The sequence below is a fragment of the Scyliorhinus torazame genome, chromosome 8, assembly GCF_047496885.1.
Source record: "Scyliorhinus torazame isolate Kashiwa2021f chromosome 8, sScyTor2.1, whole genome shotgun sequence".
Taxonomy (NCBI): domain Eukaryota; kingdom Metazoa; phylum Chordata; class Chondrichthyes; order Carcharhiniformes; family Scyliorhinidae; genus Scyliorhinus; species Scyliorhinus torazame.
The window spans coordinates 262,945,043-263,088,844 of NC_092714.1; the positions used below are offsets into that span (position 1 = coordinate 262,945,043).

The 143,802-nt window shown below is 50.8% G+C and overlaps 2 protein-coding genes across 3 annotated transcripts; both read right to left on the minus strand.

Moving 5' to 3' along the window:
- Positions 1-228: 228 nt before the first annotated feature.
- Positions 229-60,373, minus strand: rbck1 (RanBP-type and C3HC4-type zinc finger containing 1). Of its 2 annotated transcripts, none has more exons than XM_072515237.1 (13): positions 60,242-60,373; positions 50,164-50,251; positions 45,507-45,651; positions 43,174-43,267; positions 28,184-28,400; positions 24,851-24,960; positions 18,666-18,839; positions 17,069-17,229; positions 14,039-14,150; positions 10,108-10,287; positions 7,790-7,888; positions 4,339-4,482; positions 229-2,254 (listed from the first exon to the last, which is right to left on the minus strand). In XM_072515237.1, the coding sequence occupies exons 2-13, from the start codon at positions 50,213-50,215 to the stop codon at positions 2,174-2,176; spliced, it is 1,569 nt and encodes a 522-aa protein (XP_072371338.1). In that variant the 5' UTR covers positions 50,216-50,251; positions 60,242-60,373; the 3' UTR covers positions 229-2,173. The 2 variants fall into 2 exon arrangements, with proteins under 2 accessions (XP_072371338.1, XP_072371339.1); XM_072515238.1 differs by having other exon boundaries at positions 60,246-60,359.
- Positions 60,374-106,500: 46,127 nt separating this feature from the next.
- Positions 106,501-119,637, minus strand: trib3 (tribbles pseudokinase 3). Its single transcript, XM_072515239.1, has 4 exons — positions 119,437-119,637; positions 114,612-114,908; positions 113,080-113,372; positions 106,501-108,842 (listed from the first exon to the last, which is right to left on the minus strand). The coding sequence occupies exons 2-4, from the start codon at positions 114,900-114,902 to the stop codon at positions 108,383-108,385; spliced, it is 1,044 nt and encodes a 347-aa protein (XP_072371340.1). The 5' UTR covers positions 114,903-114,908; positions 119,437-119,637; the 3' UTR covers positions 106,501-108,382.
- Between the last annotated feature and the right edge of the window lie 24,165 nt (positions 119,638-143,802).

Here is a 143,802-nt window from a genome sequence, read left to right on the forward strand (position 1 = left end):
CCAATCAGTGTTCCTGTTTTACCTTCTTTGTTTCCCAGTGTTTTGCTAAATAGTGCAGGCTGAACAGGGGCCGCACAGAAGTTTCTTTTTATTTTAGCTGCATTAGGGGTCTTACACCAGCGCTTGTACCAAGAGATATGCAAATTGACCCAGACACTTCCATATATATCACACTGTAACCCAGTGATGAACTAAAGGTACAAACATTTCAAGAAAACTTTGGTCCTTTATTTCAAATTATTTATTTATATTATATATACACATCATCCATTCTTCATATCTATCTTAGATCTAGGATTTTCATCTGAAGGTCACATTACAGTATAGAATATTCAAAACAAGGCCCTTCCCAGAAAGTAATCCGTTATAAATGTAAAATTCCTTAACAATGTTCCACTTGCTTCGTAGTGACAATCTTGGGAACAAAAGTGCTTCGAGTAGCAGGACCCGTCTAAGTTTTACAGGGTGAAATCTCACCGGGACTCACCCATTTGACTTAGCCAGAGGAGTCGCGGATACCGATGAGAAACGGCAATTGTACGATTTTTGTGGTTTCCCTGCTTCTTCTCTTGGCCTTGCAGTGCCCAGAGCGGAGTTCCACTGCTACAAAGATCAGGATTGTATATAACCAGAATGTACTTTTAAAATTAAAGTGTTGTGTTCAGGTATCAGCATCAAGTCCTCCCTCCCTTGTGGGGGATTGTATGTCTTATTGTAGGGAAAACTGGCGGATCCTAAAGCATACCTGAACTCTGTTCATGGAAGATTTTGCTTATTTTCTCATTTTGGGTGAGTTAAAACACTGGTCTTTTCTCACTGTTTTTTTTATCATGCCCTGCACAAGTGTCTAACTTTCATTATTAACCCGTCCTTGTGATCGAAGTGAGAGTAAAAGTTACAAACACGTGTTGTAAACTCAGACGTGATGAAGAATACCTCCCAATCATTCCACTTGAAACATTTGAGGGCGGCATGGTGGCACAGTGGTTAGCACTGCTGCCTCACAGTGCCAGGGACCCGGGTTCAATTCCGACCTCGGGTGACTATCTGTGGAGTTTGCATGTTCTCCCCATGTCTGCGTGGGTTTCCTCCCACAATCCTAAAATGAGCACGTTAGGTGGATTGGCCACGCTCAATTTCCCATAAGTGTCCAAAGGTTGGATGGGGTTACAGGTGCCGCTGTCAATTGGGTGTTCTGTTGCTGGTGTTTGCATCCTCCGCAACCGAGGGCCCATTGCCTGGGGGGGGGGGGGAGCGGAAAGATCCTGCCCACGCAGTACAAAAGCAAGGAAATGAAGATGAACCTTTGTAAATGCAAGTTCAGCCACAACAGGAATACTTTGTCCGTTTCTGGGCACCATACGTCTGGATGGATGTGAAGGCCTTGGAGAGGGCGCTGACAAGATTTACAAGAATGGTTGCAGGGATGAGGGACTTTGGTGACATGGAGAGATTGGAGTAGCTGGGGCCATTCTCCTTGGAGGAGGTTGAGAGAAGATTTGGTGATCTGGACAGGCAGGGATGAACCATTCCTATTGCCAGAAGGCTGACAAACCAGAGGACACCGACTTGGGGTGATTGGTAAACAAAAAAGGACGGTGGGATGAGGAAAACCTTTAAGCAGCGAGTGGTGACCGATATGGAGTGCACAGCCTTAGATTGTGGTGGAGGTAGGTTCAGTCATGTCTTTCAGCTAATTATCTGAAATGAAAAATCTTTGCAGGGCTGTGGGGCCAAGGACAAAGGGGTGGGTCCAGCTGAGCTGTCCTCGCAGCGGTCTAGCATGTCACAATGGGTCGAATGGCCTCTTATGCTGTAACCATGATTCAAACTCTGCTCCCAGAGGGCACAGTCTGACTCTCCCTCCACAGAACCAGCAATTCCCTCTGGGCTTTTTTTGCTGGAATTGTGGCGGGAATCCCATTTACAGGTATAAAGAAGGCAGGACCAGATCGGAGCACCCACCCCACCTTGGGGCAAGAGAAAGTGGTTTTTCCCACAGCATTGGAATTCAATCCTTTTGAACCAGTCACACATTTTCTTGAGTCCCAACTTTGAGAGAGGACATCATTTAGTTTGCCAGGCAGTGGAGATGTACACATCAGAAAGTGTCCCAATTACATCGCTGTGGTCTTCAATGGTCATGTCCAATTCTAATTGGATGCGAGTATCCTCAGTGACAATTCTGACATTTGGGGTGGCATGGTCTACCATTAACACGGCAGCGACATCCTCCACTTGTGTCACCTGCACCCTGAAAAGGTAAATTGGAAAGTCAGAGACACAGATAAAACAAATAACCACGCTTACGGGGTAGGGGTGTAGTGCCAATGTAATCCAGAGGCCCAGGCTAATGCTCTGGGGACACATGTTCAATTCCCATCACGACAGCTGGGGGGGGGAATTTAAATTAAATTTATAAATCTGGAAATAAAGCGAGTCTCAGTAGCGGTAAACATGAAAACCATCATCGGATGTTGTAAAAAGTCACCTGGTTCACCGTTGCACCAGTAACTGATGCCCTCAAAGGAAGGGAAATCTTCCTTCCTGACCTGGTCTGGCCTACATTTGACTCCAGACCCACAGCAATTCTTAATGGCCCTCTGAATCGGCCCTAGCAAGCCATTCAGTTCAAGGGCTGCAAATGCTGGCCTTGTCCCACATCTCATGGAAGAATAAATAAATATTTTGGTTCCATTATTTTACCTGCAGTAAAATGTACATTACTGAGCAGGATTGGATAATGTACAGTGGGAGGAGGCTTCTAGACAGTGGGAGATCTCAACTTATTTGCTTCAAAGGCCGCATCCTCCAGCCTATCTGGTGAAATATCTGGGAAATCCGCTAACGCAATGAATATTTTTTTTTTGTGTAAAATTTAGTTGCACATTTAAAGATATATGTTTATTATTTTTTACAAAAGCAAAATACTGCAGTTTCTGGGATTTGGAAATAAAAGCAGAGAGTGCGTGAAATATGTACGGTCTGGTGGCATCTGAGAGAGAGAAAGGGGAGTTAATATTCCAGGGGCGGGATTCTCCACTCCCGCGCCGAAATGCCCACGCCGTCGTGAACGCCGTCGAGGTTCACGACGGCGCGAAACGGCCCCGATCCCGAACGATTCAGGCCCTGACAATGGGCTAGGATCAGGGCCGCGGCATCTACACGCGCCAGGCCTTGTCGCCGCGTAAAGGCGGCGCCGCATAGATGACGCGGCCGGCGCCGCATAACTGACGTCACCCGCGCATGCGTGGTTGCCGTCCTCTCTAAGTCCGCCCCGCAAGAAGGTGGCAGACGGATCTTGCGTGGCCGCGGAAGGAAGGAGGTCCTCCTTCAGAGAGGACGGCCCGATGATCGGTGGGCACCGATCGCGGGCCACCCCACATTTGAGGTACCCCCCGGTGCAGGATTCCCCCCTCGCCCCCCCCCCCCCCCCCCAGTGTTCCCGCGCTGTTCCCGACGGCAGCGACCAGGTGTGGACGGCGCCGGGGGGAACCCGCCGTTTTGGCCTGGCCGCTCGGCCCATCCGGGCCTGAGAATAGCGGGGGTGCCGGTGAATTGCCATTTTGGGTGTCTCCGGCGATTCTCCGGCCCGGGGAACTCGACCGGGCCGTTCACGCCGCTTGGGAGAATCGCGGGAGGGCGTCGGACCGGCGTCCCGGGAAATTTTGGTGGCCCAGGCGATTCTCCCAACCGGCGCGGGAGTGGAGAATCTCGCCCCCTGTCTTTGACTTTTCATGAGGGAAGTCTGATGAAAGGTCATACACGTGAAGTGTTGATAACACTGTCAGCTGTTTTATTAACTCAGGCTGAATGAAACCTTTGCAGGAGACAATCAAACTGGATCCTAATTGTCAGCCATTCCCAACCCACCTCCCCTCCCAGACCATGTGGTCCATGCACCCTCTCTGTCTTCTCTCTTGATAAGTGTGTGATTATTTGTGAATCCTCCGTGATTCTGAAACATACAAAGCAGAAGAGTGACTCGGGTTTGAATCCTGGCCGAGACTAAACTACCCGCTCTGAGATCGGGTGGCAGTAGCAATGTGAATGTTGCTGCAAAAAGAAACATGCAGCTGAAGCTTTTATTCCTGTACTCATCAGGACAAACACAAGAATACTGAATTTCAAACAATCACAACAATTTACACTACAGGAAATGAGGGTGCTGATTGGTTGGCAAGTTGATTCTTATCAAGGGATTGCCATGGAGCGAGCAGGATGGAACTATAAGCTCCCCAAGCTCCTAGTGCACAGAATGATCATTGGCATAGTACAGTTATGTTGAATGTTTCTGAGCTGTGATTTCGATGCAATTCTCAGTAAAAACATCATTACCAGAGGTCCCCAGCGAGCCCCCTTTGTCACCCAGCAAATCTCAGTTTTACACATCGTGCAACGGAGCCAATCGCAGCCACTCTTTTTCTGCACCACAATCTTGCATTGAGGGCACTTCATGGCCTCCCCGCTGTGCAGCAGTGCCTGTAAGGATAGGAATCACATAATGAGGGTCGAATCATAAAAGCACAAATGTCATGTGTACCATATACCATGGGATTTTGATAAGAAGGTTCTTTTTTCATTGGGTGCTAACTGAATCGTGCCGAGCTAAAAAGAATCATAGATCAGAATCTTGGAGTGAGATGGAGGCCATTCGGCCTGCCACATCCGTGCCAGTTCCCTGCAAGAGCAACTCGCGTAGTCCCAGTCCCCACCTTTTACCCATTCATGTTTGGTCCCAGTTGGAACAAGGTTACTTTAAGAGTCTGATCACATGACATATTGATGACACCATCGTCCGCTTGCGTGGGCAAACGGGCAGTCTATCCAAACAGCCTGTAGAGTAAATACATTACCTTTTTAAAAAAAAAATTTAAGTGCCCAATTCTTTTTTTTCCCCAATTAAAGGGCAATTTAGCGTGGCCAATTCACCTACCCTCCACATCCTTTTGGGTTGTGGGGGTGACACCCACGCCCACACGGGGAGAATGTGCAAACTCCACACGGACAGTGACCCAGGGCCGGGATCAAAGCCAGGTCCTCGACGCTGTGAGGCAGCAGCACTAACCTCTACGCCACCGTGCCAGCCCCGAGTAAACACCTGTCCAAGAAAGCTCTTGTTGTTTGTACCCTTGTGGTCTCCAAGCCTATCCTTTAAAAAATACCACCCCACCCTGCAAATTCTTTTCTCTTCAGATCATAATCATTCTCTTCTGAAGGCCTCACCTGAATTTTCCTCTAAAGCATATAGCCAGTGGAGCCTAACTACTTTCCTCATATCACCATTGCTTCCATGCCAATTATTTTGAACCTGTGTCCTCTCGTTCTCGATCCTTTCGCCAATGGGAACGGTTTCCCCCGACAGGCTCTGTCCAGACCCCTCGTGATATGACCACCTCTATCCAATCTGCTCTCAAACTTCGCTTCTTCTCTCTGTGGAGAACAACTCCAACTCTTTTCTTAAATAAATTTAGAGTACCCAATTATTTTTTTCCAATTAAGGGGCAATTTAGCGTGTTCAATCCACCTAGCCTGCACATCTTTGGGTTGTGGGGGCGAAACCCACGCAAACACGGGGAGAATGTGCAAACTCCACACAGACAGTGACCCAGGGCCGGGATGGAACCCGGGACCTCGGCGCCGTGAGGCAGCAATACTAACCACTGCGCCACCGTGCTGCCTAACAACTCCAACTCTGATCTCCAGCTCCAATCTATCCAATTCACCCATCCCTGGAATCGTTCTCGTGAATCTTTGCCCACTCCAATGCCTCCACCCCCTTGCTAAAGTGCAGCACCCGGACCTGGAAACGATACTCACAGTTGCAATTGGACCAATCTTACATGAACGTTTACCATAATTTCTTGCTGTTGTTCTCTGTGGGCGGGATTCTCCAGCCTCATCCGAGGCGGGACCCTTTGTGAGCGAGATTGGAAAATCTGGCATTCCAGCCAAAACACCATTCACTCTCAACGGCACCAGAAAATCCCAGGCGGGAACAGATCGGAGGATTTTGCCCTATTTCTTTATTTATAAATGTCAGGATCCCGCATGCCTTATTAACTACTTTCTCAACCCACCCTGCCACCTTCAACAGGTCTGTTTGTGCACCCCCATTTTAGAATTTGAAAGGATGATACATACTAATTCAGGAAAGTAGTTGAATCATAACGTCTACGTAAACAGGAGTGTTTATTTTTGGAAAGGTTTTAATGCCGGCTCTGGGAAATGGAACCCATCCCTATTTTGGTCATCAAGTATTCCTGGCACAACTATAACACTTTCTATTCATATGGAGCCTGTTTAGCTCAGTGGGCTGGTTCGTGATGCAGAACAAGGCCAGCAGCGAGGGTTCAATTCCCGTACCAGCTGAGAATTCTGAATTCTCCCTCTGTGTACCCGAACAGATGCCAGAATGTGGCGACTAGGGGCTTTTGACAGTGACTTCATTGCAGTGTTAATGTAAGCCTACTTGTGACAATAAAGCTTATTTATTTACATTGTATAATCTCACATCAAAGCAAATGTGACAGCAAGTTGCACAAGGGGAATGTTGGGGCAGGTAACCCAGAGATTGGTCAAAGAGGGAAGTTTAAGTAGCATCTTAAATGGGGAGACAGAGGTCAAGGGAGGGAATGCCAGAGTCTAAAATTCAGACAGCCAGCGGCGGTGGTACAATTAAAGTCAAGGATATGAAAGAAGCCAGAATCGGACGTGCACGGATATCTAGGATGGTTTACTTGGATCCTGAAGAGCATCTTTCATAAGACCAGTGTGACATTTCAGGTTCCTTTACTACCTATTTTGTGATCAAGATTGCCACGGGGTGGGCAGATCTCATTCTGCAGGCCCAGGTGAATAGATCAGAGGAGAGGCGTAAATCCCAGGGGATAGGCCAGATTCAAATCCAGACACCAAAGTTTGTCACTGGAATTTTCGGTAAATCCGTTGGTATTTTTCAGTGACATTCAGAGGTGAAAGCCTCTCTGTAAACGTTGGTTACTTGCCAGAAATTGGCAACAAGTAAACGGAGAAGGGGCTGGATTCTCCGGTCCCCCAGCCGCATGTTTCTCGGTAGCACGCCATTCGCTAGCGGCAGGATTCTCCCGGCTGGTCAATGGGATTTCCCAGTGACCCCACCCCACGCCGCTGGGAAACCCACGGTCGAGGGTGCGCTTCCGGCAGGGAGAGACAATCCCACCAGCCGGAGAATTCCGGCCAAGGTCCGATCTGTCAAACAATATGGTCCTCGGCCATTAGAGACTGAACATTTTAATGTTTAACATCAGTTAAATGTAATGGTCGTGTGAAGCGGCAAGCCCGCACAGTGGTTAGCACCGTTGCTTCACAGCGGCAGGTTCCCAGGTTTGATTCCCGGCTTGGGTCACCGTCTGTGCTGGGTCCGCACATTCTCTCGTGTCTGTGTGGATTTCCTCCGGGGGCTCCGGTTTCCTCCCACAAGTCTCGAAAAACGTGCTGTTAGGTAATTTGGACATTCTGAATTCTCCCTCAGTGTACCCAAACAGGCACCGGAGTGTGCGAACCAGGGGATTTTCACAGTAACTTCATTGCAGTGTTAATGTAAGCCTCCTTGAGTCAATAAAGATTATTATTATTATAAAGCACATCTGACTATGTGAAAGGTTCACGTACATGTTTTTTACCTCTTGAGCGAGCTGATAATTTTTCACTTCTTGTCCATCTCTTCCCCCATCCCAGCCATGAGCCCCCCCCAAAAAAGCTAATTTAAGATAACTTTTCATCATAAATAAATACAGAAGTGCTTCACCGTGAGCATGTCAGCAGTCTGTTTTGCAGATTTGTTATTTTCAGCTTGAATTTTCAGGTCGTCCTGGTACTGCTTGCAGTCCATTCCTTCGTGTATAGCCTGTGTTGAGGAGCAGAAAGATTATTTCCTTTTTCAGTGAGTCAGCCATGACTCCCACCTCGGAGTCACTCAGGCTCTGGATTCACGTCCCATTCCAGGGCTTGAGCACAAAAATAAACAGGTCGCAAATGTCAGTGCAGTACTGAGGGAGTGCTGCACTGTTAGGGGTACCATTTTTCAGATAAAACGATAAACCGAGGCCCAATCTGCCTGTTTAGGTGAATGTTAAAGATCCCATGGCATAATTTTGAAGGTTAAGGTTATTAGCCCTCGTGTTCTGATCAGAGTTCCACATTCAACATCACCAAAGTAGATGATCTGATTATTATTACATTGCTGTGTGGGAGAGCTTGCTGTGAGCAAATTGGCTGCTGGGTTCCCTCCTTTACAACACGAATGCACGATGGCGCCAGGATTTTGTTCCTTTTAAGTGCCGGACAGTACGGTGAGAAAAGTTGGAGGTGCGGCCGGCAAGCTGCACACTGCTTTCCTCGCCCGGTCCAAGTCTTAGAAGATAAAATAGACAATTCTGCACATGGTGTTCAGAACAGCGCAGAGGGCAGCATTCACTTTCTGCTGAGTCAGAACGATGCATGTTCAATCCCACTCCAGATGTTTAAGCACAAGATTTAATGCCACAGGGATCTGTGCAGGGGCCACAATTATTTAGAATACAAATTAATGTCTCGGACGAGGGAAGTGAATGCACTATTGCCAAGTTTGCGGATGACACAAAAATAGGTGGGAAGGCAAGTGGTGAGGATGACACAAAGAGTCTACAGAGGGATATAGACCAGTTAAGTGAGTGGGCGAAACTTGGCAGATGGAATATAATGTAGGAAGATGTGAAGTTATGAACTTTGGTAGGAAGAATAAAGGAGCTGAATATTATTTAAATGGAGAAAGACTGCAGAAAGCTGCAGCGCAGAGGGGTTTGGTGTCCTCGTGCATAAATCACAAAAAAGCTCACATGCAAGTTCAGCAGGTAATTGGGAAAGCAAGCGGGATGTTGGCCTTTATTTCAAAGGGAATGGAATATAAATATAAGGAAGTATTGCTAAAACTATACAAAGCACTAGTTAGACCACACCTGGAATACTGTGAACAGTTTTGGTCCCCTTATCAAAGGAAAGGTTCATGGCATTGGATACAGTGCAGAGAAGGTTCACTAGGTTGATCCCGGATCTGGAGTGATTTTCCATTGAGGAGAAGTTGAGTAGATTGTGTCTGCACTCATTGGAGTTTAGAAGAATGAGAGGTGACCTTATTGAGACAGATGTTCTCAGGAGTTTTGATAGGGTGGATGCTGAGAGGTTGTTTCCTCTTTTGTTTAAATGTATTTTATTACAAATCTGTATCAAAGCAGGTTACAGCAAATAAATACCCCGGGAAACATACTTCCCAACAATGAATGAGCTGTCTTATTAGTTCCATTCTCCTGGTCGTTCCCTACCACCATCCAAACATTGCCTCTTGAAAGCTATTAATGAATCTGTTTCTGCCAGTGTAAAGGCACATTGAGGCAGCACAGCGGCACGATGGTTAGCACTGCTGCCTCACAGCGCCAGAGACCCGGGTTCAATTACGGTCTTGAGTGACTGTGTGGAGTTTGCACTTTCCTCCGGGTGCTCCGGTTTCCTCCCACAGTCCAAAGGTGTGCAGGTTAGGTGAGGTTACGGGTTACAGGGATAGGGTGGGTGAGTGGGCATGGGTGGGGTGCTCTTTCGGAAGGTCGGTGGGCAGAATGGCCTCCTTCTGCACTGTAAGGATTCTATGGATTCCAGATCATCATAACTTGGTGAAGTAAAAAGAAAATCTCATCACGCCTCTGTTTTAAGAATCCTGTATATGTTCCCTAAATTACTTTAGATGAACTAACTCAGGCAGATTAAGGACTTTCCTAGTTCATATGCTCAGCTAGCCACCTTCTGTCTTTCCACAGTAGCAGAGTATCCATTTATTGATCTCTTCAGGAATGTTCCATTAGATTGTGGTTAATCTCCATTTACCTGCCTTTGCACCAAGTCTCCTTGATATCCTTCGCTGAATAAAGATTTCAATCTTGTAAATTTCTATTGCTCCACCTTCCACTGGCTCCACTGGAGAGAGACTCCCAGATTTCCGTTGCCCCCTGTGCCAACCTACAACCTGTTACCACCCAGATATATGCCCAGCTCTTTTTTTTTTTTTGAAGGTCCATCAGCCCAAGTCCGACTTACCTTGCACACCAGACAGTTGTCCTTGTTACAGATGGGACAGTGAAACTCATTGACGTCATCCTCATAGATGCACCAGCCCTTGCAGTCGGCGGTCTGACAGTGATAGCTGTTCGCACTGCGATTCTCAGCAATCGCTAAACTTCTGTCCAAGTACAAACGATATTCTTCCTCTGTCAGGAGCTGTGAGGTAAAACAGAATAATAATTGTGTGGCCGATGATGTTGAAATCAATGGAAAAACTGAAAGATTAAAAAAAATAATTCCATAGTATTTACTCCACACCAACAGTTTTTATTCCCCCACACGACTCTCCTCCCTCCCATCTTTATCTCACCCTATCAGCACATCCTTAAATTCATTACTTATCTAACTTCCCTTAAAGGCATCCATTCTAAACGCCTGTGGTAGTGAGTTCCATACTCCCACCACTCTCGGAGTAAAAAGGTTTCTCTTAAATATCCCATTGGATTTATTAGAATCCATAGAATCCCGACAGTGCAGAAGGCCATTCAGCCCATCATGTCTGCACTGACCCTCTGAAACAGCACCAAACCGAGGCCCACTGTTGCTCTCTTTGGTGTTGCCTCTTAATTTGGCTCTGTTTAATTACGTTTGCTCAAGAGTCGCCAGGTATCGTTCGACACCGCCACAAGGTTCAGGACCGAATACTGATCAATGACTCGATACACCAGTTAGTAAGTTCAAAAGCAATGCTCATTTATTTACACAGTCAAATCTACTCATGCATAAAGCTCTACAACCTAAACGATCACTATTACTAAAGCCTATACTTAGCTTCGGGTGCCCACTCAGTCAGAGGAACAATGGCCATTGCTCGGTTCTGAGGCTGATGGGTTGAGCTGTTTACAGGATAGCAACTAGGAGCGTCTATCTCGTAGCGTGCGTTGACTTGGAACTTACTTGGTCTGGCGTAGCTGCTAGGCTGGTCTCTCTTCGCTGAGAGCCAAGGCCAAAGAAGAAAGATTCTCTCTTGGGGAATACTTTTTATACCCGAAAGGGCTTTGTGCGCTTTTGGGCGGGCCTTGAACTTGGCCTCAATTAATTGGGCATTTCCCAATCATTCTTATCGATCTTCCTCCAATAGAGGGGTGGGTTCCCTGGTTGCTGGGCGTGTCCTAGGTGGACGTTGGTTTGCTTTGTTTGAGTCTCCTCTGGCGCCGGGGTGTCTGCCTTAACATTGTTTATCTAAATGTTTCCCTTTTGTCCCCGGAGATGGCTCATTAGTATGTAGATGGCGTACCAATTTCTGTCCTGTCTGAGAGCCAAGGCTCTAATCAACAGACAGAGCTTGCACCTGCTTGTTTCTTAGTATTGTCCAATTTTCCCTGCATTCTTTGCAAGTGTCCATTTTGTAATCGGGACGTGGCCATCCCAGATGGCTACACCACTCCCCCGTAACCCCACCTAACCTGCACACCTTTGGACACTAAGGGTCAAATTTAGCGTGGCCAATCCACTTAACCTGCACATCTTTGGACTGTGGAGGGAAACCCATGCAGGCAGGGGGAGAACGTGCAAACTCCAGACAGACAATCACCCAAGGCCGGAATCGAACACGAGTTCCTGGCGCTGTGAGTCAGCAGTGCCAGCCTGCACCGTCCTTAACTGACTTAGATTTATAACCCTTAATTTTGGAAACAACTTGTACACAACAGCGTATAAAATAAAGGTGGAAATTTTTATTATTAATTCCGGATTGATAAACTGACTGAACAAAATAAATTATCGAACAAACCCCCTTGGTTGGCACTGTTGCTTCACCCGGGTTCGATTCCCGGCTTGGGTCACTATCTGTGCGGAGTCTGCATATTCTCCCCATGTCTGCGTGGGTTTCCTCCGGGTGCTCCGGTTTCCTCCCACAAGTCCGCAAAGACATGCTTGTTAGGTGAGTTGGACATTCTGAATTCTAGGGGACTAGGGGATTTTCACAGTAACTTCATTGCAGTGTTAATGTAAGCCTACCTGTGACACGAATAAAGATTATTATTATTGATCTTGAACTGCAGGGTTTAAGAATGCTTCAAGCAACTTGGGCAATTGTTCTGCACTGAAGACGCTATATGAATGCAAGTCGTTGTTGAATAGAGGGGGAATAAAAAGAGAAAGAAAGTCATGTAAGATGAGAAAACCTTGACTCAGCTTGGAATACCGCAATGCTAACCTATTGTCAGTGGAGGAATGGGAAAATAAATGAATGTATGAACAAATTAGGGTGACCATTTTAAAATGTCCCACTGTAAAGGATTACACAGCAGGGTTGGCAGAAGCCTAGATGCAGGTTCTTCACCTGCCAATCTTGATATAGAAGGAAATAATGAGGCTGATCTGATGGTATCACATCTCACCTCTGGAGTACTCGGCATTTTCTAGAAATGTAACTATTCTTAGAATCTGAACCTTTGTGAAAGGTGCTCAACTTGTATCATGTCTGGGCCCAGGAACATAGCAACAGCAAAAGGCAGTTAGCCCCCTGAACCTGCTCAGCTGTTTAATGCGACCATGGCTGGTCAGCAACCTCGCACCATATATCCGCCTCTGTTCCTGTAATCGCCTCGTATCTATGGTTAACCACAATCTATCAATCCAAATTTTAAAATTACGATTGATCTCGCATCAATTGCCGTTTGTGGAAGCGAGCTCTAAACTTCTATCGCTCTTGTGTGAAAAAGGTTTTCCTATCTCACTCCGGAAAGCTCCGGCTCTGATATTTTCCCCTCTTTTGACCAGCCGCCACTCCTCTTAAGGCTGGATTGTCATTGAGTCAGGACAACCTCCGGAGACCTTTAAAAATGACAGGTGTGATCTGGATGTGGAAGCCATATATCACATCCCATTTTTGCCAGCAGGGCCTGGATAGGGCCTGATCTCAGCAAGGCCATTTGAAATTAATGCTGAGTTCAAACATTCCCCGTTTTCACAGTTACAAGGACCTTAAATGCTTGTGAAAAGATCTGTTTAAATGTCATGATCTGAGGACTTATAAATCCCCGGCCCTTTAAACATGAAAAAAATATTGAAACTTTCAGAGATAAAGAAAATAAAACATCCTTTGATTGACAGGCCATCTGGTGTGCGATAAAAACAAAATATTTTTATTTGTTGTTAAATGGTTCTTAAACCAGAGGGTGAAGTGTGAAACCAGCTGAAACATGAGGCGTCAAATTCAGGAAATGAAAGAGAACTGGCAGCAAAGAATGAAAGTTTGAAGAAGTGAAGACTGAAATTGGATTTTAATTCTAAAGATGAATGAACGGAAAGACCCTAATTTTGGCTACATTTGGGGTGGGTGAGGAGAGAATGAACACCCTTTCCCCCACAAATACTCCCAGCCTGAGGCTGTGGCCATTTTTGTTCCTGGCAGAACTGGTGGGCGGGACTGGGAAAATGGGCGGAAAACTGATAACGCCAAAGGGCGCAAAGGGAATTTTAGCGGGTGAGTGGAGGGGGTCCGGGATAATCACAGCCAGAGAAGAGGGAGGGTAGGCCTGGGGTGGCGGAGGGGGGGGGGGGGTAGGAGGCCCAGGTTTCCTTGCTGCTACAGAAAAAGCTTTCCAGGACCACGAGGAACCTTAAAGAAATTTTAAACATACTCTTCTGGCTCGATGCTAATAGTCGTCACAGGTGCTTTTTGATGGCAGAAGTTGAAACGATGTGCGTGTCCCTCAGAGCTCATGGAGATGTTCCTTCAGCATCTAAATGCAACCACCCGGCTCCCTTGAACGACACGGCCTTCCTGTGGCTGATCTCTGATATTTGAGGATGGTTGGTGGCAGGGCCCTGCCCACTACCTTAATCACACCCCCAGCCCGCGACACCATTCGCATTTCCCCCTTAGTAAACTTGCAATGCATTAGATTTTTCCCAGTTCTGAAGCAAAGCGTGCCGAGTTTGGGTGATGAAGAAAACTCACGTATTTTGTCTCACGTTCAAGAATTTTGCTTTGGCACGAATAGTTTTCATCCATGAATGGACAGGTCACATCAGCTTCAGTGCTGCTGAGGATTGTGCGCTTCAGGCAGTCTCTGTGAACATTAATATTTATTTAAACATTTGGAAAGTTGAGCCCCTCAATTTCCCATTCACTCCATTTGAAGCCTCATTCCCTCCCTTCCTCCATATTATTAACCCTGGCTTCTGGATCACTAGTCCAGACTAGTCCAGTAACATAACCATTACGTGAACGACCCAATCCTTAACAGGACAAATTGACAAGGTGGTTAAAAAAAGCATATGTATTACTCGGAATGGAATAGAAAAGTAAGGAGCTACGTTGGTGTAGTGCTAATGACACCAGACTAATTAGTCATAGGCACCTGCCAAACACGGCTTCAAAACTCACCATAGCACTCTATTAATAAATCTGGAATTATAATTAAGCTAGTCCATGGTGACCAAGACAACTATCATTGATTGTCGCAAGAAACCTAGCTGGTTCACTAATGTCCTTTAGGGAAGGAAATCTGCCATCTTTACCCGGTCTGGCCTACCTGTGACTCCAGACTCACAGCAATGTGGTTGACTCATACTTGTCCTGTGGAATGGCCACACAGTTCAAGTGTAATTAGAATTAGGCAAAGAATGGCCAAAGCTCATGAAGAAATAAAAAGATCATGCTAGCAATCACAAGTTAAGCCTCAGCTGGATGTATGGTGGACAATTCTGGGCATCACACGTCAGGAAAGATGTGGGAAAGGGTACAGAAGAGTTTTATCAGAATGTGACCAGAGGCGAGGTAGTGAGAGGTAGTGCATTCTGGGAGGGCAAAGAAAGCAAGGAAATCCACAATAAACAGGAGGATATTGAGAAAGGTAGAGGCAGTGTGAGTGCATGTCCACAGGTCCTTGAAGGTGGCAGTACAGGTGGATAGAAGGATAAGAAAGCATATGAAATACTTTCCTTTATTGGACGGGGTATTGAATAAAAAAGCAGAGATGTAATGATGGAGCCGTCTAAAACACTGGTTAGATCACAGCTGGTGTTGTGTGTACAGTTCTGGTCACCACATTATGGGAAAGACATAATTGCTCTGGAGAGCGTGCAGAGGAGATTTACAAGAATGTTGCCAAGGCTTGAAAATTGCAGCTATGAGGAGAGATTGGATGGGCTAGGGTTGTTTTCTTCCGTGCAGAGGGGGATGAGGGGTGACCTAGTTGAGGTGTACAAAATTACGAGGTGCCTAAATAGAGTGGACAGGAAAGACCTGGGGTGGGATTCTCCGACCCCCTGCTGGGTCGGAAATTCACTGGGGGGCGGCGTGTATCCCGCCCCCGCCGGCTGCCAAATTCTCCGGCGCCGGGGATTTGGCAGGGGCGGGAATCGCTCCGCGCCGGTCGGCGGCCGCTGGCAACGGCCGCCCCCCCCCCGGCGATTCTCCGGCCAGCAATGGGCCGAGTGGCCGCCCACTTTCGGCCGCTCCCGCCGGCGTAAAATAGACCTGGTATTTACTGGCGGGACCTGGCTGCGTGAGCGGCCTCCGGGGTCCTCGGGGGGACGCGGGGGGATCTGGCCCCGGGATTCCGCACCTTCGGGGTGGCCCGACGCCGGAGTGGTTCACGCCACTCCTCGGCGCCGGGTAGGGGAGAATCCCGCCATGTTTTCCCCTCGCTAAGGGGTCAATTACCAGGGGGCATAGATTTAAGGTGATTGGTAGAAGGGTTAGAGGGGAAATTAGGAAAAATGTTTCTTCCAGAGGGTGGTGGATACCTGGATTGGTGATTGAATTGGGATTAGAATGGGCGGCTAATATTCTCAGCCAGTGCAGGTACGATGGGCTGAATGGCCTCTTTCTGTGCTGATACAGTTCCATGAAGGACTTCAGTTGTGAGCAGGTATCAAAAAAGTTGTGGTTGTTCTTCTTGGAATAAAGAAGGTTAAGAAGTGATCTAACAGGGGTTTTCAAGATGGCGAGAGGTGTTGGTTAGAGTGGATAAAGAAAAACCTTTCCCTCTGGAAAGTGAGTCAATAACTAGAAGTCCCAAAATCCATAATCATCAAGAAGGCAGAGAAGGAGAAATGTTTTCATTCAGTGCGCTGCCAACATCTGGAATAACCCACCTGAAAAGGTGAAGGAAACTGATTCCATAAAGAATTTGAAAAGGAGTTGGATTAGTATTTGAAGGAAAATACACAGGGTTATGGACACAAAATGGGCACAAGAGACAGGACTGCTCTTCTAAAGAACCAGCAGAGTCCTGTTGGACCAAATGGCCTCCATCTGGAGATAAATTTCTCTGATTCTCTGACATGACTGCTTCCTAGTTTAGGAGCAAGTGTAATTGAATGAATGAAATGAAAGGGCAGCACGGTAGCATTGTGGACAGCACAATTGCTTCACAGCTCCAGGGTCCCAGGTTCGATTCCGGCTTGGGTCACTGTCTGTGCGGAGTCTGCACGTTCTCCCCGTGTGTGCGTGGGTTTCCTCCGGGTGCTCCGGTTTCCTCCCACAGTCCAAAGATGTGCAGGTTAGGTGGATTGGCCATGATAAATTGCCCTTCGTGTCCAAAATTGCCCTTAGTGTTGGGTGGGGTTACTGGGTTATGGGGATAGGGTGGAGGTGTTGACCTTGGGTAGGGTGCTCTTTCCAAGAGCCGGTGCAGACTCGATGGGCCGAATGGCCTCCTTCTGCACTGTAAATTCTATGAAAAAATGAATGAAATGAAAAATGAAAATCGCTTATTGTCACAAGTAGGCTTCAAATGAAGTTACTGTGAAAAGCCCCTAGTCGCCACATTCCAGGCCTGCTCGGGGAGGCTGGAACAGGAACTGAACCCGCACTGCTGGCCTGCCTTGGTCTGCTTTAAAATCCAGCTCTTTAGCCCTGTGCTAAACCAGCCCCAGATAATTGAGGAAGTTTCCCATCATTCCATATTAAAGCACTGATCAATTGCAGCGAGCTCCAGGATTTCCCTCTCCTACGAATGCACAAGAACATTTCTCTTACTTGCAAAAGGGGTGTAGGCACTCTCGAAGAGTCACGCCTTCACCAGTGTCGAAGGTGTTTAAGCAGATTGGACATTCAAAGTCCTGCCCGGTCGATATCAGGTTTTGTTCATCCGTTTCCAACAGAAGTTTGTAGTTCTGTTGCCGTTTCAGTACCTTGGACTGTTTGTAAAACAAAGATAATCATGTTACCTTCCATCCACAGCACAGAAACAGGCCATTCGTCCCAACCAATTCTATCCTGATGCTTATGTTCTGCCCGAGCCCCCTCCCATCTTTCCTCATCCAAGTCTATCATCGTTATCCTCTCTTCCCTCCTCCCTCATGTGCTTGTCTATCCCCTTAGATGCATCTGTAGGATTCACTTCAGCCACTCCCTGTGGTAGTGAGCTCCACATTCTCACCACTCTCTGGCTGAAGAGGTTTCTTCTGAATTCCCTATTGGACGTCTTGGTGACTATCTTATATCGATGGTCTCTAGTTATGTTCTTCCCCACATCTGAAAACGTTCCCTTTCTGTCCTCTCGATCAAATCCTTTCACAATTTGAAAGACCTCTATTAGGCTTACCGGGTAGCTACCTCTCTAGCCACCGAACCAACTGTACAGGTGCCACCAGCAGGCGGTTTCTTACTAGCACTGTGAAAGAAACACCGAGTTAAGGTTAAAGGGCAGCATGGTGGCACAGTGGTTAGCACTGCTGCCTCACAGCACCAGGGACCTGGGTTCAATTGAAGATCAATCCCCAGACACTGCTGTGTGCGACCTGGAATAAAATTGTCCGGGACATTGAAAACATATCACTTTTTAAATCATTTTCTTTGAACATTTCTCTTTAGCAAACAAACACTGTGAAAATGGGTTTAAAAAAAGGTTGTTTGGCTGACATTATTCAATATGGCAGCTTGACTGGAGGTTTCCAGTAGTCAACAAAGATGTTTAGTGGTGTTGGGGGGGGGGGGGGGGGGGTGGGGGGGGTGGGGGGGGGGGGGGGGCAGTACGTCACAAGGATCAATGCGTTGGCTGGTGAATGGCTGGAGTGCGGGGGACAAATCATGATGAAACCTCCAGGAATACATTTAATCACGGTTGGCAACTCTACTTGGACCTCCCGCTATGACACTACCTGACACAGCAGGGTGGTGGTTGGGGTGGGGGAGTGGGGGTTTACAGGCAGTGCGGTGCCAGAAAAACTGCCGCCCTCTCTGAAAATCGACAGCAATTGTGGCTTTAACTCCCTCAATTGTTTCTATGCTTCCTGTGGGTGGGCAGCCGATTGCGCCTCGGGGCCCACCACTGGGTGTTCACCTGGAGCGGGAACGTGTCACAGCGAACCTGCTGCTTTCTAAATTTCCTGCCCCCCCCTCTTTCACCCCCTGCAGCACGGGGTTGGGAAAGCTCCTTGTGTGTAAGTAGAGAGGTACACACAGGCCTATAGGAATTTTATGAGAGGCTATCGTTATCCATGATAATGATAACGGATCATCATTAAATGGGGGAATAGTAAAAGCTCACCGTGGACTGCGAGAACAAGACACCCAGAAATCAGACAGCAACGTGAAATGCCAAATAGGTACTGAAAAATGGCGAAAGGGTCACCTGTTCGTATTGCTGATAATTTTCTTCTTCATTCTTCATCCTCTGCAGTTCCTCTTCATCGGGCTGATACAGGTCCGGTATCTGGTAGTTGTCTGGTCTAGCTGTGCTGCACATCTCACATCCTGGACGAGTTGGCTTATTAATGTAGGTGCAACCCAAACACTCCCAGCCAATCTAATAGGGAGAAAAAGAGGAAGCTATTTGTTTCTCCTGGGCAGCACAGTGGTTAGCATTGCTGCCTCACGGCGCTGAGGTCCCAGGTTCGATCCCGGCTCTGGGTCACTGTCCGTGTGGAGTTTGTACATTCGCCCCGTGTTTGTGTGGGTTTCGCCCCCACAACCCAAAGATGTGCAGGCTAGGTGGATTGGCCACACTAAATTGCCCCTTAATTGGAAAAAATGAATTGGGCACTCTAAATTAATTTAAAAAAAGAAAGGATTTTAGGAACATAGTGAGGTTGTGTATAGCATTTTGGAAAGGGAGGCAGTAACTCACCTCCTGACTCGCCAAAGCATATCCACCAACCACAAGGCACAAAGCAAGTCAGGAGTGTGATGAAGTTGCCTGTGGATGAGTGCAGCTCCAACAACACTCAAGAAGCTCAACACCGACTTCCGGTTGCCCCAAAGGAGTGGAGGGGGCTGATGCCGGGGTGTATGTGAGCACGATGCTCCATTCACTGATGGGTGCGGAGGCCTCTCCGAGCCCCCTGGAGCTAGAAGGGGCTCACCGGGTCCTGGCGAGGAGACCCAAGGCTGGCGAGCCGCCAAGGGCGATAGTGGCGAGGTTCCATCGTTACGCGGACAGAGAGAGTGTCCTGAGATGGGCCAAGAAGGAGCGGAGCAGTAGATGGGAGAATGCGGTGATCCGAGTCCACCAGGACTGGAGCGCGGAGGTGGCAAAGAGGAGAGCTGGCTTCAACCGGGCCAAGGCGGTGCTGCATAAAAAAAGGTGAGATTCGGAATGCTGCAGCCAGCGCGACTGTGGGTCACTTATCAGGACCGACACCACTATTTCGAAACGCCAGAAGAGGCTTGGACCTTTATCCAAACGGAAAAATTGGACTCAAACTGAGGGACTGTGGTTGTGGGGGAGATGTTGACTGTATACAGGGTTGTAAATATGGGTAAAGAATGTTTCACGGGTGGGACGATGGATGGGGATGGGGGAAGAGTTTTTGATGGGGGGACAGTGAGGAATGTGGGCGTCGGTGCTGGAGGGAGGTGAGACTCGGAGATGGGGGAATTGGGATAAGGCCACAACAGGAGCTGCGCCACAGGGGGCGGGGCTGGCTCAGGAAAGCGCGGGCTTTTTCCCGCGTTAGGGAGGGGGGGGGATGGAGGAGCGCAAGGTGGAGGAGGGATTTCCACACGGTGGGGAGTCAACGGGAAGGCGGGAGACGCCGGGGTCAGCAGGAGTCAGCTGACTTACGGAAGTATTATGGGGGGAGCAAAATAGCTAGATTTGGATCTAGCCGGGGGGGGGGGGGGTGGGGGGGACAATATGGTTGCTGCTGCATTGGCCGAGGGGGAACTGAAAGTGGAAGAGGTGGTCGGGGCGGGGGTTCCCCGTCTGGGGGACTGGAGGGTGCGGGAGACGCGGGCACGGGACTGGCCTAAAATAGGAGATGGCTGGTCGGTGGGGGGGGGGGGGGGGGGGGGGGGGGTAGCCCCCCAATCCGGCTGATCACGTGGAATGTGAGAGGCCTAAATGGGCCGGTTAAGAGGGCTCGAGTGTTCGCGCACTTAAAGGGACTGAAGGCAGACGTGGTCATGCTTCAGGAGACACATCTGAAGGTGGCAGATCAGGTCAGGTTAAGGAAGGGATGGGGAGGACAGGTGTTCCATTCGGGGCTGGATGCGAAGAATCGAGGGGTGGCAATACTGGTGGGGAAGCGGATGTCGTTTGAGGCCAAGAACATGGTAGCGGACAATGGAGGCCGATATGTGATGGTGAGTGCTAGGTAGCAGGGGATGGGGGTGGTATTGGTAAATGTATACGCCCCGAATTGGGACGATGCTGGATTCATGAAACGTATGTTGGGGCGTATTCCGGACTTGGAGGTAGGAAGTTTGATAATGGGTGGGGATTTCAACACGGTGTTGGACCCCGCACTGGATCGCTCCAGATCCAGGGCCGAAAAGAGGCCGGCTGCGGCCAAGGTGCTCAGGGGGTTTATGGACCAGATGGGGGGAGTAGATCCATGGAGATTTGCCAGGCCTTTGGCCAGAGAATTTTCTTTTTTCTCCCATGTACACAAGGCCTACTCCCGGATAGATTTTTTTGTTCTGGGCAGGGCATTGATCCCGAAAGTGGAGGGAACGGAGTATTCGGCCATAGCCATTTCAGACCACGCCCCGCACTGGGTGGAACTAAAGCTGGGGGAGGTGAGGGACCAACGCCCGCTGTGGCGGTTGGATGTGGGACTGTTGGCAGATGAGGAAGTGTGCGGGGGTGTATCGAAAGGTATCTGGAGGCCAACGACAACGGGGAGGTGCAGGTGGGAGTATGGGAGGCGCTGAAGGCGGTGGTCAGGGGAGAGTTAATCTCCATCAGGGCTCATAGGGAGAAGAGAGAGGGCAGAGAAAAGGAGAGGTTAGTGGGGGAGATTTTAAGAGTGGACAGGAGATATGCAGAGGCCCCTGATGAGGGACTACTCAGGGAGAGACAAAGTCTCCAGACGGAGTTCGACCTGTTGACCACAGGGAAGGCAGAGGCACAGTGGAGGAAGGCACAGGGGGCGATGTATGAGTCTGGGGAGAAGGCGAGTCGGATGCTGGCACATCGGCTCCGTAAGAGGATGGCAGCGAGGGAAATAGGTGGAGTCAAGGATGGAAGGGGAACTACGGTGCGGAGTGCGGTGAAAGTGAATGAGGCATTCAAGGCCTTCTACGAGGAACTGTATAGGTCCCAGCCCCCAGGGGGAAAAGAGGGGATGCGACGATTCTTGGACCAACTGAGGTTCCCGAGGGTGGAGGAGCAGGAGGTGGCTGGTTTGGGGGCGCCAATTGGGGTGAAGGAGATGGTTAAAGGACTGGGGAGCATGCAGGCAGGGAAGGCCCCGGGACCGGATGGATTCCCGGTGGAGTTCTATAGGAAGTATGTAGACCTGTTAGACCCGTTGCTGGTAAGGACTTTCAATGAGGCAAGGGAGGGGGGGACCCTGCCCCCGACAATGTCGGAGGCGATAATCTCTTTGATGCTGAAGCGGGATAAGGACCCACTGCAATGCGGGTCATATAGGCCAATCTCGCTCCTCAACGTAGATGCTAAGTTGCTGGCAAAAGTGTTGGCTACGAGGATTGAGGACTGTGTCCCGGGGGTGATTCACGAGGACCAGACGGGATTTGTAAAGGGCAGGCAGCTAAATACCAATGTGCGGAGGCTCCTGAATGTGATTATGATGCCATCGGTGGAGCGAGAGGCGGAGATAGTGGCAGCTATGGACGCGGAGAAGGCCTTTGACCGAGTAGAGTGGGAGTATCTCTGGGAAGTGTTGCGGAGGTTTGGGTTCGGGGGAGGGTTTATTAGCTGGGTTAAGCCCCTATATAGAGCCCCGGTGGCGAATGTGCTTACGAATCGGCGGAGGTCGGAGTACGTCCGGCTGTATCAAGGGACGAGGCAGGGGTGCCCCCTGTCCCCCCTGTTGTTTGCATTGGCAATTGAACCCTTGGCCATGGCGTTAAGGGAGTGCAGGAAATGGAGGGGGGTGTTTCGAGGGGGAGAGGAGCATTGAGTGTCACTATATGCAGACCACCTGTTGCTGTATGTGGCAGATCCAGTGGAGGGGATGGTGGAGGTCATGCAGATCCTAAGGGAGTTTGGGGACTTCTCGGGCTACAAGCTTAATGTAGGGAAGAGTGAGTTCTTTGTGGTGCATCCGGGGGATCAGGGAAGAGGGATAGACGACCTACCGTTGAGGAGGGCGGAATGGAGCTTTCGATACTTGGTGATCCAGGTAGCTAGGAGCTGGGGGGGCACTGCACAAACTTAATTTGACGCGGCTGGTGGAGCAAATGGAGGAGGACTTTAAACGGTGGGACATGTTGCCACTCTTGCTAGCGCGCAGGGTACAGTCGATCAAAATGGTGGTCCTCCCGAGGTTTCTTTTTGTATTCCAATGCCTTCCAATTGTGATCACCAAGGCCTTTTTTAAGAGGGTAAGCAGGAGCATTATGGGTTTTGTGTGGGCGAGTAAAACCCCGAGGGTAAGGAGGGGGTTCCTGGAGCGTAGTAGAGATAGAGGAGGGCTGGTGTTGCCGAATTTGGGTGGCTACTACTGGGCAGCCAACGTGGCGATGATCCGTAAGTGGGTGATGGAGGGAGAGGGGGCGGCATGGAAGAGGATGGAGATGGCGTCCTGCAAAGGAACGAGCCTGGGGGCGCTGGTGACGGCACCGCTGGCGCTCTCGCCGACAAGGTACACCACGAGACTGGTCGTGGCGGCAACGCTAAAGATCTGGGGGCAGTGGAGACGACATAGGGGTGCGATGGGAGCCTCGATGTGGTCCCCGATTAGAGACAACCATCGGTTTGTCCCAGGAAGGATGGACGGGGTGTTTCAGAGCTGGCATCGGGCAGGGATTAGAAGAATGGGGGACCTGTTCATCGATGGGACGTTTGCGAGCTTCTCGGAGGAGGAGGAGGAGAAGTTTGGACTACCCCCGGGAAACGCTTTCAGGTACATGCAAATGAGGGCGTTTGTGAGGCGGCAGGTGAGGGAATTCCTGCTGCTCCCGGCACAGGGGATTCAAGATAGGGTGATTTCGGGCGTATGGGTCGGAGAGGGGAAGGTGTCGGCGATATACCAGGCGATGAAAGAAGAGGGGGGGGCTTTGGTAGAGGAGCTGAAGTGTAAATGGGAAGAGGAGCTGGGGGAGGAGTTTGAGGAGGGTTTGTGGGCTGATGCCCTAAGTAGGGTTAATTCCTCTTCCTCGTGTGCCAGGCTTAGCCTGATACAATTTAAGGTTGTTCACAGAGCGCATATGACGGGGGCGAGGCTGAGTAGGTTCTTTGAGGTGGAGGACAGATGCGGGAGGTGCTCAGGAAGCCCGGCGAACCATGCCCATATGTTTTGGTCGTGCCCGGCACTGGAGGGGTTCTGGAGGGGAGTGGCGGGAGCAATATCTCAGGTGGTGAAAGTCCAGGTCAAGCCAAGTTGGGGGCCAGCATTATTTGGAGTAGCGGACGAGCCGGGAGTGCAGGAGGCGAAAGAGGCCGGTATCCTGGCCTTTGCGTCCCTGGTAGCCCGGCGAAGAATCTTGTTAGTGTGGAAAGATGCGAAGCCCCCCAGCGTGGAGGGCTGGATAAATGACATGGCAGGGTTTATCAAGTTGGAGAGGATAAAGTTTGCCCTGAGAGGGTCTGTGCAGGGGTTCTCCAGGCGGTGGCAACCGTTCCTCGACTATCTCGCGGAGCGTTAGATGAAGTTCGGTCGACAGCAGCAACCCGGGGGGGGGGGGGGGGGGGGGGTGTTTGTATGGTTGAAATTTTTGTTTAAAAATTCTTAATAAACTTATTTTTTTTAAAAAGAAGCTCAACACCATCCTGGACAAAGCAGCCTGGCTCGATTGGCACCCCAATCCCACCTTAAACATTCACTCCCTCCACCATTGGCGCACAGTGGCAGCCGTGTGCACCATCTACATGATGCACTGCAGCAACTCACCAAGGCTCCTTCGACAGCACCTTCCACACCTGCAACCTCTGCCACCCAGAAGGACGGGGGTAACAGATCCCTGAAAACACCATCGCCCCCAACTTCCCCCCCCGCAAGCCACTCTCCATCCTGACTTGGAAATATATCGGTCGTTTCTTCACCATCGCTGGGGCAAAATCCTAGAACTCCTTCCTAACAGCACAGTGGGTGTACCTACACGGTTCAAGGAGGAGGCTCACACGACCTTTTAAAGGGCAATTAGCGATTTTCAATAAAAGTGCTGGCCTGGCAAGCGATGCACATACCTCTTGAAAGAATAACTAAAAAGGTTTAAGATCAATTGTGAGAAGATTGGTTCTCGATTGACTGACTGAAATAAGAGATTCAATAACCGTCAAGAATGAAGCTGACATGGTGTAAGGTGGTCCTTTGATGCAAAGGTAAGTTTACTAACCTGTAGACCACGACTTGCACTCCTTTTTTAAACAGTCCACACCCTGAAGTTGGTGATGAGAACTGGACCTACCTTTGGTGGTGCTTCTGGTAAAGCGGCTGCTTTGGGCATTTGGACCTGGGTTCCACGAGGTTCCAGTTTAAGAAGGACATCTACATTATTCGGTTTTGGAGTGAGCGTTGCTGGAAGAAAGGGATGAATTTAATTTTGAGAAATCATCCTTCTAATCAGCAGAAAATGAAATCCCGTGCCTAACATATCTTGAAATCTCTCCTTTTAAAAAACTATTGAGACTCTTCTGATAAATATAATCAGCTGTGTGAGAATTGTGTAAGCCACACAGCCCCATAATTACTGAAGATTGACGCACTCTCTCTCTCTGGAATATTTATCTGTTTTCAGAATCATTGGCTCAAATCTTGCTGGAACAATAATGGCGACTTTGCGATATGTGCCGTCATTAACCTGTGAACTGGCCAGCAGACCTATTACTCAAAGATCCATTGAGTAAAGTTATTTCTCCTCATCTCAGTCCTAACGGAAGGACCCTTTATCCTGAGACTGGGCCCCACTCCCAGCGTGTTTTAAATTCTCCGACCAGCGGAAACAATCTCGCAGCATCCACCCTCTCAAGTGCTGTTACAGCGAGATCACCTCTCCTCCTTGTGAACTCCAGGAAACTTACTCAGCCTCTGATCATGGGGCAACCCCCCTCACCTCTGGGACCAATCAGGGGACCTTCGCTGTGTCACCTCCAACGCAAGGACATCCTTCCTAAAATATGGAGACCAAAATTGCACAACATGATCCGGGTCAATGTGATGGACTCAGAATGCAAAGTCGGGGGGGGGCAGGGTCGCACAATGGGCCACAAATCCATAATGGTCGCTGGGTCATCGAGGGGTCATTCCTCCAAGCTGTGCCTTTTTAAGAACTAATATAAATTTCCCCTTGCTTGTCTCACCCTCACAAAACAAACAATGTGCAGGGTAGGCAGATTGGCCACGCTAAATTGCTGCTAAATTGCCGCTTAATTGAAAAAAAAGAATTGGGGACTCTAAGTTTTTTTTAAAAGATGAAGGTGGGGGCTAGTACAGAGTTTATATATCAGCATGGACTTGTTGGGCTGAGTGACTAGTTCCTGTGCTGTAGATACTCTTTAATTTAAGGGAATTTGCAAATAAGCCTTTAAGAATGATCCAAGTCTATAGACATGTCGGTACTGACCAGCTATTACCCAGTGAGGCCTGTCGAAGGAGGCGGAGATTGACTCTAAGGGAAAGCAAGCATAACTGCTTCTTTACACTCTGCAAGATCCAATAAACGACTATGAGACACGCTGTAATTTATTTGTGATGTAGGCGAAGGGATTAAATTTGCTCAGAATACCACCACTATTTTTGTGGTTTTCTTTGAATAGTGCCAAAGGTGTTTAGGCGTCCATGGCTGAAATTTTGTTTCTATTCTTCCGCGGGATATGGCCGGCACTTTTACTGCCCAACCCTAATTGTCCTTGTGGATGTGGTGGACAGAACTTCTGTTTAATGTCTCATGTGCAAATCGGGACATTATCTTGAATCAGAAATTCATGGTTGAGTTAATAGAAATTTGGTTCCAATAATGCCGTCGATATGTATGCTTGGGTTTAGTTTATGATGCAAATGCATGTATGTATTTGTCTGTAAAGAAATAAATAATCCTCCTTTGCCCGCCAGTGTCCTTTGAACAGAGCACGACTTGGTGTATTCTGTTAAACCGAATCATGCAATAATTTTGATGAGTCGAGCACCTAATCCATCCTTCACAAGTCCCTGCACATGCACAAATGCACAGATTCAGTTTGCCAGCTGCTGATGTTAGTAGGTTTTGTGTGGCAATTCTTCATCTGCTATTTTTAAAATGTGCCGGGGTTGCACCTTTCGCCCTCGTCCCCCAATCTCAAGTTTCGAATGACTTCCACTGGATTCGCGGTGACGGGATCTTCTCTGGCCAGTTTCTCCAGCTCTTTTAAAAAAACAAATGTATGTGGGTTGTCAAAACCGGGTGCTCCGGTTTCCTCCCACGGTCCAAAGATGTGCAGGTTAGGTGGATTGGCCATGATGAATTGCCCCTTGGTGACCAGGGATGTGCAGGTTAGGTTGGGTTACAGGGATAGGGCATGTGAATGGGCCTAGGTGGGGGAGCTCTTTCAGAGGACCGGTGCAGACTCGATGGGCTGAATGGCCTCCTTCTGCACTGTAGGAATTCTATGATCTTATTTGAAGTAAGTGGAATGTCAGACAAATAAGTCAAGCCTTTGTCTTTCACTTTGGCCACAGTCATGTTTGGGCCTATGATTTGTGAAACGGTATAAATATCTGCTCGAACACTTCCGGGAGTGCAAGGGTGGGACAACATTTACCTGATTTTATATTAGAAATCTATCTTTATTTATTTGAGGGGAGAAATTTGATCTGTTGAGATGCCCGCAGAAAAATACTTTACACTGTACACGTGACAATAAACAAAAATCCAAATCCAAATTTGTTTGTGGCGCTTAGAGGTATCCATTCACCAAGGGGGGAGAGGTAGTGCGCTGAGCCCACAAACCTCCCCATCCTGGGGAATCAGGGTAGGACTGGGTAGCGCCCGCTTTCGTGGTTATTAGCGCTATGCCACTGTCTTCCCACTGAGTTTGGGATCTTTCGTAGCCTCCTCCTCCCTCTCTGAGCCCATCGCATCGGCCTGCATGCAGACCTGCCAGCATTGTGGAGTGGAAGTCCCAGTCGATATGGGAATGAGGCCTTAATAGACCCCTTCATTAACACTAATTAGCCCCAACATGCCAATTCTATCACTTAAAATGATTTGGGGTCAGGATCGGGCTGGGGAACTGGCCTCGAGGCTAGTGGCACCAAATTAGGCTGGTTTAGCACAGGACTAAATCGCTGGCTTTGAAAGCAGACCAAGACAGGCCAGCAGCACGGTTCAATTCCCGTACCAGCCTCCCCGAACAGGCGCCGGAATGTGGCGACTAGGGGCATTTCACAGTAACTTCATTTGAAGCCGACTTGTGACAATAAGTGATTTTCATTTCACACCCCGACTCTGATTCAGACTCTGCGTTGTTTTAAAAATACAGCGCATTAATTAACGACTGTTTCAGGAATCACGCTTCACAGCTCCAACTATTTGGCCCATAAAAACTGCTGACGTAGACAGCCCCTCAAAACTGCTCCCCCATTATGATCGACCATATCTTAACTCTATTTGCTCGCCTTTGTCCAGTAGCCCTTAATGACCCTGACCTAACAGAAGTTTAGCAATCTCGGTTTTTTTATTTTCAATTGGTTCCCAGCCTCAGCAGCTTGTTATGGGGAGAGAGTTCCAGATTTCCCAGGAGCATCTCCTGAAGCCAGTGCTCACCGCTGGCTATCTCTGCCGCTTGCTGCGGAAGCGACAACCAATCCTGTTCCTGTTGTTTCTGTGTGATGTTGGCCTGCTTGGCTGACAGGAGATACATAAAAGCTGTGTCCCCATCCTTCCTGATGCCATGGAAATGGAGAGTTTCGTTGTCCTTTGCCAGCCGATGAGCAATGATCCACTGTTGCAGTTTTGGGTGAAATCTGTAATCGTTGTGCACCTTTATGGATGTCAGAAAGAGGAAACAACGTTCAACTTAATTTTCCAATTTGGCCCACAAGAAATAACTTATCTTGATCTTAACACATTTCACTAACAAAGGGAGGCGCCCCAAAGAGCTTTCAGCCAAGGAAGCACTTTCAAAATGCAATTTGATACAATGTAGGAAATGAAGTACCTAATTTATGCACAGCGAGGTCCCACAAACAATGAGGTAATGCCCAGAAATTGCTTTATTGAGGTGATGTTGATAAATATTGACAATGGGATCGAGAACTCAACCGACTCTTCTTCAAACAGTGACATGTGGATCGTTTACGCCCACCAAGGTGGACGGGGCCTTGCTATTGTGTCTCATTTGGAAGGTGGCACCTTTGGCAGTGCAGCACTTCCCAACAGGACTGGACTGTCAGTTTAGACTGCAAGCTCAAAGCTCTGGAGTGGGACTTGAACCCACAACCCTCTGACTTAAAGGTAAGAGTGCTACCGCTGACTAAGGCTAACATCTTATTGGCAAGACGTGGCTTGGGGTTCCCATGGGTGGTGGGTAGGGAGGGGGGAGTGATAGGAGCAGTCTTGGATGTAAAATTAGCTGGCCCACAGGGGAAATGGTACTAACGATTACGGATTGTTGAGAGAACACTGGGGTATTAGATTGCACATCACCAACTGTGCATGAGTAACTTACTTCCTGACTCCCCTAAAGCCTGTCCACCATCTGCAAGGCACAAGTCAGGAGTGTGATGGAATACTGTCCACTTGCCTGGATGAGTGCAGCTCCAACAACTCTCAAGAGGCTCGACACCATCCAGGACATAACAGGCCATTTGAGCGGCAGCCCATTCACCACCTGAATTGGTTCCCTCCACCACTGGTGTACGGTGACAGCAGTGTGTACCACATACAAGACGCACTGCAGTTACTCACCAAACCTCGTTCAACAGCACCCTCTCAAGGGCAATTATGGACGGGTAACAAATGCTGGCCTTGCCAGCGACATTCATATTCCATGAAAGAATAAGAAAACAAAACTCAGTAAACTTAAGCTTTAAAATAAATAATATTCACGGCATTGTCGGATGCCGTTATCTCGGTCAAAATCTAAAAGACATTCAGTAATCCGAAAGGTTAACCTGCTCTGTGTCATTTCAGTGATGTGGGCCAGTGGCAAGACACTTGTTTTGGCTGTTTCTTATTGCAGTCAGTCACCCAGTATTTAAACAGAAACTTGGCTTGAAGTCATCAGCCCACAGCGATACGGAGGTTATAACCAAGAACAGACTGGAATGCAATGAATCCCATACTCATTCATTGTTTTTCTCGGCTACTCCCAGAGGTTTCACTGAGTCGCCGGAGCTGGTGGGGGGGGGGCCTCCACTAATTTCCGACCTTCACAGGATGATTCGTTGGAATTGTCCTCAAAGCACTCGCTAAAATCAGGGAGAACCCACGTGGATTAAAAAGGGGAACAGTCGCCAATCAAGTCCTGGTTTCTGCTTTTCATTTCTGAAGAGCAGAAAGAGTCATAGAATCTACAGTGCAGAAGGAGGCCATTCGGCCCATCGAGTCTGCACCGGCCCTTAGAAAGGGCACCCTACCTAAGCCCACTCCTCCACCCTATCCCCGTAACCCAGTAATTCTACCCTTTTTGGACACTAAGGGCAATTTAGCATGGCCAATCCACCTAACCTGCATATCTTTGGACTGTGGGAGGAAACCGGAGCACCCGGAGGAAACCCACGCACACACGGGGAGGATGTGCAGACTCCGCACAGACAGTGACCCAAGCTGGGAATTGAACCTGGGACCCTGGAGCTGTGAAGCAATTGTGCTAACCACTATGCTACCGTGCCGCCCATGAGTAATCTGCATTAAAAAAATAATTGCATGGACATAGCACCTTTTGCCATCATCTGGCGTTTCAAAGTCCTTTCCAGTCAATGAAATATTTTTGAAGTGTAATCATTGTTGTTATGTAACAAACACGGCAACTCATTTGCATGGGAAGGTGCCCACAACAGCAATGTAATAATCACCAGAAACCCTTTTCTTGTGATATCAATAAAATGATAAATATTGGCCAGGCCACCAAACAGGGTATCCTTTACATTCCTCTGCATAAGAGCATAAGGAATAGGAATGGGTGAAGCCATTCGGCCCCTCAAGCCTGCTCCGCCATTCAATAAGATCTGATCTGATCTGGCCTTAACCCCACTTTCTGGCTGCCCCCCATAACCCTTAATTATAAATCAAACCCTTAATTATAAATCAAAAATCTGCCTTGATTATTTTCAATGACCCAGCCACTGGGGGAGGGAATTCCAAACCCCGAACAATCTTCTGAGAGAAGACATTCCTCCACACCTCCGTCTTAAATTGAAGACTCCTTACTTTGAAATTTTGTCTCTTGGTTCTAGATTCCTCCAACAATGGAAACATTCCCCCAGCATCTAACCTGCCGAGCTGGCTCAGAATCCTACATGTTGTAGTAAGGGCCCTTCCTAATGATTTCCTAACTTCCTATTTTTCAGTGCCCATCTTTTCGGGGCGAACGGGTTGTCTTCTGAGGAAGGGTTGAGGAGGCTGGGCCTCTACCCATTGGAGTTTAGAGTCACAGAGTCATAGAATCGGACAGCATAGAAAAGACCCTGCAGCCCATTGCATCTGTGACGATCAAAAACAACCACCTAACCATTCTAATTTTTTTCCAATTAAGGGGCAATTTAGCGTGGCCAATTCACCTACTCTGCACATTCCTTTGGGTTGTGGGCATGAGACCCACGCAGATGTGGGGAGAATGTGCGAACTCCACATGGACAGTGACCCGGGGCCGGGATCGAACCCGGGTCCTCGGCGCTGTTAGACAGCAGTGCTAACCACTGCGCCACCGTGCTGCCCCCACCACCTGACCATTCGAATCCCATTTTCCAGCACTTGGCCCATAGCCGTGTCTGCCCTGGGATCGCGAGTGCACACCTAAATATTTCGGAAATGTTATGAGGGTCTCTGGCTCCACCACCCTTTCAGACAGCAAGTTCCACATTCCCACCACCCTCTGGGTAAAAATGTTTTCCCTCACATCCTCTCTAAACCTCCTGCCCCGTACCTTAAATCTCTGCCCCCTGGTCATTGATCCCTCCACCAAGGGGAAAAATTTCTTCCTGTCTACTCCATCTATGCCCCTCATTATTTTATACATCTCAATCATGTCCCCCCCCCTCAGTCTCGTGTGCTCCAAGAAAAACAACCCCAGTCTATCCAATCTCTCTTCATAATTAAAACTCTCCAGCCAGGCAACACGCTGGTAAATCTCTTCTGCACCCTTTCCAGTGCTATCACATCCCATATGTGGAATCCAGAATTGCACACAATGCTCTAGCTGTGGCCTAACCAATGTTTTATACAGTTCCAGCATAACCTCACTGCTCTAAAGCTCTATGCCTCAGACAATAAAGGCAAGTATACCATGTGCCTTCTTAACCACTGTATCCACCTGCTGTGCTACCTTCAGGCAGTGTTCTTCAAAGTCGGGTGTCGGGAGGGTCGCGGAGCCGTTGTCCGCGGCGCTCCCGATCGCGCAAATCCCCGCGCAGCAGCCGGCTTTTCATAATGCCGGCTGCAAGCGGCCACGAACATGTTAAAAAACAAATTCAGCCGCATTACGCATGCGCACACAATGATCGGCGCACAACGCGCCGATAATCGGGCGCGCATGCGCAGTGCAGCCGCTATTTTTTTTTAAACGGTTGCAGCTTTTTGTTTTACAAGTTCTGAAGTGGTTTGTATTCATTTATTCATTTATTTTATACATTTAATTTTTATTTTTTTCATTTATTTTATTCATTTTTTTTTTACAATTTCATTTTTTTAAAAAATTCATTTATTTTCTTCTTTTTTTTACAAGTTCGGGGGGGTTTATTCATTTTTTTCATTTATTTTACTCATTTTATTTTAATTATTTTTTTACAAATTCGGGGGGGATTTTATTTGATAACATTTTACAGGAAAACAATTCAGAACTTTGGACAGATGGAGACTCCATACTTTCCGACACCGGAAGGATTCACCTTCATCCAACAGGTTCCATTGGAGGAGCGTGTACAAGGGCTCAAAACCATTTCCTCCATTTTTGTCAGCAGGAAACAAGGTAAGAGAAAATGGTGGGTCGCGCAGGTCGGCCGGTGTGGGTCGCGAAGGTCGGCCGGGTTGGGTCCCGAAGGGTGGCCGGTTGGTAAAAATGGGTCCCCGGAAAAAAAGTTTGAAGAACACTGCCTTAAGGGACCGGTGTACATGCACACCAAGATCTCTCTGATCCTCGGTGCTTCCCAGGGTCCTGCCGTTTATCATAGAATCCCTACAGTGCAGAAGGAGGCCATTCAACCTATCAAGTCTGCACCGGCTCTTGGAAAGAGCATCCTACTTAAGCCCATGCCTCCACCCTATCCCCGTAACCTCACCTAACCCTTTGGACACTGAGGGGCAATTTAGCATGGCCAATCCACCTAACCTGCACTTCTTTGGATTGTGTGAGGAAACCGGAACACCCGGAGGAAACCCATGTAGACACGTGCAAACTCCACACAGATAGTGACCCGAGGCTGGAATCAAACTCAGGTCCCTAACCACTGTGCCACCGTGCCGCCCCATGTATTCATGTATTCCCCTTGCCTCTTTGCCCAAGTGCATCATCTCACACTTATCCAGATTGAATTCCATTTGCCACTGATCAGCCCATCTGACCAGCCCGTCTATATCTTCCTGTAATCGAAGGCTATCCTCCTCACTATTTACCACCCCACCAATTCCCATATCATCCGCAAACTTACTGATCAACCCTCCTACATTCATATCTAAATCATTGAGAAGAAAGAGAGGTGGTCTTATTGAAACTTTTCTGACACCCTGGGCCAGTGCCTGGTCAATTCCAACCGTACTTGACCCAGAAGCTCTACACGGTTGAAATTAACTTTTTGGCTCATGGATTATTAGGACTGAGTTTAGGAGGAACTTCTTCACCCAAACGGTTGTGAACCTATGGAATTCCTTGCCCAGTGAAGCAGTTGAGGCTCCTTCATTAAATGTTTTTAAGATAAAGATAGTTTTTTGAAGAATAGAGGGATCAATGGTTATGGTGTTCGGGCCGGAAAGTGGAGCTGAGTCCACAAAAGATCAGCCATGATCTCATTGAATGGCGGAGCAGGCTCGAGGGGCCAGATGGCCTACTCCTGCTCCTAGTTCTTATGTTCTTATTATTAATGGAGATATACCTTTAAATCGAGCAGAGGAAGTAAGGAACTCAAAGTGTCAAAATAGTACACTGTGTTATAAAGTTTTGTATTTTGGACAAAATAACCCAGACTTTATGCACCAAGAGATTGGAGGGGATCGTTTTAATTAGTTGGCTGGTGGCCAATGGATTGCCCAGGGACAGTATTCTGCCCGGCAACCAACAGCGATTGGTTCCTGTCAGGTGGGTTTTTCAGAGAGAACCCGGGAGAAACCATGGGATCCTCAAGGCGGAAGCAGCTCTCCCTCTCTCTGCTCTGCTGCCTACTGTCTGAAGGCAGAAGCTTCTAGACATTGAAAGAAGAAGCTGCCTCTCTGCCTCTCTCTCTAAAGTGCTGCCTGCCTGATATTTCTGTGCGTGTACAGTGAAAACCGTTAGAAGCTGAAAGAAAATACAAAATCCACCTGAAAGTCTAGACTGAAGAAACAACTAACTGGAAAACATCCATGTGAAGCAAAAACTCATTCTTTTACTTTTGTCATTATTTTACACCCCTCTTTTCCCTCTGTGTTTGTTTGTCTGTGTGTAAAGAGGGTTTGGCAAGTTAAAAGGTTAGAGATTAGATAGTAGTTAACCAGTTATATTTGTTGCCTATTTAATTGTAGTTAATAATAAAAAGTTAATCTTGTTTTAATTTGTAAACCAGGTGATTATAGCTACTGGGCTGCCGAAGGCCAATGGTATTTTAAAATAATAATAATCTTTATTAGTATCATAAGTAGGCTTACATTAACACTGCCATGAAGTTACTGTGAAAAGCCCCTAGTCACCACATTCCGACGCCTGTTCGGGTACACAGAGGGAAAATTCAGAATGTCCACTTCACCTAACAAGCACGTCTTACAGGACCTGTGGGAGGAAACCGGAGCACCCGGAGGAAACCCACGCAGACACGGGGAGAACGTGCAAACTCCGCACAGTGACCCAAGCAGGGAATCGAACCCGGGACCCCTGACGCTGTGAAGCAACAGTGCAACACACTGCGTACCGTTAATTTCAACCGTGTTTTGACTCGGGGTCAAGTGCGGTTAGAATTGATCGCACACAGGTCCAGGGTATCTTAACAATTTCAATAAGGTCTCCTCGCATTCTTCTAAACTCCAATGGGTATAGCTTGCAGCCTGCTCAACCTATCTTCAGAAGACAACCCCTTCGCCCCAAGAATCAGCCCAGTGAACCTACTCTGATCTGCTTCCAATGTGAGTCTGTAAGGAGTAACGGAAGGTGACCAAGGCCCGAAATAGCTGGAACAAAGCATCCCTACATTTATAGTCCATCCCCCTCACAAGAAAGGCAACACTCTGCTTGCCATCTCAATTACTTGCAGTAATTACATGGTAACGTTTTGCGATTCGTACACAAGGATATCCAGATCTCCAGAACGAAAAACAAACATTGCATTACTGTGTGTTATTTTGTCTTACACCCATTTGTTTAGCTGGTCTTTCCAGAACAGAGGATTTTCTCAACAACAACTTGCAGTAATGTACAGGAAGGGTTGCCAAACCAGCTGGACTTTGATCTCGACATACCATCGACTATAATTCATGAGTTGGTGCGGGGCCAAACATCTCAGTCGGTGACGTTTCTACAATTCTCTCTCCGGTCTAAATCTGTCACAGACATGTTTCGGACACCGGTTCATGTTCCATTATGCTGCAGTAAAACTAGATTGATGCGAAACACTGAACCACGCAGCGCCCTTTTCAAAAATGAATTGGGTAATCCTCTAATACGGAACCTGCAACCAGTTCCGCTAACAACTGGAAACGTTTTCTCCAAGAATTAGACAAGCTAGAATTGTAGGAAGAAAGACACTGGGCGAACTTGTCCCAATATATGTTTGGCCGTGATCCAGATTGCAATTCACCCACAGTTACTCATTTTTTTGGAGCTTGGGGAGATTCTAACTGAAGTATCCCACACTTAGGGTGCGATTCTCCCAAAACAATTCTCAGTTATGGGCGGGATTCTCCCATCAGGCGGCAGAGTGTCAACGCCGGCGTAAAAACGGGAGTGTTTTACCCCGGCGTCGGCGCCCGTTCTGGGACCACATTCTCCGGCCCACAGGGGGCTAGCACAGCGCGGGATCGGCCCACGCCGCTCCAGCTGCCGATCCCGGCGTGAACCTGGCACCACGGGGTCTGCGCATGCGCAGTTGGGCCGGCGCCAACTAACGCATGAGCAGTGGCCTTCTTCCCCACGCCGGCCCTGACGCCAAATGGCGCAGGGCTACAGGGGCCGGGGCGGAGGAAAGGAGGCCCCCAGCCAGAGAGGCCGGCCCGCCGATCGGTGGGCCCCGATCGCGGGCCAGGCCAGAACGGAGGCCCCCACCGGGGTCGGACTCCCCTGCCCCACCCCAGGCCACCCCCAGACCCTTCAATGCCGAGGTCCCGCCGGCTCAGAGAACGTTAAAACCGCGCCAGCGGGACTCGGATTTTTTTGTGACGGCCGCTCGTCCCGTTTGGGCCGGAGAAACGGCGCGCCAGCCCATGCTGGCCCGGGTCAGAGAGTCGGCGGGTGCCCCGAACGGCACCGTGCCGACCATGCCGACGCCGATGGCGCCGATTCTCCACCCTGTGGAGATGAGGCCCACAATGAAAAATGGGTTTTGAAGAGATTGTCCTGCGCTTGGGAGCAATCAATTGCAGGCAAAACCGCATTTATAACACCTGATGAAGAGCAGGCAGAAATTAACCCAGTTAAAGCACACCAGAACCCCGCATGGGTAAATGAGGGCAGGAACAGCCAACCCCAAGAATGTTATAATTGTGGACAGCTAGGACACTTTGCATGAGAGTGCAACGCGCCCCAGAAGCAACAGGAAGAAACAGAGCAAGGCCTGTTTCGATAAAACAGTACATGCCACTGAGTTTACAGTAGGGCAACAAGTTATCCTTTCCCTTTACGACCCCACTTCATTCCTTTCCCCAAAATTTTCCGGACTGTACTCCATTTCGGACAAAGTCAGCCCCTCAGTATACCAAATAACCTATCCAAATGGTAAGTCTGCGTGGTTTCATATAAACCAGCTCAAGGCTTACGGCTCGCAGAATAACCACACACACCACATCCTGCTCGCAGCAGCAGATGGTCACGCCCCGCCCACAGATGACGTATTCCTACCCTCCCCCAACCACTCCAGCCCGTCCTCAGACACGACTTCAACTCCGCCCCCAGAGGCACGGCTCCGCCTCTCCCTTCCCTCAACCAGCAGCGACAGCGACAGTGATAGCGATCACAATGACAGCCACAGCACACCACATTACGACTATACCCCTGCACCAGGCCCCACACCCAGTGAATCTGAGCATGATTCTACCGACCCATTTGAGATCACTTATATCATAGCCCCTGACCCAGACCCACCGCCCGACGATTACGGATTGAAGCACAATAGCTCCAACCTTGACACACGATTCTGGCACCGAGACAATTTGTTCAGGCTCATCCGGAATGATGAGATGGACCCCAATTCGCCCCAAGCAGCTTTAGCACGGTTACTACAGACAAGACTTTGGCAGCCGGGAGAAGATGATGACTTAGAGTCTGACTCCCACCAAACCAATCCCTTTGCGACCCTGTTCGCTATTGAACAGTGAGGTGTCCAGATGATGGAGAAAAAAGGAACTGATGGAGAGATATGGTGTCCTTTCTGATGGAACCTGCACCATGTTTGTTGAATGTTTGTTCGTTAGTGTTAACGTTAAGTGTTGTTTGTAAACTCGAAAGTTTTCACAGCCCCACGTCACCACTCCTATGACTCGTAGTGTCATTTGGCTCCGCCCATTTTGGGCGGAGTTCTGACTCTGACGTCTCGCTGGACTTGGGTGAATCCCCCGAGGCGCGGAGGCTGTTGGGGGGTCTGCTGGAGGTTTCTCCTGCGATTCTCCGGACACCTTGTGCTCTCGCTTGAACGCAACGTGCCAAGAGAATCACGCCCGTAGAATGTTTTGTGGAGAGGGGAACTAATGGCGCCGGCAAGACCTGCTCCTCAGTGATCGGGGCGCCATTTTTAAAGGGTTCCCGTATCTCAAAGTGAAGTTGAAGGTCCCCCACATTCCCCCATCCATGGACATCGCAACCCCCCACGTACATGGGGCAACACCCCCAGCCTCGCCCCCCGGAGGGGCAATCTCCCTCCATCACTAAATGTCCACGTCAACCCCAAACCACCCAGGCATTAGGGTGACCTGGCTCCAACCCCATCCATCCTCATCGGCATCGGGGCATCACCCCCCACAATTGAGCATATCCCGCATTGGGTCACTGAGGACGCCTCACTTTTAAGACCCGCCTTTCAGAACCACCCTTTCAGGCCTCCCCTTCACCCCCATCCTACCCACCCTTCATACACCCTTTACACACCCCTCCAGGCTACTCCCTTCAGGCTATCCTCTTCATGCACCCCCCTGATGCTCCCCTTCACCCTGCCTCTGTTGAGAAATGCCCCCTTATGCCCCATCCCTTGGCAGAGCCTATTGGCACCCTGGCACCCAATGCCTGGTTGGCACTGCCACTGTCCCCAACCATCCAGGGCTGCAATGGCCTCCAGATGCCCCCCCCCAGAGTGGCCATCACGTCTGGTTTCTGTGTTTGGAAACCGGTACTGATTGCCGCCGGCCTGATGCTGCACCGTATGGGGCTGGTGAATCCCCGGGAGCCGGGAGACTCCGGCCTCAGATGGTCTGCCCATATTTAAACGAGTTTTAAGACTAATTTAAATATGCTGATCTGGATCACGCCCAGATTGCGTCGGGCGCCGTGGGTCGGAGGTTTCACGGTCAGTTGGCGCCCGGCGCGAAACCTGTTTTCGGGCTCTCCCACTATTCACCGGGAATAGCAGGATCGGTGCCGGGCGCAACGCAGCCGGAAAACCACGCCCGTTTTCTCTTGAAATGATTTTGAACTATGTCATGGGAATGTCACTTTAAGAGATGTTTGTCTTCTCAAGTGGCTGCAGTGATGTCATTGTGTGGGTGGAGCTGGGCTCTGGCTCTGCTTTTTACTTTGGCTTTGAGCTGGAAACTGTTTTTGGCTCTGAGTTTTAGTTTGGTTTTCAGTTGGAGAGCTGCATTCAAACCAAGGAGGTGTATTTTGGTCTCTCTCTTTCTGCATGCTAAAGAATGTCTCCAGATCACTTGATAATTTCAAAGTAATACCTCTTTCTGTAAGGAATGCAAACCTACTGTCTTTGTTTGAAAGGTTTTTTGACTTATGGATATTGTTAGGAAAGTTACTAAGGGTTACCTATAGAGTACTGTATCTTGGGGGGGGGGGGTATCAGTGTTGGTAGTTGATAAGATGTTTATTGTGTGTTTATAAAATGTTAACTGGATTCATAGAATAAACATTGTTTTGTTTAAATATACTTTAGATCTCTGTTGCATCACACCTGTAAAGTGGGCCCTTGTGCTCCCCATAACCAAAATCTATTAAAAATTGTGGGTCAGGTGAACTCCTTGATATACTTTGGTGTTCTCTAAACCCTGGCCCATAATAACTATTAGGTCACAGGCTACAGCTAAAAAATAATGTTGGTTTCTTGAAGGAAGGGGGAGTTTGTTCCGTGATTGGCAAAGCAGAGCTCCTGAAGGGCGATCCTCCTTTCTCCCTGCCCATTAAACATTTACGTTAAAAACTGGACTTCCTGCTCCCGCCTGGCTGCTGATGCCAATCTTCATGGATTGGGCAGCATTTGTGAAACCTAATTGCCCTTTAATTATTCATTTAAATATGGCAGCTGGACTTTCAATTTCGGTACCTGCCCACCCCCTGTATAATGGGGAGTACTCAGGGTGGGTGGGAAGATGGTAGAAAGATGGGACCCCAAATCCATTTGATGGGGTTATAAATAACAGGAACAACTGAACAGAATGTAGAGAGAAGGCCAATCAGGTGGCCTGTGGCAGAGCTCATTACAATTTTGGATGGGTCTGGTCCCACTTAGAGGAATGTCCCAAACTTGGGGCCATAAATATCAGATGGTCACAAACAAATTCAATAAAGAATTCAGGAGAAACCTCTTTATTCACCGAGCAGAAACTGGCAGCCAAGTTCCGAGTGTATGAGGACGGCCTTAACCTGGACCTTGGGTTCATGTCACATTACATGTAACCCCCACCATACTGCCCTGGCTTGAGACAATTCAACCTCGATCACCTGTGATTATCACGCACTCCACTCACAATGTTTGTTCCTGTAAAGACTCACATTCCAACCTTTCTTCACATTCCAATCTGTAATTATCTTAATAATAATATCACTTATTGTCACAAGTAGGCGTCAATGAAGTTACTGTGAAAAGCCCCTATCTTGCAATTGTCTCTCTGCCTATATATGCTGTGATTGTGAACCTGCCTCCATTCACCTGATGAAGGAGCAGCGCTCCGAAAGCTTGTGATTACAAATAAACCTGTTGGATTTAACCTGGTGTTGATGGAATTCTTACAGAGAATGGTCAGAGAATGGAACTTATTTTTATATTCGTTCATGGGAAGTGGACATTAATGGCTCAGTCACTCGCTATCACAGGGAACAGCTGAAATAAATAGCATAGATGCATTTAAGGGGAAACTCAACAAGTACACGAGGGATAAAGGGATAGAATCTAGCTGATAGGATTGGATGAAGTACAATGAGAGGAGAGTTATGTGGAGGAGAGCAGCTGAAATAACAACTCAAACCAGTTGGACCAAATGATCAGTTCCTATGGTGTAAAACTGTGCCTCTCCTCCTTTAAGATACACCGTAGAATTTGCCAGAATACATTGCACAGAAACAGACCGTACTAATATGTGCTGGTGTTTGTACTCCACATGTCACCTCCCATTCTATTTACTTCCTTCCTTTTATCTCATGTCCTCTTGTACTTTATTTATAAATGTAAAGCATGGGCCCATATTTTAGATATGCAGTCACTTTTGTTCTCAAAGCCACATGTCCTAAAGTAGCTTATAAAGTACTTTCCAACTCCCGTCTTTGATCAAGTATTTGATCTTCTGTCCTAATATCTCCTAATCTGTTTGGTGTCAAATTCTGAACACTTTGGGGTATTTTACATTAAAGATGTTAAATAAGGATAAGTGGAAGCAGGTTGTGATAATTCCATCGACGTAGTCCACCCGTTGAGCCATCGTAGATCTCTCATTAGGGAGCTGAACTATTTCTTTAGACCAATTATTATTTCTTTTGTGTATTACTGAAAAATGTTGTTGAAGCTTTTTGTCTGGCACTCATCAGCACAATTTGCAATAACACCAAATGTAAAGGGAACAACAATTTTTACTTCATGGGAAGGGAGTGTTGATTTGTTGGGAAGTGAACTCTGATTGGTAGAGGTGTTGTCATGGCAAATGCACCAGTTCACTGATGTTTGACACTTAACTGCCAAGCTTTGCTTAAATACAAGCCAGACAGGTTGTCTCTGATTGATCCTAGGGAATGAACTAGGTAATGGTTGTTGCCTATTTTCTTTACTTATACTCACTGGAGTTCAAAAGGAGGAGAGGGAATCTGATCAAGGTATATATAATACTAAAGGGATTGATAAAGTAAATGTAGACCAAATGTTCCCCTTTGTGGGGAAATCTAGAACAAGGGGCGTCATTCTCCGACCCCCCGCCGGGTCGGAGAATGGCCGTTGGCCGCCGTGAATCCCGCCCCCGCCCCCGCCGGAGTCTCCGGTACCGGAGATTGGGCGGGGGCGGGAATCGGGCCGCGCCGGTTGGCGGGACCCCCCCGCTCAATTCTCCGGCCCGGTTGGGCCGAAGTCCCGCCCAGAAATTGCCTGTCCCGCCGGCGTAAATCAAAGCTGGTATTTATGCCGGCGTGGGCGGGCTCCGGGGTCCTGGGGGGGGGGGCGCGGGGCGATCTGACCCCGGGGGGTGCCCCCACGGTGGCCTGGCCCGCGATCGGGGCCCACCGATCCGCGGGCGGGCCTGTGCCGTGGGGGCACTCTTTCCCTTCCGCCTCCGCCACGGCCTCCACCATGGCGGAGGCGGAAGAGACTCTCCCCACTGCGCATGCACGGGAAACTGTCGGCCGCCGCTGATGCTCCCGCGCATGCGCCGCATTTCCGCGCCAGCTGGCGGGGCACCAAACGCCATTTCCGCCAGCTGGCGGGGCAACAAACGCCATTTCCGCCAGCTGGCGGGGCGGAAATCCCTCTGGCGCCGGCCTAGCCCCTCAATGTTGGGGCTCGGCCCCCAAAGATGCGGAGCATTCCGCACCTTTGGGCCGGCGCGATACCCGTCTGATTGGCGCCGTTTCTGGCGCCAGTCGGCGGACATCGAGCCGTTGGGGGAGAATTTCGCCCCTGATGTAGATTTAAAACTGAGATGAGGAGGAACCACTTCAGGCAGAGGGTGGTGAATTTGTGGAACTCGCTGCCCTATATTGCGATGGAGTCCGAATCATTAAATGGTTTCAAGAGGGAGATAGATATATTTCTGATTTTAAAATCGGGTTAAAGGGATATGGGGAACAGGTAGGGAGATGGATTTGAGACCAGGAAGAGATCAGCTATGATCTGATTGAATGGCGGAGCAGGCTCGAAGGGTTGAATTGCCTACTTCTGCTCCTAGTTCCTATGTTTAGTTGAAACAGGTGCAATGTGTGTACATGTTCTTTCTGTCTATTCTGTGTATTAGTATATGTAGCTTCTGGCACACATAAGTGCATTACACTGTGAGCCCAGCTGATAATCTTAAATTGGGTTCTCAGCGTAATTATTAGCACTTCAAGGCTGCTTCATATCAAATAGCATGTCCCTTCAGTTGTTTGTAACAGACAAGGTGCCGACCACACCCAACCAGCCTGTGTTTGCAATACTCAGAATAGGTGACAGCCATTCTCTGGTTCCTTGCCAGGGCAATGCCTTGACCAGTCAGAGTCAAACTGCCAGGTTCGAATTTTAACAAATGCCGACCTTGCCAGTGACACCCACGCCCAATGAATGAATAAAGAAAGGTTGCAAGCTCCCAAGAACGACAATGTGATCATGACAAGGTATAAGCGGCTTTTGATGATGTTGTATGAGGGATAATTGTTGATCAGGACACTGGGGGGAACTCCCCTCGCGCTTCTTCAAAGTAGTGCTGTGGGGGTCCTTAACGTTCATTTGAGGGAACAGGATGGGGTTTTGGTTCAAAGTCTATCCCATAGTGCCTCACATTCCTGGAGTGTGACTTCAACCCACAATCTTCTGACTCAGAGGGAAAGGTGTCATCCACTGAGGCACAGCTGGCACCAAAGTATCTTTTCAAAGTCTAAACAAAAGATCCTTAACCATTACTGACCAAGTCAGAAAAGCATAATCTAGCTTGTGATATTACTCACAATGTGGGGGGGCTTGTAGATTATGCTTTCCTCGCACTTGTCATCATGATGTCCACCTCCCCATAATTCACCACATATTATTGGCTATTCTGGGTGTATTCTTCCCGATTGTGCATCAGATTACATTGTAACTAGCCTCTCATTTTACCTTTGACTTCAGCGTTGCAATGGTCATGTACGGAAAGACATCCATTGTGATGGATGTTCCGTGCGACTGTGAATCTTCAACCCCAACTCTTAATCTGAAAGTAAGCAGTGGGATATGGTTACCTCAGAAAAAATAAGCTGCTCGTTCTAAATCACACTTGTGCTTTGTTTGTAAACCAGCAGCGAAGGTGAAGGGGGGCATTGTAAAGCTAAGCAATATACAAACACATGTTGTCAGTCAGTGTGAGTTGCCAACAGGAATTTGAGAGGGCTACAGTGGTTCAGTTCCACCTTTCTTTCTTTCATCCTTAGGGGCTGTTATATGTTTGAAGACCATTACACAGCTAACTATGAGAGCACAAATAGAAGGAACACCAGTTTTCGCTCCATGAGGCCCAGGATTGGTGGGAGCTGAGGTAAGATTAAAAAAGATGCCGACTCACTCACAGTCCCACATACCCTAGTATCTAAACTCAAAATAAACTGGCACAGGCCTGAACAGGGTCACCAACAACCCAGCAACAGGGCACAACACTTCTCTACTCACCATTCCGTTCACCAGAGATTTGATAAAGGAGATCAAAATGTGAAGAGGAAAATACTTATAAAATATTTCTGTGGTATTCTTGTGAAGCAGGATGGTGGGGGCTGTGTGTGCTTAATTTAATTAAACTGAAGGTAATTGGGCTGCATCAAAGGAGCCAGGTGTAATGACAGGTATTTGAAGCAGAGATCACCAAGTAAAGGCAACTGGCTGGATTCTCCGTCGGCGGGATCCTCTGCCCGCGGATTTCCCGGTGGTGTGGGGGGTGCCCACAGTGAGAAACCCCATCGGCCAGCTGCCGGCGGGGGGGGGCGTGCCGCACCTGAAAATGGGTACGGCGGGACGGGTATCCTGCTCAACGTGTATGGAAATTTGTTTCAAGGGATAAGGAGGTTTATTCGTGTTTAATTGGTAAAGGGCAAAGAGCCAGGGGCTGGTTTAGCTCACTGGGCTAAATCGCTGGCTTTTAAAGCAGACCAAGGCAGGCCAGCAGCACGGTTCAATTCCCGTACCAGCCTCCCCGAACAGGCGCCTGAATGTGGCGACTAGGGGCTTTTCACAGTAACTTTATTGAAGCCTACTTGTGACAATAAGCGATTTTCATTTCATTTCAGTAAAAAGGAATTTTATGTGTAAAAGGTCACAATTGAATGAATAAAGCAAATTTATTAAATGTTGTTTGACCCAAGAGTGGGGGCAACAGAGCACATGAAAGATCTTTATATTTTGAACACAGTTAAGTTCAGAGAGATCTTGAAAACAATAGTTTTAAAGATAAAAGAGGATACACATACCTAAGGAAAGGGTGGTAGCTGTGTTGAGGGGAGCCGCCATATTAAGCCATGTTAAGTGTGTTCTTTGGAGAGAGCTGGAAATAGAAGCAAAATGAGCAGTCTCCAGAAACCTAGAGAAGTGTCTGCTGTTTTGAAAAGTAGGGTTTTGTTATAAAGCTCTTGGCATCCTCCACAGGGAAGTGAGTGAGAGAGAGAGAGAGAGAGAGAGCGCTAAGCACTGTGACATTCCTTCCTGATAGCAACAGTGGGTACCCTGTGGTCAATTTACTGGATTCTTTATACATTATCCATAGGGTCTGTTGCCTAAAAGGGGTGTTTGTGACTCGAATCACTTAAAAATCTCTGGGAAACATTCGTAAGACTAGTGTAATCTTATGTGTTTAAGTTTTCTTTTCTTTTGTTAATAAATGTTTTAATTTACTATTTAAAAGATCTAAAAGTATTAGAAATTGTGACACCTGACTTCAGCACACGTAAGCACAAATTAAAAATTGCTGTGATAGCTTGTTTAGTTTCCCTTTGGGACTCGGTCAGCAAGGTGATGACCACCTGCCTGATCATAACAAAAGTTACGAAAGCTTTTCCTTCTTTACTCTCTCAGAACCAGAGGACTGTGTGACCAAAGGACCCAGATTTAAGGTGATTTGGCAAAAGAACCCATAGGCGACATGCGGACACATTGTTTTTACATGATGCACTATGATGTGATGGAAAACACTGACTGAAAGGACAGTGGAAGCATATTCAATAGTAACTTGAGGAGAGAATTGGATAAATACTGGAAGATAAAGTAACTTACAGGGCCATAGGGAAAGAGCAGAGGAGTCACATTCATTGAATAACCCTACCAAGGAGCCACCACAGCCATGATGGGCTGATTGGCCACTTTCTGTGCTACATTATTTGATGATTCTATCCCATCTTCAGTTTATTTGGGAAATAGAATGGTCATTGCCAGCACCATCTTCCCAGAGAATCCTGGTTAATCTCACTTACTTGATTTCATGTTGAGGAAAGGCAGTCTCCTTGATTTGGACGATGACAGGTGCATGTTTCTCAGCCAGGTTCCTGGCGCACTCGATTGCCGTTTCCTTGTCTCCCAGCTCAATCGCTCTGCTCATTTCCTGAGCGACAGCTTCCACTGTAGGAATAAGAGATGAGCCAGGTCGCCAGATTGTTCAGACACAGGAGGAAAGGGGGAGAAAGGCAGCTGGTAACTGTGTTGTCCCATCATGTTTTACCCATCACCAACCCCCCCTCCCGCCTTACCCCATCATCATTAGGGCAGCACGGTAGCACAAGTGGATAGCACTGCGACTTCACAGCGCCAGGGTCCCAGGTTCGATTCCCTGCTGGGTCACTGTCTGTGCGGAGGCTGCACGTTCTCCCCGTGTCTGCGTGGGTTTCCTCCCACAGTCCAAAGACGTGCAGGTTAGGTGGATTGGCCACACTAAATTGCCCTTAGTGTCCAAAAAGGTTAGAAGGAGTTATTGGGTTACGGGGATAGGGTGGAAGTGAGGGCTTAAATGGGTCAATGCAGACTCGATGGGCCGAATGGCCTCCTTTTGCACTGTATGCTATATTCTATGTTCTATCCCTTTCGTCATTTGATCATTCCACTCCTTCACGCTATCACAGGCCTTTTCTGGTGTTCTTTCTGGCACCCCACCCCCACCTTAGTTTCCTGCCTCTGTACTCGCTTAAAATCTGTGAAGTATTGAACACCTTCCAGGGCTATCGGGCGGCCATCAATCTGAAACGTTAACACTGTTCCTCTCTCTGCGGATGCTACCTAACTTGCTGAGGAATCCTTCCAGCATTTTCTGGTTATTTTCAGCTTCATGCTCCTGTGAAGCACCTTGGGCTGTTTTATTATGTCGAAGGTGCTATATAAATAAAGGTTGTTGTTGTATCTCAGATTTCCAGCGTTCGCAGTGTCTTGCTTTGGCCGTCGTGGAGGCTTTCATCAATGATCCTAAGCAGATGTCGTTATTCTGTAGTAAACAGAATTCCGTTCACAGAGAGGAATATTCTGGTGCCCAAAAGACATTGAAGAAAACCCCTGCCTTCACCACCTGAGCAATACCTGGTCAGAATGGATGCCCTGTCCATTATATGATTTTCATCCCATTGGTTTCAATGGAGTCTATGTCCAGTGGGTTCTCTAATGGGCTGATCTGCTTTGCCAGATTACTGCCCAGACAAAGATGGAAATTTACTCCATTGGTTAGCAGTACAGACTTGACTATTGCTGAAAAGAGAGACGTATTCTCAAAGTTTTCCAACTTGCACCCAGCAGAAGAAACAAGAATGCCAAATTTCAAACAACCACAATTTATACTATAGGAGAAAAGGGCGCAGATTGGCTGACAAGTTGACTCTGATTGGCCGAGGCATGGCCATTGAGAATGTTTAACCAGGGTTAAAACTCCACACAATGTGGCTAAACTAACAGACAGTGACCCAGGGCTGGGATCGAACCTGGGTCCTCAGCGCCATGAGGCAGCAGTGCTAACCACTGCACCACCGCCCTTAAGCTACAAAAGTAGGAAGGAGAGGATATAATTGAAAATGGCCGACGAGTAAACTAACATAATGTCATGTGAGTGTTCCTTTAATAAAGGTTTGTCTTATCGCATGACTTGCAGCACGGCTTCAGTGATGTCATTTGTGGGTGGAGCTGGGCTGTGGCTCTCAGGTGAGAGGGGGGTCCAGTGTTCTGGTTTCAGTTTTGGTTTGTTGCTTTGGACTGCAGAAGAAAGAAGCAGTGTTTCCCTGGTTTCATTTTGAAGCTGTTCCAGGGAACTGAAGGCACATTAGGTGTGGCAAACCTACCTTGGTAACTTTAAAGATAGAGTTGCTTTCCGGAAGGAGTTTTGAATCTACTGTTTGGAGGCTGGATCAGGGAAAGGACCAGTCCCATTCAAGTGAGATTACAGTGTGCTGGGCCATGTCCTTAAAAAGGGGTTTTGGTTAATTGGATTTTGTATTGAATTGGAACAGCTAAGGGAGATTCATTAAGAGTTATATACATAGTTTACTGTAGTTGTGTGTTTTTTCATGTTTGTAATTGAGAACAAATTCTTGATAACTGTTTCATATATGTTAACTACATTCTTATAATAAACTTTGTTTTGATAAAAGCACCGAGGAAGTCTGTTGAATCACACCTGAAGTGAAGACTCTTGTGCTCATCCTAGCCAAATTCAACATAAAAGTTATAGGTCAGGCGAGCTTGAAGATACACTTCAGAGTTTCTAAGCCCTGGCCCATAACAATAGCGAAAAGTATGTTCTATGTTCTAAAAAAAAAGGGGAGCACGGTAGCACAAGTGGATAGCACTGTGGCTTCACAGCACCAGGGCCCCAGGGTTCGATTCCCCGCTGGGTCACTGGCTGTGCAGAGTCTGCACGTTCTCCCCGTGTGTACGTGGGTTTCCTCCGGGTGCTCCGGTTTCCTCCCACAGTCCAAAGACGTGCAGGTTAGGTGGATTGGCCATGCTAAATTGCCCTTAGTGTCCAAAAAAGATTAGGAGGGGTTATTGGGTTATGGGGATAGGGTGGAAGTGAGGGCTTAAGTGGGTCGATGCAGACTCAAGGGGCCGAATGGCCTCCTTCTGCACTGTATGTTCTATGCTCGATGTTCTATGTCGTGAACAGTCTTTCAAGAGGAATGGCATCAATTGCAATTAACAGGAATATCATCCAGTGAATGCGGTATATGACTTTGAGAAAGCTAGCCTCCGTCAGCCATGGCTCAGTTGGCAGCACTTGGTCACCTCTGGGTTAGAAGGTTGAGGGGTTCAAATCCTGCTCCAGTGACGAGAGTAAAATCTAGATCGGACACTGTTGGAGGTGTCATCTTTTGGATGGGACGTTAAAGCAACTCTCCCAGTTGACAACCATGGCAACAAGCACTTAGGGTCTGGAATGCACTGCCTGAGATCGTGCGGGAGGTGGGTTCAGTTCAAGAGGGAATTTGTTGATTATCTGAAGAGGTGACAATGTGCAGACTTATGGGGAAAATGACAGTAGAACGGAACTAGTTAAGATGCTCATTTGCAGAGCCAGTGCAGACACGATGGTTCGAGTGGGCGCCTTCTGCAGTAGAACAATTCTGTGATGATTTCGAGGGCCAATATATATCCTGTTCATGTCACCTTGCTGTAAACTGGCTGCTCTGCAGATGGAACAATGTAATGGTGATTGGCACAGCCTTGGGAGTAATGGGGTGGATTGTCCCGGAACCCCCCGCAGTGATATTATGCTGGGAACAGCCTTAATTGACTCAGACTGGGACTTCAACCCCCACCCCCAAGGGAGAGACGTTCCACCGGAGACAGCTGACAGCCAATCTGACAGCAGGCAGTCCCCAATGATGAAGACGTAATGGATCCTGGACTTCAGGTAAATCGGGGATTTGGGTCGAGCATACCTGGCAGACCCCAGTGACAGCGAGGGGAAGAGGGGGTTGGGGAGGTAGGGCTTTAGACATCTGGGTGGGGAATAAAACCGGGGAGGGGGGGGGGGGGGGGGGGTTACCACCTTGGGGATGGGGCGCCTCGGTGGGCATAGGGGATCCCCAAAGGAGACCTCCCCCACCCACCCCTTCTTGCCGGTAAGCAGCTCCAGCAGTGAAAGCTGCCAGGCTGCCTGCCTTTCTTCCGCCTTCCCCTGCCATACAAGTCATGGCTGCAGAGGTGGAATCATGTCTTAAAGTGCCTCCCAAGGATGAGCAGGCAACCTGATGTCTTACCTGCCCATGGTAACATGGTGGGCAGGCCTGGAGTGAGTGAGACAACAGTGGCAGGCGCCCTGATTTATTTTGAGCTCCCCAACCTTCGAATACACTGCGAGTGGGGCTGTGAAATTCCGCCCTCGGTGAGACCCTTTTGATTGCCACAGAAATTCGATGGGTCGCAAGTGTTATTTCTTGACAGACGTTATTCAATACGAAATTCAGGAGAAAGGTCCTCACAGCGAGGGGTGAGAAGGTGGAACTCACAGTCACATGGAGTAGTTGATAGTGTCGATGCTAGGTAGACACACGAGGGAGGGAGGCAGAGCAGGGTATGATGAAGAGGGGGCGGTAGGGAGCTTGTGTGGTGCTTAAATGATGCCAGTTGGGCCTGTTTCTCTGCTGTAAATGATTTTTTATCATTGGTTCTTGGGATGTGGCGTCGCTGGGCTGGGCCAGCATTTTCTGCCCATCCCTAATTGCCCCCGAACTGAGTGGCTTGCTCGGCCATTTCAGAGGGGGGCAATTAAGAGTCAACCATATCTCTGTGTGGTTCTGGAGTCTGGAGACACATGTAGGCCAGACCGGAAGGAAGATTCCCTTCTCTGATGGGCATTAGTGAGCAAGCTGGGTTTTTACGACGATCGACAATGGTTTCATGGCCGACATTAGACTTTTAATTCCAGATATTTATTGGATTCAATTTCCTCCATCTGCCGTGGTGGGATTTGAACCCAGGACCCCAGAGCGTTACTCTGGGTGTCTGAATTACTAGTCCAGTGACAATACAACTGCGCCACCATCTCCCCCTTCAAACTCAATGTCGTTCGAGGTCAGTGGCCATTGATGCAGCCATTTCTCTGGTGTGAAAATGCACAGCCATGTCAATAGGAGATGTCAATTTTGGGAAACTGACCTGTTTCTATCTGGTCCATGCTTGGATGTTTTGTTGTTATCCTGTTAGACATTGATATCTTTCCACCTCAGCACCAGAGTAGACAGATCTGTAGGGATAAATGGGAAGAAGATGCATCACAATTAATTGAACTAGAAATATTGGGGCCTGTATCGATATGTGTATTTAAAAAAAATCTTCAGTAACAGGCTCATATTGGGTATAAAACGAGGCAGACATTAACATATATCCCTCAACCATCAACACCAACAATGTAACAGTTTATTCAGCTCATTTGTATTTGTGGGATCATCAGATGAGTGACTCCCCTTGGCATCAAGGCAACAGTTGACAGAGTGCGGCATCAAAGAGCCCCACAGGAATTGAAGTCAATAGCAATCAGAAACTGTTGGTTGGAGTCATACCTGGTCATTCGAGGTCAATCACCTCCAGAACATCGCTGTAGGAGCTCCTCAGGGCAGCGTCCGAGGCCCAATCATCTTCAGCGGCTTCATCAATGACCTTCCTTCCGACATAAGGTCAGAAGTGGGGATATTCCCTGATGACTGCACCATGTTCAGCACCATTCGCGACTCCTCAGATACTGAACCAGTCCATGTCCAAATGTAGCAAGACCCGGATAACATTCGGGATTGGGCTGACACGTGGCAAGTAGCACACACAGGTGCCAGGAATCTCCAAGAGAGAATCTAACCATCTCCCTTGACATTCAATGGCATTGCCATCACTGAATCCACCACTATCAACATCCTGGTGGTTACCGTTGACCAGAAACTGAACTGGGCCAGTCACATAAATACTGTGGCTACAAGGCCAGGTCAGAGGCTGAGAATTCTGTGGCGAGTAACTTACCTCCTGACTCTCCAAAGCCTGATGTTACAATGTGCATGGAGACCAACAAAACAAAACAACAATATTTGCCAACCGCCCCAGCAAAAGCCAATGCGGAAGGTTTCACTTTTTTGTAACTTTTATTTTAACAATCAAACTAAAATCAAGATAAATTGAATGCAAATTAACAGGCAATTCACAGTTCATATAACTTATAAATTACACATTGAGCAGCAAATACAACAACAATTGTTCACTCAGATTTATCGAGCAGTCTATTCTATAGAGCAGAGATTTCAACCACAAAGTCATTGAAAGATCAGATCGTTCTCGAGTAGAATTCCAACTCCTGTTCTTCAAAGATGTAGCCACTAGTTATTATCAGCCCCAGGTGGGGTTCCTCAAAAGTTGTTGATCCGAGTGAGACCCCTCGATTGGTCACCGTCTGGCTGGGAATCCCCCCCCCCCCCCCCCTCCCCCACCCCACCCCCCAAAATCGTTACAAACCGGGGTGAGGGGTGATGATTGGCTCCGTCTCTTTATTCAATCCACCCTCTGCTGGTAGCAACAAAGGTTTAACAGGGTTCTAGGTGGCACGATGGCGCAGAGGTTAGCACTGCTGCCTCACAGCGCGAAACGTCCCGGGTTCGATCCCGGCCCTGGGTCACAGTCTGTGTGGAGTTTGCACATTCTTCCCGTGTTTGCGTGGGTTTCACCCCCACAACCCAAAGGCGGAGGTGGAAGGGAAAGAGTGCCCCCACGGCTCAGGCCTGCCCGCGGATCGGTGGGCCCCGATCGCGGGCCAGGCCACCGTGGGGGCACCTCCAGGGTCCAGATCCCCCCGCGCCCTCCCCGAGAACCCCGGAGGCCGCCCGCAGAGCCAGGTCCTGCCGGTAAGTACCTACTCTAATTTACGCCGGCGGGACTGGCCTAAAACGAGCGGCCGCTCGGCCCATCGCAGGCCGGAGAATCGCTGGGGGGGGGGGGGGAGGCCACTGCCAACGGCCCCCGACCGGCACGGTGCGATTCCCGCCCCCGCCAAAACCCCGGCGCCGGAGAATTCGGTGCCGGATTCACGCCGCCCCCCCCCCCCGGCGATTCTCCGACCAGGCAGAGGGTCGGAGAATCCCGCCCCCAGTGTTTAAAAAGGAGCCAACTTAACCAGGCTTTATTGAGTTAAGATAGAGTAAGTGTATTAACTACTAAAAGAGTAAGGAGAAATGGCAGAACACATGCATCTACATTCATAAAAAGTTATACGGAAGTCCTCGAGTTGTGAGGAATAGATGGTAATGAGATACGTCTCTTTTCAGTAATATTGGCTCCTGCTGATGAATATGGTTCAGGTGTCGTGTATTCCAATTGAGAGATTTCAGTTCCCTTTTCCAGTCACTATATTTATTTCCTTCAGTGTGCGTAGTAACCTCTAGCTGCTGTTCCTCAGCGCTCGCACACACACAAACACACACCCACACAGACCAACTAGCATGCAGTCGAGGGAGGGAGTTCCAGAGGAATTTCAGAAGAATCCCAGGAGGATCTCTTTGGCCGGGGACGGCAGCCTCACGTTTTATGCCCCAGATGCGGATTCCACCTGATATGCACTCTTTTGTCGAGGCCATTATAGCCAGGGACCTTGAGAGGAGATCACTATTGTGTCCCTTTGTCTTCCAGAGATGGTAATCAGTCTCAGAATGTGTTTGATAAGTACCCTGAATTGTCTGGAAGCACAGATAGGTGACCCCATTGCTCCGCAGAGATCCTCTGCAGTCATCCCTGTCAATGGTGAATGGGGCATTCGTTAGTCATCATTGGTGTCTCATGTCCATTTTAAAATTAAACAAAATGGCTCCTTTTTATAAGTCCAGTATTTCCATATAGGACTCCGTGTTTTTGTCTACAAACCCAACAGAAGCTCACAATCAACCCGAGTTCCACAGATACGAGCTTCAACACAAAGGTGTAGAATCATAGGATCCCTACAGTGCAGAAGGAGGCCATTCGGCCCATCGAGCCTGCACCATCCCGCTCCCTCATATTCCCTTAACCCCACCTAACAATTGGACACTAAGGGGCAATTCATCATGGCCCAATTCATCTCGGTGTCCATGTACATAGATCCCTGAAAGTTGCCACCCAGGTTGAGAGGGTTGTTAAGAAGGCGTATGGTGTGTTAGCTTTTATTGGTAGAAGGATTGAGTTTCGGAGCCATGAGGTCATGTTGCAGCTGTACAAAATTCTGGTGCGGCCGCATTTCGAGTATTGCGTGCAGTTCTGGTCGCCGCATTATAGGAAGGATGTGGAAGCATTGGAAAGGGTGCAGAGGAGATTTACCAGGATGTTGCCTGGTATGGAGGGAAGATCTTATGAGGAAAGGCTGAGGGACTTGAGGCTGCTTTTGTTAGAGAGAAGAAGGTTAAGAGGTGACTTAATAGAGGCATACAAGATGATCAGAGGATTAGATAGGGTGGACAGTGAGAGCCTTTTTCCTTGGTTGGTGATGGCTAGCACGATGGGACATAGCTTTAAATTGAGGGGAGATAGATATAAGACTGATGTCAGAGGTAGGTTCTTTACTCAGAGAGTAGTAAGGGTGTGGAATGCCCTGCCTGCAACAGTAGTGGACTCGCCAACACTAAGGGCATTCAAATGGTCATTGGATAGACATATGGACAATAAGGGAATGGTGTAAATGGGCTTTAGAATGGTTTCAAAGGTCGGCGCAACATCGAGGGCCGAAGGGCCTGAACTGTGCTGTAATGTTCTATGTTCTATAGCCAATCCATCTAACATGCACATCTTTGGACTGTGGGAGGAAACCGGAGCACCCGGAGGAAACCCACGCAGACACGGGGAGTAAGTGCAAACTCCACGCAGACAGTCACCCAAAGTCAAGATTGTACCTGGGTCCATAGTACTGTGAGGCAACAGTGCTAACCACTGTTCCACCATGCCGCCCTTCTCCAGAACACCTCAGCTCTGCTTACAATGGTGTTGATAGCATGGCTCCACCAACATTACCTTTATCTGAACCCTCAGTGACAAGCCGAGGCACTGAATGGCCAAGTGTGGTTAGTCAATTACTTCAAGTAATGAAACAGCTGTAGCAACCCTCCATTTGCCTCTTGCTAGTTCTTGGATCCAGCCATCATTTTCTTCGATATGGAGATGCCGGCGTTGAGCTGGGTGGGCACAGTAAGAAGTCTTACAACACCAGGTTAAAGTCCAACAGGTTTGTTTGGAATCACTAGCTTTCGGAGGGTAGCTCCTTCATCAGGTGAGTGAAGAGGTAGGTTCCACAAACACATATATATCGACAAAGCCAATGATGCAAGATGATACTTTGAATGCGAGTCTTTGCAGGTAATTAAGTCTTTACAGGTCCAGACAGTGTGACTGGAGAGAGGGATAATCGCAGGTTAAAGAGGTGTGAATTGCCCCAAGCCAGGACAGTTGGTAGGATTTCACAAGCCCAGGCCAGATGGTGGGGGGTGAATGTAATGCGACATGAATCCAAGGTCCCGGTTGAGGCCGCACTCATGCATGTGGAACTTGGCTATCAGGTTCTGCTCGGCGATTCATTTGCCTCAGCCTGCCTGTACGGCACTCCCATTTGTCATGAACTTGGATAGCACTGCATTCAAGTTTCGGTTCCCTTCCAATTAGCGTCTGACTCATAGATTATCATAGAATTTACAGTGCAGAAGGAGGCCATTCGGCCCATCGAGTCTGCACCGGCTCTTGGAAAGAGCACCCTACCCAAGGTCAACACCTCCATCCTATCCCCATAACCCAGTAACCCCACCCAACACTAAGGGCAATTTTGGACACTAAGGGCAATTTATCATGGCCAATCCACCTAACCTGCACATCTTTGGACTGTGGGAGGAAACCGGAGCACCCGGAGGAAACCCACGCACACACGGGGAGGATGTGCAGACTCCGCACAGACAGTGACCCAAGCCGGAATCGAACCTGGGACCCTGGAGCTGTGAAGCAATTGTGCTATCCACAATGCTAACGTGCTGCCCTCTAATAATACAATACAATACTCTAATAATACACGGACTCAGATAATACAAGCTTTAAAACCAATGTCAGTCCACTTAACAGAATATTCGACAAGTCATTTGTTCAGACGATGCTCACGTATCCTGCCCCATAGGTTCCGCACACCAATGATTCCATCACACTGTCCACCGTCTGCAAGGCACAAGTCAGGAGTGTAACGGGATACTCTCCACTTGCCGAATGAATGTGGCTCCAATACTCAGCAAGAAGCTTGACATTGTCCAGGCCAAAACGTCCGCTTGATCTGTATCATTATTGGAAAGCCATTTCCAAATATACTAATAATGGTCATAAAATATCATAAACAGAACGAGACTATGGCGGAATTTTGAGTCATTGTGAGCGATCAGTGAGCGCAGCGACATGGATGGAAAATACGGCAAGCAGCGGGATTCTTGCTGGTAGAAATTGGGCTTCCGATCTTCCAGGTTCCTCACCAGTGGCGGAATGAGAATACTGCTATGGAACGCCTTGAACCTAATTTAAATACGTTATAATACCATAAATGAGCCCTCCCACCGGGACTTTACTGGTCACACTGGCAGCTGTATGAAAACAAAAACCTGGCGCCCGCACTTCAGAAGGGGTTATCGGAAGTGCGTGCTCAGGTCGCCATTATCCTCCAGGGTGCCCGTCGCAGAGGGGACAGCGGAGTGGATGCAGGGAACCCAGACAACTTTAGCTCAGGGGGCGGGGGTGGGGGCTTCAGTATCAGCATCTCGGAGGAGGAGGGCGGTTCACTCTCAGGCCTTAGTGGCCCTTCATGGCTGGAAGCCTCTAGGTTTAAAGGGTCTGGCGACTTGTTTTCAGGCAACGCCTCCTTGCTGGGCAGATATCACCTGTTGTACTTTAACCTGGTGTTGTAAGACTTCTTGCTGTGTCCAAATTTGAAGATGACACCAAGTTGGATGGGAGGGTGTGCTGTGAGCAGGATGCAGAGATCCTTTAATGTTATTGGAACATCGTGTGTAGCTTTGGTCTCCTTATCTGAGGAAGGATGTTAGATTTTCTTGTCCTAGAGGGAGTGCAGCGAAGGTTTACCAGACTGTTTCCTGCGATGGCGGGACTGATTTATGAGGAGAGATTGAATCAGTTAGAATTGTATTTGCTGGAGTTCAGAGGAATGAGTAGGGATCTCATAGAAACCTATAAAATTCTAACAGCACAGGACAGGGGAGATGCAGGAAGGATGTTCCCGATGGTGGGTGTGTCCAGAACCAGGGGACACAGTCTGAGAATACGGAGTAGACCATTTAGGACAGAGATTGGGAGAAATGTCTTCACCCCGGGAGTGGTCGGCTTGTGGAATATGTTAGCACAGGAGGTAGTTGAGGCCAAAACATTGTATGTTTTCAAGACGCGGTTACATATAGTATTCAGGGAGAACGGGATCAAAGGATATTTGGGGAAAGCGGGATTAGGCTGTTGAGTTGGATGATCAGCCATGATCATAATGCATAGCAGAGCAGGCTCGAGGGGCCGAATGGCCTCCTCCTGCTCCTATTTTCAATGTTTCTATGAATTCCCACAATCAACACCCTGGGGGTTACCATTGATCAGAAACTGAACTGGACTAGCCATATTAATACTGTGGCTACCAGGGCAGGTCAAAGGCGAGGGATCCTACAGTGAGTAACTCACCTCCTGACTCCCCAAAGCCTGTCCACCATCCACAAGGCACAAGTCAGGAGTGCAATGGAATCCTCTCCACTTGCCTGGATGAGTGCAGCTCCAACAATATTCAAGAATCTCAACACCATCCAGGACAAGGAAGCCCACTTGATTGCTCCCCCTTCCACAAACATTTACTCACTCCACCACTGACGAACAGTGGCAGCCGTGTGTACCATCTACAAGATGCACTGCAGGAACTCACCAAGGTTCCTTAGGCACCTTCCAAATCTATGACTACTACCACTTAAAGGTTCTCTCACCTCAAGATGGGGAATTGTGGGGGGGGGGTGGATTGCTGGGTGACCTCCATGGATGGGGTGCTGGGGGACAGCTGGGGGCCTGTGCCAGGGGCGACACAGCTTTACTGTGTCGTCAGCATGGGAAGTGGGAGGGACATTTGCTGCCATTCTCACACTGCACAGAGAGGAAGTGCCGAGTTTCCACGAGGGGTTTGCGGAACATGGTGCCAGGACATGACAGAGTACTGACTCTTTATGGGTGATCAACATGATTTTTAATGTTAGCTAGTTATTACAATGGTGACTTATCTCTAATAGTGCCTAGGTTCACCCTAGCTCACTAGGGGCCTAATGTTTCTTAGTCATCCTCACCCTCCCACTTTGTCTAGGTGTATCCCCAGAATCCACAGCTGAGGTTGAGGTGGCCTGCTGACTTCCACGTCCATTGCCTGTAGATGGTCTTGACAGGTGGCCTCTGAGGGGTCGTGTCCTTGAGGGTCCCAGCCTGCTTCTGTGCAGCACGGGTGGTGAAGTGCTGCTCTCCTCGGTGTGCAGAGCTGGACATGTTTCACTCACAGGGTGACTGTCAGATGGGCCGGAGACCCACAGGTTCCCCTGGGTGGGAGGCCCCAGCTGCGCTCCTGCTGATCCGTGGGCTCCTCCATGGGATAGAGGGGATAGTGAGATCCAGAACCTCCTCTGTCCTCTGTCACAGACCCTCGTGGATTCCCGCCAAGTGCCTGCACCAGCCAGCTGAAACCCTACATCGTGGAGTTCATGCCCTCACCCATGAAGGTCATGAGCTGAACTATGGAGCGGGCATTCCCCCCCACCATGGAGTGCAGGTGCTGCACCAAGGATACCACTGAGGTCCCCACTCTCGCAGTATTGACCTTGTTGGAGTGACAGCACCATCTCCTTGGACAGCAGGCGATTGGAATCCTCCAGTGAGCCTTGCAGTTTGAGGAGGAACGCTGTCAGCCCTTTTCCTGACCCTCGCAGTTCTGCCTTTGTAGCTCCTGCAGCTCTGGGTCGACCAAACCCCAGGGTCACATCATCGACCAGGGCCTCATGACTGTCCTGGTCTCCGGCATCCCTCCAAGTGCCAGATCCCTGGGACATCCCTGCCTTCACCTGCTGGGAATCATCAGGCGTGAGGTGCTCACCAGTGAGTGAGCCAGAAACCTGCCGACTGGTAGATCCCACCGAGGTGTGTGTCTACGCTGATGGAGGGTGCGGGAGACAGTGTGACGCCTCTTCAATGCTGCTCTCCGAGGTGTCTCCCTCCACCCAAGCTGCTCGGCACCGCGGTGTCCAGGGTCTGTGAGGATGGCCCCGGCCAGTCTGCTGAGTGACCTGCAATGGAAGGAGATGGCATTCGTGCGGGTCAGGGGGTCACTGATTGGAGAAAGGTCACTCAGGCGAGGCTTGCTCCATGGCTGAATGTGTTGAGGGTTCTCATTTGTGTCTTTGACCCTGACCTCACCCTCTGCATGGGTGTGGTCCCGCTCCTCGCCGACAAGCTCAAGGGCTCGTTCCTCGACTAGGGTTAGGGTCTTTAGCTCTGGCATCAGTCTGGCCAGCTGTGGCCGCTCACGCCTGCTGTGCCCGGGTTTGTCCTGCAAGGAGGCAGATGGGAAGAGCGTGGGTGGGAGTCGTGTCAGGTCAGATGGGGTCGAAGTGCATGGGAGGTGAGTAGGAGCGGGGAATTGAGGGGCGCCAGAGCTACTGGGGGGATTGTGTGTGTGTGTGTGTGGGGGGGGGGGGACAATGCATGTGATCCCACAAGGTGGGTGGGAGTGAGATCACCGTGGAGATGGTGAGGGCTGTGTTAAAAAGGTGCTGAGGGAGATACGAGGAGGCCAACTTACCCGGGCCACACAAAGCAGGTTATTCACCTTCTTCCTGCACTGCAGACCCCGCCCACTTATGGAGTGAGCCGGCGCTCCCAATCCCGGCCACCCCCTCCCAGGCGGGGTTGGTCACTTTGCTGGGTAGACGTCTGCCCAATCGAGGACAGAGTGTTTGCCGCCTCTGCTCGACCCTATTGAGAAGCTTGCGGAGGTCTCCCTCTGTAAAACGTGTTGTAGTCTTCCTCCTCTTCCCCGACTGGACTTGGAGCAAGTGCTGGGGAGACGTTTAAAAGGAGCACCCCCCTGATCACAGAGTTTTCACGGCGATTGCGAATCAGAAGCTGCCATGAGAGCGATGTGATTCAGTGGAGAAAATTCTTTTTGTTAAACTTGCTGAATGTATAACTGAATACTGCGGGAGGAAACCGGAGCACCCGGAGGAAACCCACGCAGACACGGGGAGAACGTGCAGACTCCGCACAGTCACCCAAGGTCGGAATTGAACCCGGGTCCCTGGCGCTGTGAGGCAGCAGTGCTAACCACTGCTGAATTTTTTAAAAGAGGTTTGGAGAAACTGTTGCTTCTTCTGGGAGAATCAAGAGGAAGGAGACGTAATCTTAAAGCCAGAGTCAGGGGGGGGGGGGGGTGGAAATCAAGAAGCACTTTCAAAAAGGGTGGCAAAAATCCCTTCTCCAATAGGCTACGGATCCCGGAGGAAATCAGTCCTTTCAGTACTGAGATCATAGATTTTTGTTGGGTCGGACTGAGAAGAGATACGGGGCATGGGTGGCTAACTGAAGTCGAGGTGCAGATCATTCATGATCTAACTGAACTTTGGAGCAAATCCTTGGCCTATTCCTGTCCCTTGGTTCCTGGTATTTGTCTCGTTCTTTCCTAAGCCATTAACGTTTCATCGGTTAAATATGTTCCTGAGAGTTCACGCCAAGATCGAAAGTTAACCTTTTGCCAATAGGGATGACTGTAAAAGCTCTATAAACAGATCCTGGACATAAACTGCAGATCCGTAAACAATGAAGGCACTTGAACAGGTAAATAACAGTTGCGAGAGCCAGTGCCTGGAGAATTCACATCATTCGCTTCCGAGATGTGAGCAAGGTAGATTGTAAACTGACTTGAGTTTCTACTAAATAAGCCACACGCATAACAGCATTACCACTATCAAATTAAACAGCACAAATTATTCACTTATCAAGGAGATAAAATTAAATTCCACTTTGTCAACACGTATTCAGGTTACCCTTTAAAAACATTCAAAACAGCAGCAGCCGGAAACCAATTTTTTTCTCTCCCCCCCCACCCCCCTCCCGCCCCTCTCCAGCCACAAAATAAAACAGGTCTCAGACACAGAAAATGAATCCTAAACAAATTGCAGAAGACTTGAACACGTACCTACCTCATCTGCTCACTTCATGGGCACACCGAGGGATTATTAATAAGCTTATCCTAGGAATTAGGGAGTGATGTATTGTCAAAAGAGACAGGGATAATCATTCACAGAAAGAAAAAGTGAAACAACTTATGGTTCCAGGAAATGGGAGTTTATTTTTTTCAAAACGTTGAGGCTTAGTAGGCCACAGAATTGCCTGATTAAAATAAAGGGTCTGGAATTATCAGAAGTGGTTCGTCGGGTTACAGCAAACGCGACATCTCCTCACCTAGATTTGCCTCAACTTCGAAACACGTTTATGCGCATTATTTTTTTATTGCCAAATTTTCTTAACTTGGACCCATGAGGTGTGCTTGAACAGTAAATGCTCCTAAAGTTCAGATCACAAAGGAGCAACACTGTTGTTGCAGCCTGATTGATTTTACCGTTCATTGAAAGCAATGGAGTGTAATATTGGGATGTGTAAAATGGCCCTTCTGTCCAACCCCATGGGATTCACGTCTGCAACGAGTTAGGTTAAAATCACCCCGAGTGTTTTCACATCAGGAAGCATTCAGTTGGTTCAAAATATGCGAAAAGGGCCCGTTGCCATGGTAACAAGATAGCTTGGTTGACTAAATTACAGATTGACGAAATATATGACTGTCACCCACAGGGACAAGAGTTTGAGGGATTTAAGTTGAGTTATTAAAGTCAACGAACACGGCTAAAGGCAGGTGTTCAGTATTATTTGAGACTTTAGTAAGTGTAAACAAGGAGAAATTATTTCCATTCATGGGTTGAACAAACTTTCCCAGCTCAACATGACAGGGCAGGGTTTTCCATTTTGGATAGGGATCCTGACATCGGCTGGCCCCAACATCACAGATGTGTCAGCCGTGTCGCCGGACATCGGCGTTGCCTGGATTTGCCATTTAGGAGCCAGAGGGCATCACGGTGTGTGATGAATGTATAGTACTAGTAACTCACCAGTGTATTCATTTGAAGCCTACTTGTGACAATAAGCGATTTTCATTTCATTTCATTTCAACGGTTACTGCCTTATCATCATGTAAGGTGATGTCCCCTTTAAGACCGGGCTTAGAGCCTTGGGGACTCCGCCTCTGGCTCCGCCCATCTGTGAGCCATATATAAAGGGCTGCCTTGTGGGCTGTGCAGCAGTTAGCACATGTCTCAGCTCTAGCATAGTTCTTAGTCTAATAAAGCCTTCTTTACCGTTTACACTCTAAGCGTCGTTATTGAGGGTACCTCAATTTATTAGACTAAACTAGATTCAGGATGGACGCAGGCCTAAAACCGGAGAAGCTCAACCTGGAAGCACGGACTCTGGAGGCGAAGGAAATTTTAAAATACTGGCTGCGGTCCTTCGAGGCCCACCTGGACTCCGCAGAGACTCCCATCCTGGGGCCACGCAAGCTGCGCCTACTCCATGCCCGGGTGAGTCACAGAATCTCCGCCACGCTCGAAAAGGCGACGACTTATGAAGAGGCGGTCGGGTTACTCCTCTTTGTCAAGCCCATCAACGAGGTACACGGCAGGCATCTGCTTTCTACTTGCCGGCAGCGCTCGGGGCAATCGCTAGACGAATTCGTCGAGAAATTCACCGTGCTTGCCAGGGACTGTGACCATCAGGATGTGACAGGGGAAGTCCATATGAACCTGCACATGTGTCCGGCATCCGCTCGACCTACATCCGGCAGCGGCTGCTCGAAAACGGGGCAAAAGACCTCCAGGACACGCTAACGCTCACATCCTCGCTGGAGGTGGCCCGACATAACTTGGGTACGTACCCCGCGAACTCTGTGAGCCCCACCCGGACTTCCTCAGACTCAGCCGTATTACAGGCCTGCGCCACGCGGCCACCCGCTCACCATGGGGGCACACCGTGCTGCTTCTGCGGGCAGGGCCAGCATCCACGCCCACGCTGCCCAGCCCGCTCTGCGATCTGCAGCGACTGCTGGAAGAAAGGGCATTTTGCGAGGGTCTGCTTGGCCAGACCCAGGGGCCAGAAAAACAAAGAACAGCCGGCCCGAAAATCAGGCTCTCAGGCCCGCAGGCCTCGCAATGCGGTTGCGCACCGACCCGACACGCCCCCTTCTGATGCCATTTTCTCGACCTGACATGTGCGACCGACGGTGGTGGCTATTTTACGAGTCCGACTCGGCTGAGGACTCCGACTACCCGCGAGTGGGAGCGATCACCCTTGACCAAACTCGGCCAAAACACCTGCAGAACTCCATGATGCAGGTCCAGGTCAACGGGCGCGACACTGCTTGCCTCTTCGACTCCGGGAGCGCGGAGAGCTTTATCCACTCTGAAACGGTAAGGTGCTGCTCCCTACGCACCCATCCCGCATCCAAAACCATAGCCCTCGCATCCGGGTCCCACTCGGTACAAATCAAGGGGTACTGTATTGCGGATCTCTCGATCCAGGGTGCCAAACACACCTGTTTCAAATTTTATATCTTCCCTCACCTCTGTGCCCCCCTGCTGCTCGGACTGGATTTCCAGTGCAGCCACCGAAGCCTGACACTGAAATTCGGCGGACCCTTGCCCCCCCCTCACGGTATGCTGCCTTGCGACGCTGAAAGTCGCACCCCCCTCGCTATTCGCGAACCTCACTCCCGACTGTAAGCCAGTCGCCACCAGGAGCCGGCGCTACAGTGCCCAAGATATGGCTTTTATCAAGTCAGAGGTCCAGCGTTTACTGGGAGAGGGGGTCATCGAGGCTAGCAACAGCCCTTGGAGAGCGCAAGTGGTGGTCGTCCGGTCCGGGGAGAAGAAACAGATGGTCGTGGATTATAGCCAGACCAGAAACCAATTCACGCAGCTTGATGCGTACCCCCCTTCCTCGCATCGCGGAAATGGTAAATCGGATCGCCCAATACTGAGTCTTTTCCACGGTCGACCTCAAATCTGCCTACCACCAGCGCCCCATCCGACCAAAAGACCGCCCCTATAGTGCCAGCGAAGCAGCCGGCCGGCTCTTCCACTTCCTCAGTGTTATAACCTGCCTACTTACCATTGGCTGGGGACTAATGACTATCCCACAATCCTGTGGGAGTATGAGCTTCCCCAATGAGGGGGGCGGAGAAACCACTAGTAAACTCCCAGTATAAATAAGCTGGCCAGTTCAGGAACCAGCAGGAAGGAATATGTAGCAAGGGAAGTTACTGCTACTGTTATATATATATGTTATAGTAAATAAATGTTATTACTTTGTATCCTTAAAACTCGTGCTGGATTCTTCGTGGCCCTTACAAAACTGGCGACGAGGATGGGATGTTATAACCTGCCTACTTACCATTGGCTGGGGACTAATGACTATCCCACAATCCTGTGGGAGTATGAGCTTTCCCAATGAGGGGGGGCGGAGAAACCACTAGTAAACTCCCAGTATAAATAAGCTGGCCAGTTCAGGAACCAGCAGGAAGGAGTATGTAGCAAGGGAAGTTACTGCTACTGTTATGTATATATGTTATAATAAATAAATGTTATTACTTTGTATCCTTAAAACTCGTGCTGGATTCTTCGTGGCCCTTACAAAACTCAGGGTCCCCTTCGGTGTCACAAATGGGGTCTCCGTCTTTCAAAGGGCGATGGACCAAATGGTGGACCAGTACGGCCTGCGGGCTACATACCCGTACTTGGACAGTGTCACCATCTGCGGCCATGACCAGCAGGACCATGACGCTAACCTCGAAAGGTTCCTCCAGACCGCCCGAGCCCTTAACCTGACCTATAACGAGGACAAATGCGTTTTCCACACCACCCAGCTAGCCATCCTCGTCTATGTCGTGGAAGACGGGGTCCTATGTCCCGACCCCGACCGCATGCGCCCCCTTAAGGAACTCCCTCTCCCCCGCAGCCTCAAAGCCCTCAAACGGTGCTTGGGGCTTTTCTCTTATTACGCCCAGTAGGTCCCCAAGTATGCGGACAAAGCCCGTCCACTCAAAAAGACCACCTTTTTTCCCCTCTCGGCTGAGGCTCAATTGGCCTTCAACCGCATCAAGGCCGACATCATCAAGGCCGCTATGCACGCGGTGGACGAAACCATCCCTTTCCAGGTAGAGAGCGATGCATCAGACATCGCCCTGGCTGCTACCCTCAATCAGGCAGGCAGACCAGTAGCGATCTTCTCTTGAACTCTCACCGCCTCCGAGGTTCGACACTCTGCAGTTGAAAAGGAGGCACAAGCCATTGTGGAGGCTGTGCGGCGCTGGAGACACTACCTCGCCGGTAGGAGATTTACCCTCGTCACCGACCAACGGTCAGTCGCCTATATGTTCGATAACACGCAATGGGGCAAAATAAAAAACGATAACATTTTGAGGTGGAGGATCGAACTCTCCACCTACACGTACGATATCAAGTATCGTCCAGGGGAGCTCAACGAGCCCCCAGGTGCCCTGTCCCACGGCACATGCGCCAACGTGTAGGACGACCGCCTGCAAGCCATCCACAATGACCTCTGCCACCTGGGGGTTACCCGGCTCGTCCATTATATCAAGTCCCGCAACCTACCTTACTCAACCAAGGGGGTCAAGGACATGGTCAGGGCCTGCCAGATCTGTGCGGAGTGCAAACCACACTTCTACCGGCCAGACAATGTTCGGCTCGTGAAGGCCTCGGGTCCCTTTGAGCGACTGAGCGTGGACTTCAAGGGGCCCCTCCCGTCCACCAATCGTTATGCCTATTTCCTCACCGTGATCGATGAGTTCTCCCGTTTCCCATTCGCCATTCCCTGCCCCGACATGACCTCAGCCACTGTGATTAAGGCACTGCACAGCTCCTTCACCCTGTTTGGTTTCCCCGCTTATATCCACAGCGACCGGGGTACATCGTTCATGAACGATGAACTGCGTCAGTATCTGCTCAGCAAAGGCATTGCCTCGAGCAGAACGACCAGTTATAACCCGCGGGGAAACGGGCAGGTGGAGAGGGAGAACGCGACAGTGTGGAAGGCTGTCCTACTGGCCCTGCGGTCGAGACGTCTCCCAACCACCCGCTGGCAGGAGGTCCTATCCGATGCCCTACACTCCATTAGGTCACTCCTCTGCACGGCCACAAATGAGACCCCTCACAATCGATTGTTTGTCTTCCCCAGGAAGTCTACCTACGGGGTCTCGCTTCCACCTTGGCTGATGGCTCCGGGACCTGTTCTTCTCCAGAGGCACACGAGGAGCCATAAAACGGACCCCCTGGTCGGAAATGTCCGACTGCTCCACGCCAACCCCAGTTACGCAGGCAAGATACGGTTTCCCTCCAGGATCTGGCACCTGCTGGATCCCCCACCACAGACGCCCCTTCCCGCACCGCTCCCCTGCAGGACCCGGCGCCCCCTACAACACACCCCCTTCCGGCCCCCCTTTACACACCCGGCCGGCGCCGGCTCCGCTACCCTCTGCCCTGCCTAGTTCCCCTGCCCCGACCCGGACCGAAGCTCCGACCGCTGTGCTCCCGGATGTGCCCTCAACCGGGACATCCGTGCCCGTCGCACCACCGCCCGAACTGAGGAGGTCGATGAGGACAATCCGGCCACCGAGACGGATGGACCTATGATGGCACTTCACCCCCGCCGGACTCTTTTTAAACAGGGGGTGAATGTGATGAACGGTTACTGCCTTATCATCATGTAAGGTGATGTCCCCTTTAAGACCTGGCTTAGAACCCTGAGGACTCCGCCTCTGGCTCCGCCCATCTGTGAGCCATATATAAAGGGCTGCCTTGTGGGCGGTGCAGCAGTTAGCACATGTCTCAGCTCTAGCACAGTTCTTAGTCTAATAAAGCCTTCTTTACCGTTTACACTCTAAGCGTCGTTATTGAGGGTACCTCATCCTCGTGTCTTTGAGTGAATTGATGGTCGCATCAATTTAATCAGCTTAAACACAACTATGGAATCAGCCCTCAAACCTGATCGACTGGAACTCGATCCGCAGGCTGCGGGGGCGAAATATATTTTTTCGCACTGGCTTCGATGCTTCAAGGCCTATCTCGCTGCCTTTTCCACGCCTTCCGTCACCGATGAACAGAAGCTGAGCCTCCTCCATGCACGGGTGAGTGCTCTGTTCAGCTCGACGAGGCATCCTCCTATGCAGATGCCCTCGCGATGCTCGAACGCCTCTACGTACGGCCCGTGAACGAGGTCTACGCGCAACATATCTTCACCACTAGCCGCCAGCGCCCCGGGGAGTCGCTAGATGACTACCTACGCGACCTCAAAGCCCTCGCGCGCAACTGTAATTACCAGGCCGTTACAGCCACTCAGCACATGGAACTCGCCGTCCGAGACGTTTACGTGGCGGGAGTCCGGTTGAATTATGTGAGACAGCGCCTGCTCGAAAAGGGGGCCCAGGATCTGGACGACACGGTAAAGTTAGCCATCTTTCTCAAGGTTGCGTTTCAGAGCTGACCACGCGACACCCTCGTGGGCCCCCGACCAAAGACTACCCCAGGCCTGTGCTGCGCGGCCGCCCGCCCATCATGGGGGGGCTACCCTGCTATCACAGTGGCACAGTGGTTAGCACTGCTGCCTCACGCCGCCACGGTCCCAGGTTCGATCCCGGCTCTGGGTCACTGTCCGTGTGGAGTTTGCACATTCTCCACCGTGTCTGCGTGGGTTTCGCCCCCACAACCCAAAAATGTGCAGGGTAGGTGGATTGGCCACTCTAAATTGCCCCTTAATTGGAAAAAATGAATTGGGTACTCTAAATTTTAAAAACAAATTTAGGAGCCAGGGATGAATTAAGGATGCCAAGCGGGTTCTCGAAGCTGGAGGACCAATAGGGGACTCCCCCCCCCCCCCCCCCTCGTACAGAAGGATCTGTAACCTGCCGCACGTGAGGGTGAAAGAGGTGGTCTCCACCGGGAGGGGCCCTCTCAGCATTTTGAAAAACGTTTTGAAATATAAAATGGCCACAGCTACTTAACCACCATTGTGGAGGGAAAGCCATTGCCTGGGGTGACCTCCAGCCGCAGCGATGGCTAGGTATGTCTCGGGGGAGGTTGCAAAGTCTGCCTGGAGCACTGGCCTTCCTCCAACAAGACAAAAGCATCTGCTCCGTGCTTCTCTTGCAGGAGCTCGCTGTGTGAGCAAACACATGCCCTATCAGTCCTTTGATTTACTGTTTTAGGCTTGTAGCCTCTAATTGGACTCTCTTCAGATTGCAGTCCAATATTTGACTTTTAATAAAGACCAACTTCACAATCTTTGCTTTGGGGAATTTATAGTAAAGTTGATAAGGAACGGCTAACGCATTCAGTCCTCCGAATTATCTTTCAGGCTGAGTCGGAGTCAGAGTGGCAATGAGAGTGAGGGCTTGTCGTGTGACAACTCCAGTTGCAAAACCTTGTTTTACCGGATGGCCGCGTGCAATGCGACCTGCTGCCCAGACTATGACTTCAGCCAGGATCCCAGATCGACTGGGTAGCAGAAACACCGCTTTAATTTTAGTTGCTTCAATGAAGATTTATATCACGTACTTGAATTCTGGTGTTTTTATTACACCAGGAATGTGCTGGGCATCTGTCCAATTTAATAAAGCGAGGCTAAATAGCAATCTAAAAACCTGGTTATGCTATAAACAAACTTGTGCTGTAAAAAGAACCCATATATAGTTTTCTTGTCGCACGGTTTTTTGAATGTATTTTTAGTAGTGTTGCTGGAAACCTGGAAAGGTTTACCACTGAGAATGTGGCCATTCAGCCCATTTATAACCAGGTCAGCCAAAGAAAGAGCAACACAGTCCAATCCCACCTTCTTGTTTTTGGTCCATAACCCTGTGTTACGGAATTTCAAATGCACAGTCAAGCCTTTGTTAAATGCGGTGAGGGTTTCCGCTTTCAGGTAGTGAGTTCCAGACTCCCCCGCTTCCCCAACTCTCCTAGTGAGAGAATTATCCTCAACTCCTCTCCAATCCCCACACCAATTACTTTATATCTAAGCCCTTTGGTTATTACCCTCCTTCGCTAATGGAAGTAACTCCTTCCTATCCACTCCATTCCTGAGGCAATCGAAACCGAGCTGGGCTGATCATTGGGTGTTCTGGATCACATACAGGTCACCAACACTTGAAGTAGTGCAACACTATTTTATTAAATGGTTAACTATTTAAACATACTTGAACTGTGGGTAAATATGATACCAGCTTTAACTAAAGACCTTTGCCTTGTCCTAACCAGTCGATGCACTCAGCACACGGTGAATGTCTGTATTGCAGGCTGTGAGCTCTGTCCTCCTAGCTAGCTGCGACTCGAATCAGTGGGAACTCTGATGTCCCCTGTCTTTATAGTGCGTGTGCTCTCACTGGTGATTGGCTGCGGTGTTGTGTATGTTGATTGGTCCCACTGTGTGTCCATCAGTGTGGAGATCTGCACCATGATATACTGGTGTATATTATGACATCCCCCCTTTTATATAAAAAAATGCGCCTGCGTGACAATAAATAGTGTGTGGTGAATGTTCCTGACTACGTGTGTGCGAAATATTTACAGGACTATGTACATAAAACTAAGCTATTTACATGTGAAGGTGCCTGGTGCAGAAAAAAAAACAGTGTGTCACACAAATAACGAGATGAATATTGAAATGAAAATGAAAATGAAATGAAAAATGAAAATGAAATAAATGAAATGAAATGAAAATGAACTTCCCTAGGAAGTTGACCATGCCCGGAAAACGCAGGATCGCCTTCTTGTCCTCTGGCTTTTTTGTGGCTGTGATGGCAGCCACCTTGTCCGCATCCGGCCGCACACCCAACTGGGAGATGTGGTCCCCTAGGAACTTGAGTTCCGTCTGGCCGAAGGAGCATTTGGCTCTGTTGAGGCGTAGATCCTGCTCCCGTATGCATTTGAACATGCGCTGGAGGTGACTGATGTGCTCCTGAGGGGTGGTGGACCAAATGATTATGTCGTCAACATAGACGCGAACACCTTCAATGCCTTCCATCGTTTGTTCCATGATCCTGTGGAATACTTCTGATACCGATATGATCCCAAACGGCATCCTGTTGTAACAATATCTGCCAAAAGGGGTGTTAAAGGTACACAGTTTCCTGCTGGATCTGTCTACTTGAATTTGCCAGACTCCTTTCGAGGTGTCAAGTTTGGTGAAGAGCTTGGCCCGAGCCATCTCGCATGTGATCTCTTCGCACTTCAGGATTGGGTAATGCTCCCTCATTATGTTGCGATTCAGATCCTTTGGATCAATGCAGATTCTGAGCTTGCCGGAAGGCTTCTTTACGCACACCAAGGAACTGACCCAGTCGGTTGGTTCCGTAACTCTGGAGATCACTCCTTGGTCTTGGAGGTCCTGCAGCTGCTGCTTGAGGCGGTCCTTGAGGGGTGCTGGGACTCTGCGAGATGCATGCACCACAGGCGTGGCGTTCTGTTTGAGTAGGATCTTGTACGTATGTGGGAGCGTGCCCATGCCTTCGAAGACGTCGTGGTGCTGGTCGATGATGGCGTTGAGTTGCGCCCTGAAGTCAGCATCCTGGAAGGCAGACGTGTCACCAGGAGAGAGAGAGTGAACTCTTGGAACAAGGTTTAGCAGCTTGCATGCCTGTGCGCCAAGCAGAGAGTCCTTCGAGGAGCCCATGATCTCGAAAGGAAGGATGGCTTTTCGTGGCTTGTGCGTCACTTTGAGTTGGCATGAGCCGGTAGCAGAAATGATGTTGCCATTGTAGTCCAATAGCTGGCAGGCCGATGGGAGAATGGTTGGTTTGACACAAAGGCTTTGGAAGGCAGAACACGCCATTAGATTGGCGGAGGCACCAGTGTCCAGGCAGAATCGTATTTGGGACCGGTTGACCGTCAGGGTGGCACACCACTCATCGTCTGTATACGATGCTGTATACCGACAGCGGCTGGTGTCTTTGCTTCGGGGACAGCCTGTTTTTCGTTATGACACCGACTCGAAAAGACGCCTTCGGGTCCTCTGTGTCACTGCTGTGTGGGAGGTCCGCATCGGACTCGGTGACCGTGGGTTGAATTGCCCGAACATTCTTGCGAGGCTGGCTGAAGCGATATGAATTGGCAGACTGAGCTGCTCGACAGCAGGCAGCATAGTGGCCAAGTCTTCCACATCGTAGGCATTGTCGAGATTTTGCGGGGCATTGCCGCTTTAAATGGGCGTAGCCACAGTTGCCGCACGTTGGTGATGTCAGCATGTTCGCTGCGCCACCGCGCATGCGCGGTGCAGTCCTGCATGGTGCGCGCCTGCGCATTACATTCCTCCATGTCGCCGTCCCCTCGTTTGGTGCGTACAAGTGCGGGAGTCCGCGAAAAGCATGCGAAATGGCCGCCCTCATTCAGGCTGAGGCCCTGAAGGTGTTCAATCACTTGGACCCGTTCCGCCTCATGGGGACCTTGCCGCGCCGTTTCAGCCGCTTGTATATGGGAGTACCGACTGGTGACATTTTCATGTAGGACACAGGTCTCGATGGCGGTCGCTAGGGTGAGTTGCTTTACTTTGAGGAGCTGCTGACGTAGGGGGTCCGACTGAACACCGAAAACGATCTGGTCGCGTTTCATGGAGTCGGAGGTGGGCCTGTAGCTGCAAGATTGCGCAAGAATGCGGAGGTGCGTTAAAAAGGATTGGAAAGGTTAGTCCTAACCCTGCAAATGCTGCTGGAACACGTAGCGTTCAAAACTTTCATTCACCTCTACGCTGCAGTGAGTTTCAAATTTGAGGAGAACCGTCTTGAACTTCGTCTTGTCTTCGTCATCTGCAAAGGTGAGAGAGCTGAAAATATGGATGGCATGGTCCCCGGCCGTGGAGAGAAGAGCAATCTTTCTGGTGTCCGCAGCGCCCTCCCTGTCCGTGGCTTCGAGGTAGAGCTGGAAGCGCTGTTTGAAAATCTTCCAGTTGGCCCCGAGGTTGCCGGCGATGCGGAGCGGCGGCGGCGGGCTGATGTTGTCCGTGTTGCAGAATGACGGAATGCTGGCGGAAGGCAGATCATTTACAGGTAGGTCTAAGAAGTGCTAGTATGCAACCACTCCTGGTATTATGATGTGTTTGGTGTTCTGGATCACATACAGGTCACCAACACTTGAAGTAGTGCAACACTATTTTATTAAAAGGTTAACTATTTAAACATACTTGAACTGTGGGTAAATATGATACTAGCTTTAACTAAAGACCTTTGCCTTGTTCTTATTCAGTTGATGCACTCAGCACATGGTGAATGTCTGTGTTGCAGGTTGTGAGCTCTGTGCTCCTAGCTAGCTGCTACTCGAATCAGCGGGAACTCTGATGCCCCCTGTCTTTATAGTGTGTGTGCTCTCACTGGTGATTGGCTGCGGTGTTGTGTGTGTTGATTGGTCCCACTGTGTGTCCATCAGTGTGTGTCTGCACCATGATATACTGGTGTATATTATGACAGTCATGTGGCCAGAATGGCTGACACTCGCTAACCACAGTGAATCCTCAATGGAGAGTTCGAGTCTGGGGTGTGCTGTCATGGTGGTCAAAGGGAGCACCACAAGGTCACTCCAAATGCTTTGATTAGGAGTTTTTATGTCGAGTTCAAGCCAAGAGAGATGCCCGCTTCACGGTTGCTGCACCTGGTGCAAACAAATAATTGGTACGGTCTCCTTCGAAAGCCGGCGCATTTCAGAGGCAGGGAACTAAAACACAAGGAGAGGAAATCCCTGGCTGAATTTTCAGCCCTTTCTTGCGGCGGATTTGAAGGTGCACAGTGGGCTAAATCGCTGGCTTTTAAAGCAGACTAAGGCAGGCCAGCAGCGCGGGATCAATTCCCGTACCAGCCTCCCCGAACAGGCGCCGGAATGTGGCGACTAGGGGCTTTTCACAGTAACTTCATTTGAAGCCTACTTGTGACAATAAGCGATTTTCATTTCAGGTGGGGAAGGCACTTTAAACAAGCAGGAGAATGGTGTGCGAGCACCTCGCTGTCTTCTTTCCTCCAACTCGCGTTCGATGTTGGAGGATTTCCCACCCTGCTGCCAGTTTAAGGCTTTAAGTAGGCAATTAATGAACTTAAGGGCCTCATCCCACTGCCTCTAGAATTAACTCAGTGACGGATGGACCTGTTACCACAGAGGAACACAAGGGATCTGGCAATGGCCAGGGTTAGAGCCACTGAGAGCCCCCCCCCCACCTCTGTGGTGATATGCCTGTGAATAATACTACATGTACTCAGCAGTGCAACCTCCCACCAGCAGGTGGCATCAAACATCAGTCATGTGACATCCAGCTATCGGCAGAAGGTTGTAAGGCGCACACGAGGACAGTCGCACATAAGGGTAGTTCAAGGAGAGTCTAATGTAACTCAATGATAATTTGGTCTCTGTCGCAATTCTGATTAATACCTTACCACCTGTACATCAATGAATCTTCATTCAGGCAGCACGGTGATGCAGTGAGTTAGCGCTGCTGCCTCACGGCGCCGAGGTCCCAGGTTCGATCCCGGCTCTGGGTCACTGTCCGTGGGGAGTTTGCACATTCTCCCCGTGTCTGCGTGAGTTTTACCCCCACAACCCAAAGATGTGCAGGGTAGGTGGATTGGCCACGCTAAATTGTCCCTTAATTGGGAAAAAATTAATTGGGTACTCTAAATATTTTTTTTTTAAATAGGTGAGCGAGATCAGTTCGACATGTTTGAAGGCAGCACCATAGCACAGTGGTTAGCACTGTTGCTTCATAGCTCCAGAAGACCCGGGTTCGATTCCTGGCTTCGGTCACTGTCTGTGCGGAGTCTGCACGTTCTCCCCGTGTCTGCGTGGGTTTCCTCCGGGTGCTCCGGTTTCCTCCCACAAGTCCAAAAAGACGTGCTTGTTAGGTGAATTGGACGTTCTGAATTCTCCCTCTGTGTACCCGAACAGGCGCCGGAGTGTGGCAACTAGTGGCTTTTCACAGTCACTTCATTGCAGTGTTAATGTAAGCCTACTTGTGACAATAAAGACTATAATTATAAAGGAGTCATGGCACTATCAGAGTAGACTTGCTAACCACTTAACACCCTTTCTCCAACAGTATTTATTATTGTCGCTCCCTTTGAAATTCGGTGTTCTTGCATTTGTCCTAATGAGTGCAAGACAAAAAGCTTCAATGGCATGTCTCTTTTTTTCAGCAATACGACAAAGTGATCATTTCTGCCTGTTAGAGCTAGGTGTCTGACCAGATAAGATCACGCCTCGGGATCCAGGTACACAGACAGGTAGGTTTGAAAAACAGTGTCTGGACTTCCAGTTGCGGCGATGCGGAGCTCAGCCGCACATTTCGGCAGCTCCCGCTAGAACGGACTTTTGGGCTCTCCAGAGGAGCCCCAACGGAACTTTTTTGATCTAATCCCGTGTGGGAAGGTGAAGTAAGGTCTCCCTTCCGTCGTGTATGGAGGGGACTAGAAGTGGAGGGACAAAAAAAGAGGCTTTGGAGCAGCGGCAGAAACGAGGGGGAGAAAACAAGATGGCGGAGGGCGGAGATCGAGCAGCATGGGGGCCGGACCAGCAGGAATTTCTCAGCCGCTGCGTGGAGGAGCTTAAAAAGGAGGTGCTGGCGCCAATGCTGACGGCGATCGAGGGGCTGGAGGTGACCCAGAAGGCCCAGGCGGTAGAGCTCCGAGAGGTTAAGGAAAAAACTAATGAGAATGAGGACGAGGACGAGAGTTTGGGCCTGGCGGTGAAGATGGCACACGAGGTACTGCACAAGCGGTGGGCCGAGAGATACAAAGTCCTGGAGAACAGGTCGCGGAGGAAGAATCTCCGGATTCTGGGTCGCCCCAAAGGAGTGGAGGGGGCTGATGCCGGGGCGTATGTGAGCACGATGCTCCATTCGCTGATGGGTGCGGAGGCCTCGCCGAGCCCCCTGGAGCTAGAAGGGGCTCACCGGGACCTGGCGAGGAGACCCAAGGCTGGTGAGCCGCCAAGGGTGATAGTGGCGAGGTTCCATTGTTTCGAGGACAGAGAGAGTGTCCTGAGATGGGCCAAGAAGGTGCGGAGCAGTAGATGGGAGAATGCGGTGATCCGAGTCCACCAGGACTGGAGGGCGGAGGTGGCAAAGAGGAGAGCTGGCTTCAATCGGGCCAAGGCGGTGCTGCATAAAAAAAGGTGAGATTCGGAATGCTGCAGCCAGCGTGACTGTGGGTCACTTATCAGGACCGACACCACTATTTCGAAACGCCAGAAGAGGCTTGGACCTTTGTCCAAACGGAAAAATTGGACTCGAACTGAGGGGCTGTGATAGTGGGGGAGATGTTGACTGTATACAGGGTTGTAAATATGGGTAAAGAATGTTTTACGGGTGGGACGATGGATGGGGTTGGGGAAGAGTTTTTGATGGGGGGACAGTGAGGAATGTGGGCGCCGGTGCTGTAGGGAGGTGAGACTCGGAGATGGGGGAATTGGGATAAGGCCGCAACAGGAGCTGCGCCACAGGGGGCGGGGCTGGCTCAGGGGGGGGGTGGGTAGCCCCCCAATCCGGCTGATCACGTGGAATGTGAGAGGCCTAAATTGGCCGGTTAAGAGGGCCCGAGTGTTCGTGCACTTAAAGGGACTGAAGGCAGACGTGGTCATGCTTCAGGAGACACATCTGAAGGTGGCAGACCAGGTCAGGTTAAGAAAGGGATGGGTAGGACAGGTGTTCCATTCGGGGCTGGATGCGAAGAATCGAGGGGTGGCAATACTGGTGGAGAAGCGGGTGTCGTTTCAGGCCAAGAACATAGTGGTTGACAACGGAGGCCGGTACGTGATGGTGAGTGGTAGGTTGCAGGGGATGGGGGTGGTATTGGTAAATGTATACGCCCCGAATTGGGACGACGTGGATTCATGAAACGTATGTTGGGGCGTATTCCGGACTTGGAGGTAGGAAATTTGATAATGGGTGGGGATTTCAATTAGGTGTTGGACCCAGCGCTGGATCGCTCCAGATCCAGGACCGGAAAGAGGCCGGCTGCGGCCAAGGTGCTCAGGGGGTTTATGGACCAGATGGGGGGAGTAGATCCGTGGAGATTTGCCAGGCCTTTGGCCAGAGAATTCTCTTTTTTCTCCCATGTACACAAGGTCTACTCCCGGATAGATTTTTTTGTTCTGGGCAGGGCATTGATCTCGAAAGTGGAGGGAACGGAGTATTCAGCCATAGCCATTTCAGACCACGCCCTGCACTGGGTGGAATTAGAGCTGGGAGAGGAGAGGGACCAACGCCCGCTGTGGCGGTTGGATGTGGGACTGTTGGCAGACGAGGAAGTGTGCGGGAGGGTGCGGGGGTGCATCGAAAGGTATCTGGAGGCCAACGACAACGGGGAGGTGCAGGTGGGAGTAGTATGGGAGGTGCTGAAGGCGGTGGTTAGGGGAGAGATAATCTCCATCAGGGCTCATAGGGAGAAGAGAGAGGGCAGGGAAAGGGAGAGGTTAGTGGGGGAGATTTTAAGAGTGGACAGGAGATATGCAGAGGCCCTTGATGAGGGACTACTCAGGGAGAGGCGAAGTCTCCAGACGGAGTTCGACCTGTTGACCACAGGGAAGGCAGAGGCACAGTGGAGGAAGGCACAGTGGGCGATGTATGAATATGGGGAGAAGGCGAGCCGGATGCTGGCACATCAGCTCCGTAAGAGGATGGCAGAGAGGGAAATATAGAACATAGAACATAGAACAATACAGCGCAGTACAGGCCCTTCGGCCCACGATGTTGCACCGAAACAAAAGCCATCTAACCTACACTATACCATTATCATCCATATGTTTATCCAATAAACTTTTAAATGCCCTCAATGTTGGCGAGTTCACTACTGTAGCAGGTAGGGCATTCCACGGCCTCACTACTCTTTGCGTAAAGAACCTACCCCTGACGTCTGTCCTATATCTATTACCCCTCAGTTTAAGGCTATGTCCCCTCGTGCTAGCCATTTCCATCCGCGGGAGAAGGCTCTCACTGTCCACCCTATCTAACCCTCTGATCATTTTGTATGCCTCTATTAAGTCTCCTCTTAACCTTCTTCTCTCTAACGAAAACAACCTCAAGTCCATCAGCCTTTCCTCATAAGATTTTCCCTCCATACCAGGCAACATCCTGGTAAATCTCCTCTGCACCCGTTCCAAAGCCTCCACATCCTTCCTATAATGCGGTGACCAGAACTGTACGCAATACTCCAAATGCGGCCGTACCAGAGTTCTGTACAGCTGCAACATGACCTCCTGACTCCGGAACTCAATCCCTCTACCAATAAAGGCCAACACTCCATAGGCCTTCTTCACCACCCTATCAACCTGGGTGGCAACTTTCAGGGATCTATGTACATGGACACCTAGATCCCTCTGCTCATCCACACTTTCAAGAACTTTTCCATTAGCCAAATATTCCACATTCCTGTTTTTCCTTCCAAAGTGAATCACCTCACACTTCTCTACATTAAACTCCATTTGCCACCTCTCAGCCCAGCACTGCAGCTTATCTATATCCCTCTGTAACCTGCTACTTCCTTCCACACTATCGACAACACCACCGACTTTAGTATCGTCTGCAAATTTACTCACCCACCCTTCTGCGCCTTCCTCTAGGTCATTGATAAAAATGACAAACAGCAACGGCCCCAGAACAGATCCTTGTGGTACTCCACTTGTGACAGAACTCCATTCTGAACATTTCCCATCAACCACCACCCTCTGTCTTCTTTCAGCTAGCCAATTTCTGATCCACATCTCTAAATCACCCCCAATCCCCAGCCTCCGTATTTTCTGCAATAGCCTACCGTGGGGAACCTTATCAAACGCTTTGCTGAAATCCATATACACCACATCAACTACTCTACCCTCGTCTACCTGTTCAGTCACCTTCTCAAAGAACTCGATAAGGTTTGTGAGGCATGACCTACCCTTCACAAAGCCATGCTGACTATCCCTGATCATATTATTCCTATCTAGATGATTATAAATCTTGTCTCTTATAATCCCCTCCAAGACTTTACCCACTACAGACATGAGGCTCACCGGTCTATAGTTGCCGGGGTTGTCTCTGCTCCCCTTTTTGAACAAAGGGACCACATTTGCTATCCTCCAGTCCTCCGGCACTATTCCTGTATCCAATGATGACATAAAAATCAAAGCCAATGGTCCAGCAATCTCTTCCCTGGCCTCCCTGAGAATCCTAGGATAAATCCCATCAGGTCCCGGGGACTTATCTATTTTCAGCCTGTCCAGAATTGCCAACACCTCTTCCCTACGTACCTCAATGCCATCTAATCTATTTACCTGGAGCTCAGCATTCTCCTCCACAACATTATCTTTTTCCTGAGTGAATACTGACGAAAAATATTCATTTAGTATCTCGCCTATCTCTTCAGACTCTACACACAACTTCCCATCCCTGTCCTTGACTGGTCCTACTCTGTCCCTAGTCATTCGCTTATTCCTGACAAACCTATAGAAAGCTTTTGGGTTTTCCTTGATCCTTCCTGCCAAATACTTCTCATGTCCCCTCCTTGCTCGTCTTAGCTCTCTCTTTAGATCCTTCCTCGCTACCTTGTAACTATCCATCGCCCCAACTGAAACTTCACACCTCATCTTCACATAGGTGGAGTCAAAGATGGAAGGGGAACTACGGTGCGGAGTGCAGTGAAAGTGAATGAGGCATTCAAGGCCTTCTACGAGGAGCTGTATAGGTCCCAGCCCCCAGGGGGAATAGAGGGGATGCGACGATTCTTGGACCAACTGAGGTTCCCGAGGGTGGAGGAGCAGGAGGTGGCTGGTTTGGGGGCGCCAATTGGGGTGGAGGAGCTGGTTAAAGGACTGGGGAGCATGCAGGCAGGAAAGGCCCCGGGTTCCCGGTGGAGTTCTATAGAAAGTATGTAGACCTGTTAGCCCCGTTGCTGGTAAGGACGTTCAATGAGGCAAGGGAGGGGGGGACCCTGCCCCCGACAGTGTCGGAGGCGATGATCTCTTTGATCCTGAAGCGGGATAAGGACCCACTGCAATGCGGGTCATATCGGCCGACCTCGCTCCTCAACGTAGATGCTAAGTTGCTGGCAAAAGTATTAGCTACGAGGATTGAGGACTGTGTCCCGGGGGTGATTCATGAGGACCAGACGGGATTTGTAAAGGGCAGGCAGCTAAATGCCAATGTGCGGAGGCTCCTGAATGTGATTATGATGCCATCGGTGGAGGGAGAGGCGGAGATAGTGGCAGCTATGGACGCGGAGAAGGCCTTTGACCGAGTAGAGTGGGAGTATCTCTGGGAACTGTTGAGGAGGTTTGGGTTAAGCTCCTGTTCAGAGCCCCGGTGGCGAGTGTGGTCGCGAACCGGCGGAGGTCGGAGTACTTCCGGCTGTATCGAGGGACGAGGCAGGGGTGCCCCCTGTCCCCCCTGCTGTTTGCATTAGGAATTGAACCTTTGGCCATGGCGTTAAGGGAGTCGGGGAAATGGAGGGGGGTGGTCCGAGGGGGAGAGGAGCATCAAGTGTCGCTGTACGTAGACGACCTGTTGCTGTATGTGGCAGATCCAGTGGAGGGGATGGTTGAGGTCATGCAGATCCTAAGGGAGTTTGGGGACTTCTCGGGCTATAAGCTCAATGTGGGAAAGAGTGAGCTCTTTGTGGTGCATCCGGGGGATCAGGGAAGAGGGATAGACGACCTACCGTTGAGGAGGGCGGAAAGGAGCTTTCGATACTTGGGGATCCAGGTAGCTAGGAGCTGGGGGGGCACTGCACAAACTTAATTTGACGCGGCTGGTGGAACAGATGGAGGAGGACTTTAAAAGGTGGGACATGTTGCCACTCTCGCTGGCGGGCAGGGTACAGTCGATTAAAATGGTGGTCCTCCCGAGGTTTCTTTTTGTATTCCAATGCCTCCCAATTGTGATTACCAAGGCCTTTTTTAAGAGGGTAAGCAGGAGCATTATGGGATTTGTGTGGGTGAGCAAGACCCCAAGGGTAAGGAGGGGGTTCCTGGAGCGTAGTAGAGATAGAGGAGGGCTGGCGTTGCCGAATCTGGGTGGCTACTACTGGGCAGCCAACGTGGCGATGATCCGTAAGTGGGTGATGGAGGGAGAGGGGGCGGCATGGAAGAGGTTGGAGATGGCGTCCTGCAAAGGAACGAGCCTGGGGGCTGTTGCTCTTATTAGCCTTAGTTTTATTAGCTCTAATTCTGTCACCTTTGCTCACGAGTCGCCAGGTATCTTTCTGATACCGCCACGTGGGGGCTAAGGTGGTGTTGTAGATGCGGGTACGGCTTGCGCTAATTTCCGAAAATACAGACTTCCGACAGTTTTGACGCAACAAAATCTATCAGTTTTACCTTATAGCCCTGTTAGTTTCGCATGCATACACACACTTCCGAATTGTGAATTATGAATCAGAACTGCTTGAACACTTGTGGTTTTTGTGTTTCCAATTGGGTTCTAATTCAAAATTTCTTGGGTTCTCCCGGAGTGGTTTTCCACTTCTCGATCGGGTCCCGGCGGAGTCGGCAAAATGTTGCTCTTATTAGCTTTAGTTTTATTAGCTCTAATTCTGTCACCTTTGCTCACGAGTCGCCAGGTATCTTTCTGATACCGCCACGTGGTTCAAGATCAAGTAAGGATTAATAATGCAGCACACTGCTTATTAAATGTTAAATCAACGATCATTTATTATATACAGCAATAAATACTTATACAATAATCCTACTTCTAGACTACTACCTACCACTAAAGGCCAATACTTAACTTTGGTGATGGCCCACCAGGTCAGGGAAACGAATGGTCTATCGAATTGGGTCTGGCCTGCTGGATTCAAAAAGGCTGGTACGGGTCGATAGTCTGGAACACCTATCTGGTAGCGATCGCTGGAGTAAGACTTACTTGTTTCTTTGTCGAAGGGCCTCGAAGGTTGCGAGTAGGAGAAGAAGGGTCGATCTGAACTTGGCCCCTATTTTTATAGTCCCTAGGGGCTTCCCGCCTCTCGGGGCGGACCTTGACTCTGGTCCCAAGTGATTGGACTTGGTCCCAATCACTGGGCTCGATATGCTCCAATAATGGGGCGATTCCTTGATCGGGGGGTGGTCGTTCACCTTTCTTTGTCTCAGCCACTGCTGGCGCCGAGAGGTCTGGATCGGCTTTCAATTGCTAATTTGTAGCAATTGATCCCGGGGATGGCCGATTAAAATGCAGGTGGCTGGGCTGATGTGCTGCTAATGGCTGCAGGTATCGGTCTGGGCCGACTTCCCCAGAGCCGAATACACTGTTTTACCTGCAGCTGTCCGTTTTGAGTCCTGTTGGCTGATTTTCCCATCAGCCTCTTTAGTTAGCCATTTTACATCGGGGTTTGGCCATTTTACTCGGGAATCAGCCATTTTAGGTGGCTACAGGGTGCTGGTGACGGCACCGCTGCCGTTCTCGCCGACAAGGTACACCACGAGTCCGGTGGTGGCGGCAATGCTAAAGATCTGGGGGCAGTGGAGACGACATAGGGGCGCGATGGGAGCCTCGGTGTGGTCCCCGATCAGAGATAACCATTGATTTGTCCCAGGAAGGATGGACAGGGGGTTTCAGAGCTGGTATCGGGCTGGTATCTGGTAGAAGAATGGGGGACCTGTTCATCGACGGGACGTTTGCGAGCTTAGGGGCGTTGGAGGAGAAATTTGGACTACCCCCGGGAAATGCCTTCAGGTACATGCAAGTGAGGGCGTTTGTGACGCTGCAGGTGAGGGAATTCCCGCTGCTCCCAGCACAGGGGATTCAAGACAGGGTGATTTCGGGCGTATGAGTCGGAGAGGGCAAGGTGTCGGCGATATACCAGGAGATGAAAGAAGAGGGGGGGGGGCTTTGGTAGAGGAGCTGAAGGGTAAATGGGAAGAGGAGCTTGGGGAGGAGATTGAGGAGGGTCTATGGGCTGATGCCCTAAGTAGGGTTAATTCCTCTTCCTCGTGTGCCAGGCTTAGACTGATACAATTTAAGGTTGTTCACAGAGCGCATATGATGGGGGCGAGGCTGAGTAGGTTCTTTGGGGTAGAGGACAGATGTGGGAGGTGCTCAGGAAGCCCGGCGAACCATGTCCATATGTTTTGGTCATGCCCGGTACTGGAGGGGTTCTGGAGGGGAGTTGCGAGAACAGTATCTAAGGTGGTGAAAGTCCAGGTCAAGCCAAGCTGGGGGCTAGCACTATTTGGAGTAGCGGACGAGCCGGGAGTGCAGGAGGCGAAAGTAGCCTGGTAGCCCGGCGAAGGATCTTGTTAGCGTGGAAAGATGCGAAGCCCCCCAGTGTGGAAGCCTGGATAAATGATATGGCAGGGCTTCTCAGGTTGGAAAGGATAAAGCTTGCCCTGAGAGGGTCTGCGCAGGGGTTCTCCAGGCGGTGGCAGCCGTTCCTAGACTATCTCGCGGAGCGTTAGATGGAGTTCGGTCGACAGCAGCAGCAACCCAAGCGGGGGGACATCTCTTTCTGGGGGGGGGGGGGAAGAGGGAGGGATAGGGAAGGGGGGTTCTTCGGGGGGGCATCTGAGCAAGAAAAACATAAACGATCCGGAAAACTGCTATGTACGGGAGGAATCCAATGTACAAAGTTCTGTATCATATTGATTTGCCATGTTTATGTCTTGCTATGCGAGTTTTTTCTTGTTTTTTGTTACGGGGAGGGGGGTTTGTTTATATGGTTGAAAATTCTGTTAAAAATTCTTAATAAACATATTTAAAAAAAAAAAAGAAAAACAGTGTCTGTGTGGCCACCTTGTCTGGTGCATCATAAATAAAGAATTCTAGCAACCCTCCATGTGGATGGTTAGGATTCGAGAGTTTCCTGGCCGATGGCCACCTGTGGGAGAGAGCGCGTAGGAGGCAGGAATCCCAGCATTGTAAACGCTTTAGCTGTTGGTAGCCTGGGTCAGATATTCCAGAGTTGGGCTTTTCTCTTTGTCATTTTCACATGTGCAAAAGCACAGATCAGTAAATGAAAGTGAACACCATTGACACACTCATCTCTGGAGTTGCAATCTTTTCACCGCAACATTGCTGCATAAAATGCCAGTAACATTCCTTTCTCAAACTAACTATAGCATCAAACGTTTAGTGGAGAATTTTAGCAGGCATTAAAATATAGCAAATCAATCAACCCTATTTACTGGTTGTGTTGCCAGGATTGTAGTGGACAGATGTGCAGAACCTCTTTCCTCCTTTAACTGGAACCTCCATATTAAAGTTTGCTGAGGCGGATTTCAACTGCAATAGAAAGGCAGCACTGGTGGGATCCAGTGCTGCACAGCTGTTTAGGGTGTTCCTACTTAGAGATCGCTCGCTCTTTCTCTCTCTCACTCGCTCTCTTTCACTTCTTCACTCTTTCGGTCTCTTGCTTCCTCTCTCTTTTGCTCTCTCTCTTGCTTTCTCACTCTCTCTCGTGCTCTCTCACTTGTGCTCTCTCGCTCTCTTGCACTCTCTTGCTTTCTTTGTCTCACTCTCTCTTGCTCTCTCCCTTTCACTCCCTCTTGCTCTCTCTCACTCCCTCTTGCTCTCTCGCTTTCACTCCCTCTTGCTCTCTCTCTTGCTCTCTCTCGCTCTCCCTCACAATCCTACTGGCAGGCCAACAAGTTCTGCTGGGAGGAGAGAGCTCAAAGCAGAGCTCTATAAGCCAGACTAGACTGGAATTGTACTCGTGCACCATTGGCCTGATGCTTTTCACTGCCTCTTTCCCATTTGGTTAAATAAAGGTTAAGGTACGGAAAGATATCATTACTCTTCAATCGGGTATAGCCTGGGGTAAGGGAAAGCACATAAACTGCATCACTCTGGCCGGCGGAAGGAAAGAAATGATTAATGGCTCACCTGAATTGTGTCGGGATTGGCTAGCTCAGTGGACTAGAGGGCTAGCATGGGTTTGATTCCTGTTCTGGCTGAGGCAGAGTTGGGACCTGGTTCATTGCCCTGCCCCTGAGAGTGGAAGGCAATGGCAAACCTCCAATTATAAAGCAGCCAATGAAACAGTTCAGAATGAAGACAATGGACCCAATAACTTGCCTTCAGGCAGGGTACTTGTGGAGTGAAATGGAACCTGTTTTGTACTGCTCAAATTTGGGCTGTCGGAATGTCAAGTACTCCATTTTAGTGCCGATGTCTGTGTGATGTGGGCCACACTTGGATGTCAATCACTATTTTCATCGCAGCCTCTATCCATGTCCTGTTTGTTTTAACGTAATGTATAGTCTTATAGGAAGACAGTTTATAAGCAATGCTTTTGGCACAACTGGTTGCCTATAAACAGGGATCCACATTATTTATAATGTGATTATTAGCAACGCATGTAAATAAATTGTGGCCATAAACTTGTGTTGTGGAGCAGCCACAAACCAGATCGGGATTTAGACTGTTACGGCGAGGAGGGCAACCTGTGGTCAGTTAACCATCTCTTTTACAATCAGACGCTAATGCGAATTATGTTCTTCATATGCCACTCAATCAGATGAGTATACTTTGGTCAGGGTGACTTCCATTACATGTTTGCAACTGACTTGCATAATGTCTTACTTTTTGAAAGAACAAAGAACAATGCAGCACAGGAACAGGCCCTTCGGCCCTCCAAGCCTGTACCGGTCATGAAACCTGTAATGATATGTATATGTGTCTATAACTAAAGGGTTAATTAGAACATCTAACTGTAACACTACCACTAGAGGGCGCCACTAGATTCACCTATAAGTATCAGATCCCAGAGGATCTTGGGGCGGGAATCTCCAATAATGGGAGAGTGGTTCCCACAGCTCCAGCTGGCGCCGAACGGCCAGCGCGAGTTCGCGCATGCACGGAACGGCGGCGTATTTCCACACATGCACGGAACGGCCGGTGGATTTCCGTGCATGCGCGGGGGTTCCCTTTTCCACGCCGGCCCCCGGGCGATATGGCGGAGCCCTACAGAGGCCCGGCGTGGAGTAAAGTAGGCCCCCACGGAACCAGCCCACCCACCAATTGGTAGGCCCCGATCGCGGGCCAAGCCACCGTGGGGATTCCCCCGGGTCGAACCCGCCCCCCTCCAGGATGGCCCCCGCACATTTACCTCCCAGGTTCCGCTGTGTGTGAGGTGAGTAATCCACGCTGGCGGGACTGGGCAAAACCCGTCGGCCACTCGGCCCATCGGTGCCCGGATAATCGCCGTGGGGGGGGGGGCACCGTCAACGGCTCCCGACCAGTGTGACGGTAATCCCGCCGGCACCCGAAAAACGGCATTGTAGAATAGTGAGGCTGGCGTCAGGTCGGAGAATCCCGGCTTTGGTCTCTTTTCTACCCAGGAGTGTTTACTAAGCAGTTGTGTATTTAGATAGCTCTCAGTATAGTTAGTATTTATAGTGGTGAATCAGTTAATTCAATCAAATTTAATTACTTGATTTCTAGAGATAGTTGTGTGGAGTGTCGAACTCAGATATAACCAATCGTTACTTTAATAAAATTTAGTTTGCTTAAGTTGACGATTTGTGGTTCCTTCAGGATCACACCATCAGACCATCTGCATCAACAGCAACTAGTAACGATACATATTACTGGACCCAGTAATATAACAATACCACCCTTGGCCAAAACCCTTAGCACTTCCTTGTGCCGTATCCCTCTATACCCATCCTATCCATGTGTCTGTCAAGATGCCTTTTGAAAGAACAAAGAACAATACAGCACAGGAGCAGGCACTTGGCCCTTTAGCTTGAGTTGGAATAAACCTCTTTTCTTTTGTTTTGACTTGTGACCACCACATCCCAAAACATTCAAGAAGGAGTTAGATACATTTCTTGGGGATAAAGGGATCAAATGATATGGGGGGAAGGTGGGACAAGACTATTGAGTTGGATAATCAGCCACAATCATAATGAATGGCGGAGCAGGCTCGAGGGGCCGAATGGCCTCCTCCAGCTCCTATTTGCGATGCTTCTGTCACCCTGAATTTCTGATGGATTGGAACTGTACACAGGTAGGCTGTTCAGCCCTTCAAGTCTACGCTCGCTCTTTTGAAGAACAACCCAGTTAGGTCCGCTCGTCAGTCTTTCCTCAAATCCTTCATTCCTTTTTCCTCCTTCAAGTATTTGGCCAATTCCCTTTTGAATGTTGCTAATGAATCTGTACCCAGCACCTCGTCGATCAGTGGTTCCAAATCCTAACCGTTCAATGTGTTAAAGATTTCCCCCGGTTCTTTGGTCCATTACGGTGAAGAAGTTGCCTTTGACCCTTCAGCGATTGAAAACAGTTCACCTTAATTGACTCTGCCTAAATGTTTCCTGATTTTACAGAATCCCAGTTAATCCTCCCATTATAGTCATTTAGTGATACTTTCAGTTTTTTGGAGAATTGGAACATGCTTTGTGCTTTGAATCCACACTCTCCGCGAGCTGGGTTTCCACGAGCTGGAGCATAAACCTGTAGTGATCTGCACATCTGTACAAACATCTGCACATACACCAGGGACTGCAGACAGATGTAACAGCCACTAGAGGGCATCAGAGACAGGTATAAAGGGTCCAGCCCAAGGGAGGATCCGCCTCTTTCAGAAGCACAGGGCTAGTGAGCAGCAGTAGACAGAGACAGATCAGCATAGGCAGCTTACCTTAGCTTCACTGGTCATACCTCTTGACTGTATTACATCTAGTTAAGCTCTGGAAACAGAACGAACCTACTGAACCACTGTGTTAACTGGAAGTCTACAATCTTTATTCAGACTTAGAGAATAATATATGATACCAGGAGTGATTTCAGAAAACTAGCTAGACACCAGCAAGAGAAGAAAAACTTGAACCGGATATTCGACTGTGGAAGACTTCGCAGCAAATGGATCCTCGACAACTAACTGATTCAATGGAACTCGTTGGAACTCCATGGTGGCTGGAAACAACCGATAATTTAAGTTATAACTGGAAAATGTTTGAACAGATGTTCCAAATATTTATCACAGCTAATGATTTAAGCCATGCCTCTGATGCAACAAAAATAGCCCTACTTCTCTCAACAGGAGGGCATGGAGCTAGAGCAATCAATAATTGCTTTAATTACTTAGACGATGAAGACAAATCCAAAGCAGAAATCATACTCAAAAAATTTGCTAAATGCTGTAACAGTCAGGCTGGTGAGATGCTGGAAAGATTTAACTCTTGTCAGAGAAACGGAGGGCCCATCTCTGATTTTATTTCAAATCTCAAGTTAATACCACAGGGCTGTGATTATGCTGATTTCAGAGACACTGTGATAACGCATCAATTAATTTCTGGACTATCTGATAAAAATTTGAAGGAAGAACTATTACAAAATAAGCATCTAACTCTAGAAATTGCTATACAAAAATGCCTTGCTTATGAACAAAAACAAAATCAATCCTGTCAGTCTTTGCAAACACAGAATCAGTGTCTAGAAAAGAAAATCGGAAAAAACGGCGCCAAAACTTACCACGAGGCAGAAACAGGATTGAAGGAAGTTCTGAGCGGCAGCCATCTTGAGGAAGGAGCCGCACATGCGCAGTTGTGCCAAGAGCGCATAGTAAAGGAAACTCGAATTGCGCATGCGCAATCGAGTCCGACACATGACGTCACTAGCGTCATGTCGTCAGATGACCAGGACCACGCCCACTTAAAAGGGTAATCCATGAAAATGAACAAAAATAAATTTAAAGCTGCAACACCCAATTTTCTTGCCTCAAATGACAGAACAATGCCTGAACTTACACCAGCAATTAAAAATAACTTCCACAACACTCTGGAACAAGCAGTTAGCATCGCCCTAGAAGATGATATGGTCCTTGTAGACTACGACTCAGACGAAGATTTCATCTTGGGAGATGGCTACCCCAGTACCAAATCCGAACCGCAACTAGAGGTGTTGTACCGTGAAGACCCCGACGATGAGTTCTTCGGATTGGGGAATCTTCAGCCCAGCATATATGACATCCCGACTCGTGAGTGCAGGATTATGCTGCGGCCTGATGCCAAGAAACAGAGAGTGGTCCACGTACCACAAAGGGTCCCAGCCTCCACACAAGAAGATGATTTGTTCATTGAACATGAAGAGAACAATCACAACTCCGAAACAAAAAGCGATGATTTGTCTATCGAACAATACACGCAATACTGCTCAGACATGGCTGAGTTATTCGGAGATCCTGATCACAGTATCAGCAACACGATTGAAAAGCTCAATACGACTCTTCTCATGGTAGATGAATCCAATACCATGATGCCATGGCAGATCGTCGGTACATTGGATGACAGCAATACCCAAAGCGAAGATGACGCCACATGGAGAGCACAGAACAATTCTGTTGAGAGAGCACAGATTGACTCTGCAGATAGAACACTGCACGACTCCACCAAGAGAGCGATGACAGACTCCACAGAGAGCGATGACAAACTCCACAGAGAGAGCGATGAAGGGCTCCACAGAGAGAGCGATGAAGGACTCCACAGAGAGAGCGATGAAGGACTCCCAAGAGAGAGCGATGAAGGACTCCACAGAGAGAGCGATGAAGGACTCCACAGAGAGAGCGATGAAGGACTCCACAGAGAGAGCGATGAAGGACTCCCCAGAGAGAGCGATGAAGGACTCCACAGAGAGAGCGATGAAGGACTCCACAAGAGAGCGACACAAGCCTTCACAAAGAGAGCGACGCAAGCCTCCACAAAGAGAGTGACCCAAGCCTCCACAGACATCTCGGTGACAGACTCAAAAATGGAAGCAAGCAAACGCCCCATGGCGAACACCATGCATGTACAAGACCATGAAGATCTATCAAGCTTATTTGAGCCACCAGAAGAAGACACTGAATGTCTACCCACTGTATGTGAGACAAGTGACGAAGAAATCACAATTCCCATACAGGGGTTGAGATTTTCCGACCACCCGCCGGGTCGGAGAATCGCCGGGGGCTGACGTGAATCCCGCCCCCGCCGGTTGCCGAATTCTCCACCACCGGATATTCGGCGGGGACGGGAATCGCGCCGCGCCGGTTGGCGGGCCACCCCCCGCGATTCTCCAGCCCGGATGGGCCGAAGTCCCGCCGCTAAAATGCCTGTCCCGCCGGCGTAGATTAAGCCACCTACCTTACCGGCGGGACAAGGCGGCGCGGGCGGGCTCCGGGGTCCTGGGGGGGGCGCGGGGCAATCTGGCCCCGGGGGGTGCCCCCACGGTGGCCTGGCCCACGATCGGGGCCCACCGATCCGCGGGCGGGCCTGTGCCGTGGCGGCACTCTTTCCCTTCCGCCTTCGCCACGGTCTCCACCATGGCGGAGGCGGAAGAGACTCTCTCCACTGCCGCTGACGGCATTCCCGCGCATGCGCCGCCCGGAGATGTCACCAAAGGCCTTTTCCGGCAGCTGGTGGGGCGGAAATTCGTCCAGCGCCAGCCTAGCCCCTTAAGGTTGGGGCTCGGCCCCCAAAGATGCGGAGGATTACGCACATTTGGGGTGGCGCGATGCCCGACTGATTTGCGCCGTTTTGGGCGCCAGTCGGCGGACATCGCGCTGTTTCCGGAGAAAGTCGCCCAGGATGTGCAGGATCACAGCGAGACTGACATATCTCAGCTCGTCTGCACAGAAGCACTCAATAATCAGAGGACGGCCACCCATTAGTCCGGAGAGACCACGTCAATAGAAATCTTGAATATTTTGACTCCAGAAAAGGAGCACCACAACCCACAACAAAATTAAATCGTGAAGATCAGAATCAGGGACCCAGAAGGCAGATGGTCTGGGTCAGCCACAGTTATCAGGCAGGAGGCACCGCGGTCCTACATTGTCAAATCGTCTGCGGGAGTACTTTTTCACCGTAACCGCCGGGATCTATTAGAGATTCGACCTACAACGCCAGTATTTCCCGCACTGGACTTGACCGAGTCCATTTGTCCACAGGACGGTCCTCGCCACACAACGCCAGACAGAACTCCTGATGACTTCAAACCATCATCCCGACCACCACCGTTAAGACGCTCCAGCAGAAGCCGTAAGACACCCGGCCGGCTAGATTTGTAACGACACTTCGACACACGCACAGGACGAATATGGACATTTCTCACGAAGGACTCACAATACAGTTAATTGTTTCTGTATTACTTTTATCATTTTCACAGTGTGCAGATTTGCATATTCTCACCACTTGTTATGTACAGTTTTCTTGAGGCCAGTCTAGAAAACATGCCAAATAAAAGGGGGGGGGGGGATGTAGTGACCTGTACATCTGTACATACATCTGCACATACACCAGGGACTGCAGACAGATGTAATAGCCACAGCATCACTAGAGGGCACCAGATGCGGGTATAAAGGGTCCAGCCCAAGGGAGGATCCGCCTCTTTCAGAAGCACAGGGCTAGTGAGCAGCAGCAGACCGAGACAGCTCAGCATAGGCAGCTTACCTTAGCTTCACTGGTCATACCTCTTGACTGTATTACATCTAGTTAAGCTCTGGAAACAGAACAAACCTACTGAATAAAGTATTTGTGTCAACTGGAAGTCTACAATCTTTATTCAGACTTAGAGAATAATGTAAAACCTTCATCCTATTAGTGTGCACTGAATTGTTCCTCTTGTTGAAAATCCAGGGGCGGGATTCTCCGCCGGCGGGATGCTCCGTTTTGCCGGCAACCCGAGGGTTTTCCAACGGTGTGGGGCTGCCCCACAATGGGAAACCCCATTGACCGGCAGGCGTAACGGAGCATCCCGCCGGCGGGTCGGGGCAGAAATGTGGCGGGGCGGGACGGAGTCTCCAGCTCCAGATGTTTCAAGTGCTCCTAACCATGTAGTGTTTCTGTGCAGAGAATTTACAGCACAGGTACAAGCCATTGGACTATCTGGCCTCTGCCAGTGTTCATTGCTGCACACAATTCACTTTCCACCCTGCTTCGTCTCAGCCTTTCTGCTTACATCTGTAGATCCCTGGACTCTTCGAGGGGCACTCCAGGCTACGGGAATGACTCCTTGGGGACAGGGGTTATCCCCTCAGGTCGTGGCTGATGACACCAGTGCGGAAGCCACAGGCTGCTGAGGAGACCAGGTGAGGAGATGGTGCCGTAGTGGTATTGTCGCTGGCCGAGTAAACCAGAGACCCAGAGACCCTGGGGACCCAGGTTCAAACCCCGCCACTGCAGATGGTGGAATTTGAATTCAATGACAATCTGGAATTAAAAGTCTAATGGTGACCATGAAACCATTTGGTTCACTAATCTTCTTTAGGGAAGGAAATTTGCTGGCCTACATGTGACCCCAGACCCACAGCAATGTGATTGACCCTGAACTTCCCCCTCAAGGGCAATTAGGAATGGGCAATAAATGTTGGCGCAGCCAGCAACACCCGCCTCCTATGAACAAAGAAGACAAAATGAGGCTCACAATGTCACTTTGATAGGTCATTGAGCGTTGCATCGGTCTGGTAAAGATGCGTTTCCACTGCCTTGACAGGTCAGGTGGGGCCATTCAATGCGGCCCCCCGGAGGATCTACCACATAGTTGTGGTCTGCTGCGCCCTCCACAACATTGCTCTGCAGCAGAGCGAGAGCTTCCTGATGATGACCTGGTCCAGCGGCACATGGCGTTGGATGAGGAGCCCTGCCGTCCTCTGGCACTGGCACTCGTGGATGCCCAACAGTGCCTGCGCCATGCAGTTGAAGGCCTCAGCCACGGTGCTCAGGGACTGAGCCATGCTTCGGACATCTGTGGCCATGGATCTGACTTTGGGCCCCAGGCTTTCCACTGCGGACGCCGCCCATGCCGTGTTGGCCTGGGTGCCATGCATCATCGGCATCATCTCCTGTGCCAGAAGGCCGTGCGACACCTCCATTCAGCCTGGCAGTCGCAGGAGTGTCGCTGCCAATCCCTCCTGGTATTGCCGGCCCTGCCTTTGCATCACGGGCTACTGAGGGACAAATGTGTCCAGAGGCACGGCACCTGGCTGGGGCCTGCTGAGTTCGGAGATCCAGCAGATCGACGACTGCCCAATCCTTGGGACGTTCCTCCCTCTCTCCTCAAATGGAGTCAGGATCTTCAAACCCGGCATCTCACTGGCCGTTGTCTCTCACTCGCAGCGGTTGTGAGGAAGCTTATGCGGCAGGAGCACAAATGGGGATGACGTTAGCTGGCCGCTTGGTGAGTCACATACTGATGAAACCTGGAATGTGTGGGTACGGCGCATGATCAGGGAGGGGTTGTGAGGAGAGGAGACCCGGGGGGTGTATGATGGAGCTTGTGTGAGGACGGGTGCCGGGGCCCTGCTAGGTGGCCGCATGTGGCATTCCGAGGGGTGACGGCAAGGTGGAGAACAGAGAGGATACAGGGAGCACCCACCCTGGCAGAACGGAGTAGGTCGTTCATCCTTTTGTGACATTGTGCCCCCGTCCTCTTGTGAAGGGTGCTGGACCTCCCGGGTGCGGCCACCATCTCCGGGGTTCGTGGCCTTGCTGGAGGGTCTCCTGCCAGCCTGAGGGTAGATTGTTGCCCATCTCTCCTCCCGGGCATCCAGCATTCTGGATAGGGCGCCTTCTGTGGAGCGTGGAGCTAGCTTCCTTCGCCGCCATCCTCCAGGAATGAATGTGAGCAAGTGCTGAGGAGCCGGTTAAATGCAGCGAGCAACCCGCTCCGTGTTTTCCGGCAGCAGAGGCGGCCCGTCAGCGGAGTTTTCTGGTCCCGCCATTGTCAACGGGATTTCCCATCACTGCGAAAACCCGACGCGACGTCGGTGGGACCGGAATATCCCGCTGGCGTGAACAGCCGGTAAACTCCGCCATTTACTAATGTGAAGCTGGCGCGATGGCTGCTGAGGGGAACTGAGGAGGTGATGAGCCATTTCCATTTTCCGGCATGCAGCTCAAGGGCAGATGGGCCTGGTCAGGGGTTGGGCACCTGCGAGGCCTACAAGCCATCTTCCAATATTGTGGTTACCCATGACAGGGGCAACTACATCTAGCCTGTCTGTCCTACCAAACACTACCAGGTCACAGCCGTGCCGTTGGTTATATGCGGAAGGTCACTTTAACTCCCCTCGAACTATGAGCAGCCTCTAGCTTCACAGCTGAAGGCTTTGCTAGTAAGGAATTGGCTTTGCTGGTTGGGAGAGCACTTCGCAGCTGCAGGGTGTGTTTGCCGCTTGCTCCTGCTGGTGGCTGCAGATGCCTGGAGGCTGCTGTTGCTGTTTCCTTCCTTTTCTGTAGCCGGAAAGAAGGACCATTTTTTCTAAGACGTCTGGATCTTGGAGCACCGGGCTCAGGGGGATATGTGTTGGTATTTGTCGTAGGGGTGAGCTGATATAGCTTTGTATTGGTGACGGTGTGGAGCGGTGACATTTCCTGGACACTTCGCCTGAACCCGGGGCATCAACGCAACAGAGGCAGCAGCCAACAATCAAACACTCCAGAGTTGGGCTTCAGCGCTGGGGATATCCTCGCGAGCAGAGGGTGAGCGTGTGGATCAGGGAAAGGCACCTGAGCACCGTCTCCCTAATGTTCCCGGCAGGGGTCTGGGGTCTATGGGACCCTGATGTGTCCGGGGATGAGCGTGCAGAGTGAGGTTCTCCAGCACAACTGGCTCGGTGGATGGCACTCTGAGAGAAGGCGGGACATGTCAGGGTAGGGGACGCTTGGGGATTTGAGGGTCCCGGGTTGGAAGCCCAAACGGATTGTCGGTCTATCTCCTTTTCCTTACAGATACCACAATGGATGGTGTTGTCGATCCCGCAGCGACTGCCCTCGTGGTGGTGTTGGCAGCTGAGGTGGCCAGACGCTGGAGAAGGTGGCAGCATCGACGCAGAATAGAGGCGACACCCCATGTGCAGGGGGCCGTCGCACACCCTGCAGACCCGGCCATCCACCAGGCCGAGGAGGGACCTGGGGGTGGAGGCCAGCGATGGCACAAGGCGTCATTGGCCAATTGAGGAGATGATGGACGGCATGTGCTGCAGGAGACTCAGTTTAACAAAGTGACAGTGTGGCACCGGTGGCATGTCCTCGTGGACTTGGTGCCCCATGGAGGAGGACGCCCGCTCCCGAAGGCCGTGAAGGTTACCTCAGCCCTAAACGTTTATGCCACCGGATCATTCCAGGGCTCGAGCGGGGTTTTGCAACATTTCCAAAGCTATAGCCCCCAAGTGCATCCGTGAGGTCACAGATGCCCTGTATGCCCGGGCAGCTGACTACTTAAACTTTGACCTGGACCAAATCCATCGAGATGCCCAAGCTGCAGGATTCTCCGCAATAACCAGGATTCTCCAGGGGTTATTGATGGCACGTATGCCGTCTTGCACGCACCGGGGCATCAGGGATGCCCTTCATTAATAGATTTCCATTTGCTGAAAGTTCAACTCGTGTGTGACCACCACCCCCTGATCCTGCACCTGTGTGCTCGCTTCCCGGGGAGTGTGTCTGACAGCTACATCCTGAAACACTCGGAGAGCTCCGGTGTCGCCGAGGACCACCTCAGGATGACGGGTTTGCTCTTGGGGGATAAGGGGTACCCGCTGAGGGCCTTGCTCATGGCATCTGTGCGGAGGCCGGAGACCGAGGTGGAGAGCCGTTACTGCAAGGTCAATGTTGCCACCCGCGCTGTCATTGAGCGGGGAATCGGACTGCTCAAAATGTGGTTCTGATGCCTGGATCGCTCTGGTGGTGCCCTGCAGTAAACCCCCCCGGTGGGTCTCCCGCTTTGTGGTGGCCTGCTGTGCCCTCCACAACCTGGCACAGCAGCGGGGTGGCATGTTGGAGGAGGAGGAGGAGGGACATGTGGCCTCGACAGAGGAGAAAGAGGCGGATCAGGAGGGGGTGGCAGACAAGCCCCGGAGGACCCATCGGAGCAGCTGGAGGGTGGAGGACAGGTGGCGACGAGCCTCCAACATGCCCAGAAGGCCAGGGATGCCACCATCCTCACCCACTTCTCATAGGGCGAGGCTTGGTCCGTCAGCTCACCGTCTGCCCCGCACTCCCCACCTCCCCCCCACCCCCATTCGTTCCCCCCATATTCACTCCCTCCCCCCATTAACCACCCCCATCCTTCCCACTCATTCCCCGACCCTGCCAACCCCCACCGACTACCCTGTTCCACCCTCTAAGGGTCTAAATAACATCTCTCCAGGGTGATGGGCCTGTGTTGGCGCTGTCAGCGGGTCATTATACAAGGGACTGTAACTGGCATTCCCTCCTGTACCTCGTGGCCGTGCCCTAGGATCTGCTCTGGGATACCCGTGTCCAGAGGCTCGGCATCCGACTGGGACCCAGCGGAGTCCCGGGATCCAGCAGGCCCCCGGCTGCTGTTCCTCCCTGGGTGTTCCTGCCCCCACCTGATGTGCATCAGCAACTGTGTGCTGCAGATTGTGCACCAGAAGCCTGTCCACTGAAGTCGCCCACCGAGGTGTGTGTCTCTGCGATGGTGGAAGGTGGGGGTGACAGCTGTGATCCCGGAGGGCCCCATCAAGTGGTGATCCTGCGAGACAATGGACATGTGGTTAGTGAGAGGTAGGGATCAATTTGTCTGACATGAACAACTCACCTGAGACGGGTCACCTGGGTGAAAAGGCAGTGGATCCTCACCTCTGTGGCGCACGCCAACCTCGCTGTCAGTGACTGCTCTCTCCTCGCGCAACCCCGCGATTTCCAGGGCCCATTCTTCATAGGCGGTGAGGACTCAAATTTCTGGAGCTCAGTCGCCCTCCTGGGCCCTTGTGGTAGTCACCACTGATGTATATTGTATATATAGAATGTTGATATAGGTGCTTTACGGTTAGGCCCCTGTACTACAGGTACGGGGGTAGATCCCTGCCTGCTGGCTCCGCCCAGTAGGCGGAGTATAAATATGTGTGCTCCCAGTACAGCAGCCATTTCGTCAGCTGCTGTAGGAGGCCACACATCTCAGTGTAGTAAAGCCTCGATTACATCCTGCTCTCGTCTTTGTGTAATTGATCGTGCATCAATTTATTCCACTGAGTTTTTCAGAAGATGGACCTCCGCATCAAGCCGGATCGCCGGCAGCTGCATCCGCAAGCAGACAACGCCAAACAGGACTTTGAACATTGGCGAGCCTGTTTTGAAGCGTACATCGGGTCTGCGCCAGACGAAATTCCAGAAGCTCAGAAGCTCCAGATCCTTTACACGCGGCTGAGCTCCAACGTCTTTCCACTTGTCCAGGACGCGCCGACCTACGCAGAGGCCATGGCGCTATTGAAGGAAAACCACGCTCAGCAGACTGACACACTCTACGCCAGGCACCTCCTCTCCGCGCGGCGTCAACTTCCCGGTGAGTCGGTGGAAGATTTCTGGCGCGCCCTGCTCCCCCTAGTTAGAGACTGTGACTGTCAGGCCGTTTCGGCCACGGGACACTCGAATTTGCTAATGAGAGACGCATTTGTTACGGGCATAGGGTCTGACTACCTCCGCCAGCGCCTCTTAGAGGGGGCCACGCTCGACCTCGCGGCGACCAAAAAACTAGCGCTTTCACTTCTGGTCGCATCACGCAATATTGAGGCCTATGCCCCCGACCGCGTGGCCCACCCCCCCTGTGCATCGTGGACTCCGCAGACGGCCGCCCCATCGGGGACCCCATCAGCGACCGCCCTCAGCCAATCCCACGCCTGTGCCGCGCGGGGGGCCCAAATGCTACTTCTGTGGGCAGTCGAAACACCCCCGACAGCGCTGCTCGGCGTGGAGCGCCCTCTGCAAGGCCGGTGGCAAGAAGGGACATTTTGCTGCAGTGTGCCAGGCCCGCTCAATCGCCACTATTGTCCCGGCACCCCCCACGTGCAGCCAGTGGGCGCCGCCATCTTCCCCTCCTAGGACCATATGCGGCCAGTGGACGGTGCCATCTTGCCCGACTCGCAACACGTGCGGCCCGTGGGCGCCGCCATCTTGTTCCCCCCAGGACCAACGGGCGCCGCCATCTGGCTTCCCCCACGACACGTGCGGCCCGTGGGCGCCGCCATCTTACCCGACTCAGGACCCATGCCCGTCGGGCACCTCATCCGGCTGCTCATCGCCTGCAACCGCCAATGACCAGCCGCGTCTCGCCTCGGTCACGATTGGCCAGTCTCGACCACACAAACTCGCGACGGCTTCAACCAAAGTGAAGGTCAACGGGCACGAGATCTCCTGCCTGCTGGGCTCCGGGAGCACTGAGAGCTTCATTCACCCCGATACGGTAAGGCGCTGCTCCCTTGCGGTACACCCCGCTAACCAGAGAATCTCCCTGGCCTCCGGGTCCCACTCCGTGGCGATCTGGGGGTACTGCATCGCCACTCTCACTGTCCAGGGCGTGGAGTTCAGTGGATTCCGCCTCTACGTCCTCCCCAACCTCTGCACTGCCTTGCTACTTGGCCTGGACTTCCAGTGCAACCTCCAGAGCCTAACCCTGAAATTCGGCGGGCTCCTACCACCCCTTACTGTGCGCGCCTCGCGACCCTTAAGGTCGACCCACCTTCCCGTTTTGCAAACCTAACCCCGGATTGCAAACCCACCGCCACCAGGAGCAGACGGTACAGCGCCCAGGACAGGACCTTCATCAGGTCTGAAGTCCAGCGGCTGCTTCGGGAAGGCATCATCGAGGCCAGCAACAGCCCCTGGAGAGCCCAAGTGGTAGTGGTCAAAACTGGGGAGAAAAACAGGATGGCCGTTGACTACAGTCAGACCATCAATCGGTACATGCAGCTCGACGCGTACCCCCTCCCACGCATATCTGATATGGTCAATCAGATTGCACAGTACCGGGTCTTGACGACAGTAGACCTGAAATCTGCCTACCACCAGCTCCCCATCCGCAAGGCGGACCGTCCATACACTGCGTTCGAGGCAGACGGCCGCCTTTACTACTTTCTTAGGGTTCCCTTCGGCGTCACCAATGGGGTCTCGGTCTTCCAACGGGAGATGGACCGAATGGTTGACCGGTACGGGCTGCGGGCCACTTTCCCGTACCTGGACAATGTCACCATCTGCGGCCACGACCAGCAGGACCACGACGCCAACCTTCCAAATTTCTCCACTCCGCCACTCTCCTCAACCTCACATATAACAAGGAGAAGTGCGTATTCAGCACAAACCGCTTAGCCATCCTCGGCTATGTGGTCCAGAACACAGTTCTGGGGCCCGACCCCAATCGCATGCGCCCCCTCATGGAACTCCCCCTCCCCCACTACCCCAAGGCCCTCAAACGTTGCCTGGTGTTCTTTTCGTATTACGCCCAGTGGGTCCCAAACTATGCGGACAAGGCCCGCCCACTCATTCAATCCACTGTTTTTCCTCTGACGGCCGAGGCTCACCAGGCCTTTAACCGTATCAAGGCCGACATCGCCAAGGCCGCGATGCACGCGGTCGACGAGACGCTCCCCTTCCAAGTCGAGAGCGATGCATCAGACGTCGCTCTGGCCGCCACTCTCAACCAGGCAGGCAGGTCCGTGGCATTCTTTTCCCGCACCCTCCATGTCTCCGAAATTCGGCACTCCTCCGTCGAAAAAGAGGCCCAAGCTATCGTTGAAGCTGTGCGGCACTGGAGGCATTACCTGGCCGGCAGGAGATTCACTCTCCTCACTGACCAACGGTCGGTTGCCTACATGTTTAATAACACACAGCGGGGCAAGATCAAAAACGATAAAATCTTGAGGTGGAGGATCAAGCTCTCCACCTACAACTATGAGATTTTGAATCGCCCGGTAAGCTCAACGAGCCCCCCGATGTCCTATCCCGAGGTACATGTGCCAGCGCACAAGTGGACCGACTCTGGACCCTGCACGACAACCTCTGTCACCCGGGAGTCACGCGTTTTTATCACTTCATTAAGGCCCGCAATCTGCCCTACTCCATCGAGGAAGTCAGGGCGATCACCAGAGACTGCCAGGTCTGCGCGGAGTGTAAACCGCACTTCTACCGGCCAGACCGTGCGCGCCTGGTCAAGGCCTCCCGCCCCTTTGCACGCCTCAGCGTGGACTTCAAAGGGCCCCTCCCCTCCACCGACCGCAACACGTACCTTCTCAGTGTGGTCGATGAATATTCCCGATTCCCCTTCGCCGTCCCATGCCCCAACATGACGTCTGCCACCGTCATCAAAGCCCTCAACACCATCTTCGCTCTGTTCGGTTTCCCCGCCTACGTCCACAGCGACCGGTGATCCTCATTTATGAGCGATGAGCAGCGCCAGTACCTGCTCAACAGGGGCATTGCCTCGAGCAGGACGACCAGCTACAACCCCTGGGGAAACGGGCAGTTGGTGAGGGAGAATGGGACGGTCTGGAGGGCCGTCCACCTGGCCCTATGGTTCAGAAATCTCCCGGCCTCCCGCTGGCAGGAGGTCCTCCCCGACGCACTTCATTCCATACGCTCCTGTGCACCGTGACTAAGGAAACCCCCCAGGAACGTCTCTTTGCATTCCCCAGGAAGTCCACCTCCGGGGTTTCGCTCCCGACATGGCTGGCAGCCCCAGGACCCGTTCTCCTCCGTAGACATGTTCGACTCCACAAGGCGGACCTGTTGGTTGAGAGGGTACAGCTACTTCACGCCAACCCGCAGTACGCCCACGTAGCGTACCCCGACGGCCGCCAAGAAACAGTCTCCCTCATGGACCTGGCACCAGCTGGTTCCCCCCCCCCCCCCCCCGCCCCGGTGCCACCCTCCCCTCCCCCCGGCGCACCCCACCGCAGCCCCCGCTCTGGGACAATCCATCCTTCCCGGCTCACATCCACCGCATCCAGAAGCCTGACGAGGTCGGCATCGCCAAACCGAGGAGCAGGTCCGCGCGCTGCCATGCTTGTGTGGTGGTTGACTCCGAGTGAGTGGCGAGGGAGCGTTTAAAAGCAGCTGCCCCTTGTTCGCGGAGAGTTACTGAGGGGCGGGTTTGGCAAATCAGACGGCGAGACAGACAGTGATGGCAAGAAGCTCGTGGGGGCTCATTTCCGGCACTAAGTGCCGTTAAATAAGAGCCGTGATCTCGCCAACGCGGCCGTCGGGAAACACCCTGTCAATCACGGCCGGGGCGGCACTTGGAAATGTTTCCGTTAAATCGTGTCTGCGCTCTCCCGTTGAAGACAGAAATGAGGAGAAATCTGTTTCTGTGGAAGGGTGTCTTTGTGGAATTCCCTTCCACAGAGAGCAGTGGAAGCTGAGTCAGTGAGTGGTTTTAGATAAATTTCTTGACTGACAAGGGGAGGGGAAAGGCAAGTGAAATTGAGACCACAAACATGGGGCGGGATTCTCCGACTCCCCGCCGGGTCGGAAAATCGCCGGGGGTCGGCGTGAATCCCGCCCCCGCCGGCCGCCAAATTCTCCGGTCCCCCCAAAATACCCCCGCCTCGGAGGATGGCGAGGACCGGCGTGACGCAATGGGTCCCGGGGCCGTCCGAATTCTCCAGCCCCCGATGGGCCGAGCGGCCGCCCGTTTTCGGCCCGTCCCGTCAGCGTAAATTAAGGTAGGTACTTACCGACGGGGCCTGGCTCCGCGGGTGGCCTCCGGGGTCCTCGGGGGTGCGCGGGGGGGGATCTGGCCCCGGGGGGGTGCCCCCACGGTGGCCTGGCCCGCGAACGGAGCCCACCGATCTGCGGGCGGGCCTGTGCCGTGGGCGCACTCTATTCCTCCGCGTCGGCTGCTGTGGACCTCCGCCATGGCCGGTGCGGAGATGACACCAGCGCATGCTGGTGCTCCCGCACATGCGCCAACTCGTGCCAGCCGGCGGACGCCCTTCGGCGCCGGTTGGCGTGGCGCCAAGCCCCTTCCCCGCCAGCCAGCGGGGCGCAAACCACCCCAGCGCCGGCCTAGCCCCTGAAGGTGCGGAGGATTCCGCACTTTCGGGGCGGCCCGACGCCGGAGTGGTTTATGCCACTCCTTCCCGCCGGAGTTGCACGCCCTGTCGATTCCCGCAGAATCCCGCCCATGATCTGAATGGACAACTCCTGCTCCGGATTCGCATGGTCATACAAACTGTCAATGATCGCTCTCCAGCGGTGAATCAGTTGGAAACTAGAAATCAGAGCTCAACATTTCCCCCAAACTTGATTTTTCTCTTAGCCAAAAATCAGGTCTAAATATGTGTGCTTCACCTGTCTAATGTCTGGATGGACATTGAAAGGCATCGATAATAACAAAATGGAGAAACACGGAGAGTTTATACTATTCAGAGCACATACTACAAAATTAAAATTCAACATCAACAAATCTGTATTTGTCACATTGGGGCACTGGCTACTTTGAACAGTAATTTTAACAGTTGACATTTAACAGCACAGAGTCCAATCATAGATATTGCAACAGCGATGCTGCTGCTAAAAGAGCTTGAGGGTGTTTTGCGATCATGGAAACCTATTGTATCAGTCTCAGAACTGCCATCCCAGATCATAGAAATCTGAAATGAAAATCGCTTATTGCCACAAGTTGGCTTCAAATGAAGTTACTGTGACAAGCCCCTTGTCGCCACATTCCGGCGCCTGTTCGGGGAGGCTTGTACGGGAATTGAACCGTGCTGCTGGCCTGCCTTGGTCTGCTTTCAAAGCCAGCTATTTAGCCCTGTGCTAAACCAGCCCCCGATAGAGGTAATGGGTGAACTATTTAAACAATCGCGAGTTGTCAAAGCCTCTGTCTTGTTTTCTGGGTGTGTTGAAAATAAAAACTGATCTCACTAAATTCACAGGTTTTGGGGGATGATTTCATTCCCTCCCCCACCTCCAGTTTCTTCAGATTTTTATATTAAGGCTGAAAAAAATCTCTCACCTCCCCCCAATCCACCAAAAGAAAAATAGGCCCGATTATTAACTTGGCGATAAAGAAAACTGATTTTAAAGGTCCTTTAATATGCCTCTTAAACCTTTGGCAGTTCCTGTTTTGTACTGCTTGTCAAATATTCAGCTGCTTATACCTCCATTCCACAGTCGGCACACTTATACATTGATGGAGAGATCAATCTGAAGTAAAGGATATCCATTTCACATTGTAGGGTCTAAACTAGAACCCAGTTAGTCTGAAAATCCTCTCTCTTGTTTTTCTGCATCTTGAGGTTAGCTTTTCAAACTACTGCTTAGCTTTCCTCGAACTACATCTCCATTTGTTATCGGATTCACATTTTAAATATTTGAGTTTAGCTTGTAAGGCTGTCATTTATTGCCTAAGGCTGGTTTAGCACAGTGGGCTAAACAGCTGGCTTGTAATGCTGAACAAGGCCAACAGCGCGGGTTCAATTCCTGTACCAGCCTCCTCGGAATGTGGCGCTAGGGGCTTTTCACAGTAACTTCATTAAAGCCTACTGGTGCCGATAAGCTATTACTAGAACATAGAACATACAGTGCAGAAGGAGGCCATTCGGCCCACCGAGTCTGCACCGACCCACTTAAGCCCTCACTTCCACCCTATCCCCGTAACCCAATAACCCCTCCTAACCTTTTTGGTCACTAAGGGGCAATTTATCATGGCCAATCCACCTAACCTGCACATCTTTGGACTGTGGGAGGAAACCGGAGCACCCGGAGGAAACCCACGCAGACACGGGGAGAACGTGCAGACTCCGCACAGACAGTGACCCAGCCGGGAATCGAACCTGGGACCCTGGCGCTGTGAAGCCACAGTGTTATCCACTTGTGCCACCGTGCTGCCCACAAATATTATTACTATATTATTATCCCTTGTGCGACTTGGAGGTGATGGTGTTCTCTGGCACCTGTTGACCTCGGTCTACCCGGTGGTAGAGGTTGCAAGTTTGGAAGGAGTGGCAAAGCAGCCTCAGTGAGTGGCCATAGTGCATCCCGTGGATAGTGCCAGTTGCAGCCTTGGCACCTTATTGCCGGAGCTGGCAATTGTGAAAGCTGTTAATGACTACAGACGTTCGGAAGTCGGCTGATAGGGTGATCATTATTTGGGGTGGGTTTTTCCTACTTCTCTGTGGTTAGAATACCATTTTGTTATGCAGATGTCAGTGTCGCAGCCGTATTGGAACAGCTTAGTTAGGTTCACGGCTAGCTCTGGAACATTTAGCTCCACCGCCAGGGCGTTCTCAGGGCCCATGCATAACCTTTGCTGTGCCCAGTGCTTCCAGCCATTTCTTGACATCATGCAGAGTGAAATGAATTGGTTGAAGACTGACATCTGTGATAATGAGGACCTCGGGGGATGAGGAGCGGTTTGACATGGATCGTCCACACGGCTGAAGGCTTTTGCAAGCTTGCCTTTTACATTCACGGGCTGGGCTCCAGCATTGTTGAGTATCGTGATGTCCACGGATGTGGGCAGCACGGTAGCATAGTGGTTAGCACTGTTGCTTCACAGCTCCAGGGTCCCAGGTTCGATTCCGGCTTGGGTCACTGTCTGTGCGGAGTCAGCACGTCCTCCCCGTGTGTGCGTGGGTTTCCTCCGGGTGCTCCGGTTTCCTCCCACAGTCCAAAGATGTTCAGGTTAGGTGGATTGGCCATGATAAATTGTCCCTTAGTGTCCAAAAAGGTTAAGTGGGGTTACTGGGTTACGGGGCTAGGGTGGAGGTGTGGGCTTGGGTAGGGTGCTCTTTCCAAGGTCCGGTGCAGGCTCGATGAGCTAAACGGCCTCCTTCTGCACTGTACATTCTATGATTTCCCGGTTCATTCTTTAATGGAGTTCAGTGAGCTCATTTAAGCTAACTTCACCTGACTTTTTGATGCATTGAAATCCTGCGACCTGCCTTTGCCCCAGATTTCACTCGTATTTAAGCAACTACAGCGGAGGTAATCGATGGCAGTCACTCCCTAGCTCATCACCTCACACATGGCCATTTAGTGTCTTACTAATGAAGTGTATAACTCTGAGGCACAAATCCATTGTGGAACGGGCAGAATTCTGGTAACTAATTCCTACCAATGAAACACCGAAATAGGACTAGTTATAAAATGAAAAACTCAGCTTTAAGATTCTCACCCTTGTTTTCAGATACTCCATGCCCCCCCCACCCCCCCCCCCCCCGACATCTCGGTAAACCCCTCAAACCCCACAACCCTCTGGGGATCTTTGTGCTCCACTCATTCGAGGCTTTTTCCCCATCTCCTGTTATAATTGGTTCACCGTCAATGGCCATGCACTCCCCTGTCCTGCCCCTAAACTCTGGAATAAGCTCCCACGACCGCTTTGCTTTAAGACACTTGCGGAGACCTGCCTTTTTCGATCCCCTGGCCTAACGCACCTTTATTTTGTCATCATTTACGGGATGTGGCTTTGCTGGCTAGGCCGGCATTCATTGCCCACCCCTATTGCGTTAAAGGTTCTATATAAATGCAAGTTGCTGTTGCGCCATCCTTGTTCTTGGTTTGATGGGGTAGTGGAACGAAGCAGTTTACCTTACTAAGGGGGAGGGGCAGGGGGGTGGGGGTCAGTCAGCTCAGTGCACGATGACTAGTTGCTTGATTAAAAGAAGATTCCACTGACATTAAATGTGAAGCTATCTGATCTGTTCAAAAACCCGTATGATTCACCACAAAATCCCAACCAGCTGTCCATTCTCTGTGTGCAGTTGATGATTGGGGAGGAGGGAGGGAGGCAGTGGTAGAATGTAACATACTGGACGAGTAACCCAGAGGCCCAGGCTAATGCTCTGGGGGCACGGGTTCAAATCCCATCACGGCAGCTGGTGGAATTTAAATCCAATGAATAAAATCTGGAATTAATAGCTAGTCGGCAAAACCATTGTCAATTGTTGCAGAAACCCACCTGGTTCACTACTGCCCCTTTTGGGGAAGGAAGTCTGCCAGCCTTACCCGGTCTGGCCTACATGTGACTCCAGATCCGCAGCAGTGCGATCGACTCTCCCTCCCTCCGAAGTGGCCCAGCCAAGCCACTTAGGTCAAGGGGTGACATCCCGTGAATAATTTTTTTTTTAAAACCTGCCTCCGCACTACAGCACATGGCCAGGAGGTGGTGGTGTTGCAATGCATCACGTCCACTGGCTCACGCTACAATTGTCAGCTGAATGTCATCGCGGTGGGGTGCCTATCTGTATCTTTGACCGGGAGATTTAAGGATCGAGAAAGAAATAGAGGAGGAGCTTGCAGATGTGAAATTGAACTCTTCAAAGCGTTCCCTGAGCAGGAGAGGTTGATGCATGAACAATTGTCACTTCGTTATAAAAGTATTTAAGCTCTTACTGTACTCCCTGTGTGGAGTTTAATGGGAAACTAATGTGCAAATGCAGCAAGTTCCAAAAACAGCAAGGCGGGTTTGTTCTTTAGAATTTTGGCCAAGGGTGGTATCATGACCAGTACAGGCTTGGAGGGCCGAAGGGCCTGTTCCTGCCCTGTATTATTCTTTGAGGCTAAAGGTACAATGCCATTTGCATGAAGGTAAAGGATTAACAAAGACAGGGTGGGCCCCCAATAGCGCTTTAATATTCTGTGACTTTCTAAGTTCAGAGGTTTGACCTGTCATAGATTATCATAGAATTTACAGTGCAGAAGGAGGCCATTCGGCCCATCGAGTCTGCACCGGCTCTTGGAAAGAGCACCCTACCCAAGGTCAACACCTCCACCCTATCCCCATAACCCCACCCAACACGAAGGGCAATTTTGGACACTCAGGGTAATTTATCACGGCCAATCCACCTAACCTGCTCGTCTTTGGACTGTGGGAGGAAACCGGAGCATCCGGAGGAAACCCACGCAGACACGGGGAGAACGTGCAGACTCCGCACAGACAGTGACCCAGCGGGGAATCGAACCTGGGACCCTCCAGCTGTGAAGCAATTGTGCTATCCACAAGGCTACCGTGTCGCTTTGATGCTATCTGGCAGTGATAGCAAGCTGCAATATCCACTGACGTGAATTGAATCTTCTCACCCTGGATCAATCTGCAGCCAACTTGCATTTATACCTTTCCGGCACAGTAGCAGTAAAACATCCCAGGATGCTGCGCAGGAGCTTGACAAACAAGATCTGATGCCGAACCAAGGAGAATAAAAGGTCAGGTGATGGATGGTAAGCAAGAAAGACAAACCTACAACAGCCGGTATCCTGGAGGGCAATTCAGTTCAAATTGTTCCCCGATCTGCTTCCATTTGGGTGACTGTCTGTGTGGAGTTTGCATGTTCTCCCATTGTCTGCGTGGGTTTCCTCCGGCTGCTCCGATTTCCTCCCACAGCCCAAAGCTGTGCAGGTTAGGTGGATTGGCTATGCTAAATTGTCCCTTGTGTCCAAGGATGTGCAGATTAGGTTACGGGGATAGGGCGGGGTGGACTGGGGAGGGTGCTCTTTCGGAGGGTCAGTGCAGACTTGATGGGCTGAATGGCCTCCTTCTGCATGGTAGGGACTCTATGGTCAGGGTTGCGTGGGGAACACTTTTTATTTGTTATGGGCTGCAGGTGTCATTGGCTAGGCCAGCATTTATTTCCCATCCCTAATTGCCCTTGAGAAGGTGGTGGTGAGCCTATCTTCTAGAACCGCGGCAGTGCCTGTGGTGCAGGTACTCCCGCACTGCTGCCACCTGGCTTCTGAACTCATTACTGCAAACGTGGACCAGAGCGATGAACTCCAGAGGCAAGGTGAGAGTGACTGCCCTTGACATCAAGCCAGCATTTAACAAGAGTATGGCATCAAGGAGCCCGAGCGAAACTGGAGTCAATGGGAATCAGGGGGAGAACTCGCCGCTGGGTGGGAGTCGTACCCGGAAGATGATGGTGGCACTGAACAGATCGTCAGCAAACATCCCCACTTCTGACCTTATGCCGGAGGTAGATCATTGATGAAGTATCTGACACGACCCCGAGGAACTCCTGCAGTGATGTCCGATCTGATGATTGGCCTCAAACAACTCCAATCATCTATCTTTGTGCTAGGTCTGACTGCACCCAGCTGGGAGTTTCCCCCCTCAATTTTACGAGAGTTCCTTGAAGCCACATGTGGTCACATTCTGCCAGGCTGTCAAGTCCCACCTCTGGAACTCTGCTCCCTTGTCCGTGTTTGGGTCAAAGCTGCAGAGAGGCCTGAAGCTAAGTAGTCCGAGCAGACGGTCAACTGAGCGTCAGTGAACAGGTTATTGGTGAGGAATCAACATTTGATAGCACTGTCTGTGATATACTCTCCAGCAGTTTGTTGATGATTGAGGGTAGGCTGATGGAACGATAACTGGCTCGATTTTATTTATTTAAGCGAATGGAGGATTTGTCTGGGTTAGATTGGCCTTGCCCTTAAATGGACAGGCCAATCCTCCACTTCCCATTTTAGCTGTCTCACCAATTCAAAGATGCACCTCTCTCAGTGTTGTGGGCGAGGAGCCTTCCCAATGTGAGCAGGAGAGGTTAATGCATGAACGGTGATCAGATTGAGGGAAACGTACTCGAGCTCTTAAATGACGAAAGAACCGAACTAGCACCCACTCACTGGTGACACCCCCCCCCCCCCGCAATGTGAAAGGTTCAACGTGCAACTCAAAAATTAACACTGAACAAAAAATACAATTGCTTTTAATTGAAATCAACAAATATACAATCAGTACGCACGCTCAATAACTCGGATGTAGTGTTGGTAGCTTTATCAAACTTATTTACATCAACTTGTCGTTCTCGGTCATACAGTCCTGCACAAAACAACAAGAGATCGAGCAACTGCTGCAGGGCAGACCAACAACTCAGCCAGTGCTGTTAGTTTTGTGCACTTTAGCGGTGTTCCAGTACAGGCTTAGTGGGAAACAGGATTCGCTATCAGGCACAGCGACAGGTGGTTATTGAACGGTCAAGCTGGCCACAGTCAGTCATTACTGGGAGAATGGTCAACTGCAGGTCCTGGCAAAACTTCACCAACAACAAGAATTGTCCATGTTTTATTTGGCAATTTAGAATGAACACACTGATCCCTCAGGAGCACAGGGCACACAGAGCGGCCACACATCAACTGGGCGGCCTCAATGCTTCCCGCTAATGAGTCACATGCCACCCAAGTTGTGGCTCCCATGTTGTCCGCAGGTACAAGGGGCACATAGGCAGCATACCACTCTTCCTGCACAATGTATTTTTAAACGCCGAGAGGGTGCAGTCTAACACTGTCAGGTTAAAACACATGCACCGGCTTTAGGGACAACTCGTATGCACCATGTTTGACCGGATAACCGTGCGGAGTTGGAAATCCAATCCTCGTAGTGCCAAGTATCACGCTGTCCCATCCCACCCCCCACTACAAGTCAGTCAGTAACGATAGAATCCATTTGTTCCCTCTGTAAACACTGAAGAGGCATTAATGGTAATCAAGTATTACACACCAGGGTCCTTGACTAACAATCTCTTTGTCAAGAGAGTTGTCACGCTGCACAGCCTGAATTTACACTGCAATAGTCAGTTCTAGATTAATACTCTTTCAGGGGAAGAAGGCGATGGGGAAATATTCAGTTCAGTCCAGATCCATTGCTGACGAGTGCATTCCTCAAAAGCACCATGAAGAAACAAACCACAATCCTTCAGTTGGGAACAATGATGGGGCTTGGGTTCGGAGCTTCTGATCCAAGTGACACATTCACCAAGGTCTGGAGTTTCTTCGCAATCTCTGCATAAAGGCGAGGCTTATCGTGCAGAGGCAGGGTTGGCTTTTAATTCTGCCCAACGTGGAGCAAATCACCACCAGATTGTTGCCAAGCAGATTATCCGCCTCCCCAACAATACCCCAATTGGCAAACCCGGTTTCGCGGAATGATCAGCCATGAGAAAGGGGCCCAAAAAGGATCAGCCGACCATCAGCGCAGGATTATCGTTACAGCCCCGTCACAAGGCCGACAGCGCTGGAATAGAAGTCTCTGGGTTTCTGGCATCGCTGAACAGGCCTCTAATGCTCTCCACCCCCCCTGTCCCCTCCCAGTCTCTCAGGTCAGAGGTAATTCTGGTTTTACTGTTATCACGGTCACCAACTTCCACCTGCAAATAGGCGGGCGAGAAGTTCCCATCCATTGTTTATGGGAAGAGTCCAGTGTGCACTTCAGAGGTGTTTGTAAGGCCGATCGTGAAGAAGGGGCGGAGCGACAGGGGTTTCCCCAGACTGGGTTGACTATCCCACTGTCCAAAGACGCACCATCCCATCGTAAACACTCAATGACAAGAGGAGTACACATTCACACACCCCGGCCCCCTCGAGGCCGGAGACACTATCTCCAGCCAGGAAACCTCGGAGCCTGTTTTCTGGGAACAATCTCTGGCACCCTGGTCTCAAAGGCTTCCACCTCAAACCACCTCGTCGAGGGAGGGTGCAGAAGTACAAATGTCGCGGTCCGCTTCACAGGAGAAGGCATACAATGTGACCCTTTACCGATCCAAAATACATTTTCTTTTTATAAACTGTGAGACTGTCTACAAATCTGGGTCTGTGTCCTCCCTGTAACCATCGGGGACCAGCTGGTCGGTCACTGGTCCTGCGATGCTGTTGAAGGTCACGTTGAAGTTGGACGTGAACCAGGGATGGTCCAGGATCTCACTGGCTGTTAATCTCTCCGACGGGTTCCGCCGCAGGATGCACCGGATAAGGCACTTGGCTTTGGCGGAAATGTTGTCCGGGACGGTGTAGAACCCGCGCCGAATCTTACTGAAGAGGGCAGCCGGCTCGGTATCCTGGAAAGGGTAACGGCCCACGAGCATGGTGTAAAGGACAACTCCCAGGCTCCAGACATCTGCAGCTTTCCCCGAGTACGAGAGTTTGGTGGTGAGGATCTCGGGCCCCACGTAGGCCGGGCAGCCGTGCTTGTCCATTAAGGAGTCATCCTCACTCTTCAGGACACAGGCGTCGTCCAGATTTTCAAGCTTCAATTTGTTTCTGAAAAGAAAAGAAAACATTATTTAGAATAATATGTGTTTTCAAACTTCAGTTTAAGTCTGCTCCAAATGCGAGCTGGACAGTAACGAGGTATGGTCAGGGCTTTTCTCGTGTCGCAAATTACCTTGTTTAATTTTTCTTAAAACTGACAGAAAGGCATGAAAAAAGTTGTCGCAATTGACAGAATGTTTCTTAAAAGGAACTGGGTGGCACAGCGGTTAGCACTGCTGCCTCACAGTTCCAGGGACATGGGTTCAATTCTGGCCTCGGGTGACTATCTGTGCGGAGTCTGCACGTTCTCCCCGTGTCTGCGTGGGTTTCCTCCGGGGGCTCCGGCTTCCTCCCACGGTCCAAAGATGTGCAGGTGAGGTGGATTTGGCCGTGCTAAATTGCCCCCCGAGTGACCAACGGTTGGATGGGGCTACGGGGCTCGGAGGGGAGACCTGGCCGAGGTCGGGTGCTCTTTCGAAGGGTCGGCGGATACTCGATGGGCCCGAATGGTCTGCTTTTGCGCCGTCGGGATTCTATGATACAGATCAGAGAGACCAGTGTGGGTGTGCAGGCTGCTCGAGACAGCTTGTACGTAGAATCAAAGATTAGGTTTGAGAAACGTCTTGACGGGGATGTTGTGGAATTCAGTTCCTGAGTGACTGACTGAGGGAGAGAACAGATCAATATTGCAGATCGGATCGGACAGGGGAAACAGGGTGGGTAAATGTGCTTCGGTCTGGAGGGTAATCATCAGCAGGAGCTGGTTGGACTGAATGTTTCCTTTTAACTTCTTTCCATCAGAAGCTGACGCTTTTCTGTGACTCGGTCGGTGCTACTCTCATGGAGTCAGATATTTTGGGGTCCACGCCCCACAGCCCAGAGTTGGGGGGGGGGGGGGAAGGCAATGGGGCAGTGGTATTGTCACTGGGCTAGCAATCCAGAGACCCAGAGCAAGATCTGGGGGCCCATCAGGGCAGATGGTGAAATTTGAATTCAACAAGAATCTGGAATTAAAAGTATAATAAAGACCGTGAAACCATTGTCGTAAAAACCCATCTGGTTCACTCATGTCCTTCAGGGAAGGGAATCTGCCATCCTCACCTGGTCTGGCCTACATGTGATTCCAGACCTGCAATGTGGTTGACTCTTAAAGAGCCTCTGAAATGGAGGGCAGTTAGGAGCGTCCTATAAAATGAATTTTTAAAAATTTGGGCACAGAATTCAGGCAGACACTCCCAATGCAGTACTGAGGGAGCACCGCACTGTCAGAGGGTCAGCACTGAGGGAGCACCGCACTGTGGGAGGGTCAGTACTGAGGGAGCACCGCACTGTGGGAGGGTCAGTACTGAGGGAGTGCTGCACTGTCAGATGGACAGCACTGAGGGAGCACCGCACTGTCAGAGGGTTAGCACTGAGGGAGCACCGCACTGTCAGAGGGTCAGCACTGAGGGAGTGCTGCACTGTCAGAGGGTCAGTACCGAGGGAGTGCTGCACTGTCAGAGGGTCAGTACTGAGGGAGTGCCGCACTGTCAGAGGGTCAGTACTGAGGGAGTGCTGCACTGTCAGAGGGTCAGTACTGAGGGAGTGCTGCACTGTCAGAGGGTCAGTACTGAGGGAGCACCGCACTGTCAGAGGGTCAGCACTGAGGGAGCACCGCACTGTGGGAGGGTCAGTACTGAGGGAGTGCTGCACTGTCAGAGGGTCAGTGCTGAGGGAGTGCTGCACTGTCAGAGGGTCAGTACTGAGGGAGTGCCGCACTGTCAGAGGGTCAGTGCTGAGAGAGAACTGCACTGTCAGAGGGTCAGTACTGAGGGAGTGCTGCACTGTCAGAGGGTCAGTACTGAGGGAGTGCTGCACTGTCAGAGGGTCAGTACTGAGGGAGCACCGCACCGTCAGAGGGTCAGCACTGAGGGAGCACCGCACTGTCAGAGGGTCAGTACTGAGGGAGTGCTGCACTGTCAGAGGGTCAGTACTGAGGGAGTGCCGCACTGTCAGAGGGTCAGTATTGAGGGAGCGCCGCACTGTCAGAGGGTCAGCACTGAGGGAGCACCGCACTGTGGGAGGGTCAGTACTGAGGGAGTGCTGCACTGTCAGAGGGTCAGTACTGAGGGAGTGCTGCACTGTCAGAGGGTCAGTACTGAGGGAGTGCTGCACTGTCAGAGGGTCAGTACTGAGGGAGTGCTGCACTGTCAGAGGGTCACTACTAAGGGAGTGCTGCACTGTCAGAGGGTCAGTACTGAGGGAGTGCTGCACTGTCAGAGGGTCAGTACTGAGGGAGTGCTGCACTGTCAGAGGGTCCGTACTGAAGGAGCGCTGCACTGTCAGAGGGACTGTACTGACGGAGCGCTGCACTGTCAGAGGGTCAGTACTGAGGGAGTGCTGCACTGTCAGAGGGTCACTACTAAGGGAGTGCTGCACTGTCAGAGGGTCAGTACTGAGGGAGTGCTGCACTGTCAGAGGGTCAGTACTGAGGGAGTGCTGCACTGTCAGAGGGTCAGTACTGAGGGAGTGCTGCACTGTCAGAGGGTCAGTACTGAGGGAGTGCTGCACTGTCAGAGGGTCAGTACTGAGGGAGTGCTGCACTGTCAGAGGGTCCGTACTGAGGGAGCGCTGCACTGTCAGAGGGACTGTACTGACGGAGCGCTGCACTGTCAGAGGGTCAGTGCTGAGGGAGTGCCGCACTGTCAGAGGGACAATACTGAGGGAGTGCCGCACAGTCAGAGGGTCAGTGCTGAGGGAGTGCCGCACTGTCAGAGGGTCAGTGTTGAGGGAGTGCCGCACTGTCAGAAGGTCAGTGCTGAGGGAGTGCCGCACTGTCAGAAGGTCAGTACTGAGGGAGCGCTGCACTGTCAGAGGGTCAGTACTGAGGGAGCGCTGCACTGTCAGAGGGTCAGTGCTGAGGGAGTGTCGCACTGTCAGAAGGTCAGTGCTGAGGGAGTGCCGCACTGTCAGAGGGTCAGTACTGAGGAAGCGCTGCACTGTCAGAGGGTCAGTACTGAGGGAGTGCTACACTGTCAGAGGGTCAGCACTGAGGGAGTGCCGCACTGTCAGAGGGTCAGTACTGAGGGAGCGCTGCACTGTCAGAGGGTCAGTACTGAGGGAGTGCTGCACTGTCAGAGGGTCAGTGCTGAGGGAGTGCTGCACTGTCAGAGGGTCAGTGCTGAGGGAGTGCTGCACTGTCAGAGGGTCAGTACTGAGGGAGCGCTGCACTGTCAGAGGGTCAGTACTGAGGGAGTGCTACACTGTCAGAGGGTCAGCACTGAGGGAGTGCTGCACTGTCAGAGGGTCAGTGCTGAGGGAGTGCCGCACTGTCTGAATGTCAGTACTGAGGGAGTGCTGCACTGTCAGAGGGTCAGTACTGAGGGAGTGCTACACTGTCAGAGGGTCAGCACTGAGGGAGTGCCGCACTGTCAGAGGGTCAGTACTGAGGGAGTGCCGCACTGTCAGAGGGTCAGTACTGAGGGAGTGCCGCACTGTCAGAGGGTCAGTACTGAGGGAGTGCCGCACTGTCAAAGGGTCAGTACTGAGGGAGAGCTGCACTGTCGGAGGGTCAGTACTGAGGGAGTGCCACACTGTCAGAGGGTCAGTACTGAGGGAGTGCCGCACTGTCAGAGATGCCTCGCTGGATTCTCTGTTTCACGGACAGCGCACTCGCGCCCATGGATTTCCTGACGGTGTGGGGGTGCCCACAATGGGAAACCTCTTTGGCCGGCTGCCTGGACGGAGAATGCCGAATGGGGGGGGGGGGGCACCAGAAAAACGGGTGTGGCAGGAGGGATAGTCCCGCCCGCCATCTTTCATGGGATGGCCCAGGATTCTGTGCAGTATATCTCTGCTGGGTGCATTGATTCAGAGGGGTGACCAGAGCAGCACGCTGATTCCATTACACACACGGTGATCACTCCAACCTTCCTTTCTGCCCAATGTGCGGGATTGTTAACTCTTCCCACTCCCAACCCCCATTTAATCCCTCCCTCCGCACTGGGCCAAGACAGGCTGCACGGTTATCGTGTCACCTCGGGCGTTAATAACAACGAGGGGAAACAGGCCTCCGACCTGCCCAGACTCTCTTTTGAAATGACTTCTAGTTACATAGCAAGATCCCACATACCGCCGAATGAATAAAAACAGATAATCCTTTTGGAGGTGATGTTGGCCAAGGGATGAACATTGGTTGGGATACCAGGGTTAATCCCCCTTAACCCCCGCCCCCCCCCCATTCCTCCACCCCCACGTCAACACTCACCTCTGTCTGTTGGTGAACACGAATTTCCTCAGCTTGAGGTCGCGGAGCACGATGCCATGCTCGTGGCAGTGCGCCACGGCTTGCGCCATCTGCCTGAACAACGTGGCAGCCTCCTCCTCGCGGAGCCGTTTACACGTCCGCACATACGAGTGCATGTCACCGTGGCCACGCTGGAAAAGCACGTAGGCCTTGCGGTCTCCGGCGATCACCTCGGCCATCTGTCCCACGTGTGGGTGAGGGGGGAGGCGGGCGTAGGGCGCAATCACCTCACTGTAGCGTTTCATCGCAAACACCTGCAACGCAAGAGATTTCAGAACAAGTGAGCCATCAGTACGGTCAAAAAACACCATTTTAAAAGGAGCATCTTAAAGACGGGGGGGTTCAGAGAGGGAATTCTAGAGCTTAGGGCCCAGGTAGCTGAGGGCATGGTCACCAATGATGCCACCCCACGCGAAAAACTCACTTCAAGACACACACGCACCAGCACTCAATGTGGTTAAGCTACATCCCGCATCGGGCAGGGGGAAGATGGTGGCACAGCGGCAATGTCACTGGGCTAGAGCCCCGGAGCAGGCCCAAGCTCTGGGATCGTGGGTTCAGATCCCACCACAGCAGCTGATCGGAGTCCGAATGTTTCACCATTCTCCGTAACGGTGACCATTAAAACCATCACCAATTGTTGTGAAGGCCCATCTGGTTCAGTTCGGGAAGGAAGTCTGCCGTCCTGACTGGGCCAGGGTCTGGGTGTGACTTCAATGTGGTTGACTCTTAAGGACGAGCGAGCCACTCAGTGCAAGGGGAGTTAGGGATGGGCAACAAGTGCTGGCCCCGCCCACCGACGCCCACATCCCAGAGCGGCAAAAACTAACAGCCTGGCACCGAAACCCCACAGATGTGGAAATGACAACCCGGTTTGTTTGGGAAACTAATTGCGAAACGCCAGCTCCTGTACAGAAACACAGTCCCGTGCCAATTCACGCACATGGTACATGTGAAAGATGGTGATCTTTGCTGCCGGGTATATCGAGCGCGGAGAAAAATAATCTCTCTGTTCTCCCGGAATGGGAAGAACTTGGGGAAAAAAAGGGTGACTGGAGGGGCACGGAGAAAGTCGTGGTGTGTGGCACGGGTGCTTTTATTGAAAGGCGGAGAATTATAACCAATACAAAGAGACGAGTGATGACAGGGGATTTGTTTAATCTGTTACACCACGGGGTTCACAGGAAATTACCATTCACAAGAAATACTCAAAAATCGGTAATTGTGCTGTGGTTCGTGGTTGGAAGCTGTGCTGAAAGGGTGGGTTGGATTCAGGAGAAAGAAGTGAACACAGTTGAGGCTTTCACATCCTCCCCTGGAAATTTTCCCCTTGTGCGCCCAGGGGTCCTGAGGCCAAGTGTCCTATCCTCCTATGGCCCGGGACACGAAGGCCAGGAATGGAATCGAGTCCCCATTCGGTTCTTGGAGCAGGGTGGGAAAAATACCGTCAGTTACCCAGCAACCCCTCCCCTCACCAACATTAATAAGCGTACCTTGCAGATATATTCCTGTTCCGTGTGCGTGTGGATGGCTCTGTAACAGTTGTTCGCCTCTGTGGGGTTGAGCAGGAGGTAGGGCCCGATGCGGGACACGCTGTTGTCGTCATCAGAGGAGGAGGGCGTTGGGGATGCCGATCCGAGGCATGGAGCTAAGGCAGGTATGGAGAGCTGGCTCAGACGGGCACGCTTACATTTGGGAAGGTCAGGGTCGTCGGCATCATCGAAGTCCAACCTCTTCAGCCTGGGAGGAAGTGAGGGCAGCGACCTCTGGGCGTTCACACTCATAAGGATCTGAGGGAAGGAAAAGGACAGCTTTTACACAATGGCCCCAGGGTCCCTTTCAGAGGAACAGGAGGAGGCCATTCAGTCCCTCGAACCTGTTCCACCATTTAGTGAGTCTGTCACTGATCTGTGCTTTAACCCGATCGTCCCGCCTCGCATCCAGTATTCCATAACACTCCGGCTAACGAAAACTATCAGTCTCAATTCTGGAATTCTCAATCCCGTGCCCCCCTCTACCCTGGACAGCTTTTTTGAGGAAAGCTGTGAAACACACAAGAGTTTCCAGTAACTCTTGCGCGAGTGCTTCCTGATATCATCCCTGAATGACCTCGCTCTCATTCCATCATTATGCCCCCTTGTTTTGGCCCCCCAGACGAACCAATTTCTCTCCATTTACCCTATCAACTCCTTTCATCAGCTGAAATTGACCTCCCCACGCAACTCCATATCTATACACTGCAGTCCAAAGTGATCCTCAGATCTAATCGTACAGGTGACAGGTCAGTTACAAGACCTTACCCAACACAACCAAAGTCAGAAGGGAGCTTGCAGTCCGACAGTGGGCCACTCACAGTGCAACCTAAGTTGCACCAGGGCATCTTGTGCCTTCAGTCAAGGGTTAGTGCTGGAGCTGCACAATGGGAAAATAAAGTGGTGGTCGGCTGCGCAAGTTCTAAGTGCTGAGATTCCCTCTCTCAACCTGTCTTTCGTCCTTTAACACCTCAAGACCCGCAACCTCCTTGACCAAACTTCTGCCCATTCGTCCCAATATCTCCTCACGTGGCTTGGTGTCAAATTCTGTTTGACAATCCCTTGTGTGAAGTAAGTGCCTTCGGACGGCTTACTACTAGGTGCTAGATAAATGCATGTTGTTGATGATGATGTCACTGCCCTCTCGGACTCCTCCCCCTTTCCCCCCCATAACACGAGGTGTTTAACCCGGTTCTTGGCACACGGTGTTTTAGCCATTCAATACACAGGAACATTGGGATAGGAGTGTAGACCATTTAGCCCTTCAAGCCTGTTGCACCATTCAACACAGGCTCAGGATCCGGAGTGGGCCATTTAGGACTGAGATGAGGAGAAATCTCTTCACTCAAGAGGGCCGTGGACGTGTGGAATTCTCTCCCACGGAACGTTGTGGAGGCCAAGTCACTGAATATATTTAAGGAGGAAACAAATAGATTTTTAGACTCTGTAGGTGTCAAGGGGTATGGGGAGAGGACGGGAGAATGGCTCTGACATAGAGGGTCAGCCACAATCATACTGAACGGCGGATTCAAAGGCCCGAATGGCCTACCCTTGTTCCTATGTTTCTATGCCATGTAGCAAGCATGATTTAGGACTATTCACCATGTCATACATGTGCTGAATCATGCTAGCAGGTTCGAGAAGGAACCACTGCTGCCAACATTTGACGTGTTGTAATGTAAAGGTACCAATTGCTCAGAATGGATTCTACAAAGATGTGGGTTCATTCATTAAGATCTAATTCCATAGAACTGCCTTTGCAACCATATCCCCCAACCCTTTTGGTTAACAACAATCTAACAGGAATTAAAAATTTACAATTGATCTGATGCATAATTGGCATTTGTAGAAGAGGGGTCCAAACTTCCATTGCCCTGAATTGTGTCAAAATGTTTCCTGAGAGGCCTGACCTTCCAACCAACACATTCTGTTGATCAATCCTACCAGGACTCAAAACATTAATTAAATCACCTCATAGTCTTCCAAATTCTAGGGATCACATCCTGAGTTTGTGTCGCAATCATCCAGATAATTGGAGAGTGGGTTAACTCCACCGTGTGGGCGTCCTCAGAACTGTATTTTGTACTTTAAAAAAAAAAGATTTTATATTCCTTGGGGAGTTCCCGTGTAACCGTCACCTTTTCTAGTCGATAAGGGATGTGAAAGAGACAGGGTAACAGTCTCCACAGGTTGCTTCGTTCACAATCGTGCGGCTTGGAAATTCCAATTGTGCACCACGTAAAGGTGTGTGCCGGCTGGAATCGAGAGGACCCATTGCAAAGTGAGCCCAAAACCTCAGATCCAGCAGACACACGTCCATCAAACCGTCCAGAAGTCAGGATTGATTCCGCCGTAAGTTGGCAAGTGAAGATGCCACATTGAAACAGTAGGTGGTGCTAGAGAACAGAGGCACACACAACACAACACAGGAGGTTCGTCCAGGAACCCCCCCCCCCCCCCGACAGAAGGCATTGGAGTCACCCCTCCAATCCTGCCACACACAGGCCAAACTCTGCCCCTCCCCAATCCCACGAAACAACCACGCATCCATCCATCTGGGTCCATTGCTTCATCAACCACCCCTGGAAGTACCAGCTGCTGAATGTAAGAGAGCAGACTCACATCGTTGGCTCCAGGCAGCCCCGCGAGATGGGCAGCTTCTGGTGAATCACCCTCTGGGAGAATTGAGTGGTCAGGTAGCAAAATCACTGGCCAGCCATTCAGCCAATGCTATGAGTACAAGGATATGTCTCATCGATGAATGGCCCTGACTGTCTCACTAGTTCGTGCTTACACGAACATTGCCACTAATATTTAATAATCACAAAATGCTTCTGAACAGAAATAAAGAAACCCTTTCATTCTCGCAGATATGTCACAGTGCTTCACATACCTGGCTGGGAGCAGTGACTCCACTGCAGGGATTTCATGGAGATCTTTGTGCTCCTCCCATTCTTTTTTTTTCCAATTAAGGGGCAATTTAGCGTGGCCAATCCACCTACCCTGTGCATCTTTGGGTTGTGGGAGTGAAACCCACGCAGACACCGGGAGAAACTCCACACGGAAAGTGATCCAGGGCCGGGATCGAACCCAGGTCTTTGGCGATGTGAGGCAGCAGTGCCAACCACTACACCACCGTGCTGCCCGTGCCCCTCCAATTCCGACCTCCTGGTCACCCCCCTGCTTCCAATGGCTCCCCCATTGGGGGCCCTGCCTTTAGCTGCCTTCTTCCTCCTTAAACACCTAACTCTCTGGTTAGCTGTCTGCACATCCCCTTGTGTGACTTTAGTGTCTCACTTCTGCCTAATAATAATTGCGTTAATGGTGCTATATAAATGCAGGCAGGTGTTGAGTGTGGCAGCTTAGATCACAAGCTCACCCTACTTGGGATGGGCGCAGAATCCACCTCGAGGCATTTGGGCTTCAGGTAGAAAGGATCAAACAGATCCTGATTCAGAAGGGCTTGGGAAATGGAAATGGGACGCACTCAATACACACATGGACGCAAGGAGAGCAGCCTGGTTTAAAGGATCACCCCACACCTGCATCGAAAACTCGAAATCATTTATTCCAATTACAGGTGACAAATCATCAGATAGGAGGTCCCATGGCAACAACCACGGGGCGGCAGAGAAAACCCTTTCCTTACAACATGGAACAGGAGAAGGCCATTCAGCCCCTCCAGTACATTCGGCCCCTCAATTACATAACGGCTGACCTGTATCTTAACTCCAACTACCGTCCTTGGTTTTGTTACAGCCAACAATACCTTCAACCTAAAGTCCATTCAAATAAGCCATATGTTGGATTCGAAACATCAGCTCTGTTGCTCTCTGCAGAGGCTGCCTGACCAGCTGAGGACTTCCACCATTTTCGTTTTTTAATTTCAGACTTTCAATATCTTTGCTTCTAAAATCTATCAATCTCAGTTGTAAAAGTTGTGTGTGTGGTGGTGGTGGTGGTGGGGAAGAGAGATATGAGAGAGAAAGTTCCAGATTTCAATGACACACCCTCCCCCCATGAAAGTGCTCCCCTGACATGGGTGGGCCCTGCACAGCCTAACTCTCATTTTAACCTTAAGTCCCTTTGTTCTGAAATCCCCTCCCCATCAGAGGAAGTCCTCTCTCTCGCTAACAAATATTTCAAGTCAGTTTGAGACACCTTCAAGGGTCCCCTCCCCCCCACTAAGCCCAGCCAGGGTGGGGTGGGGAGAGCGGGCGAGGTAAGGTACAGAAACTTCAGGCACCCTCCTCAAACTTTTACCCTCCAAACTTAAACTCCGGGCTGGGGGAGTCCCGGGGACACGCAACATTCACCAGTCACAATAGAGAGAGAGAGAGACAAAAAGGAGTGCAGTCAACTCCTCCGGCTCAGGCTACCGTTTAAAATTACAGAGAGGGGTTCGACACGCGCGGTCCGATTAACAAGTTAACAAAGACTCCGATGTCAATGCCCGAGTCAGAACTCCCAAATAAAAACCGTTAGAGAGAGGGAGGGGGCAAAGGAAAAAGTTTTACATCAACTTGTGTGTGGCGCTCAAAACTCTAGACAAAGGGCGACTGTTTTGTAACACTCAAACTGGTCAGAAAGTGAAATACTTTTCCATCCCCAATTTTTCTGAACAGCCACCCTATATATAATATAGATAAAAATATAATATATAAACAGGAGCTGGAGTTGAACAAAGGAAAGTGTGAAACACCCCATATTAGATCACAAAACACGACTCAATTATAAATTGAATTTACACCAGTCCGAGAGACTTTCGTTTTTATAAAATGCTTACCTCAAAGGGTTTGCCTCGTTAGAAAAAGCGGAGGATTCAGCCAAAGCAGTTTCGACCAGGAATTCCCAGAAACAAAAGGAATTCCCGAGGATCCGAGACCTTCTGGGCTTCTCTCTCTCTCTTCTTGCGGAATTAAAACTTCTCAATTTAGGCAGATACCACCCTCAAGCCCTTCTTCCTAAACAGCAGCGGGGAGATTGAGCCCCTTTCCCCCCCACTCTCCGTGAAGGATTCCCCCCGCCCCCCCCCCACGTGTGGATTTCACTGCAGCCCCGAAAGTGACATGAAGCCGAACCTTTGCTACATTCGCAACTTAGCAACAAAGCGCTTTATGTTCCATCGCTAATGTAAAGTTCCTGTTCCTCGCACCGAAAACAACTCTCCGTAATTCCTCCTAAAGTAACTTAATTCACAGAATTCCAACCCCTGCAAGCACTCGTTGAACTCTCGAGTTTTTTTTTAAAGAATGTTCTCAGAAGTATCTTTCTCCGGCTCTCTCCATTAGGTGTCCCAGGCGGATAAAATGTTTCTTTCTCTCTCCTCTCTCGGTTTAAACTGAGATCCGTGTGAGCCTCCCTCTGAGTGAGTCTCTGGCCAGTGAGCAGAGGAGTATGATGCCAGGCTGCCGTAATCTTGCTGAATTATTACACAGTTTTTACGCTTTCACTCTCACTCTGAACTGGCTGACGATGACTGGACTGCCTATTGCAACATCCAACACGGTGCAACACACTGAAACTATTGGCAACAGAGCAGAAAGGGGAGGGAAAGAAAAGCACCTTGTTTCAAAGACACGTTCAGCCAGATTGTAAGCCGTGGACGGGCAGATCAAATATCCCGAGGAGGCAGCTGGCCTCGCCACCATGTCACACGCAGTCCTTTGCATTCAGAATGATTCCTATTGCAAATGACAACATGCGCACGACACCGAGTATTTACACAGCACCTTGAGGCATAACAAAATGGCCCTTCACAAGCAGCATTATAAGACAAACATTCTGACACCCTGTCACATAATTGGGACAAATGGCCACAAACTTGGTCAAAGAGGAAGGTTCTGAGGAGCACTGGAGACATACGGCGAGGTGGCAAGGTCTAGGCAGGGAAATGCCCAGAGGCTCCCACCTACCCTCTGTGTAAAACATTTGCCTCGCACATCTCCTTTAAACATTGCCCCTCGCACCTTAAACCTAACCCCCTGAACACTCGACTCTTCCACCCTGGGAAGAAGCTTCTGACTATAGGCTCATGGGATGTGAGTTGTTGTTGTCTAGGTCAGTATTTATTGCCCTTGAGAAGGTGGTGGTGAGCTGCCTTCTGGAACCGCCGCAGACCATGTAGTGCAGGTACACCCACTGTGCTGTCAGGGAGGGATTTCCAGGATTTTGACCCAGCGACAGTGAAGGAACGGCCGATATATTTCCAAGTCGGGGATGGTGCGTGGCTTGGAGGGGAACCTCCAGGTGGTGGGGTTCCCAGGTACCTGCTGCCCTTGTCCTTCTAGGTGGGAGTGGTCGCAGGTTTGGAAGGTGCTGCTCCAGGAGCCTCGGTTAGTTGCCGTAGTGCATCTTGTAGATGGTACACACTGCGTTGGAGGGAGTGAATGTTCAAGGTGGTGGGTGGGATGTCTGTCAATCAAGTATCCTGGAGCTAACATAGGGTTTCAGTGCTGGAGGAGGTTGCAGAGATATGGAAGGGTGTAGACATGGAGGATTTTATAAGCGAGGATATGGAACTCAAATTCAAGGCTTCACTGGTTCGCACTGTTGCTTCACAGATCCAGGGTCCCAGGTTCGATTCCCAGCTTGGGTGATTGTCTGTGCGGAGTCTGCATGTTCTCGCCGTGTGTGCGTGGGTTTCCTCCGGGTGCTCCGGTTTCCTTCGCCAGTCCAAAGATGTGCAGGTTAGGCGGAATGACCATGCTAAATTGCCCTTAGTGTCCAAAAAAGGTTAGGTGGGGTTACTGGGTTATGGGGATAGGGTGGAGGTGTGGGCTTAAGTGGGGTGTTCTTTCCAAGGGCCGGTGCAGACTCGATGAGCTAAACGGCCTCCTTCTGCACTGTACATTCTATGATTCTATGACTTAACCAGGGTCTAGTAAAAGTCGGCAAGCATATCCATGGCGCCAACCTCTCAGCGGGTAATGCTAAGAGTTGCTAAGAATTTTCAGTGAGTTTCTTTAAATTTCAGATTCCCAACAATATTTTGCATTTGTTTTAAAGTTCCCATCACACAGGACTGGATTCAAATCCATTGGGCGGGATTCTCCAACCCCGGGCGGGCCTGAGAATCGCTGCGGGGGGGGGGGGGGGGGGGGGGGGAGCGGGATTCATGCGACGCCACTCTGATGCCAGTCCGCCGATTGGAGAATCGCCGCCATTGGCGCCGGCGCAATTGCCGTGGCGCCGGTCGGGGGCCGCTCTTGCGGCCCCCCGGCATTCTCCGAGCACGATGGGCCGAGTGGCCGCAGAGAAAGGCCGAGTCCCGCCGGCGCCGTTCACGTGTGGTCCTACCCGGCGGGACCTCAGCGTTCATCCTGCGGGAATGGCCAGGTGGGGAGGAGGGGGGATCCGACCCTGAGGGAGGCCTCCACCGTGGCCTGGCTCGCAATCGGGGCCTACCGATTGGCAGGCCGGTCGTCTCCTGGCGGGGACCTATGTTACTCCACGCCAGGCCCCTGTAGCTTTCCGCCATGTTGTGTCGGGACCGGCGCGGAGAAGACAACTAGCGCGCATGCGCGAGTTCGCGCCGGTCGTAACGCGCATTCGCGCTGGCCGCGACGCCCGTTTGTCGCCGGTATCGGCAGCTGGAGCTGCGTGAGTCGCTCCTGTGCCGTGCTGGCCCCCTGTGAGACGCAGGATCGCTGATCCTGGGGGCCGGTTGACGCCGTCGTAAAACGCTCCACCATTTACGACGGCGTCAACACTTAGCCTCAGGATCAGAGAATACCGCCCATTATCCCAGAACCTCACCGCTAGCCAGACCAGAATAAAACTATTGAAATAATTTTATTCTGTTTGAGTCTCACATTCCTAGGTTGAGAGAACAGTGTAAATACTGACAGCCCATTTGCCCCAAGTTATTGATGTGTTTGCATGTACATTGGATTAATGATTACATTGCAATTTATTGAGAAATCATTACAGTTTGCAATCTAATCAGGCTGCATAATAAATTAATGATTCACTACAACTATTGCACCCTACAGTAAATGCACGCATAACATGAAACGCATTTTGTCAGGGTACGTCACTGAAATGTAAGACTGAATATTAGTTGGCTATTTATTAAACAATCTCTCCAGCTCCGCCCTACACAAACTCCAACAACATTAAGAGCAGCTCGGCCCACAACCGACCCCACGCTAACGTCTGCTCACAGTTCTCACCTCTGATTCAGTCCTGAGGTCAAGACCCCAGCTCAGGAGAGACTAGGCTGGCACCTCGATGAGGCATCAACATGGTGTAGCAAGGTATCATCAGTGGATAGCTCTGTCGCCTCCGGGTCAGAAGGTTGGGAGCTCAAAAGTCCCATTCTGGACAACTGAGCACCAAATCTAATCTTACACTCCAGCGCTGTACTGACGGAGTGGGACACTGTTGGAGGTGCCATCTTTCGGGATCAAGCACTGAGCTGCATGCCCGCCTGTCACTCCTGGCCGTTTGGATGCATGTAAAATCGGGGGCGGGATTCTCCGTTTCTGAGACTAAGTGTTGACGCCAACGGAGAATCCGTGGACTTTGACGACAGAAAAACCGGCGCCACATCTGGACCGATTCCGCTACCGTTGAGGGGCTAGCACCGGGGCCACGTGGAACACATTCGATTCCACTGAAAAATGGTGCAGGATAGGCCTGGTCCGTGATCGACACTCGGGAGGCTGACGAGCTGCAGCCGCACATACACATTACAATCCGCACACACACTCATCCCAGCCAACAGGATGGCACTGGTTGTGCTGGAGCGCGCCCATACAGCTGATTGGTCAGCTGGGGCCAGTGGGCACCCAAAGGGGGGGGGGTGCCGTTGGGGGGGGGGGGGGGGGAGACACACCAGGTTCGAAGCGGGCTGTTAGCGCTGTGCGCAACTGCATGGCTGCCTTGCCGGCTGCGGCGATGGTGTTCCATGTCCGTCCACCCCGACCGCACAGCCCACCTCCTGGCCACCTCTCACTACTCCCCCCTCCCCCGGCCCTGGCAGTAGACCGCCAGCCAGCTGCACAGCTGTCAGCAAACTATGGCGGTGTTGGACATTCTTTGTACCCCCTCTCTCTCTCCCTCAGCAGCCGCCACGCCAGTATCAAGATTGTTAAATGCAGAAGTGAACTGCGCCGTCAGGAACTCGGCCCATTGGAGGCGGAGAATCGCGGAGGCCCCGGAGAATACCGGGTCAGGCCCACTAATGATATGCAAACGGTGCCTAGTGTACGCATAGACGCCGTGTTCGAGGTGATAGAGAATCGCGATTTGGAGTCAAATCGCCGGCTGCCGCAATTTTGGTGTCGGAAGCTATTCTCCGCCCAATCTCATTGCCCGATTTTGACATCGGTTGATGGAGAATCCCGCCCAAAGACTTTGAAGCAATTTGAAGAAAAGCAGCAGTAACAACTTGCACTTATGTGACACCTTTGACAACCAACAGCAACTTATATTTAGGTAATACCTTTAATGTAATGAAATATGCCAATACGCTTCACAAGAGCATTAGAAAACAGAAAGACCGACCCATACAAGGAGATATGAAGCCAGATGACCAAAACCTTGGTCAAAGAGACAGGATGTAAAGGAGGAAAGTGTGGTAAAGAGACTGTGAGTTGTAGAGAGACACTAATGCTGTAACCGTTATCGATTGTGAATGAGCAGAAGGCCAGAATTAGAAGAGTGCAGATATTTCAGAAGGTTGTGGGGTTGGGGGAGATGACAGACATAGGGAGGGGCGTGGCCATGGGAGATGACAGACATAGGGAGGGGCGTGGCCATGGGAGATGACAGACATAGGGAGGGGCATGGCCATGGAGGGATCTAAAAACAAGATCGAGAATTTTAAAATCAGAATGTTGCTTGACGGTGTTGCTGATTTGCGTGTTGTCTCTTAATTTGGCTCTGTTTAATTACGTTTGCTCAAGAGTCGCCAGGTATCTTTCGACACTGCCACAAGGTTCAAAACCGAACACTGATCAAAGACTCAATACACCAGTTAGTAAGTTCAAAAGCAATGTTCATTTATTTACACACAGCCAAATCTACTCATGCATAAACTCTACAAACTAAACTATCACTATTACTAAAGCCTATACTTAGCTTCGGGTGCCCTCTCAGTCAGAGGAACAATGGCGGTTGCTCGGTTCTGAGGCTGCTGGGTTGAGCTGTTTACAGGATAGCAACTAGGAGCGTCTATCTCGTAGCGTGCGTTGACTTGGAACTTACTTGGTCTGGTGTAGCTGCGAGGCTGGTCTCTCTCTTCGCTAAGAGCCAAAGCCAAAGAAGAACGATTCTCCCTTGGGGAATACCTTTTATACCTAAAAGGGCTTCGCGCGCTTTTGGGCAGGCCTTGAACTTGGCCTCAATTAATTGGGCCTTTCCCAATCATTCTTATCGATCTTCCTCCAATAGAGGGATGGGTTCCCTGGTTGCTGGGCATGTCCTAGGTGGCCGTTGGTTTGCTTTGTTTGAGTCTCCTCTGGCGCCGGGGTGTCTGCCTTAACATTGTTTATCTAAATGTTTCCCTTTTGTCCCCGGAGATGGCTCATTAGTATGTAGATGGCTTAGCAGTTTATGTCCTGTCTGAGAGCCAAGGCTCTAATCAACAGACAGGCTTGCACCTGCTTGTTTCTCAGTATTGTCCAATTTTCCCTGCATTCTTTGCAAGTGTCCATTTTGTAATCGGGATGTGGCCATCCCAGATGGCTACAATGGGGCGCCAGTGTGGGTCAGTGAGCACAGAGGTGATAGGGGAATGGGACAGAGTGTGAGTTAAGACAATGGGCAACAGAGTTCTGGATGACCTCAAATTTATTAAAGGTAGAATATGGGAGACGAGGACCGTGTTGGAAGAGCTGATTGTCAAGGTAGTGAGGGTGTGAATGAGGGCTTCGTTAACAGCTGAGCTGACACAGAGGCAATGTTAAGTGATGTTCCAGAGGTGGAAATAGGCAATGTTAGAGATTACACCGACAGAGAGGCTGAAGCTGAGACTGTTGCACGGGGGAGGGATGTAGTTGGCAGCTAGGAAACAGAGTTTGGCGCAGGGCCTGAAAACAATGGCTTCGGTCTTCCCAATATTTAATTGGAGGAACAGCACGGTAGCACAGTGGTTAGCACAGTTACTTCACAGCTCCAGGGTCCCAGGTTCGATTCCCGGCTTGGGTCACTGTCTGTGCGGAGTCTGCACGTTCTCCCCGTGTGTGCGTGGGTTTCCTCCGGGTGCTCCGGTTTCCTCCCACAGTCCAAAGATGTGCAGGTTAGGTGGATTGGCCATGATAAATTGCCCTTAGTGTCCTGTGGTGAATGTATAGTTACTGATAATTCACCAGTGCACTGTATTATGTTATGCTATGTTATTAACCCTGTGGGCTCCACCTATGGGCCATTGTGTGGCTTCGCCCACAGGGGGATATGTTGGGGCATGTACGGGCTCCGCCCATGGCTCCACCCCTTTAGAGAAGCATAAGAGCAGCTGACCTGCGGGGCCGCCTTCAGTATTGTACCAGTCGCAGGCAGGCACAATTCTAAGCTTATTAAAACCACGGTTGCTTCTCCACGTGTCTTCGAGTGAATTGATGGTCGCATCATGTCCTAAAAGGTTTGGTGAGATTACAGGGACAGGGTGGAGGTGGGGCTTAAGTGGGGTGCTCTTTCCAAGGGCCGGTGCAGACTCGATGGGCTGAATGGGCTCCTTCTGCACTGTAAATTCTATGATTCTATGATTCTATGAAATGTCTGCTCATGAAATGAAATGAAAATGAAAATGAAAATCGCTTATTGTCACCGTTACCTCTGATAACAAAATTGTCTCTCTAACAATAATAATAATAGCTTATTGTCACAAGTAGGCTTCAATGAAGTTACTGTGAAAAGCCCCTAGTCGCCACATTCCGGCACCTGTTCGGGGAGGCTGGTACGGGAATCGAACCGTGCTGCTGGCCTGCCTTGGTCTGCTTTAAAAGCCAGCGATTTAGCCCAGTGAGCTAAACCAGCCCCTAAGCTTACAGAGAAACAGGGAGTGTTGTAATTTGCCTTTAAGGGATAGCGGCATGTCATCACTCGAAGGGAACTGTGTCACGTGATCCAGTCTTGGTTTCACTTTGGCCTATGAGCAGAACACAACAAACACAGCTCTGCTGTTGATGTCGTCAAACTTTCCATCCATGTATATATGTTCATAAGTGCCTGGTCTCAATAAATAAACACATAACTTGTTTACGAGTGATTGGTGCCTTTACATCATTATAACAACATGACATGGTGCACGGTGGTGGTCGAACAGCACAATAACAAGATTAAGTATAGGTATGGCATAGTGAACAGCCTCATATAGTGCGACATGGACTAAGACGACCCCTGATGCTCTCGCCAGACCGCAACAGAGTGGCAGCTTTGGTCAGTGTTGAAACTGCAGCCTGGTAACTGCACAGAAAAGCCTGGAAGACACAGTGCAGAGATAGTGCTCCTATAAAGAGCTGCTAAGCACGTGGATCCCTCGTGGTGAGATTGCCGTGCATCGCCTGTCGGTTCTGTGAGTGGGACAGCACCGGGCTAGCTCAGTCGGCAAAGGCGAGGGGCCAGGGTGCGTGACGGATCGAGGGAGAGAGCGAGGAAGAGTCAAACAAAAAAAAGGGCCATGATAGCAATGGGGCCAGAGAAGGTTGCGATTCTAACAGATGGAACTTTGGGGTAGCGCGCAAAAGTGGCTTCAACGACACGCAGCCCAGGTGCTGTAGGAGAATGAAGGCAAAAGGCCCAGTGTCAAAATGTCCATAAAGTTCCCTAGTTTTAATGGGGCGTAAGGCCATGGAGGAGTGTAGGCACAAGGATGAATATTTTGAAATCAATGGGTTGCCAGACTGGGAGCCAAGTCACCACAAGTGTGCTGGATGAGAATGAGCGGGATTTGGCACGGGCTCAGGTATAGGTAACAGAGGTTGGTGAGTGAACTTTACGGCATCAAAGTCCCGCATTAATTTGTTAGTTTTCATTCTGTCCTAAAACGCCCATCCATTAGCCACTGATCATTTATTGCGGGGAGTACCCCTCCCGCCCCAGCAAACTGACACGTGATTAAAGGGTGCAATTACAACTGGCACTAGGGTTCGGAGTGTCGTTTCCTGCAGATCCAGCCAGCAAGCTGACTCCACCAGCGGCTGGATAATTCCAAGTTCTTCAACATTGGGGATATGCCGACGAGGCTGGGGGTGCCTCGAGAGGTACACAGGGCTGCAGCAGTGCAGAATGGAACAAAGAGGGCAGCTCCAAAACAACAAAAATGAACAGGCTGAGCACGGGAATGGAGTTGTTTGGAATTTGAGCCTGTGTTTTGTTTCTTTTCAGAGAACGATTGTGCAATCAGCTCAATTGCACAAAATGCTCCAGTTCTGTGGTGATGAAATCATTATAACAACAGTTTGCATTTATACAGGCCCCCCCCCCCCCCCCCCCCGGCCCCTTAACACAGTAAAACGCCTTGCTGTGCTGAACAGGAACATTATCAAACAACGTTTGATGCCACGCCACAGACGGAGATGTTAGGACCAATGACCAAAATCAGAGAGGTCTGCTTTAAGGAGCCCGGCAAGGTTCAGGGAAGATATTCCAGAGTTCTGGGGATTGGCGGCTGAAGGCACAGTCACCTTTAGGGATGCGGAAGGCCTCAAATTGGAGGAGCGCAGTGATCGCAGAGGACGGCAGGTTACAGAGATGAGGGGAGGCCTTGGAGAAATATGACAACAAGAATGGGTGGCACAGTGATTAGCACAGCTGCCTCACAGTGCCAGGGACCCGGGTACCATTCCAGCCTCGGGTGACTGTCTGCGTGTAGTTTGGATGTTCTCCCTGAGTCTGCGTGGGTTTCCTTCCACAGTCCAAAGATGTGCAGGTCAGGTAGGCTGGCCATGCTAAATTGCCCCTTAGTGTCCAGGGACGTGCAGGTTAGTTTACAGAGATAAGACGGAGTGGGCGGTGGAGTGGGCCTCGATAGAATGCTCCATTGGAGAGTCGGTGCAGACTCAATGGGCCGAATGGCCTCCTTCTGCACTGTAGGGATTCTATGAGTTTCTCTGAGTTTTCCAAGAATGAGAATTTTAAAATTGAGGTGTTGCCGGGCTGAATATTAAGCAATGCGGAGAAGGTGATTATTCGATTCATTCTACTGCAGGCATTTTGGTTTTAAACCTTGTCTGCAGAATGTTTTGAACAGTCCAGAGCAGGGATAAAGGGAGAATAATAGGGTGGGTACTTTTACAATGGTTATTTGCATTGATTGATTCTGCAGCTGGAGTAACCATCTCTCCTGGGAGTGGGGCTCCTCAAATAAAAAAAACTGCCTTTAAAAAACCTGAAATATTTCATAATACAGCACTCAGCCATCAGAAACATTAGGAACATGAGCGGGCTATTAAGCCCCTGAAGCCTGTTCTTCCTTTTTATTGTATCATAGCCAAACACTACCTCAACTCCATTGGTCCTTTGTTGCTCCGTATCCCTTGACACCCTTACCATACAGCTCAAACCTTTCTCAGTTCGCACAGACAGCAGCACAAACCATTCATTAATGTGCTCGTCAGATTTTCATTAATACCGGGTGCCACACTTGAGGAAGAATATGTCGGCCCAGGAGAGGACGCAGAAAAGATTTACAAGAACGTTTCCTGGGATGAGAAACTTTAGTCATGAAGATGGATTGGAGAAGTTAGGACGGTTTTTTTGGCGAAGAGAAGGCCGAGAGGAGATTTGATCGAGGTATTTATAAACATCAGGGGGTTGGACAGTATAGATAAGGAGATACTGAGAACAGAGAGAACATAGAACATACAGTGCAGAAGGAGGCCATTTGGCCCATCGAGTCTGCACCGACCCACTTAAGCCCTCACTTCCACCCTATCCCTGTAACCCAATAACCCTTCCAAACCTTTTTTTGGACACTGAGGGCAATTTATCATGGCCAATCCACCTAACCTGCACGTCTTTGGACTGTGGGAGGAAACCGGAGCACCCGGAGGAAACCCACGCAGATGCGGGGAGAGCGTGCAGACTCCACACAGACAATGACCCAGCGGGGAATCGAACCTGGGACCCTGGCGCTGTGAAGTCACAGTGCTATCCACTTGTGCTACCGTGCTGTACCCCGGGGGTGTATGTTTACTTTGCTCGGAGTCAACATGCAGGCTTAACCAATCAAGCATAGATCTGTTACCAGACTCTCGTAAACAAACACAGAACAATTAAACACTACCGTGACAACAGTTCCTCGTGTTGTTACCTAGTAGCTGTCCTACCCTTTTCAATCCAGTCTAGACCAGAGGCTTACCTATTGAAGGCATTGGCTTTGCCTAAGTGGGAGGCCTTCATACTATTTTTGCAGCTCTTCTACCCATTTAAGACCCTTGTAGAATGTCATGTTGATGTCCTGTTGCACTACCCATGGTGTTTCCTGACTGACATTGGCTGTGTCCCTCTTGGTAGGGCAGACAAATTAGCACCCGTGCTCAAATTCTTCTACAAAAAGGCTCACTGTGTTAGTAGACCACAAAAGTAGATTTCACTCTGTCATGTGAGAGTACCTTTCACTCTGAGAGTACCTTTAAGAAATGGGTGTTTATAAAATAGCTGTAGTGGGTGTACCTTTAAGAAATGGGTGTTTATAAAATAGCTGTAGTGGATGTACCTTTAAGGAGTGGGTGTTTATCAGTGATGTTAGAGTGTGGGTGGAGCTGGGCTGTCTGTCTGCTTTTACTTTCACTTTGGGCTGCCTGCTACAGGGTGTGTTTTAGTTTTGTTTTGAGAGCTGGATAGCTGCAGTCACAGCAAGAAGGTGTATTAGTCTCTCTCTCTCTGCAATCTAAAGACTGTCTCCAGATCCTTTGGTGATTTAAAAATAATACCTGTTTCTGCAGAGAAGTTAAACCTGATGTCTTTCTGTATAAAGGTTTTTATGGATCTTAAAGGTCTTATGGATGTTGCAAGGAAAGATTAAGAGTTACTTATAGAGTATTGTATTCTTTGGGGGTATTTATTGGTGTTGATAGTTGTTAAGATGTTTACTGTGGGTTTATAAAGTGTTAACTGGTTTCATTAGTAAACATTGTTTTAATTTAAATGTACTGTGGATCTCTGTTGCACCACACCTGTAAAGTGGGCCCGTGTGCTCTCCATAACCACAATTTATTCAAAGTTGTGGGTCAGGTGAACTCCATGATACACTTTGGGGTTCTCTAAACCCTGGCCCATAACAACTCTCTAAGCAGTGACATCCCATGGCTGAATTGTATGCAGGAAGATCTGGGAAAGCGCAGGAGTGTGAGTGCATGTTCCTGGATCACACTCACGAGACCACACCCAAAACAATTACTGTGTGTGCACACGAACAGCCCCTTCCCCAGATTGGCCCATCCGGTGTCAGCTATGACCCAATAGGTTTGCCTCTTCCCTTTGGGTCAGAAGATTATGGCTCGAGTTCCACTCCCAAGACTTTTTATTTTCTTTTATAAATTTAGAGTACCCAATTTTTTTTTTCCCAATTAAGGGGCAATTTAGCGTGGCCAATCCACCTCGGGGTCGTCCGGCCACACTGTTTGCCCCTCTTCCGTGGCTACATTTGCGGCTGGATGTCCCTGAAAAGGGAGCATGGGGTGTCCACGGGCACCATCCAGGCCTTCCATGCCCAGTGGGCACCGCAGGGGTTGGGGTGCTTTATTGACCCCTTTAACTGCACTCCTATTTGATGTTTTTAAGTTTTTGTTGATCTTTGTTGCGTTCGGGCAGTGCCCCCAACAGGAACGGCCCCTTTTTTGCTTTGTCCTGAAGTTTGTTTCCTTTCTTCTATTTTGTTGGCGGAATCCAATAGAGTGGCCAATCCACCTCCCCTGCACATCATTTGTGTTGTGGGGGGTGAGACCCACGCAGACACGGGGAGAATGAGCAAACTCCACACGGACAGTGACCCAAGGCTGGGTTTCGAACCCGGGTCCTCAGCACCGTAGTCCCAGTGCTAACCACTGTGCCACCGTGCTGCCCTCCACTCCCAAGAAAATCCAGGCTAACTCCTCAGTGCAGTACTGAGGGTGGGCAGTGCTGTCAGAGGTGCCGTCTTTTCAATATGATGTCAAACTGGGGGCTCCGTTTCTGTTCACTCATGTGAACCTGCAGCACCTTTTTTGGGGGGGAAGAAGAGCGGGTTAACCCTGGGATTGTAGAATGACAGAATGGTTAAAGCACAGAAGGAGGCCACTCGGACCATTGCGCCCTCTTTGTGAAAGCAACTCAGCCAGTCCCACTCCTCTGACGCCTTTCCCCCGTAGCCCTGCAAAGGTTAATCTCCAGGTAGTCATCGTTCAATGAGCAATCAAAACAGACGATCTGGACATTATTAAATTGCTGCCTGTGCCAAGTGTCTGCGTGCAAATTGGGTGTTGCCTTTTCTACATCACAACAGTGACGACACTTCAAAAGGCACTCCAGTAGCTGGAAAGTGCTTTGGGACGTCTCGACGATGTGAAAGATGCCAAATAAATGCAGTGCTTTCCTATTTTCACCCATACTCCTGATTTTTCACTTTCGGACCAGAGACGCCTTATGCCGAAACACTGAAGAAACCTCTCCTTTTAAAACCGTTAGAAAAAAAAAATCACAGGGAAGCCAAAACAAAACGTCAGGGGGTGGGGGGGAGAAGGGAGGGCCCGACAAACAAGAAATTAATGTTTTCAGGCTGGCTCTGTACAGGCGCTGGGCGATTGCACCATCTCTAACTTACTAAAAGCTGCTGAGTGATAACATTGCAACATTGCACAAAGATTGCACATACTCTACATGTCCAGGGCAAAACAGGCGGAGCCTGGGAAGCTCTCATCATAAATAACACTGTTGCCATGGTGAACATGAAGGGACTGAGCTTAAAAGGCAATGTTTGAATGATACGGTGACTAATTTATTCGCATTTTTCAAAAGAAAAAAGAAAAAGCTGGCTCGTTCCCTGCGGTTGAAACCTTTATTTAGATGCTTCGCCCATTGCTAATTATATGCTAAAGAGTTGGGGCTTGGCCCTGTTCTCCAATCCCATTCACAGACCCTGGCTTGGGGTTCCTGACTCAAGAAGCTTCTATTCTAACACAGGGCCAATCGCACTGCAAACATTCTGACACTGACTACACTTCAAAAGTGCCCCCCACCCCGGCCCTAAAGTGCTTCTGGGGGGTGTCCTGGGGCTGTGAAGGGCGCTACGGAAATGCAAAGCCTCGCTTTTTATTATCTCTCCCAGATTTATTTTAGGGGTTCTCTTTCTGAAAAGTAGCAGGTCTGCCGGGGGCTGGAAGTGGCCCCCATTATCCCACCCTCTTATTCTCATGTGGTTCCCCCCCCCCCCCCCCCCCCCCACCTCCACATTCAGGCAGGATATTCAACTCTGGAAGACGTCACAGGTACCCTTTGCTGCCAAGCCTCCGGGCACTCGTACTCTGCAAGCCAGGAGCTCACTGGTGACTGACCAGGGTTGTCGGGTCAAGGCTGATTGATCCTCTGCCAGCTCAGAGGGGCCGCGGCCAATGGGAATCGTACCCTGGCTCAGATCAGCCCATTCATTGGAGGTGAGACATTGAGCCTGGGACATTTCTAATTACCTGCATGGCCCAGTAACTATCTGGGGAGTTAGGCCCCTTCCACCAACTAATGGAAATCAGTGAGATGCGTCTGAATTCCCAACTACTGGATTCAAATTCCTTATAGGCACTATCTCAACATCTGGTACTATACTTAACCACATCAGAAAGTATCTACACTCTGTGGAAAAAATCCTACCCAAATTCAGAAGTGACCTCCAAGCAACAAAAGGGCTTTACAAATAAAAACATTGGCTGGATTCTCCGCCACATTTCTGCCCCCACCCGCCGGCGGGATTCTCCGTTAGGCCGGCCGGTCAATGGGGTTCCCCATTGTGGGGCAGCCCCACGCCGTCGGGAAATCCGCGGGTGTGGGTGCGCTGCCGGCGAAGCGAAGGATCCGTCCGACGGAGAAACCAGCACGGGTTTGGTTAGCCTTTATAAAACACTCTTTCAGCCCCAGCTGCAGTGTTGTCTCCACACTTCAAAAAGGCTGTGAGGACTTTGGCGAGGGTCCTGCAGAATGGTTCCGGGCAGGAGGGATTACTGAGATGAACTTTCCCCCCTAGCCGAGGGGTCAATAACGAGGGGATGTGGATTTAAGGTAAGGGGCAGGAGATTTAGAGGGGATGTGAGTTTTCACCCGGAGGGGGGGTGGGAATCTGGAACTCGCTGCCTGAAAGGGTGGGACAGGCGGGAACCCTCAACATTTAAGAAGCATTTGGGCCATTTGGACGCGATGGACCATAGGGACTCTTTCAGCTCTGTTAAACACTGTGAGTCTGTGACAGACTGGAGAAGCTAGGGTTGTTTTCCTCAGAGCGCTGAGAGGGGTTTTGATCAAGTTGTTTGCAGCCAGGAAAGGTTTGGATCGAGTAAATAAAGAGAAACGGTTCCCAAAGGCTGAAGGGTCCGTAGCTTGAGGGAATAGATTTGAGATGATGGGCAAAATAATCCGAGAGGGCATGAGGAAAAACATCTACGCTCAAGGTGTCTGTCTGTGCGGAGGCTGCACTTTCTCCCCGTGCCTGCCTGGGTTTCCTCCGGGTGCTCCGGTTTCCTCCCACAGTCCAAAGATGTGCAGGTTAGGTGGATTGGCCACGCTAAATTGCACCTTAGTGTCCAGGGATCAGCAGGTTAATTGGGTTCATGGGGATAGGAAAGGGGAGTTGGCCTAGGTGGGGGTGCTCTTTCAGAGGGCCAGTGCAGACCCAATGGGCCGAATGGCCTTCTTCCGCACTGTAGGAATTCTATGATTCTGAGGAAAGGTTAGGATTTTGAAACCACTGCCCCAAAGGGTGGGTTCTGACTGTAGCCTTCGACAGGGTATTGGGTTTTACTTGAAGGAGAGAGAATTGCGGGAACATGCAAGAACACGGGGAATGTTCTCAGGATGAGCGGTCGATTATTTAGCAGCAAGATGAGGAGGAATGTCTTCCCTCCGAGGGTTTTGAACCTTTGGAATTCTCTCGCCCTGAGTGTTGTGGATGCTCGATCGTTGAGCACATTCAAGCCTGGACAAGAGTTTTTGATCTATCAGAGAATCGAGGGACTTAAGGAGTGGGCCGAAACATGGGGCTGAATTTTACAATCCCATGGTGGCAAGGACGGGACTGGAAAATGCACTGAGCCACACAAAGTTCCACTGACCTCGGCTGGACTGTAAACTCCCGCTGGCGCATGACTCCGCCCCTTTCAGTTGAGACGGAGATCGGCCATGATCAGGCTGAATATTAATCAGGCTCAAACGGCCTTAAGGTCTTCTCCAGCTCCTATGTTCTTGGGTAGCAACCTCCCACAAGCAGCAGTTTGATAGTTGCCAGATTATCTCCTTTAGTGATGGTTGTTGAGCTATAAATATACCAGGGGGAATTCTCCTACTCTTCTTTGGATTCTGGCTGTGGAGTCTCCCACGCCCACCCTGTAAGGCCAGAGAGGACCTTGGTCCAACCTCACATCCAACCTTCGAGTCCGCAGCACGCTCTCCCAGGACTGCATTACAGCCTCAGACTCAGCGCTGCTGGTCTCTGAGCTGGGGCTTGTCAATACTAAAGGGTGGCCGCTCAGTGACAGAACAGGGCTGGTTTGAAAGTGGCCCCCTTATAAGTACAGGAGCAGCTGGCTTAGAGGTTGTGCAATTTGCATGAAGATTATAAATAGCGGCAAGTCATCGATGACTAAGAAAGGTCGAAACATACCTATATATCCAGAGCCTGCTCACAGAACTAAACAGAGCCAAGGACAGTTGTTACACTCAACCCTGAAAATAACTCGTCTCCTTCAGCCCTCTGAACGTAGATTTCCGATGGATGAAATCATTGCCCAAAATGATGGGAACACTTAAATGCAAAAAGCCTCATTAAATGTGTCCTTTAACCGTTGTAGTAATTACAATTGAAGTCAGTTTGCTGGAAGGGGTCATGCGAAATAACAGCAAAATAATTAGAAACGCTTATAGTTGGAGGAAGCCTTGTGATGTACATCTCTGCTTCTCTCCCCCAGAGTGCGGTGGAGGCCGGGACAGTGAGTAAATTTAAGGAGGGGATAGACAGATTTTTAATTAGGAAAGGGTTGAAGGGTGATGGAGAACAGGCAGAAAAGTGGCGTGGAAGCCGAGAGGAGATCAGCCATGATCGTGTTGAATGGGTTCGAGGGGCTGAATGGCCCACTCCTGTTCCTAGTTTTTATGTTCTCAAGTTCTCCTTGTCTTTCTGTGTTTCTGTAAACATTTCAAAATCTTCCATGAACCGAGTCCCATTCTGGTGCAACAGTGCTCACCCACCAAAAGGTTACCTTTACATTGATATGTTGAGTTTATGAGCACAGAAACAGGCCATTCAGCATGCTGGATTATGCTGGCATTTATGTGCCATATGAGCCTCATCCCAGTCTTTGCCAATCACTCGCTAGGGAGTTAGATTGTCCAGCTAAGAAACTCGATGTTTCTGGTCACGGATTCTGCGGGTCCTTGCGTGGCTGATGAGCCCAATCCTAAAGCAGAATCTTCGACAACACACTTGGCAGGAGTTTCCACGAGGTGGGGTAGTCCCTTGGACGCTGGTGTTCCTTTCCCAGGCTCCTTTTCCAGGCCCCCTCAAAGAATTGTGTCCCTTCAATCAGGAGGTTCCTCCAAGTAGGTCCCTTCTGAGCAAGGGTCTCCCAGGCATTGACGTCTATGTTGTATGTCTTGAGGTAAGCCTCCAAGATGTCTTTGAAATGCTTCCTTTGTCCTCCTCTTGTTTGGGATTCTTCCTTGAGCTGGATGAAGAAGATTTGCTTTGGCAGCCGGGACTCTGACATCCTGAGCACATTGCCGGCCCAGCGGAGTTGGATTTGGAGGATGATGGCCTCGGTGCCCTTGGTTCTTTCAAGGACGCTGATGTTAGCATGCCTGTCCTCCCAGCTGATACGGAGAATCCACCTCAGTCAGTGCTGACGGTACCTCTGCTCGGCCTTGAGGTGGCGTCAGTACGTAGTCCAGGGTGCAATCTAACGCCCACGTCATGCACGAAAGGCAGCGCGGTGCAGCCGGTCGATGCCGGGAGATCCTTCTTCCAGAATCTACCCGGCTCGCCACCCCTCGCGAGATCTAACGCAATCTCGCCAGACGTCGCAATTTGAATTCTGCCCAGTGCGGGTGGGATCACTTTTTAGCAAATCTGCATATTAAAGCGAGACAGCTAGCCTCACTCTGATGTGCATTCCCCGGAGTTACCCAAGGCACTGGGACCTACCCCATTTGCTTTGGAGACTTCGGGCGGGTGCCGGTCAGTACTGGTCTCCACAAATGGGGACCAGGTGGAATGGTGCTCTCCCAGAGGATTGGAGACCCCCAGGTGCTTGCCGTCTGGGTATGGTGGCACCCTGGCATTGCCCAAGAGATCGGGTTGCTGGTTAAAAATGGCGTCTTGATCGCTCCCTTCACTGAAGATTTCCGGTGAGCAGAGCTCAGTGCAGGAAACAGGACTTGTCGGGGAGTTCCCGGCTGAGGCTGCAAATCAAACCAGAGCCCCGATAGATAGCGTGATGTTTCTTAGTGCTGCGGGCACCGGGAAACACCCGGCTAAACACCCCGTCCCGGGACTTTGTTCAGATTTGGTTGGATTGAACCCCAAGTTTCTGAACCGCATTGAGGAGTTAGGAGGACGGTTGCCTTGTACAGGGGGGTCTTGGTGTCAGCAAGGACATCGCGGACATCAAACACTCTCGTCCTGAGGCGTCCTGAGAAGCCGCTCATGGATTGGATATGATATTGGATCTCCAGATGGATGTCAGCCTTAGATGAGGGGTGGCTGCCAGGTAGGGGAAATGTTCCAGATTTGGTCGGATCTCTCCATTTATCTTGATGGAGGGAGGGATCAGATCTTGCCCTGAGGCGGGTTGGTAAAGGACTTGAGTCTTCTTGAGGTTGAGGCCGAGACCAATTCTTCAGTGTGTTTCTGAGAATGTATCAAGCATGGCTTGGAGATTCTCTTCTGGGAGAGTGGGGATGGCATCCACATGCTGTACTTCTACGAGCGATGTCAGTGTCGTTTTCTTCTTGGATTTCAATCTGTTGAGGTTGAAACGTTTTCTGTCCATCCTGTAGATGATGTCCACTCCACTGGGAAGCTTGTTCTTGACAAGGTGAAGGGTGGTGGTGATGAAGATAGAAAAAAGGGTGGGGGCATTGACAATTCCCTGATTGGCTCCCATCTTGACATCAAAGGTTTCTGTCTTATTTCCATTGGTGAGGACTATCGCCGACAACTTGTTGTGGAGGAGTCAGAGGATGGTGATGAATTTTTCCGGATCAGCCGGCCTTTGATAGGGTCTTCCCAATTGACTGAGTCAAACCCCTGGTCAGATCGGTGAAGGCCATGTGGTGCGGTTAATGTTGCTCCTGGCCTTTCTCTTCAAGTTGCCGAGCAGTGAAAATCATGTCCGCTGTTCCACAGTTTGGTCGTAAGCCACACTGACTTTCCGGATGGATTTCCTCAGAGACTGGGAGAAGGCGGCTAGCGAGGATTCGGGCGATGGTCTTCCTGGTGATGGACAGTAGGGAGATTCCTCGATAGTTCCCACAGTCCGTTTTGTCTCCTTTCTTGATGATACTGGTGATGATAGCATCCCTGAGATCTGTGTGAATTTCTTCTCTATCCCAGATTTTCAGGAACAGCTGATGGAGATGACGGGTGATCTCTTCTTCGCGAAGTTTGAAAGCCTCCACTGGAATCCCGGGAGCTTATATCCCGGCCCACACAAGTCCCACTCACCTATCGCCCCCTGAGCTCACTACCTACATTTGCTTTGGGACCCCCAAATAACTCAAGTTCAAAACCCCCATCCATCACTGGAACTTCATGAGCCCTGCAGATCATTCAATTGGTATCTCCATCATTGATAGTAAATGTAAAGTAAAGTCGCCATCGTCCCAGATGGCCATAGGCTGATTTCCCCTTTGAGGGGGAGAGCTGATGGGTGGTGATTTAACCTGAGGGTCACCACATCTCAGGCGAGGGTCAAGGTTGAGGAGGCGGGGCCTTCCTCATTGATATACCTAAAGGGAAATCCACTTTCTGCTGACATTCTGTGGATAATTCCATGGGGGATCCCAAGCCATATGCCCATATCCTAACTTGCACTAAGTCTCTGTATGGAATGCAAAGAGCTAATGTTAAATAAGTGAATGGACAACAAATGGTGGCAGCGGTAAAGGCAATGGAATAAACACCATGTAAAAAACTCCCAAGACTAGAGACAGAGGGAAAAAAATCAGTAAGCAAAATGGATGTAAGGGAAGGACAGCGCAGGAAATACACCAGTAAACTTTGAGGAAGTGCTAAAGTGAAGAAAAAGAATGGGGAATATCTTACCCTTACCAGAGTTCTTCGAACAGGTGGAAGGCCGGGATCAAGCCAAGATGTGGCAGAACTGATGTCGTAGGATTACCAGGTGCAGAGCCACTTTGGGACTAGCAGCAAAGCTCAGCAAGGGGCAGGTTAATACACTTCTCTATACCATAGGCGGTAGTGCAGACGACATATTGGTCAATCAGGGCATTAAATGAAGAAATGTCGACGTACGAAGATGTTATAAAAGGTTTTTTAATACAAATTTCATCTTTATAATGAACACGGTCATAGAAAGGGCCAGGTGCAAGAGACGTATCCGAAGACCAAGAGGGAGCGTAAATTCTTTCATCAATGATTTGTATCGATTAGCTGAGAATTTTGTTTATGGAGCCCTGAAGGATGAATGAATTCAGAATCGTATTATTGTTGGGGGTCTTACAGGAGACTCTTCCGGATTTCCCACGGTCGAGGGAGGATTTGATTCTCTCAAAAGCTGTAAAGCTAACAAGGCAGGCAGAAGTGAGAAAGTAGGGAAAAGGTTAACCAGTCAGAAAATAGCTTTGAATATATGATTGCATTTTGCAATACACTCAAAGTGCAAAGGGCACTTGAGCTATCATTATATCCAACATTCCTTCACCTGTACAGTGTAAGAGTGTGACAAGAATGTTGGGATTTTCCGACATTCCCTGAGGAATTTAAAAGCCCAGCACTCTTTTGGTTTCAATGAAGCACAGACTGCTGAGGTCTTCTTCCTCCCTGCCTATGCAAAGCAGCGCAGCTCTTTACATTTCTCCCTGCGGTTCCTTTGCATAGTGCATACCTTGGAGCAGAGTCTCCCTCTCTGCTTGTGACCAGGGCTGCTCACACCCATCTCTGTCCACCTCAGCCGCTATTTCTTGAGTAATCCTGACTTCCTTTCTCCCACCTGTGGTGATCATGCTTTCAGTTCGCTAATTCTGTAAATCTCTCCCCGTACCTTGCCACGTCTTTATCTTTTCTCCTTTAGGAGGCTCCTTAAAACTTTTTATTTGATCAAGCCTTTAGTAAACTATCCTAACATCTCCTTTAACTCTGTGTTAATATCGGTGCTGAGGTCCCAGGTTCGATCCCGGCCTTGGGTCATTGTCCGTGTGGAGTTTGCACATTCTCCCTGTGTCTGCGTGCGTTTCGCCCCCACAACCCAAAGATCTACAGGGAGGTGCATCAGCCACGCTAAATTGCCCCTGAATTGAAAAAATATATAATTGGGATTCTAACTTTATATGAAATAAATTTTTAAAACTCTATACCAAGGTTTGTCTGATTATGGCCGGGATTCTCCCAGCCTCCGTGCTGAAATCCCGGGCGTCATTCTCCGACCCCCCAGAGGGTCGGAGAATGGCCGTTGGCCGCCGTGAATCCCACCCCCGCCGGTTGCCGAAGTCTCCGAAGGGAGAAAAGTCGGCCGGGCGTTAATGTCGCTGCTGCCGCGGAGAATGTCACGGGTCTGCGCAAGGCAGCCGATTTTCGGCCTGCCGATATTCTCCCTTCCGGATGGACCGAAGTCCCGTCGACGTGATGACCGTTCACGTCGACGTGAATCAAACCTCCTTTTCATCGGCGTGACCCGGTGCTCCAGGCTCACGCCGACCAGCGTGGAGGAGAGTGACGGCCTGGGGGGTTGTCTCTGGGCAGGCGATGGCGTGGCCGCAGTCTGAATGCGTGAGGAGAGGTGTGTCTCGGCTTGTGTGTGCGTATGTGCGGCGGGGGGGGTGGTTAGAGTATGCTGGGCTCCGGGGGAGTGCCGGGAGGGGGTCCGTGCCGGGGAGGTGGATGGGGGGTCCGTGCCGGGGTGGAGGTTGGGGGGGGGGTCCGTGCCGTGCCGGGGTGGAGGTTGGGGGGGGTCCGTGCTGGGGTGGAGGTTGGGGGGTGGGTTCCGTGCCGGGGTGGAGGTTGGGGGGGGGGCCGTGCCGTGCCGGGGTGGAGGTTGGGGGGGGGTCCGTGCCGTGCTGGGGTGGAGGTTGGGGGGGGGGTCCGTGCCGGGGTGGAGGTTGGGGGGGGTCCGTGCTGGGGTAGAGGTTGGGGGGGGTCCGTGCCGGGGTGGAGGTTGGGGGGGGGTCCGTGCCGTGCCGGGGTGGAGGTTGGGGGGGGGGGTCCGTGCAAGGGTGGAGGTTGGGGGGGGTCCGTGCCGTGCCGGGGTGGAGGTTGGGGGGGGTCCGTGCCGTGCCGGGGTGGAGGTTGGGGGGGGGGGTCCGTGCCGGGGTGGAGGTTGGGGGGGGGTCCGTGCTGGGGTGGAGGTTGGGGGGGGTCAGTGCCGGGGTGGAGGTTGGGGGGGGGGTCCGTGCTGGGATGGAGGTTGGGGGGGGGGGGGTCCGTGCCGGGGTGGAGGTTGGGGGGGGGGTCCGTGCCGTGCCGGGGTGGAGGTTGGGGGGGGGGTCCGTGCCGGGGTGGAGGTTGGGGAGAGGGTCCGTGCTGGGGTGGAGGTTGGGGGGGGGGGTCCGTGCCGGGGTGGAGGTTGGGGGGGGGTCCATGCCGTGCCGGGGTGGAGGTTGGGGGGGGGGTCCGTGCTGGGGTGGAGGTTGGGGGGGGGTCCGTGCCGGGGTGGAGGTTGGGGGGGGGGTCTGTGCCGGGGTGGAGGTTGGGGGGGGGGGTCCGTGCTGGGGTGGAGGTTGGGGGGGATCCGTGCCGAGGAGGGGGATGGGAGGGCAAGTGAGTTGGTCCACCTGGCCAGGTGCCAGCCTCCAACAGTTGGACCCATGCGGTCCATGCCACCTGGCTGGGGGGAGGAGGGGATATGGGCAATGATGACATGTCGTCGTTCCCCTCCCCCCCACCAGGTCGTCATGTTTTCAGATCATCCAGCGATGTTGGCCGCCGTGGTGGCAGCCGCTCATGTCTGTGTTGCCCTGGATGAGGAGGAGGAGGAGGAGCGTGCCAGAGAGGCGGCGCAGGCTGCCGCAGAGGGGCAGGCGGCAGCCGCCCAGGCTGGAGGGACACCTGACCGACAGGACGAGGAGGGGGAGGAGGACGTCGCGGCCCCACGGCAACGGAGGCACCCGAGGGCGCCCCGTGTGTACCGGCCCCGGCAGTCATACCAGGACCTCACGGACCGGGAATGCAGGAGGAGGACTCCGGATGAGCCGGGAAACCGTGGCACACATCTGCCACCTGCTGGCACACCTGTCACCGCGTGGCACTGGCGGGGGACACCCTCTCCCCGTGTCCGTCAAGGTTACGGTGGCCCTGAACTTTTATGCAACGGGGTCATTCCAGGCACCGAGTGGGGACCTGTCCGGCATATCGCAGACTTCGGTGCACCGGTGCATCCGGGCAGTGACAGATGCCCTATATGCCATGGCGCACCGCTACATCCGCTTCCCCGTGGACCGGGGCCAGCCAAGATGCCCGGGCCGTGGGCTTCTCTGCCGTGGCCGGGTTCCCCATGGTCCAGGGCGCGATCGATGGGATGCACGTCGCCGTGCGGCCACCTGCAGATAACAGGGCCGTGTTCACTAATAGGAAGGGGACCTATTCGATGAACGTACAGGTGGTCTGCGACCACTGCATGATGATCCTGCACGTCTGCGCCCGTCACCCAGGCAGTGTACACGACTCATTCGTGTTGTCGCGGTCATCCATCCCCGGCATGTACGAGGGATGCCATCCCCGGCTGAGGGGCTGGTTGCTGGGCGACAGGGGATACCCATTGCGATCGTGGCTGATGACGCCTATACGGAGGCCACGCAATGAGGCGGAGAACCGCTACAATGATGCCCATGTAGCGACAAGGGGAGTGATCGAGAGGTGCTTTGGCGTGCTGAAGATGCGTTTCAGGTGCCTGGACCTCTCTGGGGGCGCCCTACAGTATCGGTCAGATAGGGTCGGCCGCATCATTGTGGTGTGCTGCGTCCTGCACAACATAGCCCAGCAGAGGGGCGATGTGCCGCAGGCAGAGGAGGGCGGAGTGGAGGAGCAGCAGGAAGAGGCCCAGTCCTCCCCAGATGAGGGAGATGGGGGCAATGGTCAGGGCAGACGGGGTAGACACAGGCGGGTGGCTGTCCACCGTTACCGGCTGGCCCAGCGGGCACGGGACAGACTGATAGACGCCCGCTTCACTGACTAGATGGGCGTGGGAATCGGGTAGTATGGCCACAGACCGCACACCATGGCAACAGCCGACCACCCACACCCCCCACCCATCCACCCACCCAGCACCCTCACCCCCCTCCCCAACCCCACCCACCCCACCCGCATGCACCCCCCCCCCCATTGCCGATCCACCTGCGACACAACGGGCCGGGCTCACACAGTTGCGGGTGGACGCGTGTCTATCGCAGGCCATGGAGGATGATGACAACCCGCCCTGCGATGAGCTCCTGGCTCTACATCATTGGACTATGTCTGACCCATGGCCACAGTACCACCATCCACCCGGACCATCCCTGCATGCGGCTGTGACACTGCAGCGCACGGTCCCGTCCTCTGCCCGGGGGATGTTGATGGCGGCCCAGGGGGAAGGGGGCAGACTCACCTGGGGCTGAGGTAAGACCACCCCTCACACACACACTTGCGCTCAACGTACATGACACCCCCGCACGCATTGGACAGAGCACAAAGGCAGCTTCGGTAGGTGTAACATTGACTTTAATAACCAAAGGAGTTCATGCACGTGCCCTAGCCCCTAAAACTCATCTGTGCCCTGCACCCGTGCCAACTTACTCAGTGTCTAATTGTTTGGCCTTACGG

What these genes read in the sequence shown, in the direction of transcription:
- rbck1 (XM_072515237.1), bottom strand. Translation starts at nt 50,215, where the DNA reads ATGTCTAACAGGATAACAACAAAACATCCAAGCATGGACCAGATAGAA. An exon ending in TACCAGAAGCACCACCAAAG is followed by an intron (nt 18,840 to 24,850) that starts GTAGGTCCAGTT and finishes TCTCCCTATTAG; the next exon opens with ATTGGCTGGGAGTGTTTGGG. An exon ending in ATTATCAGCAATACGAACAG is followed by an intron (nt 17,230 to 18,665) that starts GTGACCCTTTCG and finishes TTTTACAAACAG; the next exon opens with TCCAAGGTACTGAAACGGCA.
- trib3 (XM_072515239.1), bottom strand. Translation starts at nt 114,902, where the DNA reads ATGAGTGTGAACGCCCAGAGGTCGCTGCCCTCACTTCCTCCCAGGCTG. An exon ending in AACAGGAATATATCTGCAAG is followed by an intron (nt 113,373 to 114,611) that starts GTACGCTTATTA and finishes CTTGCGTTGCAG; the next exon opens with GTGTTTGCGATGAAACGCTA. An exon ending in GTGTTCACCAACAGACAGAG is followed by an intron (nt 108,843 to 113,079) that starts GTGAGTGTTGAC and finishes TTTTCTTTTCAG; the next exon opens with AAACAAATTGAAGCTTGAAA.